Below are 104,013 nucleotides of genomic sequence, written 5' to 3' on the forward strand. Positions count from 1 at the left end.
TCTGGAAGCTGCTGACCTCGTGAAGCAGGGGTTTCCTTCCCAAGCTCTGCAGAGGTGGGCTCCCGGGGCCTGTGATGAGGCGCTCCGAGCCCGTTTTGCTTCATCCACGACTGAATGCTCCCCACAACGTATAAAGTAGACACACTTCTTACTCACGCGTTGTCGGTGGTGGAAGAGGCGCGAAGCAACTTCCCGACGGTTGCATGGGCCGCGAGAAGGTGGCTGCAGTGAGCGGATTTCACTTGGATGCTGACGCTCGATGGTCCCCACCGAACTCGCTCTTAAAACCGTGACCTGGTTTTAAGCAACAACCCTTTTTCCAAAAATAAAAATGGGGGGGGGGGCGTGAGGAGCCACTGGTCTGACTTTATAGAAACAACCCACCATCAGGTTCGCTTAAATGGCAAATTCTCCTGACGCGTGCATGCAGGCAAAAAACAAAACAGAACAAAACAAAACCCATTTGAGCTACACATGGTTCTGTCAGTTTGGCCAGAAATGGTCCTGGGGGCGGGAGGCACGGCTCAGTGCCACCTCACTGTCGCTCCTTCCTCTTCCATATGCTTTCGGTTGCACGGCAACTTCAGTTTATGGCGGCTACTATGTCCCCATCACTAGCATCTCTCTCCCGGCACAGAGCTTCGTGGCTCTAACTCAGATCCAACAGATGGCCGAGTTGGTTGCAAAAGCCCCAACACATTGGAACATAGATGGCAGTTTATGAGGGTTCGTTTCCCACTGAGGGAAAATGGAGCTTTTGTCAGATCAGCCCCATGCTGTCAAGACATGACCTTCCTACCCATTTGCTTCTCGGGGGGGGCAGGGCGGATGGCTTGCAGGGGAGGGGCCGTGATGACCACTGCCCGTTTCTCTCTACGCAGTCACTGACTTGACGTATAGGAACTAATTACGCGGGTGACTGCAGGGGCCTCGACCCTCCGACCGCAGCCCCGCACCCAAGACGGTCACATAACCATCCGGATGGAGTGCATTACGTCCTGGGAGGCAGAGGATATGTGCCCAGCCGCGGCTTCTCACCCGAGTCTCATCCAGCTGAGAGGGAGGGGAGCCAAGCGCTCCAGGAGTGAGGACTCGGCCAATTCCCTTTCTGGGAACCCTCAAGAGGGAGTGAGCTCCCCGTCTCCAGACGTGTCCAAGCAGCAGCTGGCCGTTCACTAACTGCGGAGTCGAGCTGGCCAAGCAGGCCCCCGGCGGGGGGGACCCCTCCAGCCTCGGAAGTCTCTGGAGTCTTAGAAGGGAGGGCCGATGGCAGCTTGGGGTGGGCACCCCACTGCCCGGCCCCCGTTTCAGCTGCCCGGTGGATCTCGGGCCACCAAAGGGGGCCCCATGTTGAGCCTTCCAAGTTCTTTCCCCAAATGGGCACTGGGGCAAATGACCGAAAGGGGCCGCTGTTTCCTCCAGCGGGTACTTAGGGAAATTGCCGGGGGCTTCGGGCAATTACTAAATTAACCTTAGTTTGGTCTTTGGAGCGTTTTCTTTTCCCGGCCTGCGCTCCTGAGGGGTTCTTCCACTGACTGAATGGGCTCTGTGGCGGGTCCACTTATGTCACTGAACCTGTGTCTACCCAATTCCAAAATATCCATCCAGGTCAAGCCCATTTAGAGAATAGGTTTTTTTTTTTTTTTTGAGAGATGATCCAGGCCATGACATTGCGATTATTTTGTGATGTTGGCTGGGCAGAATACACTCGCGTTCTAGATCAAGGGCTTTGGGTTGGGTGTCTTTGGGACGTGACCAGGAGCAGAACAAGGCATCAGAGCGTGCAGGGGAGAGCAGGAGTGAGAGGATGAGACAACCGTGTGTGCAGAGGGCCGGGCGCGGGCGGGGTGGGGGTGCCGGGGGGTGCTTGGGCGCACACGGCGGTGTTTCCATTGCCCTGGTTTGAAAAGACAGCCTTGTCTGTTTGAACAGAAATTACCAGTGGTTTTCAGTTACCGCAACATTCTACAACGTTGTGACAGCAAGCTTGATGAGCTCGTTCTTCAGCAATCTTCGAGGATGATGGGTGGGGACGAGGTGATGCCGAGCGAGGTGCTGGGGAGCAGTCAAGGATCCCTTGGGGCCCCTCCGGTGAATCACAGTTCATCCCGACGAGCTCTCATGACCTCACCTCCTCTTTCCCGGCCAGCTTGGGCTGCGCGTGCCTGCACTCATTCATTCACTCACGTGCCGCGCACTGTGGGTGCAGAAAGGCCCCGCTGTCGGGGAGCTCGGACCGAGTGAGGGTTCAGAGCCGGATGAGACAGGGCTCCCTGGGCCGGGTGGGGCTGGATCCAGGACTGCACTCCCCGTGGCCGACATCTGTGGCGTGCTGATTGTCACGTGGCTCTCCTGACAGCCCTGGGAGTCGAGGACCATTCTCTCATTTTACCCGTGTGGCCCGAGAAGGACCGGAGCACTTTGGCCATTGCTGTCCTATCAGTTGCATCTCTGCCACCAGCCCCTGACGCCCTGGCTGACGGTGGCAGGTTTGGATTGGGGGCCAGGAGGAGGGAGGCTGTGGGAGGAGGGGAAGGAAGGAACAGTAGGGTCAGGTGTGGGGAGGCAGGATGAGCGGGGCAGACCAAGGACGGGAACAGTGCCCCAAGGTCGAAGGGCGCAGGGGTGAGGTGTGGGATGCCGAGGCCTTGCTGCTGCACCCCTCCACACGCACACGTCTGGCGGCCTGAGGTGGCTCAAGAGCCTCGGCTGGGGTCTGTGCTCCAGGAGATGACTGCTGCTGCCCCCTGTGGTAACACGACCCGGAGACGCCATGGCACTTTCGTAGCCCCCCGAGGAAGCACGGAGGACGACCTTCAGCCTCGGGCTCCCCCACGCTGTCCCTCTCTTCCTAGCACCTGTGCAGGGTCTCCATGGTCCTGAGTCTCGGGCACCGTCTCCCCCGTTGGCTCCCACATCCCCTGCGTCTCTGCTCTGGGATAGAAGAGCCATGGGGGCAGACGTTCGTCCCTTCCGCTCTCCACTGTCCCCCCGGCACCAGCCTCAGTGGGAAGGCATTAGCCCGAGGCTCTGTGCTGGTCCTGGATTTCTCGCCCCCTCTCCCCCGGACGACGGGCGGCCAGAGGCCCGGCCTCCCTCTGCTCCTCGCGCCCCACTGGAGACCACTGGCCACGCGATTTCTCCTGTGGGACCAACAAGGAAACTGAGGCAATGAAGTGCAAGTGACCGGCCTGGATGCAGAGTTAATGAGTGACTCGGGGGTGACTCGTGCCCAGAGCCGGTCCCCACAGGGCCTGCTGGGAAGAAAGGGCAGAGCCTGTCTGAGCCCGTCAGCCCTGGGGACGCATGGACCACCACAAGACCCCCGAGCCCACCCCACACTCGCCCGGAGCCCCTCCGCTGCAGGAGCGGCCAGACTGTCCCCTGGATGGGGTGCAAGCTTGGCCACCAGCGCCAGCCCGGCCCGCCCTCCCGCCGCAGGCTGTCAGCCTAGCCAGCTCTGGCACTGTCTGCGCCCAAGCTCTCATCCTCCCAGCCTTTGCACACGCTGGTCTCTGCCCGAGACGCCCCTTCTGCCCGTCACCATCTGGCGAACTCCTACGCACCCCACAAGGCCCGGGCTCAAGTGGGGCAGCCTCCAGGACCCCAGGGGGGTCAGAGCCCTTATGTCTTCTGTGCTCACACGACTCTTTGGTCAAAAGTCTAACCTTGCCTTCTCTGTAATCGCTTAACTCCATGTGAGCATGAGCACCTCATGCCTGGAGGCCGAGTGAGTTGGCCTCATTTATTGAGCGCCTACTGTATGCAGTAGCGATGGGTGCTGGGACGCAGGGGTGCGTAGGACAGGCCCAGCCTTTCTCTCTCAGGACCGATGTCCTAATGGGTCTGCTGTTGTCTCCTCCACGTGCCCGGGGTTCAGCCCGCAGTTGAGGCTGGTCCAGAGTTTGGACCTGGGGATGCGGATCTGGTGCGGGCAGAGCAGTGGAGAGACGAGGGCTTGGAGGTGGGCAGAACTGGGCTCGATCCTGGCCCTGCTCACCGGGTGGGCGAATACGGCTGAGCCTCAGTTTCCCCACGTGTGGTTCCGAGCCACCCAGATCTGCTTATCCCCCAGGACGAGGGTGGGATGACCCTCGGCTTGCCTGGGTGAGGCTGGCAGCAAGGGCCGAACCTTCTGGCCTGGGGCCTGGGTGCTGGCCTTGGGAGCCCCAGGCCCACTGGCTTCCCCCCATCCTGGGCGGCTGGGGCCTTGGTAAGACAGGCTCCCTACCTCCAATGGAGTCTGGAGAGGGGCTGGCATTTACCAGCGGCCCCTGCCTGTGGCAGCCGCCCACTGACCGCCCCATGGACCCCACAGCCCTGCCCGGGAGGCCTTCCCTCCTCCCCTGGGCTTTGGAGAGGACTTTGCATTCTCTGCCTTTCCCTTGGCAGCAGTCTGGCTCGCGAGGCTGTGGGGAGCACGTCGGGGGGAGCGTTTGCACGCGCCCCCAAACCAGGGCCCACGGACGCGTGCTCCCAGCCCAGGCCTGCCGCTCTGCCACTCGTCTCCTCTGCTATAGGAAACGCAGCAGGGAGGGGAGGACCAGCCACTAACCCGCCCTCCACGTGACCCCCACCCCCACCCCCGGTCCTGTCGTTGGCCCCCGTCACTCCGAAACAGGGTCAGCCTTGTCTGGAGGTATGAGCCCTCGGTGTTGGTGGTCCCCCACCCCCCCGCCCACCCGTACCCCCTTCCCCACAGCCCAGGGTGCTTGGTGGCTCCTGTATGGGGAGCCACTGTCCCTGCTGTAAACCCATAATCCCACACAAGTGGACTTGCCCTTCCCAGCACTGGGCTGGCCTCTCCCACTGCACCATTTTCCTTTGCTTTTGCTCTGTTTCGTCTTGATGAGAAGCTTGGGGGTAGTCACGTCACCGCGGGACAAACAGAACAGTGGCTTGCTTCCCCATAGGGGACTTTTTGAGACTCCCGTGTTTGTGAGCCGTCCCTCCACTGGGAGCCTTGTCCAGACTTGCTGGGGCTGACTGTGGTTTCCTCCCCCTGAAACCCGGGTCTGAGGACCCCGCCACACAGGTGGTGGCGTGTGGCTCTCGAGAGGGGTGACAAGGCCGTGTGTAAGACGTGGGTGGACGTCTGCCTCGGGCCTCTGTGCCCTCCAGCTTCCCAACAGGCATGGCCCAGAAGGGGAGTGGGGGTCTCCACATCCCTGGCTCCCCCGCTTTAGGGCCACATCAGGCGGGGTTGGGTCTCCCCGGGCCACGTACCCTCTCCTCTGACTCCCTTCTCCTGGGGCCTCACCCCCTCAGGCCAGGGTGAGGGAACGGCACCTGCTCACTGCACCTTGTGCTCCCTTGTGGCTCCCTTTCCTCACTTGCCCACTTCTCCATCAAAGCCCCTCTACTAAAAGCCTCCTTGAGCATCATCAGGTGAGTGACCCTGCCTGATGTGCTCTCCTCCCCGCCGTGGGGATAGGTTCTGTCTCCCTGCAGCCTCACGGCATGGGGGTCCGTCATCTGGTCCATTTCCCCCCACTTGTATCTCATTGGGTGACTGTGTTTTCCCAGCTGCTGGGGAGGTTGAGAGCCCCCTCATACGCCCGCTCCCATCACCTGCCTGTTCCCCCATTTCCGAGTCTTCGTGTCTTGACGCTGATGTGTAGACACTCTTTATGTGCTCATCTGTTTCGTGGGGTGCAAAGACTTTCTTCCAGGCTGGTGTCTTCACCTTGGCTTAGGTAGGGTCCGTCATCGAGCTGGGGCCGCTGGCTTTTAGGGGCCAGACCTGCCAGGCTTTCATGGCAGGGCTCCTGAGAGGCTCAAACAAGTAGACGAGGGGCGCCTGGGTGGCTCATTCAGTTGAGCGTCCAACTTTGGCTCAGATCGTGATCTCACAGTTCGTGGGTTGGAGCCCCGCGTCGGGCTCTGCGCTGACAGCTCGGAGCCTGGGGCCCGCTTCGGATTCTGCGTCTCCCTCTCTCTCTGCCCCTCCCCTGTTGTCTCTCACTCTGTCGCTCTCAAAAATAAACATTAAAAAATCAAAAGAAAAAAGCAGACGAGATTTTCCATACCATTTGTGCCGTTTTCATTTTGTGTTTAATTTTTAACCCATCTAGGATTTTTGTGGCTATGAGCCACAGGTTTACCTGTTTGTGTTTTTATTTTGTTTTGACACTCGGATAACCAGTGGTCACTGGCTCTCTATCCAAGTGAAAATTGCATCGTTCCAGATATGCAGGGGTCTGTTCCCGGAGCTTCTGCTGCGCTATGATCCACATGCCTATCAGGTCACCAACGTGTGACAGAGGCGACTTGGACAGCTCCGGGGAACCGTGCTACCTCTCCGTGTCCTTTTGTCAGGCTGCCAACATTTCCTTGAGTATTTCTCCTCTTCTGAATGATCTGTATTATCGACCTGTGAGATTGGGAATCGTTTGGGGGCCCTAACGAAGACTGGGTTGAATTGTAGATGACCTGGAAGAAACCCAACCCCTGGACCAGTAGACCAGAGCAGCAGAGACGCTAGGACCAAACAGCCGGGGTTCAAATCCCAGCTCTGCCACTCCCTGGCTGTGTGCCCTTGGACAAGTTGCTTGACTTCTCTGGGCTTCAGCTCCTTCACCTGGAAAACGAGGTAACAGGAACGCCAATACCGCTCCAAGGGTTGGTCCAAAAAAATAAATGAGCTAAGATCATGAAAAAAGCATACGTGAAATCAGACATCATCTTTTTTAAGGTGAATCATTATTGTGTTGACTACCAGGAGGGGATGGAGGGATGCTGCCATTGAAACTTTGAGACGCCCTTGATTGTTTCAGGGACGTTTGAAGATGGGAGACGTGTTTATTAGAATCAATATGGTAGACTGCTGTCTTTACAACATTCTAACGTCTCCCAGCAAGGGGGCTGGTTTTTATCTTCATTGATTTAGATTTTCCTTTTTTTTCTCTTGCGGTAAAACTTTATAATATTCTTCATATAGGCTCTTCAGGGCCTTCAGTACATTTTGGGGGGGGGGGGTAAAGGGATCTTGAGGCCACAAAGTTTGAGAACCAGAGCTCTGCATTCTTAGAGAGGCAGGGAAAGCTTGGGATAGTCAGAACGGATGCTGGAAAAGCAGCTGATTGGAGTCAGCGGCTCTTGCTGATTGAAAAGAAATGGGGAGAATCTTGCTAACCCATCGGAGGGCATTTAACACCCGTCTTCGGCCGGCGCCCTGCTCATTGGGAAGCACAAGAAGCTCTCCCGGGGACAAGCTGAGCGTCCCTGTGCGGCTGCATCCCCCGTGGCCAGCTGGCCTGGCGAGTCCGCTGGACAGAAACGGAAATAAAAGACGCAGATATCGAACCAGAAGAGGCTGAGCGGGTGACTGCTCCCTGACACTTGGAAAATTCCACTCGGTAAATCCAAGTGAACCCGGGGAAGATTTATTAAGACAATTAGGCGTTTGACAAGGTGGCCAGTGACAAAATAAACATTGTGGGGGGGGGAAAAAAAATCAATGTTTTTGTACCCGTTACCATAACCCAATTATACGTGTGATGAGAAACTGTGTTCACTGGAGGAGAGGCCGGGGGGCTTCCCCGAAACTGTGATATTTCTTTATTTTGCGAAAGCACAGCAAATGTGGGAGATCTGAGCGGTGAGCACATGGGCATTTGTAACGTCATTCTCTGTGCCTTTCTCGTGTTTGAACCTGTCCCAACGCAAAGACGATAATCGATCCCATTCCTCGTGACAACGAAACCTCCCAGGCTTCATTCCGCGTCCTATCGGATTTTATGTCCCCATCTTTTCTGCCGGCCCGTCTTTCTCTTCCTCGGGTTAAGATTTTTGTTTGCTCTGGTTGAGTAACTTGAGTTCAGGCTCTCAGAAAGGGGAGTGGTGGTGAAATCCCTGAGTCCTTGAACATCTGAAGGGTTTTCTTTGCTCTCAAACCAGGATGCCCAGTTCGGGATGGTAGACTGAATTAATGCCTTCTCTCTGAACTTGGAAGGAGAGTCCCGCATCTCGTGCCCGCTCGCGCCGCTATTAGAAGGCGCGGGGACCTGGCTCACGCCCGTCCACATCGGGTGGGGGTGTCCCTCCCATTCTCACCGTTGCTCCTGGCGCCTGCGTTCTGTTCTCTCCAGGAGCATCGGAACCTTCGCTCTGCTTCTGCTGACCTGGAAATGGGCCATCGTGCGACTGGAACAGGCCTGGGTTCATTTGCTCTGCTCGGCACCTGGAGAGTTCTTGGAGCCAACGACGGGTGTCCTTCTGTGGCCCTGGGTCTTTCTCTGGCCACTCTCTTCCCTCCATCCCCACTGTGCCATTTTAGGGAACATCCATCGGATGGCCGAGGGGCGTCTGGAGCTGTCCCCAGGTCCCCAACTTCTGCCTCGTGTTTTCCATGACTTTGCCCTTTAGGACGAATCCTTTGCACGGCCCCTGGCCCCATCTTCCAGTGTGCTGATTTGCTCTTCAGATGTCTCCTCTCCGCTTCCAGCCCATCTATTTTAAATTTCCGAGATCTCTAATTAGTTCTTTTATATAAAAGCCCATTCTTGCTTCACGGATCCGATAACCCCTCTTATCTCTCTAAAGGTAGTAATTATACGTCTTTTAAAGGCTCCTCTGTTGACTCGATCACAGCGCTCCCCGGTGTCAGGGCTCCTGTTTCTGAGATGACGGCTCTCTTTTCTGGGGTTGCTTTGTCTCACATGCCTGGTCATGTGGGCAGTGTGCCTATTTCTGCACTGAAGTCCCCGTTCGTCTGTCCGCCGCGGCTGTGTCTGTTTCTGAGGCTCTGACGGAGATGGGGAGGTCCGCGCACCCAGGCGCGGTGGGCGGAGAAATGCTCCCGTGGGCTGGGGGCCTCTAGCTTCACTGAGCTCTGTGGTGTCCTGGTCTCCGTCCTGGTGTGGTGACCACCCCCCGCTTGGACCTGGGGACTCAGGGACTCTCTGCTGTCCACGGCGGCAGGAGACGAGTACCCTGACCACTGCCCCGCCCCACCGCTGTGCCTTATCTCCCTGGCTCGGGATGGAGGGGGGTGGCCTCCAGCCACGTCTGCAGCCACCCAAGCTGGGCATCTTGGGGGACGTGGTTCCCCCCGATTTGGTTTCTTTGAGTCTTTTTCTGTGATTCCTACAGAATTCTGATGCTCTGAAAAGACTCCTTATTTACAGCCAATTTTATTATGCTTTTTTTTTTTTCTTTTAAAAACATTCTTCTGACACCTGGTAGGATTTGGGGGATGACATATTTAGTTACCCATTTGGCTGAGGGCCCCGGTATGTTATAAAACACCCCTGAAGCGCGTGTCCGCCCCGGATGCCCAGCAGACCCCTCTCCAGGGCAGTGGAGGCCCCCCCGGGACGGTCCGGCACGAGCACCAGCTACCTACACACGCAGCGTCTCTTTTCTGCGGATGAGCCTTTCAGACCGAGACTAAAATTTGCGTCCGCCCGGCATTCTGAGGTTGCACAACAGAAAATAACCAAAACGCTCAAGCCGCAGGGCCTTCCTCTGAGCAAAGGATGCTGACCTCCCTCCTGACGGAGGCTCTGGCCCCCCTGGACCTCCTTTGCCCCTTAAGGTCCGTTGGTCTTGGTTCCCAAAGACTGGCCTCCATGCAGAGCTGTGGTCAGTGCCAGCCAAGGGGGCGACCACATCAGCCCCCGGGGGAGACTGACCCCGGGGACTCCGCAGGCCCCTGGAACGGACCTAGCGCCCTGAGCGGTGACCATACCGTGACATCAGCCATCCCAGTGCCGTGGGACTTCGGACGCAGACCTGTTGTCCAGGAACGACGCAGGCCTTTGGTAGTGACACCCTGCACAAAGCCAGTCCTTCCGCTCCAGATACTGACCAAGCGCCACCAAAAGACGTCCCCCCGCCCCGCGCGCCCTCCAGCTCACACGGCCCCCTTGCCTCCCACTCACGTCAGATCTATGTCCTGGTGGCTTTAATTCGCCTTCCCCCGCCCAGTGCGCTAGTGGGTGAGTCTCTCCCTAACTCGATCAGCTGCGGGGAAAATTGGATCAGGGTGGGCAGGTCGCTGTCCCCTTCTGGCCACGTGAATGTCAGACGCCCCCAGGCACGGAGACCTGCTCATTTCGGTAGCTTCCTCTTTGAAAAGCAGATGGCGAGCCTTGGGCTTTATTGGATTTGTGTTTATGTATGTGATGCATTTGATTGTAGCCTGCGGGCGGCTGCCTAGTCCCAGCGCAAATTTGGCCCATCAACCCGGTTGAAACCTACTTACCTGTAAGAAACCATTTGTTCTCGGGGAGGCGGTTTTGTCTTCGGTGCCTGGCAGAGCGGCCGGTGGCTGGACGACTTCCTTGATCAAGACCTTTTGAGCCTTGGGAATGACTTCAGTTAGGGAGCCCGGCTGCCTTCGGCCTCCCAGGCTCCCACCTGCAGGGACCTATACTGAAAAATCTCAGGCCCAAGTACAAAGGACAGGCGTGCGCGAGCTGCCTCTACCAGTTTAATTAAAAAGCCAACAACCCCAATCCTTACCAACAGGGAACCGGTCACCTGGATCGGAGCACGGATACAATGGAAAACTCGAGAGCTAGTCAGAGGCTTGAGGTGGGCCAGGTGTGCTGACGGTGGGTGTGTGTCCAACACGGAAATGGGGGGGCCCGGGGCGAGGGCGTGGGAACCCGCGTGAAAACCAGCGCTTCCTTGCGGACACAGGATTACCGTGTGATCGAGCAATTCCACGTCTGGCGTGAGCCGCAAAGAACGGAAAGCGGGGACTTGAGCAGGTGTTCACCACAGCCAAGTGTCCACCAGCAGACGGTGGGTAAACAAAACAGGGTCCGTCCACACCACGGAATGTCATTCAGACAAACCCGATACGTGCTGCAACGTGGATGAACCTTCTCGAGGACATGATGCTGAGGGGGACGGGCACGAAAGGGCCACGAAAGGGCAAACACCGTATGACTCCACTTACCTGGGGGCCCTAGAGGGGCCAGATCCATTGAGACGGAGACACAAAGTAGACAGCGGGGGCCGGGGGCGGGGGGAAGGGAGAGGAGTCAGTGTTTACTTTGGGGGGGGGGGGCAGAGTTCCAGTTTGGGAGGGTGGAAAGTTCCGGAGACGGCTGCACAACAGTGTGGATGTTTAATGCCCCTGAACTGTGACCTTAAAAATGGTTAAGGCGATAAATTTTGCGATGTGATGAACGTAACCAACACGTAAATAATAAATAAAGAACGGAAGTTAAAAATACATTTAAATAGTGAAAGGAATTCTGAAATACGACGCACTGAGCTATTCACAGTGGTTAATTTTTGAGGGTGGGATTCTGGGGGCTTTGACTTGCCCTGTCGCGGATTGCGGGCACATTCGTGCTTGAACGACAGTCCGCAGCTGAGGAGCCCGGAGCCCAGAGCCCAGAGCGGGGTTGGGGGGCCGTCCCAGCAGCCACGCCCCTCCTGTGAGGGTGGCTCACCCCCCCCACCCCCCCACCCCCGTGAGATGAGCGAACACTTGTATCGCTCTCACAGGGGCAAGAGCCCCTTCCTGCCAGTGACACTGATCTAAATGTCAAGGGACAGCACTCGCCTGGCCGTGCCCTTAATGCCTCGGATGCAGACACAGCTGCTGTCGGTCACCTTGGCTCTGCGCAGGACCTCAGATGTGGTTCGCACTGCACCTGCGAGGTGCCGCGTCTCTGGTCTGATTTCCAAATTCACCTGCCCCCCAAGCAGGAGTGGGGGGCAGGGGGCGGGGCCCCTCTGACCCTGGGGCCCGAGTCGTGTTTTCTTGGCTGTGGTTTAAGGAGCTGGGGCAAGTCAGAGGGGGGCAAATCCCCGCGGATTTCTGCAGCGGCTGGTGATGGTTGACACAGGGTGTGGCGGCCCCCTGGACGTGGGCCCGGTCTGTGTGCAGCCCCCGGCCGCCCTTCACAGCCCTGTGTCCTGCTTCCCTCAGCCAGATTGCTGGGTTTTCCTGGCACCAAGTGCTCCCACGCAAGGGGCAGAGCCTGCAGCCGCTGGGGAGCGGCCCGGTCGGGCCTATGTGTCTTAAGGCCACCCACCGGGCTCGGGTGCCCCCCACTTGCTACGATCTGGGCACTGGGGAGCCAGCCGGAGCCGGCCTCACGTGGCACAGGCAATGGGGGATTACACGCGAAGACGACAGTTCAGACGGATGCGGAACGCCAAAGGGCTTATTAAGACGCCGAAATTGGTTCCAAATGAGGTCAGCCGTCGGAGCGCCTTGGAGGAGAGCCAGGCGCTGAGCAGCGAGCGGTGTTTATTTCCTGACAGGGTGGTGGTGACGCTCCGGGCGACACCCCCAACCCACCCTGCCTTCGGAGGGCAGACCGCACCTCAACACCAGAGCACAGCCAGGCGGGGCTGGGAGCAGGGGTCAGAGGGCACGCAGGCGGGGGCTGCCCGGCTCAGCACTTGAGGGCACCTGGGGCGGGCAGGTGTCTCACCCGGTGCGGGCCGGGGCAGGAGGGCCGCTGAGTGTCGCTTCCTCATGCCGGGTCGAATTGCACGTTTGTAACAATCCATTAATGCAAGGGACGCACATCGCGGCAGGGGCCGTGTGATTGGCCGGGTCCCTCCCGCCCCCCCTGCGGGGCCCAGCGCTTTCCTCCCTGGATGCGTTTCTCCTCTGCGTGTCCCTTCCTCCTGACTCCAGTGGAACGGCCCTGACCTTGGCGGCCTCCCCGGTGCAGTGCTTGCTAGAAGCACACTTCGGGGTCCTTGACCTAGCGTCTGGCCTGGCCTGGCCTGGCCCCAAGGGCGGGTTGCTCAACCTCTCTGTGGCCTCGTCTCCCAGCTCCTGGCATCCGAGGACAGTCGCAGCCCTGGCCCCGAGGCTGGCAAGGGTGACAGGGAACGGAGCTGGTGGCCGGCTGGGCAAGGACCCGCTTTCCAGCTCCTGTTGATTCCTGGTACTTGGTAATTATCTTTTCTGAGATCGGCTGCATCGGCTGTGCCGGATGCAAGGGGACTGCGGGCGCTGCCTCCCGGTTCCAAGCTGGAGGAAGAGAGCGCCGTTTAAATCCTGTTAAAAATAAACGTGTGTCTGTAGCACTCTGCTGTTTACTAAGAGGCACACAGGCCTCCCCTCCTTTGGAGCGGCTCTGAGCAACTGTTGATCTCCCCGTATCCAGGGAGGAATGGAGGTGTGCTCAGCTGCACGAGGGCCTGCCCGGGGCTGGCACTGTGTCCCTGGGCTCCTGGCCCCGGGCCTCTCTGCCTCTCCCTGCCCGGACCGCTGGGTTGAAGGCAGCCAGAGGATACATTACTGTCGTGTCCGACCCCTCTGGAGATCTGGGTGGGGAAGGGCTTCCCCAAGGAGGCCCAGCCGGGAGCCGGCCGCATTCGAACCCAGGGCTCTGAGCCCCCGGGAGATGCGGCGGGAGGGCTCCGGGGTTTCGCTGCCCCGGAGTCGGTTACCGCGGCTCGTGGCTCAGCCCGTCTTCCGACCGAGAGCCACCTGGATGGTTGGCACCAAGGCCACCAGGAGGCTGGCCCAGAGCCGGGCACGCCCTGATCCCGGAGGGGACTGTCCAGGGTGTGTCCTGATCTCAAACGCCAGCACCTGCTTCCACAGCAATTTGGAGAATGAGGGCCGTTCCCTCTCAGGTGAGGCCTTCGGAGCCTGGTCTCCACCCCCAGCCCCCCGACCCCGGCCTGGGCCCGCCTGTCTTCTGTGCCGGGCTGCTTTGCCTAGAGCCTCTGGGACTAGTCCCGTAGCTAGCCACACACCCCCTGGTGCCCCCGACCCCCCGGAACACGGTCCTTCCAGGTCCTACTGGAGACCCTCCCCAGCCTCCAGGAAGCTTGCCGGCCGCCCCAGGCTGAGGGGCCTCGCTGGACTCCGACTTCTCCCTCGTGCTCCGTGTCTGTGACCTCTCTGGGCTTTCCCCAAGCCCTGGAGGGAGGGCCTGTGCCATCACCCCCACTCGTGTCTCATTCGCTCAGCAACCCTTTATCTTTCACTCTGCCTCCTGCGCCTGGGCCCCGTGGGGGACACAGAGGACAGCAGCGTGTCAGACGGCCGCTTTATTGTGGCAAACGTGGCATTATGTTTGCTAGCAATTTCCTTGTAGCGTGCCTCATCTATGTTTCTCGGCGTTACCTGATTCTAAAAACGTTCCTTTGCGAAATCGCCCATTCAGGCACCTCATGGTTATTTCTTTGTAACGCTCCCTCCTGCCTTTTTGCTTCTTGATTAATTTCTTCATACTGCTTTCGTTATGTGTCTACGTTTGTCTATAAGGCATTTGCTTCGCTATTTTCATGAAAGGTCATCTAGCTCTCAACACCTCCAGTGGAACCTTTACAGGGACATGACTTCTTAATTGTTCCTTTGAACCATTTGCTGTATAAGGAACAAAAGTATTCGCTTTGGTCTGGGGTGCCGGGAGGGAGCCCAGAGGGCCCTGGGAACTCACGCCTTATGCGCTCCCAGAGAGACAATGTATACCTAGGAACTAATGAACCATTCTGTACCTTAACCCGCCAGGTCCAATCATCATCTGGAATGCCTCCTGGGGGCCAAGTGGGCCTAGGGGTCGGAGTCACTTGTATCCATAGATACATTCCTTTGTTGCCAGAGCGGGGATTTCGAACCCATTTGTCCCCCTCGCTGGCTGGGAAATATATGGGGCTACCCTTCCTTTAGGCAGAGGAGTCTTTATAGTGGGTGGCGAGGGCTGGGTGTAGGGCTGCGTAATTTCCCTGCGGACTCTTCTTTCTTTCCCCAATGGTTCTTTTCCCGGGGGGCCCGTCGTGGGCAATTCCCCCACCGACAAATCCCCAGGTATTTTCATTGGTGGGGGGGCTGCCCACCGCTTTCAGTGAGCCGCCGTGCAGTCCCCATCCGTTCACCGCCCGGGCCCTGCCATCAGGCTGGTTGGACAGCTTGGCTTCCGGCAGTCTTTCCCCTGTTTGGTTTGGCTGGCCGGGGCAGAAAGCACCACCACCAGGGTCCCGTGAGGGCTGGATGTTCCCTCAGTTCCATCTTCAGGCAGACACAGTCATTCCTTCCGAAGGAGCAGCGTTCACGAGACCTAGCCTGGCACCACCTGTGTAAGGCCTGCCTCTGCAGACACCTGAGGACTAAAAGCTGGGTGCCAGCTGGTGACGTCCCGGTGTTCCTGCGGTTGGGCTCTCGGTGTCTCCGGAAAGGGGAGGAAGAGGAGGAAGGGGGCGAAGGAATGGAGGGAGGGAGAGTGAGAGCGAGTCATGTGCCTGGGGGGAGAGGGACCGAATTCAGGGCAGTCACGGAGAACTTTCTGGAGGTGGCAGCCCGACTAGAGTCAATGCACTTTGCACAGAGAAGGATGGGGCTGACTTGGGGGGCAGCACCAGGGCTGTGAGCCCCAATGGATCTGTGCAAAGGCCCTGTGGTAGGTGTGGGAGAAACAGTGCTATAGGCCAGCAGGTGTGGAAGGGTTCAAGTTCAGGCAGGGTCCACTCAAAGCTAAGGGACGTCATAGCTCTGGGAACTTTGGTGGCAGGGAGGCAGGCCCGTCATGTGCACCTTTTTCTGCGAAGTCTGTCCCCCAGCGATGCACCCCGTGCCATCTGGCCCCACCCCCCAGCAGTACACCCACTCCTGCTGGAGCAGCCGTGGTACCAGCTGGAGCCTGTGAGGAAATAGACAGGAGACAAAAGTGGGAACAGCAGGCCATGGAGAGAGTGTCTAAACACAGGGACTATGTGGGGACCGTCTTTTATTTTTAGTTTGAAGTTGGTCCACCCTCCAGCATCGTGGAAATGGCTCACCGGGCCGGGGCCCCAGTGGCAGTCTTACCTACTCACTGGTCACCCTGGAAATAAGCCCTTGGGGCCTCAGTCTGCCCATCCATGGATGGGGCGGCCTGGGGCCCATCCTGCGTGTGGCTCGGGGACAGGACCAGACAGCCCGTCCGGTGGCCGGCCCGGTGCCGGGCTGACGGCGTCTGGAAGGCCTGGCTGCAGGGAGGGGCCGCTCTCCAGACGGCTCTGCAGAGACGATACGGACAGAGCGAAATCAGCCAGTCGGCTTCAATTCCCGCTGATGATGTCCATGTGTCATTAGTGCCGATTAGGAGAGCGAGGGACAGGGACTCAAGGGTGTGCCCCGGGGCACAGACTGGTGGGAGGGTCACCGGGACAATTGAATTCCCTACCAGACAAATGAGATTACCGGGGCAGCTTGGGCCCACCCCCTGGAGGGCCGGGACATAAAAGTCCCAGTGGGCCGGCCGAGCTCGCCCGGCCATGCAGGTCCCCAGCCCCAGCACGAGAGAGGCAGCGTCCATGTATGGCACGGTGGTGGCCATCTTCCTGGTCATCTTGGTGGCCACACTGCAGAGCTCGGCCCCCCCCGAGAATCCCTTCCCCTACCAAGTACCCTTGGATCCCGAGGGGTCCCTGGAGCTTTCCTGGAATGTTAGCGACGCGCAGAAGACGGTCCACTTCCAACTCCTGGTGCAGGAGCTCAAGGCCGGGGTCCTGTTTGGGATGTCGGACCGCGGCGAGTTGGAAAATGCTGACCTGGTGGTGCTCTGGACCGACGGAGACAGAACCTACTTTGGGGTAAGTCGTGCCGCACCCCAGCGCGCCTGACCTTGTCCTCACCCAGCCCCCGCCCGGCCTTCACCCTGCACTCACCCCCTCTCTTAACCCAGCAAAGGAAGCTCTCCCTCCTCTGCCTTCCTGTTTACTCTGACCTTAGCCAAGTCCACGCCCCGAGCTCGGGCATCTCAGGGATTCTGATCCGAGGACAAAACGGGACGCCCTTGCGGTCTCTGACCGCACATCCCCAAACAGGACGCGGCGCGCCAGCACGCCTGTGCACCGGCCCCTCGCGTGCCAAGCAGATGAAGGTATCCGCTGCCCCCCACCGGTGAGGGTGGGGCCTGCGCCCCCCACCGGCACCAACCCGCCCCCCCCCAGCACACCCTGTGGGCCTGGTGGCTGCACGTGGCCAAGCACAGCAGCAAGCACCCACAGACCTAGCTTGCACATGAGGGCGCAGTGAGCAGGTGTGGACCCCCGCCCCCCCGCCCAGGTGTGGTACAAACCCACCGAGCTGACCCAAAATAGGAGGTGCTCTTGACTCCGCGCCTCCAAAATTTACCCGTATTTTTTACCGTAAACTGTAGAGGAAGGAGGAAGTTTCCCTTCAGACCAGAGATGGAGGGGCTGTGGGGCCCTCAACAAGCTCCAGGGAGGTGAAGGTGCACGGAGGCAGCCCCTGGCCTGAGCCACTGCTCCCACCCTCGGCCCCAGATGGGCCTCTCTGGGGATGAAACCCACCTCTCTCCACAAAAAAAGACACAGGAGGGTCTAACTTCTTTGTTTTAATTTTTTTTTTTTTAATGTTTATTTGTTTTTGAGAGAGAGACAGAGACAGAGACAGACAGAGACAGAGCACGAATAGGGGAGGAGCAGAGATGGAGACAGAGCGTGAGCAGGGTGGAGTCAGAGAGAGAGAGAGACACAGAATCGGAAGCGGGCTCCGGGCTCCGAGCCGTCGGCACAGAGCCCGACGCGGGGCTCGAACCCATGGACCGTGAGATCGTGACCGGAGCCGAAGTCAGACGCTCAAGCGAACTGAGCCACCCAGGTGTCCCCCGCAACTTTTTTTTTTAAGGTCTTTGTCTGTGAGCAGAGGGTTTTTCTTAATCTGTTTAAGTGGTGGAACCTGCAGGGGCCTCCCAGGCAGAATGGGGTGCAGTTGCCCGGTTGGGGCCCAGATCTGGTTTGCTGGGCTGCACTGTCTGCTCGCCGTAAGGATGCTCGGTGGCCCCGGGGAGGGGTCACGGCCAAGAAAGACCTGGGGCACCCCAGCTCTGAACGGGAGTAGCCGGGCCCCCGGATCAGGAGTGCGAGAGCTCCTTGAGGGGCAGCGATGCCAGCTGCCAAGAGAGCCTGGGTGCCCCCCCGACCCCCGCACACTGCAAGATTAATTTGCACAACAAACTCCTGTGCAAACAAATGCCAGACTTGTTTTTCCTCCGGTAGCCGTATGTTCAACAAATACATTCTAGATTTCCAGCTGAACTCTCATACACTAACTTTCTGCCTCTGCTTTTTAAATTAGGCTTGCAAATTAGTAGTGTCTCTTAGCAGGAACTTCACTGTGGGGCTTTTCTCTAGGGGAAGTGTTGCAAAATTCTCTGCAGGTTTCTTTTTCTTCTCAAGGAAATGGAGCAAACATGTTTGGGGACACAGTTGGTTAAAAACAAAATCCCAAGGCCAAGGGCTCGTGGTGTTCCCGACTGGGAACAGAGGCCTTTGGCCGGTGGGGCGGGCTCTTCCCTCCCTCCAAGCATCCTCCGTAGGTGACTGCTTTCCCGGCACTGGCCTGCAAGACTAGACCTGAGAGTCAGGTGCACAGGAAGCAGGTGCGGGGAGGGGAGGGCAGGGCTCGGTCAGATCAGCCACCCACTAATGCCCGGGCAAAATGCCGCAGGCCTATTTCCTCCCTGGGCCTCAGTTTACTCTCTCCAGGCAAGGTCAGGGCTGGGCGAGGGGAGTGAGAAGCCTGGGGCACAGTGAGTGAAGGGGTGCTCGCTCTCAGGGGTGCGTGAGGTCAGGGAGGGCACGGGAGGACAGAGCCACCTGAACCCCCGCGGCGGGTTTCTTCCTCGCCTCCCCCATCTGACCCAGTCTCCACGTGCTGTTGTGCCCCTCCCTCTGCAGGCGGGTAGGGGGGAGCAGTATGTGTCCCAGACACCCATCACCAATCATGGTGCCTTCTTAGCAATAGATTCCCGGGTGTACCCAGAGGTTTGAGACTCTGGCTTGGGATGGCTTCTGCGGGCACACCGTCACGTTGCACTGGGGTGTCCGAGGCCCGAGTCTTCATCCTCCCTCTCCCCGTCCCCTGGGGTCTCAGAGGTCTGCGGGGAGACCTCCCTGTCCCTAACCAGCCACCCCGAGTCCCGGCTGGATTTGAGAGCCCTGCTTCAAGGCGCAGAGGAAGTGAGTGGGATTGGAGTATGACTTTGCTATCTCTAGGCAGACGCACAAAGTGGGAGTCACCCCCCCGCCAGACCCAGGAGGACCCCTGGGATCCACACTGTGGGCAACCAACCTTGACCTCTAGCCCTCCCGCTCAGCCCCTTGTGTTCAGGGTCGGTCCTTGTCTCTGCAGGACGCCTGGAGTGACCAGAGGGGACAGATCCACCTGGATTCCCGGCAGGATTACCAGCTCCTGAGGGCGCGGAGAACCCCGGAAGGCCTGAGCCTGATCTTCAAGAGGCCCTTTGACACCTGTGACCCCAAGGATTACCTCATTGAGGTAGGTGGTGGCCCCACGTGCTCAGGAGATCGTGGAGCATTCCCGCATCCTGGGGCAGCGTGCAGAGAGACAGCCAGGGAAGGATCTCCGAGGCGGCTGGGAGGGGACAAGAGACCAGCGCTGTTATCAGCCTCTGACCCCTTCAGGAAGTATTCCTGGCTGACACACAGCCAACAGGGTTGTAGATGCGGGTCCTGCCCCCAAGCCTCTCAAAGTGGGACCAGAACGATCTTACTCCTGCCTTTCTCTCCTCCTGGCCCATCACCTTCAGGTGGAATCCTGGAAAGAGCCCAGGAGACCTGGTTTCCCAACCTGCCCTGTTGCCGACGGGCTGTGAGGCTTGGGGCCGGTCCTTCCTTCCCCCAGACGTCCTCGGTTTACCTGTGTGTGAAGTGTGGGGGAGGGGAGAGAGCAGGCTGGCCTCTAAGACCCCACCAGCTCTGCCCAGGAGCTCAGAGCCACGGTGGATCCAGAAACACCATAGGCTTCTCATGCGGCTCCAACACACCCACTGCAGAAAAGCAACCCCGCTTGGCCTTGAAGACAAAATTCTTTGAATTTTCCCCAGCGCCCTTTGACCTCGGTCACCTTGTGTAAACTTTACGTTACGGCAGTGACCGGCTGTCTGTGTGCCAGACAAGGAAACTGAGGCCGGGCAGGGGAAGGAGTTGCCCAGGGCCCCACGGCATGGTGGGACAGAGCTGGGCCCTCCGTGTCCTTCCAGCAGGTCACAGGGTCCTCACGCTCCTGACCCGCCTTCCCCACGGACGACACAAGGACAGGCGGACCCTGTCCAAGCACTTTGCAGGGTGTCATCTGATGTGCACGTGCACTCAGCTCAGAGCTTCGGGGCTGGGTGTTGGGGGGCCTCCCGCCCGGAGCTCTGATACGCTCTTTGGCGAGAGCAGCTCACAGGGGCCCCAGGTTTCGGTGGCTGCAAACTCAGAGAGCACACGGGCCACCCGTCAGGAATACAAACCCACAAAAACACCCACCGGCGCCCAGAAGACCACGGAAGGCCACGTGTGGCGACAGGCTTGCGTTCGTGGCAGCTGGTGGGAGGAGGTCAAGCCCAGACCCCTGCCTCCTGGGCTCTGTCTGTGACCTCTGGCACGGTGCTGCCTGGAGCTTCCCGCGTCTGCACTGTCCAGGACCAGCGGGACGGCACGGCTCTCCAAGTCCAATGTTTCTGTCGCAAAGCCTCGAGTTGGTCTGTTTCTCTTCGTGGGGGCGCTGACTCCTCACGCTGAGCTGTTCACGGGACCGGAGGTGATGAGCCACAGCTTGTCCCCGGTGACCCTGGGGGCGGTGGAGGGGACGGATGTCTGAGGTGGGCCGGCTGGTCCGGCCCAGCAGTGGCTAGCTGAACCGATGCCTAGAGGACGAGGCCAGAACGTATTTGGAAAGAAGAATCGTGACGCCTGGTGCAAGCTGCGGGCTGTGGGGTGATTAGCCTGGCTCGGCCGGGTCCTTGGGGAGCCTCAAAGACACCCCTGCCTTGCAGAGACACGAACCGGGCGTGTCACCTGCCAGGTGAGGCGGGCAGGGGCCAGGCCGGCCCCGGGTGCCAAGGAGCCCAGCTCTGGGGCGTCTGGGTGTCTTGGCTGCAGGATGGCACCGTCCACCTGGTATACGGGGTCCTGGAGGAGCCGTTCCGGACGCTGGAGGCCATCAACACCTCGGGGCTGCAGACGGGGCTGCAGAGGGTACAGCTGTTAAAGCCCAGTATCCCCATCCCGGCCTTGCCCGTGGACACGCACACCATGGAGATCCGCACCCCGGACATCCTGATCCCCGGCCAGCTGACCACATACTGGTGCCACATCACTGAGCTTCCAGACGGCTTCTCCCGGCACCACATCGTCATGGTACCTGGGGGGGGGGGGGGGGTGGAGGGCACGTGGCGGGTGGCCCGGGCCCCAGGGCCTCGTCCCAGGTCTGCTTTCCACCTGGGGCTTCGGAGGGGCGTGCAGAGACGTCCCTGTGCTGGAAAGCCGTCCGCGGCTCAGCTTGAACCCGATGTGCTCTTCCCGCCTGAACCTGGGGCACGGTCTGAACTTCCTGACCCCCCGTCACCCTGTCATCCTGTCACCTTGCTCACAGCCCACCCTCCCCGGGCCCCTGTGGCCCGACTTCCTAGGCGGGACCAAAGGACACTGATTCTGTCTGTCTGTCTATCAGGTCACATCCCCCTCACAAAAAAACAGCTCAATTCAGACCTCAGTTGCTCTAAACACCCACCCAGAGATATGCCGCGAGGATAGCGGCTGTTAGTGGCTGATTGTCACCTATTTTCCTGGCCCCGCGGGAGGGGAGGGGGGGGGTCGCTCTTCTCCCCAGTAGAATTTTGTCACCACTGTTTCCAGCAGAGAAAGCACAGCCCAGAGAGGTTGTGGGAGTGCGCAAAGACCCACAGGGGTGGCCGGCCGGGTCCGCCTGGGCTCAGGCTTAGCCCTCAGGGCAGTCTCTGTGTCCTTGCCCAGGACAGCTGCCTTCCTGTCCCCACCTTATCAGGAAATGGTTGGCCAGCGTCCTTATTGCCTTCACTCTGGAGGTCTTTGTGGGCTTCCGGAAGATTCTGACTGGCTTCAGCTCGGTGGCTCCACCTTCAAAACCCTGGGCCCCAGAAGCTCCTCCCTTAGCCCTCCCATTTTACAGATGGGCAAGCAGGGGCCACGGGGGGAGCTGAGCCCCCACCAGGGGGTGAGCAGGCAGGCATCCGCCGCCCCGGGCTCAGTGTCCTCCCCCCCCTGCCCCCCCGCCCCAGTACGAGCCCATCGTCACCAAGGGCAACGAGGCCCTGGTGCACCACATGGAGGTCTTCCAGTGTGCCGCCCAGTTTGAGACCTTCCCCCAGTTCAGCGGGCCCTGCGATTCCAAGATGAAGCCCGGACGCCTCAATTACTGCCGCCACGTGCTGGCCGCCTGGGCCCTGGGTGCCAAGGTGCGTGCCCCCGCCCCCCTCTCCCGGCCTCCTCTGCGCTCCTTGGGGTCCCGCCCCTTCCGCGCCTGTGTCCCCCGGCCTCTCCGTCTGAGAGGCTCCAGAGGGTGCTGGCGAGGCCACCAGAGAGGCCCCCGCCCCAAGTCAGCCCCAGGCCCGGCGGTGCCCCCACTGCTCTCGGGCCCGGAAGGCTCTTCTACGAAAGTGCACAACGCGAGCGTGGGCACTTTGTGGGTATCGATCTCGTTTCCCGCTGGATGTGGGGTTGTGCACAGGGCGGTCCTGGCTGGCGGCCTCCACGGGCTGCACCGAGGGGCTTCCGCCAGCCGCTCCCGCCGCCGATGCAGAGGGCGCGGCAGGGCCGAGCGCAGGGCCCGGGGGTGGGGGTAGGCTCGCCGTGGGGCGCCGGCTCCCTCTACTCCTGACCCCGAGTTGAATAGGGGCATCCGGGCGGGCTGGTAATGAGCTGCCCGTCAGCAGGAGAGCCTCGTTCTGATCCTGCTGCCTCACCGACACCCCACGCCGCAGCTCAGGCCCCAACGGGTGGGTGGGTTTGCCCCGACCCGCGTCTGGGAGCCCCTCGTGAGACGCCGGTCTGCCTGTCTGGGCTGCGGTGCCCAAACCGTCTGGTACTCTTCCTTCCCCCACCCTGCAGGCCTTTTATTACCCGGAGGAAGCAGGCCTTGCCTTTGGGGGCCACGGGTCCTCCAGATTTCTCCGTCTGGAAGTTCACTACCACAACCCGCTGAAGATCCAAGGTACGGATCTCTGAGCGCGCATTCCTACCCCTGTGCTCCCTGGACTCGGGGAGTCCCTGTGCGGGGACTCAGCCAGCTGCAGTCTGGGAGGGGCTTGGGGTGACCCCACTCTCCGAGGTCCAGCCTCCTCAGACGCCCCATCGCGGCATGGCAGCCTCTCAGGCCTTTCCCTCTGCTCCTCTCCCGTGACGGCAGAGCACTCCCCAGGACGGGGAGCCAGCTCCCCGGCTGGCTGGCTCATCGCTGCACCCCACGCAGTGGGGGCTCGGCACCCCCATCTTTCTCGAACGCACCCACTGCCAGAACCACCCTCTGGGAAAGGCAGGCAGAGGTTTCTTGCCCATTTGCGGATGAGGAAATTAAGGCCCAGGGGTGAAGGGCGAAGGGTGAAGGGACCCCCACCAGGGCCGCAAAGTGGGCAGGAGGGGCCAGGAGGTCTGGGTCTGGATCGTGGGCGGCCTCAGCCACGTATCCTCCAGTAGCTGGACCCACACCTGAACCGCCAAGGTGGGGCAGACTCCAGAGCTGTAAGGAATCACTTAGGTACTGGTTCGGTCCAGCGGCCCGCCCTCCTCCCCACACCCCGTCCTCGCTCTGTAGTGGGGCCGATAGGCTCAAGCTCAGTGAGGAGAGGTCCCGGGCCAGAGCACTGTCCCCGGTGTCCCTGGAAGTCCCACTTCTCTGAGGCCGTCAGACCAGTAGCTGCCTCTTGTCCCTAACTGTCCCCCCTCCCCCCCCCAACGGGTGGCCTCCAGCATCTAGGCCCGATGCCTCTGCCCTCCCCACAACTGGCTGGGCCGGAACAGAGCCACCCGGCAGGACGGCAGGCCACTCTGGGGCCAGCGTGGTCCCTGCCCAGCACCCACCCTGCGACGGCCGGCCCGCTGAAGGCACTGCCCCCCAGGACTATCTTCAGGTCAAGGGAAGAGTGCCTGGCTTGGGGGAGGGGGCGGCATTTCTGGCTGTGAGCTTCCCCCCTGCTCCTTGAAGCCCAACACAGCAGTCGCACGCTGGAGCCCGAGCACGCCTGTGGGACTTTCTATCCACATGGTTCTGTGACGGGGGCTCCTCTAACTGACCCTCAGCAGAGGCACGGGGCTCCTGTTGGAAGGGCACCCGAGGCTGGCCGGGGCCGCAGCAGGGCAGTGCTGTCGCTTTCAGCGATGTCTGCCCTGGGCAGCGCTGGCTGCTGGATCACCCCGTGCCTGCAGGCGGACGACCAGGGTGGATGTTTGGGATGGCGATGCCAGTTTGCCGCCTCATCAGAAATAGAAATGTTTCCATCTCTCTGCTGCCCCGGCACCTTCTGCCCCATACGGCCACATAGCCCTGTTCTTCTAGCTCTCTGTCTTTTTTTTTTGGTTTTGTTTTAAGGGATGCTTGTTTTCATTTGTGTGCACGAGGAACAGAATAGTCTGAGAGATGAGAGCAGGAACTTCAGGCTGGGCCCCAGCCCGTGCCTCTCTAGCTGCATGACCCTGGCGGGGGACCCCTCCCCCCATCATGCAGCTGTCCTGAGGCTGGCAGAGCTCTGGCCTGCGGCCCCCGCTGGACGTGGGCACCGGGGTGTGCTCCGTCAGCGGCTGCCAGTGATCATCGTCTTGGCGGCATAACTAACACTTTCTGCCACCCCCGGAATTATCTATAGTGTGCACAGAGCAGGGCATAAGTCAGCTCGGGCTTTAGCATGATATGGGATTTATTGCTCATTTTAAACCTGAAAGCAAATGGATTTTTGAAAACTCCTTAAGCGTCAGGGAGGTCTGTCTCTTCCTGATTATCTGGTTATATTTATGGATCCTTTGCCAAATATAAGGACGCTCAGTCACTTCACAAATCTGGAGATGGGCCGCTTTTCTATAAATATCAAAATGCCACAATTATTTCATTATTTAATCCCCATCTGAATTTTAACCAATGGCATCTCCCTTGTTATTATTATCCTCTGATGTAACCAGCCCAGAGATACAGAGGCTGAGTTTGGACATTGCATGGGGTGGGGGGGCTGGGAGTAGGGCAGGGGGAGGCAGAGGCAAGAGGGGACGATCTTGGCCCCACCTCGGGGTGAATGAGCAGTGAGTCCGCAGCCCCTGGCAATGCTCCGGGCTCAGATCCCGCTCCGACACTCTCCCGGCCTGCGATCTTGGGCAGGGTCTCCAGCTCAGGCTGCGAGCCTCAGTTTCCTCATCTATAAATCGGGGCGGATGATTCTTCAGTGACATGGGCTCCTCTGCCCATGTCCCAGCTCTGCAGTACGTTCTGAGCGGTGAAGCCACGTCCGCCCCCTTATTCCCCCCTCCCCTCCCCCCCCCCCCCCCCCGTGGGACTGGCCCAGGGCTCTGCCCTGACATATGTGGGGCCTCGGCTGACCGATTCCGGGCAGGGGTAGAGCAGGGGCTCCTGGAGGCCACGTGGTTGTGTGGCTGTGCCTGTGGCTGCCAGCATCCCTGACCTCTGCCCATCAGTTTCATGTGACCACTGGGAGGCCTGCCCGGGGAGCCTCACGGACTGTGCAATTAGCAAACCACAAGAAGAACGGGCCGGTGCGGCTGGACAGTGATGGGCAGAAGCCCTGAGTTCTCCTTTGGAGGAGGCTCTTGAATTTGAGCCCAGAGAGGCCCAGAGAAGGACGGCGACTTGTCTGAGACAACAGCACGCTGTCGGCCAAGGGGAGTCCGGGATCGTGCGTGAGCCCAACGCCCGCCCTGCTCCAGGGCCCCACCCTTCCGCTCTCGTTGTTTTGCGATGCCCTCAGCGCACGCCCTGGGTCTGCCTTGACCTTGCAGGGCGGTAATCAAAGGAGTAAAGTGGGAGGCTGCTTCTTGTCGACTAGAACACGCGGACGCCCTCGCTCGCCCACGTTTGCCAGGGGCTGGAGGCTCCTGGGTGGGGGGGGGGGGGCAGGCTGGGGCGGACGCCGTTCCCCACCCTCCTATTTGCACAGATTCCAGGGCAGATGCCTCTGAACGTGGGGGTGGGGGGGGGGGGAGAGCATCAGAGCATTTGCAAAGCTGCCTGAGGCGTTGCGAGCTTTCTAGATATCTCGCGGGCGCCTCACCCCCCACTGATGCATTGCTGGGTTTTCGTTACCCGCCTTTATCAAGTCTTCCCAAAGCATCAACTTAGTTTTCATAGAAACAACGGCTCTTTCTCTCCACGTGGGTGTCGCACAGAGCGCGTCAACGCCTGGCATAAACAGGTGTGGGAGCAGGTGCAGGGCGCGGCCGAGGGCGGCTGGGGGGGCTGCCGGAGCCAGAGCACGGGGCCGACCGGCAGGGGCAGCCGCGAGCCCTTCCGCTCCCCTGCGCCCCTCTTTCTGCCAGGCCGCCGCGACTCCTCGGGCATCCGCCTGCACTACACGGCCACGCTACGTCGCTTCGACGCGGGCATCATGGAGCTGGGGCTTGTGTACTCGCCCGTGATGGCCATCCCCCCGCGGGAGACGGCCTTCGTCCTCACCGGCTACTGCACGGACAAGTGCACCCAGCTGGTAAGCGGGGCTGGGCCGGGCACCTCACCCTCCCTCGCCCTGGTTCCCCCGGCCGGGGTCCCACGGGCGGTTCCCACCCGGTCTACAGCACGTGCCGGCCAGCGCTTCCTCGCGCCGCACTGAAAACTAGGCTTTCATTCCGAGAATAAGACAGACGTGCGTTCACCACTAAACCACGGGTACTGCAGATAAAGCCCCCCTCCCCCCGCCCCAGACACCCCGTTTTCGGCTCCTCTGTGTCCTTCCAGACTATAAATTGCGACGTGCCCTTATATGTGCTGTCTAAAAGCAAACGGACCGAATAGGAGACATGTGTCCTGCCACTCACTTGCCTTTTGGCGGCCACATGCCCTCGCCCAGCGTGGTTCCACTGTGGACCTCACCAGGGCCAGACCGCCGCGGCCAGGGGGCACCGATCTCGGGGCCGTGCGAGGGCGGGTGGGGCGCAGGTCGGCATGTAGAGCCGGAGCAGGCGGTGGGGACCTTGCTTCCAAAGGAGCAGCAGCGCCTTCCCAGGCTCTGCGCCCTCGGCGCTCCCCTGCCTCGTCCGGCCCCGCCTGTGTCCACCTGCCCCCTAGCCGCCCGTGTGCAGACCCCTGCCGACCTCTCACCGACCATGAGAGAAGAAGGCTATTGGGACGTCCTTGCACACCGGGAAGACGTTCTCTCAGGTAGAGTCCAGAAGATGCCCCGCACAGAGGCCGTGAGCTTGAATTTGAATAAATCTCACAAAGTGCCCTCCAGAAAGCGTATCTGTTCCCCCCACCCCCGCCACGCTATCAATATTTTCAATATCTCCCCAGTCACTTGGAAGAACGCTTCACTGTTGAGCGTGAATTTCCCCGACTCTTTGTAGAGCTTGACGGTGAGGGTCTTTTCATTCGTCTCATCCGCCGTGTTCTTTCCTGTGAACATCTGCTCACAACTTTGTTTTCCTAGCGGGGTGTTGGCTCGTCTTAGATTTGTTGCCGGGGGTTCTTTTGGTTTTCTGTCTGTGGCGAATGCCGCCACACCGTTGGCTTCCCACAGCGCCCCGCTGGGTAAGCGCTGACCGCCACACCCTGCAGCCGAGGAGCCGGGGGCCGGGGCCACAGTCCCAGCAGGTGCACGGCGCGGAGGCGCGCGTGGGTCTGACCTGCAGAGCTGTGGCCACCGCAGCGGGCTGCTTTGCGACGTGGCATCGGGTGCGCGTGTCTCCCCAGCGAGCTGGCTCTCCACGTGGACTTGTGCTCCGCGTGGGCTCCCCGAGCCGAAGAGAGATCGAGCCATCAGCCTCGATCGGTTTCTTCTTTTCTGAGACCAGCATCTGGCGCTCTTGCCCGCACCCCCAGAGCTCCCGTCGGTGATTCCTCCCGCCACTGGAGAGGCTCTGTGGCCCCAGGCGTGGGCCTGGGGCGTGACCCACTGAGGACGCACCAGGGCAAGTGGCCCCGTGGCACTCTGACCTCTGGAGAATGCCTCTAGCCAGCGTTTTGGGAAATGTTCTGTCGAAACCAAGTCTGCGTGACGTTAGGGAGAGCGTCTTTCCTGGGAATGTAGACCAGCCTCCAGATACTTTACCACCAGGAGAGAAAAACTCAGTTTGCCCCTCTTCCCCTTCAAATAGTACATTTTTTCTGAAAATCGCATGATGTGGAAAACCTGCTGAAGGGTCTCCATAGAGTCTGGTCCTGTCTCTCCTTTAGCACATCACCGAGGGGCATAAATTCGGCAGCTGAAAGGCCGGTGTGGTCGACATATCCTCGTCCAGATGGACAAGCCAAGAAAAAGTATAGCGTTCGAGACCACAGGCCCCCGGGCGAGCGACCAGCCTCTGGGGCCGCGGGGAGAGAAACCCAGGGTCCCGCAAGCAAGCGGAGGCTCCCAGTTGTCACAGGCGTGGCCATAAGCCTTCCCAGCCTCAAGTCATTGAACGGGGGCCGGAAGTTTCCAAGATGCCAAGGGCAGGACAGCAGCAGGTGGAGGGCAAGAGGGAAAGCACGAGGTGAAATCAGCCGACGGGCAGAAATCTCCGCAGCCTGGGGTCGCTCGGCGACAGAGCCACGGCCGCAGGAGCCCCCGAGCCGCCAACAGTGTGGACGGAGCAGAGCGGAGCACGGTGGGGTGTCGTCGGGGAGACGGGGGGTGGGGAAAACGCTTCACACGTGTAACCATTTGAGGAAACGTTCTGTCGAAGCCAAGTCCACGTGACGTCAGGGAGAGCGTCCTTCCTCTGGGAAGTCCCCTCACGCCTCAACGGGGAGGGCAGGCAGTCTCGATGTGAGGGCTGGAGGCCCCTTCTGAGTGCCAGCCAACGGCCTCCGCGCTCAGTGCCACGGCGGTCAGTGCCACGGCCGGAAGACAGCGTGACCGTGAAGCAGGGGAAGGTCTCCCGTGGGTCGTGCCACAGGGCAGCTGCTGATGCTGGTGCCCGGCGGGCGCTGGACGGGACCGCCTAGCACCGGACCCGAGCCCGCCGAGCCTGGGGGGGTCCCGCTGTGCTCACCCGGGTGGCCCCCTGCCCACCGGGCGCTCCCCTTAAAGTCTGTTGAGTGCATGAAAAGTGAACGCAGTGGCCTTCAGGGGCTTGAAGAAGGAAGCCGGCTGCACCCCCTGACGAGCCTCTGCAGGCTCTCGCAGACAGCTGCTTTGGAAGACCAGGGCCGTGACCGTGACACCGCTCTGCGGGCAGCTCCCTCCCTACGGAGTTTCCTGATGGGGACTCAACCGTCCAGGGAGAAAGACGAGGCTGGGCAGGGCAGACGTTCTGGGGACGCGGGCTCGGTGGTGTTGCTGTCCCGCGGCCCGCGATCCGGGCCGGCGGTCAGCACGAGGGCAGGTGGCAGGGTCCCCCGCGTGCCGGGCTCTGACCCTGCCCCCCGCCCCGCCCCGCCCCGCCCCGCCCTTCAGGCCCTGCCTCCCTTAGGGATCCACATCTTCGCCTCCCAGCTCCACACACACCTGACGGGGAGGAAGGTGGTCACTGTGCTGGTCCGGGACGGCCGAGAGATGGAGATTGTGAACAGGGACGACCACTACAGCCCTCACTTCCAGGTAGGGGCCGCCTGCCCCGCGGGGCCCGTTCGGTGCCCGGGCTGGGGGCCTGTTTCCCCTTCTGTCTCCCACGGCCACCGGAGCATGCCCATGTCGGGTTCCTCATCCTGGGCCAGGCCAGACACTTGAGAGCTCACAGCGGCCAGCCCCTCCCCTTTGGGGGTTCAATCCAAGGGAGGGACTCCGGTGGCAAATTCTGGCATGTGGCTTTACGATGCTAAAGTCCGTCCCAGAATACCACCTTCTGGGGCTAAACCCTTTCTGGCTGGAGGCCACACTTGACCGGTTCTGGCTTCCCCCCCCCCGAGGGGCTGGGAGCATGGCCCCAGAGGGCTGCAGAGGAGAGGTGGCTGGGAGCTGGTCTGCAGCCCTCTGAACTCTCCCCTCCGCCCACCCAGGAGATCCGTATGTTGAAGAAGATGGTGTCCGTGCACCCGGTGAGTGCCCAGTCAGGAACGGGGAGGCGGGGAGGGCTGGGGGTGCCCCCCACAGGAGGAGAGAAAGGCACGAAGGACGGCACGGGCCGTGTGAGGACTTCTAGAAGCACGTCCACGCGAGGCGGGGGCTGGGGCCATCCCACAGTGAGGTCCACCAGGACGTGACCGAGGCCTCAGAGGGCCCGGCGCAGGCGGCCCCGGGGGGCCCGGTGCACAGGCAACATGCCTGATCAGCCAGCAACAAGCCCTGAGCTTTAGGGAAAGACAAAGGCATGGGGGTCGCTGGTGGGGCCCCTGATCATGCAGAAGGGGAGCCGGGGCTCAGGCCGGGGCTTGCCCCAGTTCACCCATGGGCTGTGACGTGAGCAACCGGTCCGCACAACAGTCCTGCCTGCCTGTGACCTGGGTACTGAGGGGCGCAGAAGCCAATGCCAATGGGCAGTCAGTCTCTGGGAACACCCAGATTTTGACCCTCACGTGTGGGGGGCCTGGAGGCCACCCTGAGGTTCCTCAGTAATTGATGGATGACTGCGGACCATGACACGTGCCTTCGTGCCTTTCTCTCCTCCTGTGGGGGTTTGGTCAAACGTGGGAGCAGCCCGGTGCACCTGTTACCCCCAAGCGCACAGGTGCTGATGAGCGTCTCTTGGCTTGGCTCCCCAGGGGGACGTGCTCGTCACTTCCTGTACGTACAACACAGAAGACAGGGAGCTGGCCACCGTGGTAAGTCGCGCTGACTTTTCCCTGCTGCCTGCTCACGGAGCGTGTGAGGCCGGGGCAGGGCGGGGGGGGGGGGGGGGTCCCTTTCGGGGCTTTCTACCCTTTCGGGAGGACAAGTCTTAACTCATTACCTAGAGCGTAGTTTGCCGGAGGGCAGGGCGTGCCGTCCCTCATTCATTCGGTAAACTGGAGGTTCTCGGGGTAGGGGTCCCTCGGCCAGGCCCCCCTGGGAACTTGGGAGAAGCAAAAACTCACAGGCTCCACTCCAGACCTTGAGTCGGAATTTGGGTGGTGACATGTGGCCATCTCCGGTTTAAGAAGCACCCCCAAGTTACTCTGACGCCTGCCTGAGTTTGAGAACCTCTGCAGTAGACACATCAGCACCTGTGTGCGGACGCCGGGGAGACGGGCGTGCGGCTGATCCCTGTCTGTGCGGAGCTCCATCACCCAGGGAGACAGGCAGAGTTGGAATAAACACTAAAACCCAGAACAGGGAGGGCCCAGGGGCCGGGGCCAGGGAGGCCTCGTCGAGTAGGGAAGGGGGGGAGGTGGGGGCGGGGGAAGGTGACCGAGTGCCCGGGCAGAGGGAGGCTGGGGAAGGCCCCCGAGGACTGAGAACACCCCCGGACCTTAGGTGACGAGCCTGCAGACTGTTGAGGGCAAAAATAAACGGGCCGCAGAAACACTAATTTTCACGCCATTCCCGTTGGGGCCTTTTGGCAAAGACAAGTCCGTGCAGGTGTGGGGTTGGCTGTGCCGGGCAAGGGTGTGGATGGATGCATTTGGGCTGCACTGTGGGTGGCCCGGGAGGAGACACCGTCTTCAGGGCTGGCTGTGTGGTGGGTGGCCATACGCAGGTCCCCGACACCGTCACCCGGCCGGTGCACTCTGTAGAGTTCGGAAGCCAGTGCTGTTAATAGTCACGCGTGCTCGGCAGGCATCGACCAGGGCTGTCCTGGCAAGCTGACCGCCGGCCAACACGGCTTTGCTAATGGTCTTGTTGGTCACCGTGGTCCCCCCCCCTCCCCCCCCCGCCGTTAGCATCCCGAGAACCTCAAGGCTCCCGGAGGAACAGACCTGGGGCTACAGCCCCCCACCCCAGGGCACCCCACTCGCGGCTTTATCGAGACGTATTTCACATGCCAGACAATTTTCCCATGTAAAGCGTGCCGTCCAGTGACTTTTTGGGCTCGGCACAGCTGCGTGCAACCACCCGCGCCGTCGAGGTCAGAACGTGTCCTCTTTGCAAAAAGAACCCTGCCCGCTTAGCCGCCAGCCCCGGGCGGCCCCCGTCCTGCCTTCCGCCTCTGTGGGTTTGCCCACCCCGGGGCCTTCAGGTAAATGCAGTCATGTCATCCGTACTCTTTCCTGACGGGCGTCTTGCCCCCAGCGTCACGTCCTCGGGGTTCTTCCGAGATGTACCCAGGGGTAGCACGTCACTGCTTTTCCCACCGGTCGTCAAGGGAGGGGGCTCTGTGTTCTCACAGGTGAGAGCTGGGGCTCAGAGAGGGAAGACGCTTGCCGGAGGTCACACAGCTGATAACCGGCCGTGTGCCCGCAATGCGCTTGAGGCACGATTCCTCCCTTCCTCCCTCTGGATTTGGGGTGACAGCTTCTCCGGGTCCATGGTCATAAACTCGGGGAGTAGGAGACCTTGGCAGGCACACAGCCCTGGCCTGAACCCCACAGCCGCTGCTTCTGTCTCGAGGAGGGGCTCAGTACGTAGAGCAACAGTTGCTAACAGGGACTGCTTTCTCCACACGGCGGGCTGGGTCCCACGGCTCACCCTGTCCGAGCTTAGGGACCCTCTAAGCCTCCCCAGGACCCTGTGAGGAGGTTCCAGGGGGAGACAGTGCTGGGGGAGCAGCCAAGGGCCCTCGGCCCCACAGGCAGCAGGGCTGGTCCGGCCGCCAAGCTCACAGGGGCCGCCTCGCCCTACCGAGCTCTGAGCTCTTGTACGATGAGCCAGGCCCCTGACAGGACTGCAGTATCTCCCCATTCCGCAGGTGGGCTTGCCGGGGCCGCAGGCCAGGGCGGGGCAGTGAAGGGGACCCCCCAGCCCCACCCCCACCCAGTGTTACTTCTGCGAGGGCCATGGTCACTGCCCCACCCGCCTCCTCGAGGTCAACTGGCGTCCCGTCCCAGGATGTTCAGGCCAGGAGCACCCCTGATGTCTCAGACGCCAAGTTCTTCGAGCCAAGGCCCCAGCTGCCCCGCTCCCTCCTCTCAACTGTCACTGTCATCACCCCAGAGGGACCAAGGAGCAGGGCAGCTGACGGCTCCCCGCAGGCACTCGCCGTCTGGCCCGCACCGGAGAGACAGGGGCTTTGGGATGTGATTTCCATCCCGAGGCGAAGGTGAAGGGAGGGCTCGCGTGAGCAGAGCCTTCCGGGGTCAGGACTCTCTTTGGCCGTCCCGGGGCGCGGCGTGCGAGGGGGCTCTGGAACCGGACGAGAGAGGTGACCCTCCCCGTCTGCGGCCAGGCCAGGCGATAAACTCAGGGCCCCCGGGGCCCTGGGGAACCAGAGAACAACACAGGTAACACCGTCCGGTGGGGGCTGCCCGGGAGCCAGGCAGATCAGCTCACAGGAAATTTCCTGTGTGAACGCGCTGACCTCCTCGAGAGCGGCGTCCACACCGGGACGGGGCTGAGACGGGCCTTTGGCTGGGCTCCGTGCAGAGTTCGTTTCTACTGCCAAGGAGCAGCGCCCCTCTTTCCCCAAACGCCCCCCGCCCGCCACACGCCGCACCCCCAGCCAGGCCCGCATCAACATGCACAAGGGGCCGGGAGCCCAGGACACGGCACAGGTGGCCGGGGCGGCCCACGGGGGTCCGGGCTGGCGTTCTCTCGTGGAGCCGCTGCCACACGGAGCCTCTCCTCCAGTCCTGCTCCCCGCGGCCGCCTACTTCCTGCTCCTCCGGGGTCTGGGCTGCAAGAACAGGGACCGGGCCAGGGGCCTGAAGCCCGAGGCGGCCGGAAGAACCCACTCTGCCCCCTCCCACACGACAAAGCCGCAGGGTGGCCCTGGGAGGCCGCCATGCCCCACCTCAGAGCCGAGTTCTGGAAACGGCCGGTAGACGGTGCGGGTTCCACGGCGCGAGGGGAGTTCTTCCCCGCTGTCCTCTGTCCCCAGGCTCCCGCTGGCAAGGGGACCCCTCCTCAGCCAACGTTGGGAGGTCGTGTCCACTCAGACCTTGCCCCTTACCTTCCCTGGGACTCAGTTTCCATATCCATAAAATGGGCGCGCTGACACCCCCGTGTCCTCACCCCGTGGCCTTTTTCTCCCTGACACTCGTGGCCACCGGCGGGCTTGCTTGTCTGTCTGTCCCGTCAAGGGAGACAGGGAATCCCCAGAAGGCAGGGACTTTGCTCACTCGGAACACCACCCGTGCTGTGCCCCAGCGAGTGGAGGCGGTGAACAGGCCCGGAAGCCGGCGGTGGTGGCGCCCCACGAGGCACCGGTCCTGACGGGCGTCCTCCCCATCTCGCAGGGGGGCTTTGGTATCCTGGAGGAGATGTGCGTCAACTACGTCCACTACTATCCCCAGACGCAGCTGGAGCTTTGCAAGAGCACCGTGGACCCGGGTTTCCTGCGGGAGTATTTCCACCTGGTGAACAGGTGACAGTTCCACGGGAGTGTGCCTGCCTGGGGTCTCCGTCCCCGGGCGCGGCGGAGGACCCCCCCCCCCCCCCCGCCACTGTCAGGCAGCTGGGGAAGAGTGAGCAATCCCGGCCGAGTTCTGGGAGCACGTGCTGCCCTGTGAGGGGCCCGTGGCAGGCATCACTGATAGATCCCCGTCCTCTTGTCCTGCTGAGCCTGGAATTGGCCCGAGGAACCCTCTGGGCCCAACCCTGGAGCGGCCGTTCCCGGCCCCCGCTTGGCGTGGAGGCGGCAGGGTCGGGGAGGAGGCGGCCTGAGTCCACCTGTCGGCGGGGGGGAGTCACCCACCGCCACCCCATGGGCCCCACCGCACTTCTTCCCCCTCCCCCACCAGGTTCAACGGTGAGGAAGTGTGCACCTGCCCCCAGGCCTCTGTCCCTGAGCAGTTTGCCACGGTTCCCTGGAACTCCTTCAATCGAGACGTGCTCAGGGCCCTGTACGGCTTCGCCCCCATCTCCATGCACTGCAACAAGTCCTCGGCCGTCCGCTTCCAGGTGCGTGCGTGGGGGGCGGGGGAGCCGCAGGGAGCAGGCCACCCGCCCGAGGCGACACCCTCACACCTTCCGACCCCCGCCCGGCGGCAGGTCCCCCGGTACTGCCCCTGGGCGCCCCAGGCCCCGCCGAGGACCCCGGGAGGGAGCGATGGGCTGCGCCCCAAGGAGCTGGCAAAAAGCGCTCCCTCCGAACAGCTGGAGAAACCCGGTGGTGCAGACGGGCCCAGACAGACAGAGGGCCTGCAGCGGGGAGGCTGATCGGCCTGATGGCCCTCTCCCAGGCGACATCACACCCCGGGGCTTGTCTTGGTGGTGTGAGTGGGGCACCAGCAACGCCCCCAGAGCCCAGAAATAAGGGGCAGGGGGGAGGGGCAGGCGAGAAGCCAAACAGTCTGAAGCTGGTGGGGCCTCCTTGTGTGGGGCCCGCTGGGGTCCAAGGGCATCTCACTTATTCCCGAGAGCAGAGAGCGAGCCGGTGGAGGCCGGGCCGGTGCAGGGTGGGGTGTGGAAAGGTCTGCGAGCCTGCAAGTCTGGGAGGCAGATCTCCTGCCCTTTGGAGCCAGATTAATTGCCGAATCAAACATTCCCGGCACCGAGGGCGGGGTTGATGCTGGCTCGGGAGAGAGACTCGGCGTGGACATCTCATGTGGTTGAAAACGTGGCATCTGGTGCAGCCTTGTTGGAGAGGAGGGGCTAAAAACTCAGCCTACACCCGGGGCCTCTGATTTTGCTTCATCTGGGTGACAGTTGAAGTGAGGGACAGGCGGTCGGGGGTGGGGTGGGGACGGGGGTGACTCCAACCGGAGGGAAGGAAAGTGAGTTGGGTTGGGATAAGGTGAATTTGAGGGCAAGAGCCCAAGAGGTCATGGGGAACAGTGGCTGGGAAGGCGGTGCCCCATCTCACCCCTCCAGCTTCAGTTTACCTCCTGGTCCTTTCCTTGCAGGGTGAATGGAATCGGCAGCCTCTGCCTGAGATCATCTCCAAGCTAGAAGAGCCCACCTCTCACTGCCCAGCCAGCCAGGATCAGAGCCCCTCCAGCCACACTGTGGTCAACATTGGTGGGGGCAAAGGTTGAGTGGGGGACTATCTCTCACTCCCCACTCCATGCTACGGCTATGGGATCACACCAGCTCTGTGCACCCCCACTCTGTGAAGAGCCCCGTGTGCCCAGGATGAACGGGCAGGGCCCAACCCCCCTCCCCCCCAGCCTAATACCATGGTCCATTCTAGCATTTGCCCCTCAAGGATCCCCTGCATGCGGAGAGGGTCCCGTGAGAGTCCCCTGTTGACCCACCTGGGACTGGGGGCGACCAAGGCCTTCTCCACACCCCCCTCGGTGGCCTAGAGTCCAGTGCCCCCAAAGCCCCGCCTACCTCGCTGAGAGGGGCTGGTCCTGGCTGCGGGGCAGACCCCCTGACACGACCCCCGCGTCCCCAGCCCCCGTGGATGGCGATCTGTGTTGGTGCGCTCTGGGTACACGTGCTACTTAAACGTTTCCCTGCAGAGTGGCTCCTTTGTCACAGTGGGCGTCTTCCCTGCCACGGAGGCAGGACAGCCACTTAGCTAGTTAGAGATTTGCCTGGGGAGACTGCTCTCTCCCAGGGTAAACAGATATTTTCGCCCACCTAAAGGGAAATGCTAACAAGTCTCACCAGCACTGAGAGATGAGTCGGCAGAGACCCAGACGGGGATCTGGGTGCCAGCTCCTTGGGGAGGTGGAGTTATCAGCCCCGGCTGCTTTCCTTGGCGGCCTGCGGTGGAGGTGGGACTGGGGTGGGTCACTCCACCTCCCTGAGCCTCAGTCTCCTCATCTAGCAAATGGGGCCCATGCCGTTGGGTGAACGAGACCATGAAACTCAGACGCGGGCTGGCGCCTAGGGGCACCGCCCCCACGGGAGGAGGCCTCGTCTGAGCCTCCTTTCCACGGCGGGCGCTCCGCCCCTGGAGGAGCCGGTACGCGCCCCACGCGTCCTGGGCCAGTCTCCACCTTCGTCCCCTCTGCCCTGCCTCCCATTTGAGGCCGCGTTTGGCTCCCTGATGGTTTCTGCAGGGACTAACGGATTTGGCTCTGTTCAGCCAGTTCAGCAAAAACGCTGCACGGCCTCTAGGGGAGCAAGAGGGTGATGGATGGGCCTCCCGGGCCTCCCCGCTCAGAACCCGTCGGCCTCTCCTTCTGAGAGCCATTTCATTATAGACGCGAACAAACGGGCCCAGACACTGCAGTGCGTCGTATAAATCATGGCTCCCCGCGCCGTAAGTCACGGCATGATCTCCCGACGGAGGCTGGAGGGCCGGCCGGCCCTCTGTCACCTTTACAGTCTGGGATGACAGGTGGAGGGGAGGCCCCTCCCTGCAAGGGCGGGCCTCGGGAAGGTGGCCTGGAGCACACCCAGGCCCAGGAAGACCCCTTCCCTCTGAGCACGATGACTGCCAGCGGGGACAAGGGTCCTGGCCAGCCTGGGGCTGTGGGAGAGGGTGCCAGGGGGCCCCACAGACCACGGTGAGCCAGCCTCACACCCACTGGGCCCTTCCTGGCCACCATCACTTTCTTCCTGAGCCCCCAGCCCCAACACAGCGCTGGAGCCTCCCAATCTCCCCAGAGGAGAAATGCTTCACCCAGGGTCCCCGGCGGATTAGTGGCCATAGGGAAATCGCACCTGTCCAGAACCTTCTGCCACCCAGATGCCAGCTCCTGCCCCCACCACGTCACTCACTCTCACCCTCTCAGGCTCGTCTGCCTCGTGCCTTCCCGCAGGGACCTCTGCGTGCATCCTGCCCCGCCCCTGCCCTTCCATCCAGCCCCGCCTGGATTGTTGCACCCCCGTTCTTGCTAAGAGCCGCCACCGTGTGCACACTGGCTCTGTGCCAGCCTGCCCGGCAACCCCACGGCATAGCTGTTTCTGCTCCCGTTGGCAGGAAGGGAAACTGAGGCATAGAGCCCGACACTTTGGTGCTGTGGTCACCCAGTGGGAGCCGTGCCGCCCAGCAGCCAGCCCGGATGCGTCAACTGGAGAGTCTGGCCTCTCCACCTCCATTTCCTTGGGCAACAGGCACCATCCCTGTGCCCCGCAAGGACTTGGCAAGGGCATCTGGGAGAAATGGTTTATTACCTAAAAGCAGCCCGTCAGGGCGAGGGTACTACTTTGGTCCAAGCCCCTCGAATGACCCTCGGGGCTCTTCTGAGCAGTCCAGTGGAGGAAGAGTGAGGGTCTAGCAGCCTGGGTTCCCATTCCTCTCTCTGCTGTGTGGCCCTGGGCCAGCCGCTTTCCTTCTCTGGGCCCGTCTCCCTTGCTGCCCATTGAGGGGCAGGGGTTGCGAGGGTGGCATGAGCGGGCAGCTGTGAAGTGACCTGAGTCCCAGGCCGAGGTGTGCTCACGCAGGATTGATGCTGAGAGGGTCCGGAGGGGGGCGGCGCGGGGGGTGGGCGTTCTCAGTTTGCAGGCTCCAGCCAGACCTGGTGTATCTGCCTGAGCTGGCCCCAGGACGCTCCAGGGCTGTGCTGCCCGGTGGCCAGGGGCCTCATGTGGCTATTCAAGCATAATTTTCAATGAATCAAAATGATATACAAGGGAACATTTGGGTTCTCGGTCACACCTGCCACATTGCAGCTACATGTGGCTGCGATACTGCACAGATAGAGTGCACTGGCTCATCGCAGCAGGTTCCCCCGGGCTGCGCTGCCCCCCGGGGCTGCGGTCCCAGACAGCACCAGCCTCACTGAGCGGTGGGGAGGGGGGGACACACGCCCGATGGGCCGCAGCGGGCCCGGGCCCGGCCCCGGCTGGCTCTGCAAAGAGCAGCCGGATGGTCCTTCACGCTGCAGAAGGATTGGCCTCCTGGGCCCCCACCCCCGCCCCGTGCAAAGCCTCAGCAGCGCCCCCCATCGTGACCAGCAGAATGCTCCCACAGGTCCCCAAATGCCCCGCAGGGACAGGCTCCCCCAGCTGCCAATGGCTCTCCTGGTCCCCGGCCCCTGCCCACCCAGCCTGTCGTGCGGACGGAGAAACTGAGTCCCAAGGATCCCTGGTGCCCCCACCTTCTCTCCACTCCGCTGCAGTGAAAGACAAAGCTTCTGATTACAAAGCACCCCCGTTTAGTCCCCCTCTAGCCCTTGTGACACGCACTGAAAACCACCAACAGTCTCCCCGGGACACACACCGTTCTATTTTCTCCACACACACCCACCAGCCTCACGCACACACTCCACGTTTCCCTGATTTTTTGGGAGGTTCTGGGATGGAAGGCAGCCCGCTGTGTCCCGGGAGTCCCAGGCCAGAAACTTCTGTTTTTGTGGAAGATTCCTAACAGGGACTCGGGGAGCCTTCGAGGGAAGATTCTAGACTAGAATCCAGGAAGCTCTCCCTCTGAGATTCGGAACTTGGGGGGGGGTGTGGTGGCCCCCTTGAAAACCTGACTTGAATGGGGTGAGGAAGCCGCCCTCAGCACATTTGCTCATAAACAGAGGAGGTCTGGACCCAGAACGGACTCAGGAGCATCACAGTTGCCCCCGAAGTGGCCCCACTGTCCCCCAGTCCCCGCGGTCCTGGGTCTCGCCACCCCCCCCACCCTCCCCTCTCCTGCCTCTGGTCTGAGCTACTCATCTAGTCCCAGCTGTGGGGCAGGCCCTGGGGGAGGCTCTGGGGCTGGACCCTGAACAGAACGTGGGGCCCTCCCGGCTTTCATGGGTGGGGGGGAGGGTACAGATGGTCAACAGACAATAAGGAAGCGAACAATATACAGATAGCAGTGAGCATCGAGCAGAGCGGGACATGTGGGTGGCCACTGGGGACAGGCTTGTTGGGAAAGGAGAAAGTGACGCTAAAGTCCTGAAGGAGGTGAGGAGGGGAGTCCGAGAGAGCAAAGGCCGCGAGGTGCAGTGCGGTGGGGAACAGGGGGGAGGCGGGCAAGGCTGAGCGGGGGTGGGGGGGGGCCGCGGGAAGTTGAGAGGCCAGAGAGGCTGCAGGGGGGAGGCAGTGGCCGGTGGAGGCCGGTGCAGTAACCAGGAGCCAGGTGGTAGCCGTGGGGGCGGGAGAGGGGGTCAGGCTCCAGATGTGCCCAGAGGGGAGAGCCGAGGAGATTCACCGGCAAATGCTAGAAACTGAGACGGTGAGGGACACCAGGACTCGTTCAGAAGAACCAGGCCGGCAGCCCGGAGGCCTGATGCTGCGGCACACGCTGTCTTCCCACCCCTCGTCCTGTGCCCAGGTGCCCCTGGCCTCTTGCGCATCCTCTCATGGTGGGTGTGGGGATGAGATGAGCACTCAGGCCCCATCTGGACTAGACGGTGCTCCCACCGGAGCAGGGAGGGTCCTCGGCAGGCAGGAGCCCCACCGGGGGTGTCCCCAAGCTGGGGCAGGGTGGGGAACATAAGGACCTTGCCCCCCCTCCCCACCTCCCATTTGCAAATGGCCTGGCTGAGGCCCAGATGAGGCATGATCTTGGCCCTGGTCACACACGGCAGGTCAGACCCACCCCAGGACCTTAGCACACGATGGGCTGCTTGTCCACAGTCACTCGGGGTATGATTCTAGCGCCTCTCTTTCCCCAGCACTTCCGTTGTTCTATCTGCCGTGCTGGAGGGAGGAGGGCGCGTGCCAGCTCCGGGCATGTGAGGCACCTGGGAATGGAGTGAGCTGGGAGTCACCCGGGCATTCTACTGCCAGGGCCGTTGGTCCCCCCTGGGGAGGCGGGCACCTCCTCCCTGCCAGCTGGGCTCCTCCCCACTCACCCCTGGAAGACCAGAGGTGGTGGGCCAGCCGCCTGATGCACGAGCCACTGCGGACCCGAGCCGTCTCCGGCAGCCCAGCAAGACCGGCACATAAGCAGGGGCCTCCCCACCTGCCCTCCCGGGGGGGCACTGCGCCCCCCGCCCCGGGGCCCCCTGAGCTCCAGGGACGGCTGGGGCCAGCACACAGGTTGAGTCTGAGGGCCCCTCTCCTCTCGACTCCCAGCCAAGCTCAGCCCAGAGTTCCTGAAAGGCGGTGCTCAGCCACCGTGAGGGCCATGGTGTCGTCGTCCAGTAAAACCTTCAAAAACAGGGCAACAGGTGTCTAGACCGGGGGTGAGAGAGGACTGGTCCGGGGACACTGGCGTGGGAACACACGCACCCTGCCTTAAGCCACCGAGGCTGCACGCCCGGGGCTGTGGCCCTGCCTGGACCTTCCTGCGGCTGGCAGGAGAGCCTGGGAGGTGGCTCCTTGGCCTCTCCCACGTGGTGACCCGATGCCCTCCCCGGAGGGGCCGGGTTATTTCCCCGCGGCAGAGAAGCAAACGTACCAACAGCGAGGGCTCGAGTCAAAGCTCCTGTCTCTGAGCTCAGCCCCTGAGGGAGTGGTCAGATGGGAACCTGGATCGCCCCCTGCCCCTCACACTTAGCCTCCCCCTACCCAGGACAGGCTGTGGGGGGAACACGTATCCCGGCCCAATCCAGGGCTCTGGGGCCAAACCGCGGAGCCCGGGGAAGCAGGCCAGGCCTTCCGGGAAGCCGTCTCCCCTCCTCTCCACTTCTGGCCCCTCGGGGTCCACTGGGCTTCCCCCAGACTCTCTCACGTGGGAGCCAGGCCTGCGTGTGAGCCGAGAGGCTACAGGTCTCCGGGTCTCCTCTGCCGGAGGCGCGCAAAGCCCTGGAGGCCCAAGCTCCGCAGCCTGTGGTCTGGCGAGGGGGCCGAAGAGCTTTCCAAAGGCCATGTGAAACCCAAACATCTTCCCACGACTTCGACTTTATTAGCCTGACCTGTTCCAGCGCGGTCCACGGTGGGGCTGTGTACTATGTGAGCATCTGAAAGCAGCCAGGGCTCGCCAGGGACTGCCCCCTGCCCCAGTGACCATGTGGCTTCCTGCGAGCGTCTGAGGGGACCCTGTCCTCCTTGTCCCCCCCACACCCGCCACCTTCTGCTCCCCAGAGAGTCAGGCATGCCGGGCAAGGCCGCATGGGCTGCCCCCGGGCTGCCCGGTGGGCGCCGAGATCCTGCTGGGGTGAGCCAGAGAGGTGACGGGGGAAGGACCGGGGACGGGGGCACGGGGCGGGACACACGCTTATCCTGGCCAGGAAGGCAGGGAGGAGGGTCACGCAGGCAGATGTTAGAGAGCTCTGAAGGCCCAGAGATGGGGTGCAGGGGAGTCACCCCCTTTAAAGACCCTGTGCGAGGCCCTTCCCCGGGGCCACAAGTGGAGAGAGCGGGGAGGCGGGAGCCACGTCCCAGTCACAAAGCAAGGACAGAGGCCACAAGGCAGGAGGGGTCTGTTGGGTTCTCACCCGGCAACATGCCATTCCTTCACGGACCTAGCGAACAAAGTGCTCTTGGGGAAACTGAGGCAGGAGGTGGGGCTTCTGCATGGGCAAGGGAGGGCACCGATGTGAGACCCACCCCTCCCACGCCCTGCTTCTGCTCACCTATTTCACCAGCTGGTGGTGCTCAGAACGCTTTCCCGTGTGAGAAACAGGTCAAGGCAGGAAGAATTGGCTTCCTGGATCCCCTCCTCTGCCAGCCTCTGGGGAACGGACCATCCTGCCCAACGGCCTGGCCGCAGGGACCCAGCCAAGCTGGCACCCCTGTTCTCTGCCTTTAAACTGCGCCCGAGGCAGACAGTACTAAACAATCCTCACTCTGCCCCTAATTCCAGATGCACCTGGAAACTGTCCAGTGGTGCTCTGCTCTGGACAGTCCGCTCGTCAGGCAGGCCTGGGATACCAGGCACATCCCTTTGCTTCCCTGCTTCTATACTGGGCTTACTAGGGGTTAACTACGCACCTTCTCAGAAGCTTCTAGAGGGCCACATGGCACGCTCCCTGAGCCCAAGACCTTGCAGCTTTGTTTTGGGGGGTAGGGGTGGACTAGAGGCCAGCCTCTGGTCAGTGACCATAGGACAGGCCCTCTGGGTCTCCTGTCCGCTCGGGTGGTATCTGTTTGGGGGGCGAGCAGCTCTGCACTAGGAGGGCGGGGAGGACCCCTGCTCTGGCCGGGTCCAGTCCTGGGCCAGGGCGGCGGGCCCCGTGGGGAGGGTCAGCAAGGGACGGAGCAGGTCTCAGCCTCCTGATGCCCCGAGGCTCCGCCCCGCGGGGGGGGGCGGGGTCAGTAGATTCCCTTCACCCTCTTGTTGTCAGGGTCGAAGGGAGACTTCAGGTGAGCCCGGGCAGGGTAGGCCACCCCCATCCGCTCCAGAGCATAGTCACCACTCTTCACAAAGTCCAGAGAGACCTGTTGCAGAACACGAGGGGGTGTGGGTCACCCGTTACCTGGTGGGTGCTGGGCTCCTATCTACCTGCTTCCCGGAGGGCGGGCTCGGCCTCACCTGTTCCCTCTGGGCGAACCCATCTCTGCGCCACGGGCCCTCCTCTGAACCCAACAACCGCCCTGAGCCCGTAGGAGCCCTGATTGGACTTGACCGCCTGGGGCCCCAGCAGAGCCGCGGGCTGGCAGCCCGTGGGGACACCTCCAGCTGCAGAAAGTGTGGATCCCTGCGAAACCGGGGAACAGGAAAAGGACCGTGTCCCTAGACCCTGGGCACACTGGCTCCGCATGGGGACCCTGCCCTCTCAGTACAGGGGCCGCACCCAGGGCCAGCCAGCCGTGGGCAAGGCACCGTGGGCTCTGCTCCTAGAGATCTCTTCTCTCCTAGCAATGCAGGACAGGCAGCCCGGGTCCCAGGACCCCCAGAGGCCCAGGGTGGGAGCCCCCTGCGCAGGCCTACATGCCAGGCCCGGCACGTCCCTGGCACCCCTGCCTGGGCTGGTCTGACTCACACCGCCTCCTCCTTGCTCATTCTTCCAAGTGGATCTCCCTCTGGGGCCTCTGCTGGCCGCACATGGGGGGAGCTGCAGCCTGGGGTCCTCCGAGTGTCTAAGGCTGAGGCTGGAAAGCTCAGCCCCGACTGGGTGAGCATCTCAGCCCCCACGGCCAGAGCCTTTCAGCGCCTCAGTTTCCCAGCTGCCACAGGGCTGGTGCAGAACTCCAGGGAGCAAGGCAAGCAGGCCCAGCCACAAAGGTGCTACGGCAGTGAGCTCCTCCCCCTACTCGCTCGCGTCACGGCGTCCAGCCCATGCCACTGACACCCTCGTGACCAGCCAGCCAGTCTGGCCAGTGCTTCGAGCCCCCTCCCCGGGCTCTGACCCCTGCAGGCCCTCAATGGGCCCTTTCTCTGCCTCTGCGCCCCCTGCCGATGTGCAGGGAGGAGCCGGGCTCAGTGCGGGTCACTGGGGTTTACAAATGGTCACGTGGCAAAACGTGTCTATGGCTGCATGTGTCCGTACGCGAGTACACGTGTGCGTACATGCGTGTGCAGGCACATGTGGGACAAGGAAAGAGAGGAGAGGAATGCGCTCTTGGGAGGATGAGGTCCAGGCCTCTGCTCTCCCTGGCGCCCACCCCAGCCTCGAGGTTTGGGTCTCTGGCTCCAGGAGCAGAGGGCGTTAGCCCTGGCCCAGAGCCTCTTTCTGACCAAGAGAAGCCTGGAGCTCCCAAAGTCGGATTTTTTCAGAGAGAAAATACAGAACTAGCCACTGACCCCGCCAGAGACGCGGCCCCATCAACCGCGACCTCGCCGCGCCCGGTCGCCCAGGTCCAGCATGGCGCAGGGGTACAGGCGGCACTGGGGCGCTGACAGGGAGCCTGACGGGGAGCCGAGCTTCCCTGGGCAGAGCCAGGGTGGGGGGTGGGGCGGACTCACCGACTGGCCGCTGGGGTCCCGGATGTAGCCGTAGGCGAGAGTCTTGTCCACGGCAAACCCAAAGTCAGCCCTCCGGACATGGCCTACCACCTGGCCGTTTCTCCAGATGGCCTCCAGGCCGAACATGGGCACTTTTCTGGAAGAAGCAAGAGAGAGCTGGGGCCCCGGAGCCCCCAGGGGGGAGACCCGCGCCCTGGGGCCTGGAGCCATCCCAGTGCCTGGCCCCCAGGTCGCCAGGCACAGCGTCCAAGCGGATGCCCGAACGAGAACAGACCACTGCCGGGCCCTGACTTCTGCGTCTGCAGGGACAGACCCCAGGTATTTGGGAAAGGCCCGCCGTTTAACTTGCTTTTCCTTGACTTCTGAATAATTGAAAGCCTTATGCCCCCGAGGCTTGTTTTACCGTGGTTCTTCCTCCACAGAACGCTGCATTATCTATCAAAAGGACTTTTCTTTAGCATGAATGCAGACTATAACATTTCTGAAAATTCAGAAGAGAAAGCGCAGAGATGAGACTACAATCACAGATGCTCCAGCGCCCGGAAGTGCCTGGCATATTTAGTGCAAATCCCTGCAGACTCGTGCCTCTGGGTGTTGGGTCGGTGTTTGTGGAGAGCCTGACGGGTGCCCGGGGCCGGCCGCCCCCCAGGAGAGGGTGGCACAGCAGTGTGGATCCTGCCCTGGGCAAAGGCGCGGGGACGAGGCGTGGGGGCCTCTGGCTCTGGGCCCCGAGTGAATGAGGGAAGAGGGTGGGACAGACGGCGGTTCCACGACAAATCCCTGCCCTTTCGTCCCACCCGGTCCTGTGGGGCACATGCTGTTTGCACGTGAGGAAACAGGCCGGGGTAGGGGGCATCCTGGCCGTGTCCTTCCTCAGGACCGGAACCGCCCTGGCTGCCTTGGTGGCCCTGCAGAGAACACCCGAGCGGGGCCGGAGGGCTGTGGCGGGTGCATCGGAGGCTCCCGGAGCCAGACAGACATCAGGCTGCAGGTGCTTCCCGGAGGGCCAGGTGGCAGAGGGGCTCCGCAGGGCTCTGCTCCGTCTGCACCCCCAAACTGGAGCCTGGGCTGCTCCCCAGCAGGTGGACAAGCGGCGTGCGGGGGGGCCGGTCTGACCGGAGCCCGGGGAGAAGCAGCAGGGCGATGACAAGCCACAGCGCGGCTCCCCCTGTGCCCCCCCTCATGTCCCCTGACACTTCTGTTGATGGCTCCAGAAATCTGTGAGAATGGCCGCGTTCGTGGGAGCCTGTCAGCCGCAAATCAGCGAAGTCGAGCCGCCGTCCTGGAGACCGTTGCTACCCAGGTTCCCGCGAAGACACCAGCCTGGGACTGTCATTTCAGAGTCACCGCCCAGGTGGAATCCTGGGACAGCACGGGCCAGATCCCGAGGACATAACTGAGCCACCTGCTCAGAGCTCCCCCGCTCCGGGGGCAAGTGGAGGGGTCGGGTCCCCGGAACGGGCTCTCCTTCCTGCGGCTGGGTTACCCTGTCCCTTGGCACCCCAGGTCTCCAGGCCGCGGCCTGGCCTTCCCTCCACCATCTGTCGTGGGGGGGATTTAACCGGAACATGGTGAGAAGTCACCACACAGTGACCGGGAAGCTGGGCCCTCAGCCCGGGTCCACCCACGGGAGGTGGCCTGGCGGCACCTTTGTCTTTCTAAAGCTGTGTGTGAGCAGGGTGTGTCCCAGCCCCCCCCGGGTCCCCTCGGGCCCTGCTGACCCCGTCCTACTGGACGGACAGACGCAGGACCACGGGCCACTCACTCGTCCACCGTGAAGCACACCAGACGTCGGCGGAGGCCCTCGGCCCGCTGCTTCTCCAGGGCCTCCCGCCCCAGGAAGGGGACCGCTGACTTGAGCTTACAGGTGAAGGCCAAGCCCGCCTCCAGGGGGCTGTCGTCGGGGCGCAGGTCTGCGTGCCAGTGCCGGTAGCCTGCGGGGAGGACACCTTGGGGTCGGTGCCCAGCAGACGTGGGGGGCGGGCTCCTCCTGCACCTGCAGAAGGTCCCCTGGGCGAGGCCCCGGGAGCAGATGCCCCTTCCAGCCTCTGCCCTGCCGGTGAGCTGTCAGGGAGGGACCCGAGCAGCCCTGCCCTCACATCCTTCCAACCCCCTGGGGAAACCCAGGCACCCAGTCCAAATCCAGCTCCGGCCCCGCCCCCCCAAGGCTGGGCAAGCACCCCTCCCCCTCGCCCTCCAAGTGCTGCTGTCAGGGACCCCAGCCCCGGCCCCAGGCCTGCGTGGAAGCCACGGTCTGTGGGCAGTGCAGGGGTTGGTGGGGGGAAGGCTGGGGAGGCCGACAGAAAGGGGCAGGCGGGAAGGGGAGTGGGGCAGGGAAGAAGCACAGGGGCCGACACCCCCCACCCCCCCACCTGCAGCGTGGCTCCGGGCAGCCCGGGGGCGCCCTGTGGGCCCCACACACACCTTTCTCGATGCTCAGGGAGTCGATGGCCCGGTACCCGGCGTTGACGAGGCCGTGCTTGGTGCCTGCGGCCATCACAGCCCGGTACACGGGCACACAGGCTGGCTTGGGCACATGAAGCTCCCAGCCCAGCTCCCCCACGAAGGAGAGCCTCATGGCCCGCACCTGGGGGCACAGGGCACGACTCAGACCCAGGTCGAGCGCCTACTGTCACCATTCTCACTAGCTGGCCCCGGCCCTGGCCGCCCAGCACCCAAGGATGGGGTCTCCAAGGACAGAGCTCCAGACTGCTCTGGAAATCTCTAGGGGGAAAGAGGGGTGTCAGCACTGGGAGCAGGAGAAAGCGGACACACGGTTCCCAGGCCTCACTCTTTTAAGTCACTGTGCACGTGTCCCGGGGCAGCCGTAGCAAATGGCCACAGACCGGGGACTTAGAGGAGCAGAAGTGTGTTCTCTCCCAGTTCTGGAGGCTTGAGGCCCCAAATCAAGGTGGCAGCACTCCGTGCTCCCCCCAGAAGCTCTGGGGGAGGGTCCTTCCTGCCTCCTCCAGCCACAGGTGCTTCCTGGGCTTGTGGTCACATCCCTCCAGTCTCTGTGTCACACGGCTTCTCCTCTGTGTCTTGTCTACTTTGGTCTCTTATCAGGACACTTTTCACTGGAGCCAAGATCCACCCTGGTCCTGGACGATCCTGTCTTAAGATTCTTACCTGAGTCACAACGTCAAAGACACTACGTCTCACTGAGGCCACACTCGGGCTCTGGGCGGGGGGCTAGGACGCAGGCACCTATTTTGGAGGCCACCATTCAGTCACCACAGCGACCTTTGGCAAGTCTCCTGGCCTCCCTCTGGCCTCAATTTCGCCATCTGTAAATGGGATCAGGAGCCCGGCTCTGTCTGTTTTAAGAAGCTCTGAGGTCTGGGGCGCCTGGGGGCTCTGTTGGTTAAGCATCCGACTTCAGCTCGGGTCACGATCTCACGGTTTTTGAGTTCGAGCCCCGCGTAGGGCTTTGTGCTGACCGCTCGGAGCCTGGAGCCTGATTCGGATTCTGTGTCTCCCTCTTTTCTGTGTCCCTCCCCAGCTTGCACTCTGTCCCTCTCTGTCTCTTTGTCTCTCTCTCTCTTTCAAAAAGAAACACCAATCAATCAATCACTTAAAAATAAAAAAGAAGCTCTGGGGTCTGTCTGTGAGGGGAAGCTGCTGGGAGGTCGGTGGCCCAGCTCAGGGGTCACCGTGGCTGCACCCGATGGGTTCTGACACATCAAGAGGGGAAGCAGACAGGTGCTGAGTCGGCACTGGGATTGCTCCCCGGCCTGGTCAGCCTTGGCCAGATGCTGGGCTCTGAAGACACACACAGCCTCTGCCCCCACCCCCGTCCCTGCGCCGGCCTGGAGTCTTAGAAGGCCAGAGCCAGAAGCACAAGCCAGGTCTCTGGCAACCACGCTCAGGGTGGGCAAGTGTTGGGCAGGAAGGTGCCTGCCTGGGAGGGCCCGGCCCGGCTGGCAGGTGACAGAGCTTCCCGCTGCAGACAGGCCTTCCCGGAGAGCAGGGGCCAGGGCGCCGAGCTGGAGCAGGTGCGCAGGGGAGGACGGAGAGAGAGGGGCATACAGTGGGGTCGAAAGGACCTTTGTGAGGACCACTTCAGTGACAGCTGGGTCCCAGGGGCCAGCAAGGGACTGTGCGTCCCCAACGCCCCGGAGAGGACAGTGCTGTTGACACAGTGTTCCCTGGGCCACGTTCTGCACACAATTCTGTCACTGGAGCACTTCTCTCACATGGTGGCAGAGACCCATGTAAATAACATCCAGGGGATGATGCAAAACAGAGGCCCAGAGGCGCCACGCGTCTCTGATGGGGCAGCTGGCCTCTGGGTACCAGGCTGGCGGCTGTGTGGGGGCCACAGCCAGCAGCGGGCAGCGCCCTGCCCGCTGGCCTGTGACCTGTCCTGTATGGTTGGTTTGCTTACTGGTCATTTACAACCCAGCCACAGTGCCTGCTTCCTGGCCTTCGGGCAAATCCTCGAGTCCACGGTGTCCCCGGGGGTAAGGCCTGAGCCCGCAGCTCCAGGACCGTCCTTGTCACAAGAGGGACATGGAAAGTACAGCAAAGTGCAGAGCTCACGGGGAGGAAGGAGCCTACCCCATCGCTGCTGCGAGCCTGTGCCGCTCCAACTGGATTACTGTCTACACAGGAGGGGGCAGAGGCCACTCTCCCGAGCACAGACCCAGCTCCTCACGAACCTGACACTTTAATCACATTGCTGCCGAGGGGTTGGATTCTGAAAGCTCTGGAAACAGTGAACATTTGCTCTGAGTTGCCATTTGCCCAGGCCTCTCAAAAAACTCACAACCGACACAGAAAACGTACTGTTGACATTTCCCTGCTTCCCTAGTGCAAGCCGTGGGCCCCTGACAAAGACTGCCTGTCAACGGGGTTCTAATTTTAGACAGCCCACGGAGGAGCTTGGGGCTCAAAGCCAATCTCATTTTGAAATAGGAAAAATCATTTTTAAAGCTCCCCCATTAATGGCCCAGGTTCGTGTCAGACACACACGGTCCCAGTTAAGTGAGAGGGTCAGGCCCTGGGGTTCCGTGATTTCATCGGTGGAAAGCCTCTTCCCAGCCTCTTCCACGGCTCCCAGGAACCCCACCCCCACCCCCTGCCCCACTCCCCGGGGCCAGGGGCCGGCTGCCTGGCTCTCTACTGCACCCTTGTGCACAGGCTCAGCACACAGTAGGTGCTAAATAAATACTTCCCAAACGATGGAGTAAAACAGGGGCAGATGGGCCTCTGCTTCTGGCAAATTGAGGAGTTTGGGGAAGCCCAGGTGCATTCCTAAGTTCACAGAATTGCTGGTTTTCAAGACATCTTGCATTTGTTTCCACTGAAGCAGTGGATTTGGGGGAGGGGGTGCTCATTTCTTCTGAGCAGGGACACACAATAAAGAGGAAAAGCTAAAAATGAGGATATCTGGATCATGGGCTCTGGTCAGTCTCTCCTCCCTGCCTCAGTGTCCCCATCTGATAGATGGGAGAGGACAGTGCTTCTGATCATCAGGTTCAGGGGAAGCATGGTGCCTGGGACACAGTCACCTGCCAGCAAAGACTGGGTTGGACTGCCTTCAAAAGCAAGCCCCAAACCGAGGCAAACCCCCTTGCAAAAGAGAGCCCCACTCTCTTACAGGAGCCACAGGCCCTGGATGAAGTCACAAAATCATGGAAGGTCATCAGGAAGGACCTTAAATCAGGACGCTTCTCTCACCCTAAAGGCCCCCCAAGATACTGTTGGAATTAATAAACACAGGCTCAAAATCAACACACAAAAATCAATGGGGTTTTTATACCTTAGCAATGAACAATCCAAAAAGGAAATTTTTAAAAAACCCCATTTATAATAGTATCAAAATGAACAACATACTTAAAAAGAAACCTAACTATGGAGGTAAAAGACGTCTACACCGAAGTCTACCAAACTTTGCCGAAAGAAACGAAAAAAGGTATGAATAAATGGGAAGACATCCCATGTTCATGGATTGGAACACAGTATCATTATGATATCAATACTACCCAACGCGATGTGCAGATTCACTGTATCCCTATCAGAATCCCAGGGACACTTTTTGCAGAAATAGAAACATCCATCCTAGCATTCATATGGAATCTCAAGGGACCTCACACAGCCAAAGCAATCTTGAAAATGAGTAAGGCTGCAAAACTTGCCGTTCCCGATTCCAAAACTAACTACAAAGCTCCCGTAATCGAAAAGCGTGTGGTACTGGCATAAAATCAGACAAACAAACCAATGGAATAGAAAAGTGGGCCCAGAAATAAACCTTCACGTGTGTGGCCAAACGATCTCCAGCAAGGCTGCCGAGACCACTCAATGGGGAAGGGACAGTCTCTTCAACAAACGTGTTGGGAAAACTGGACCTTCACATGTGGAAGAATGAAGCCGCATTTGCGCCATATACGAACATTAACTCAAAATGGATTAAAGACCTCACTGTACGTCTTAGAACTGTAAAACTCCCAGGAGAAACAGGGGAAAGTTTCATGACATTGGACTTGGCGATGATTTCTTGCATATGACACCAAAGGCACAGGTAACAAAAAGCAAAATTAGTCAAATGGGGGCTACATCAAACACGAAAATGTCTGTGCATCGAAGGAAACAGCCAACAGTGAAAAGACAACCTACAGAGGGGGAGGAAATATTTACAAATCATATATGTAATAAGGGGTTAATAACAAGCATACATAAAGAACCCCTACAACTCAACACCAACAAAACAACCCGACTGAGAAACGAGGAAAGGATAAATAGAACTGGGGTCTATCCATACAATGGAATATTATCATCCAATAAAAGGAAGGAGATTTTGACACCTGCTACAACACGGATGAACCTTGAGGCCATCGTGCTAAGTGAGATAAGCCAGACACAAAAAGGCAAGTCCTATATAATTCCACTTCCATGGAATTAAACTAGTCACACTCATAGAGACGGAAGGTAGCTGGTGGTTACCAGGAGCTGGGGACAGGGCAAATGGGGGTTGGTGTTTAATTGATATGGAGTCTCAGTTTTGCCAGATGAAAAAGTCCTGGAAATCTGTTGCACAACAATGTGAATCCAGTTACTACTACTACTGAACTACATGCTTTAAAAAGGTTAAAATGGTAAGAACAGAACAAACACCCTTTTCCCCATGGATGGGCACCTAAAGCCCAGGGGGACTGGGTGACTGGCTTTCTTAATGTTTTGGGTGCCAGGAGCAAGGGAAGGGCAGCAGACGCTCGTGCTGACACCGGTCCATGACGGGCCAGCCACCCACAGAAGCGGCAGGCACCATGGTGGCCGAGAGCGTGAGCTCGGGTTTAAATCTGAGTCCCCAGGGGCACCTGGGCGGCTCAGTCAGTCGAATGTCCGACTCTTGATTTCCGCTCAGGTCGTGATCTCACAGTTCGTGGGATTGAGTCCTGTGTTGGGCAAAGCATGGAGGTTGGCTTAAGATTCTTTCCCTCGTCCTCTCCCCCTCTCTCTCTCTCTCTCTCTCCCCCCCTGCTCCTCCCCCTTCAAAAAAAAATAAACTTTTAAAAATAAAAATAAAAAAAATAAATAAGTAAATAAAAAGTCCCCTGGTGACTGATGTCCCTCTGAGTCTCTTCTGCAAGTCCAGGATGATAACAGTATGTCCTTCATTGGGGCACCTGGGAGGAGGGCTCAGTGGGTCAAGGGTTCAACTTTGGCTCAGGCACCATCTCTCGGTTCGTGGGTTCGAGCCCCGCGACGGGCCCTGTGCTGACAACTCAGAGCCTGGAACCTGCTTTGGATTCTGTGGTTCCCCCTCTCCCTCTCCCTCTCTCTCTCTCTCTCTCACAAATAAATAAACATTAAAAAATTTAAAAAAATAAAAACCCGTATGTCCTTCATAGGCTCACGGGAGCACTCCATAGAATCATCCCCATAAAGCCCCAGGCAGGGTGCTCACCACGGGGGAAGTGGTGTTACCGGCCCAAATAAGGAAGCGGGGACTCAGGGGGAGTTTGGTCGCTTGCCCCAGGCCCGCTGATGTCCCGGGAAATGTTTGATAATCATCTCCCGGGGTGGGGTAGGGGGGTGTTCTGTAGCACTGAGCACTTTCCGTGGTGTAAATGCTCCTCCCGCTGCTGGTGATTTCACTGTGGCTCACTAGTCTTCCTACAGATTTCACCGTGGCTCTCCTGCTGGCGCCAGCCCACCCAGTACTTGGGGGAGGCCTCGCAACTGGGAAGCGGGCAGCACGGGGGGGCCCCGCCAGGGTTTCCAAGTGGAGAGCCCGTGCGGGTGCCGTAAGATCCACACTCTCTGCCCTGACGGACTCACTCGAAGATTGTTGGGTGCTTGGGTTCTAGCAAGACGTGATCCAGGAGCTTGCCTCCATGCTTGGTGACTCAGGGCGCTCCTGCCGGCTTTCCGTGGACGGGACGGGAGTCCGGGGAGGTGCTGGGCCGCCGCCTCGGCTCAGATCAAAGGCCACACAGGGGCCCCTGGGCAGGGGAGGCCACGTGGCTCCCGTGGGATGCCCTGGGCACGTGCGTCACCAGAACAAGCCCGGAGTGTGCCTTTCCGGGTAAATATCGCAGGAGGGCTCCGGCAGCTGTGCCCACGGACTCAGGCCAGCATGTCCAACCTTTTCAGATCACATTAGCTCATGGCAGTCTTACAAGTTTCCAGGCATTTGGTTGTGTAACAGCACCCCCAACACCCCATGCACATCCTCCCAACTCAGCCATCTCTTACATAAATGAGGATTCCCAGGGACCCTGGAGGCAGGGGGTGGGCAGAGATCAGAGCATGGGCGGCCCTCTGCAGGGGGCTGGCGTCCTGAACCCCCAGGAAAAGGGGAGAAAATGTTGCAATAGGTTCAAGGATCTTCATTTTTCAACCTCCCTGGAGGCTCCCAAGACATCCTCGATTCTAATAATGATCTATCTGCAGGGGGGATGTGCAATTTCCCCCAGCGGTCTGGTCCAGAAGGCTGGGTGTGCAGTGGGGGTGGTGGCTCTGGGGACGGTGATTATGGTAACGAAGATAGTGGTGATGGCAGGAGTTGGGGGGCATGGTGAAGGGGGTGGGGGTGTGGGAGAGGAGAGGATGTGCAAACCAATTTCCAAGAATAAGAATAAATAAAAGGTATGATGCTCAAATCACACGTCAAAAACTTGACCTTCAGGGCGCTTGGGTGGCTCAGTTAAGCGTCCGACTCTTCATTTCGGCTCAGGTCATGATCTCACGGTTCGTGAGTTCGAGCCCCACATCGGGCTCCGCACTGACAGTGTGGAGCCTGCTTGGGATTCTCTCTCTCCCTCTCTCTCTCTGCCCGCCCCCCCCTCCCCGCCATGTGCACGCTCTCTCTCAAAATCAATCAACAACAACAACAAAGTCAACAACAAGTCAACAACAAGTTGACCCTTTCTGAGGATCTGAAAACTTGACCCTTTCTGAGGATCTGAAAAGCTCCACAGAAGCTGTCCGACCCTCGGGGTCCTTCTTCCAGGCCCCCGGAAGGCCGGATGCGCCACAGACCCTACCCCCTGTGCTCCTTAGCGGAAAGCACACCTTGCCAGCCAGCCGCCCCCGGAACCGCAGATTTCAAGCCACCCTGGATAGTCCCTGAGCTGTCTACACCACAGAGCACAGTAGAGCGAGAACACCGCTCATTGCCTGTAGAGAAAGGACAGAGCCCTACCCCAGGGGAGCTTCCAGAACCTCTGAAGCTCCTGCCCCGGACGCCATCCAGACGCGTCTTCACCTCACGCTTTCACGGCAAGAAGCCACCCGGTCCCCCAGGGGGTGCCTTGAACAGTGGCTGTGGCCACACGGCGGCTTTCTCCACCACACCCACGGGACCCGCTCCCCGCCCCCCTGGCTTCCCAGAGCCACGGACGAATCTGGGCATGTTGTGCGAGGCGACTTCTTAGGCAGCCGCTAAAACCCCACTGTCAAATGAATACAGGCTCTGTGAAGCTACGGGCGGGCGGCTCTGTATGAAGGCCCGAGGCCCCGACTGTCCGCGTAACGCGCGCAGGTGGGAGAACATTCCATCCCGAGCTAATTGAATCCCAACGCTGCCACAGCGAGCCCTTCACACCGTCGGGAGGAGAAATCCAATTTCCTTTTGACCTGAAATTAATTTTCAGGAGACAATCACTTTATCACTGTGCCTCGTGACGGGCCTCGTGACGAGCTTCCAGAGGGGGCCCCCCGTCCTCGGCCGAGGCGCCAGGAACACCACGTCTCCCCCGGTAACCACGCTGGGAGAGTGCTTCCCACTGGGACCCTCGCTGGCCTCGAGGCCAACATGTGAAGGCAAGGACATCTGGTCAGTTTCCTGCCAAGGAGACGCTTCCCTCCTCCCTGCCCTTCCTCTAGGAATGCGAGGCTCAGGGAAGCTGGGGGCCCGAGATCTTGGGGAGTTGTTGCAAAACCAGGACGCGGCTCAGCCGGGGTCGTCGACCCGTCTGTCGGCCGTGAGTGTGGGTCACGGCAGGCGGTGGCAGGGTCCCGCTCGCCGCCCCGGGCCCCGGCTGCGGTCGGGGCTCCGGCCCCCAACATTCCGCACATTGTGACCAGGAGGCCTTGCCGGCTACACATTCCTCTTCTGCATCTGGTTGGCTGGAACCCAATTACCTCCCGTACAACTTGGCCCGGCCCACGCTCTGGCCCAGCACCTCTTCAGGCGGAGGGATATGGCGTCGGTACGTGCTGAAGCCGGGGCGAGATATTATTTGGGAGAATATGAAATCCCCCTGGATTCAGACAGAGTTCAGGCTGTCTGGACAGACTTGCAGGGCAGCCCAGAAAGGATTTTAGACACCGTCCAGGCTTCGTGCTACAGGTGGGGAAACCGGGGCCAGGAGAGGTGGTCCCAGAAGGCCGGCCGGGGCAAGACTAGAGGCTCCCAGCTCTGTTGAGCACTGGGGTGACTTTGTTCCCGAACCCTCGGGTTCTGTGCTGACCCAGCTCCCGCCCCTGCCCCCCCCACCCCCCCTGCCTGTGAGGCCACCACGGGGCCGAGGGCAGCTCAGGTCCTGCAGCCTGAGGCCCGGCCAGTGGCTGACTTCCCCACTCCCCTTCCTGGACAGTGAATGGGGAGGCCATTGCACCCTAGGCTTGGACCATCCTGGGACAGGGGGCCTGGGCCATTCTGAGGTCAGCAAACCCCGTCACATCACCACTAAGGAACCTCAGCCTTTGCTCCGTGTGGCCCACGCCTCCATCGCCCCGGGGAGGGGATACCCGGAGGTGGGATTTCGGCGCGTCTGGGGCCCCAGCTGGGCACCAACCTACCCCACCCTCGTCGCACCCGTCGAATGTTCTTGCCCCGTTTCTGTCGTGTCTAGGAGCGGGCCCACCAGGCCCCCTGGGGGACTCCCAGCCCCTAGGGCAGGATGGGGTCCTCCCGGTAGGCCACAGGGCAGGCTGCAGTGACCTCACCTCCAGGCTGTTTGACGTGACCTCCAGAGCAGCAGGGAGGAGGAGGGACCAGAAGAGGGCTGTGTGACACAGCCAGGCACCAGGCAGACTCTGGGCTCTGCACTCGCCCAACTGCCCAGCCCCCTAAAGGCCCCGCAGCATCCAAGGACACACACACACACACGAGTGACCCCGCGGGACATTAAATCCGTGTGTTTGGAGGTTGGCCGCTCTTCCTAAGGAGTGAGGCAGCGTCCCCCCCGCCCTGGGCGCTGGCTGTCACGTCCCTTGTAGGAGCCGCTATGCGCTTCTAGCCAGGCAGTGGAGAGAAAGAAGCCTGTGCTGGTCACCCCCAGGGTGTGTGCTCCTTTTGTCCTGCCAAGGGGGTCAGGGGGCCGTGGGATGAGGGACCCCTGTCCCGGGGCCGGGCCCCTCCCCAGCTGAGAGGCCCGAGTCACCTTGTGTTCCCTCGCTTGCCTTGCCACAACTCCATTCTCCCTCCTGGGAACCTGTTCCTGGGACCTTCCTCACTGCCATGTCAGCTGCCCGGGGAGTGACCAGGCCCTGTCTCCAATGCAGGCGGGGCTGTGCTGCCGAGTCCTTTCTGCCCCCACCCCCACCCCAGCTTGGCTGTGAGCCAGGCTGTGGAGGAGGGAGGGGCGCATCCCAGGGCCTCCGGGTCCGGCTTACGGCCCGGCACCAGTGAGGGGGTTGCTCCCAGCCAACAAGCCCAGAATTAATTCTAGAACCAGGTGGGGGCGCAGGGGCTGGGTGGTAGAGGGCAGAGGTGCGGGGAGGAAGGTCAGCATCGGGACTAGATCCTGCGGTTTGGTCAGGACTCCGAGGAGAACCCGAATTGGCCAGCGTGAGCTGAGGATGCCAGCCTCTCGCAGGCGGGACCCGGCTTGGCAAGCTCTGAACTTTTGCGCCCCTCCCACCAGAGGCCTGGGACAGCGCGGGGCACGGCGAGGAGACAGAAGCTACCAAAGGACCCCACCATGGGATGACCCAGCGGGCCCGGACTGTGTACCTGGGACGCCTCTGGGTCTGGGTCTGGTTCCGGTTCTGAGGGACCTGCCGTAGGTCAACGATCAGAGTCATAAAAGGGCCACCGTCAAGGGGAGCTCATCCCCAGGCTATTCCCAAGCACGACGCTGCTCAAGGAGCCGAGAGACGACCACAGGGGTTTTCAAAGTGGCTCCTGGAGAATGTTTAAAGGGACCGGAAAACTGTCACCACGGTCATCAGAGAAGAAAGCTGCGCACACACGCTGTCTTCTGTTTTAAACCTTACAGACGCAGGTCGGGGAAAGCAGATGCGATGTCAACCTGTTGACCTCGGCTCTGCCGGGGGCAGAGTCACAGGGACCTCCGTGTCCTTGCTCTCGGTTTACAAATGTCCCCAGTACTTACAGTGAGACGCGGTGCCCACCATCCCCTCAGCCGGACTCCGGCAGGCGGGCTCTGGGCTGGCACCTCGTGCGAGGCCCCTGCTCACGCACCAGCCACCCCCCGGCCAAGGGCGGAGGGAAGACACTCAGGTCCAAGGTCACACTCAAAGGGGTCACACTGGAAGGGAGCTCTGCCTCCAGGCCCCTCCCCTTCTTAACTACCACACCGAACGTTCATTCATAAAGTAATAAAACGCTTTTTGACAAAACCAGGAGGTCAGTTCCAGAGGAGACAGTGAGAAGCTGCCCCATCGGTGTCCTGTGCCTGGACCCGGGCATCCCATGACACCCTCACCTTGTGTCTGGCCTCTGTTACCCTAGGGAGGGGGGGTCATCCCGGAGTCTGGCCCCGCTTCCCCTCGGCCCGAGACCTGACCCAGCCCGGCTCCCCAGCCCTGCTGGCCAAAGTGCAGCCAGACGGCCATGGGCCAGACCTAGGGAGGCAGCCAGGGCTGAGAAGGGCCGGCCCCCGGGGCGGGAGACGGCTGAAGTACACTGGCCAAGAACAAGCCCCAGGTGCCTCGTTGGAACTGCCTGGGCTGGGAAGGGAAGTGCTCCCACCTGGTGCTCTCCCCCACTCCCCCACGCCAGCCACACGCGGGCCGAGCGGACACCAAGCCTCTCAACTCCCCTTCACACCTCCACGAGCCAGAACCCAATCCCAGATGGGGCTGGACGCTGCATGGACCCCATGGGGGCCCACAGCCCAGCTGCCGTCGAGGCCCGCTGGATGCCTGCCGGGGCCTGGGTCGAGCTGTGCCGCTTTCTCAAAGCACCCACCCTCTCTGGTCCTGGCAAGCAGCTCTGCACAAAGGAGGCAGGAAGCAAGCTGGACAGATAGACAGAACCCCCCCCCCCCCCCGCTTCCTGTCCCTCAGCTCCGCCTCCGGGGCGTGAAGGTCAGTGCTCCCCTGCTCTGCACACGCGCCTTTGTCCCCATCCTCTCTCTGGCGGCCTCCTCAGAACCCAGTGCTAACAGGACCCAGGTTGGGCCCCGAACTCCAGCCCCTCTGCAGGCCAGGATCCCACTCTTCCACGACCCGGACGAACATGGAGGCAGAGGGAAGGGAGAGGTGCACCCCCCCCCCCGGCTGTCCATCCACCCCCACCCCACCCCCCCGCCCCCGCCTGACGGCCCTGTCCGTTTCGTGGACGCGTATCTGTGTGCTTTAATGCTTCACTAGCTGAGGGCCGGGGGCGCTCTGCCCAACCTCTCTGAGCTCAGTTGCCTACCTCATGAGCTGCCGTAGGGCCTGGGCCAGCGCACCTGGCCGTGACCCTGACCGCCACGCGGGATAATCCCAGACTAGCTGTTCCCCCTGGGCGATTCTGCCCCCTGGGGACACTGGGTCGCGTCTGGACACATTTGTGGTGGTCACTGCTGGGGGCGCTCCTGCCATCGAGTGGGTGGAGGCCAGGGGTGCCCCTCAGGCCAGCCTCTGGCCTCCCGAACGTCCACAGTGCTGAGGCTGAGGAGCCTCGTAATGGAACCTTTGGGTACTCGTGAGCATTAAGTGGGACACGCGCACGCCATGTGCTCAGAACGGGGCCGGGTGCCCAGCAAGCCCCCGGCAAATAGAGGCCGAGGCTCCCTTTACTGTCTGCTCCTTCCCTTGGCCTCGGGGAGTCAGAACGGAGACCAGGATGCTTCATTTCCAACAAGGACGCTGAGGCGCCGGGAAGGGACGTGCTGGCCCAGAGCTGGACCCGGCCCTGGTCCCCCCTGCCCACCGCCCCCACCCGCCGTGGTCTCCGAAGAAACCTCCTGCCAGAGCCGGGTCCCATAGAGCCCCGACACCGGCCGCAGTGCCGGAAGCCTCGGGTCCCGGGACTCGCACTTTCTAGAACTGGGGAGCAGCTCGAGAGGAGCACCCACACACATCCACAACGCTACGTGGGCGCAGGGTGGGGGGTGGAGAACGCCAGGGAAGGCCAAGTGCCTCCCCAAAGGCCACGGAGCCCAGCCACGGTAGCAAACCGCTCTGCTGTCCCCAGTCCTGTCGTTTCCAATGCGGTGGAGGAAGTACGTGCCACCCTGACCCGAGAGGACATGATGCCCCGTGCCTCTGACGAGGGGACGCTGAGGGCGGCTGTGTGGGTGTCAAGGCTGTCTTTCCTGGTGGAAGCTTGGGGGTGAGCCCCCCCAGCATGTGCAGGGCACTGGGCAGAGCACCGGTGAGGCCTGACTTGGACCCATCACCCCTCTGGAGTCCGAACAGCCTGTGGGCAGGACCATCTAAGTCCCCACGGCGAAGGGGGGCACAGAGGCTCCCAAGCCCGAGCCCCAGGCACCCTGCCGCCACCCACAACCCAGGAGAGGCCGCCCGTTGGTACCTACCAGGTGCCCGGAGGCTCTCACCAGCTTGTGGGTAGAGAAAGGAAAAGCCTCGTCGCTCAGGTCTGCGTCCAGCACCTCCTGGAGAATGGCCCGGCTGTGGGCAAGAACAAAGTCGGCTGGTCAGTCAACAAACTCTTGCTGAGCAGTCGTGGGCGCGGGCTCTGGGCCAGGAAGGCACTGGGGACAGAGCAGTGAGCAAGACGAGTCCCCGTCGCCGTGACTCAGACGGACAACGGACAGGTATTAGTAACAGCACACCAAGAGAAGCACCTTCCAAAAATCCAGTCCGCAAGAAAGCCCGTTCAGAGGGAACGATGATGGGCGGTGAGCCCAGCCTGGGTAGAGACCAGACTCACCCGAGCTCCTGGGGCAGTGGCCTGACCATCTAATGCCCCCAAGTGCCCCCCAAGTCCCAGGGCAGGAGCCTAGTTTGCGAGTTCCCTGAGGGCAGGGGCTGCCCTCCTCACCTCCCACACCCCAGCACCGGCACCCGGGAGTCCGGCTCTCGTGCTTGATGGGTTACCTGAGAGCTCGCTGGGCCCAAAGCTCTCACTACCCATGGAAACCTTCACTTCTTGGGCCCCTTGCCCCGTTGTCTCCCTCCAGGACTTCATTCACTCCTTCCTGCACTCCTCGGCATTGCCACCCGGGTGCCCTGCCCCTGGATAAGCCTTTGTCACCCTCCAGGTCTTGGCTTGGCTGCCACCTCCTCCAGGAAGCTCTCCCCGACTCCCTGAATCTGAGGCTCTGATACACCTGACAGGGCACCTCTCACATGGCTTGTCCTTGCTCCTGTCCCAACGTGCCCGGCACAGAGGGCACACGGTAAACGGAACTGAATGACAACAGCCTGGCTCTGCACCCCAGGGTGGGCTCCCCGTTGGCAGGAGACAGCTCCCCGTGGGGGTACCAGCGGGTGCTGGGGCTGCTGGGTACCGCTGCTCAGAATGTTTGCGGCCCACCCTAATTCCCGCCCCCACGGTGCTGGAGCTGCCCACCCACACCGGCCCGAGATGCCTAGCACGCTGCAGGCTGCGAGTGCCTTATGTAACACACACCCCCGGCCCCCACGTGCTGCCAGCCCCCAGAGAGCCCACCTCCGGTCCTCGAGGAGCACGGCCCCTCCGTAGCTCTGGGGGGTGGCCGGCGTCTTCCCTGCCTGCTTCCCGGCAGGGGCGGGAGCCTGGAGCTGCCGCCTGGGCCGGGCCGAGGGTCTGTAGGGGGTCAGCAGCGCTCTGGGTAGCCCTGGGCACCAATTTACCTAACGTGGGCGGGGGCGCAGGAGGCTGTCCCTCCACGAGAGGGACAGCAGGTGGCGCTGGAGGGCACGGGCCAGAGACGCAGGTTCAAGTCCTGGCTCCCCTGCTCACCCGTGGCCTCCCCCCCCCCCCCCCCGCCTCCCCATCCTCTGCAGGGGTGGGGGGTGGGCAGTGATGCCACCTCCCAGGACCCCGGCGGGGAATCGGCGAGAAAGCACCTGCGGAGCATCTGGGCGTTGATGACCGTGATAGCGAGCACCCACTAGCCGCCTGTGGCCGCTTGGGTTTCAGTTCATTACGATGAAATATTCGGTCTCTCCAGACACCTTTCAAGGGCTCAATGGCCACCTACAGCTTAGCGGCTGCTGTACCGGGCCCACCCAATTGCGGAACGCTTCCAGAGAGTTCTACCGGACAGCTGGAAACTTAGCACCACCCACGGTCCGGGTGCCGGGCTAAATTGCTTCCCACCTGACAATTCAGAAGGTCCAGCAACCCCCTCCCCCCACACGGTGGTGGTGCCAGTGAGGCTGTTACTCTACAGGAATGTGGGGCTATTCTTGAAGGAGAAGACACATAGGAGCAGTAAGTAAAGAAATTTCCAGGGGCGGGGGGGTGGTGAGGTGGCCGTCACCACCACCCTCCTGGAGCGGCTTCTAATGAGGCAGAGGAGGCTGGCCTGTCCCCTGGGGGCGCTGCCTTGATCTGAGTGCCCGCACCCTCCCTCCCCTGCCCACCAGCCTCCCCCCGCAGTAGAAAAAGCTCACGCCCCACCGTGGGTGCTGTGGCAAGGGGGCAGAGGCTGCCGAGGGCCAGCCAGGACCCCCGGCCCCGTTGGGCCCACAGACGGGGAGCTGGCTGGCCCTGGGGAGACACGGAAACCACCCCACGGTATCTGCTGGGCGAGCCGGGGTCCTGGGTGATCTCTCTGGGCCCCACGTCCCTCCCCGTAGCCGTGGCCACCAACCTCTGCTCCGCTCCGCGTTCCTCTCCTCCCTTCCTGGATCCACGTGCTTCTGCCCAGCGGTCCCGCAAACCACCCTCAACTCCACCGGAAGCCCCAAACATAATGCTCCGCTTTGGATCTTCATCCCACTTGGCCCCACTGGCCACCTGGACGTGGCTCATCGCTCCCTCCTGGAAATCCCGGCTTCTCCGGCCTCCGAGGCTCCTCACACACCTGCTGGCCTCCTAGCCCGGCCCAGCATCAGAGACCCTGTGAAAGCCCAAGTCTGACCATGTCTCTGCTCTGCTCAGTCCCCCTCACTCACAGCCCCCTGGACCCGCAGGCTCTCGCCTCCTCTGCTCCCCGAGCACATCTCCAGCTGCCCTGCTCCAGCCGGCCTCCCTGTTTTCCTTCAGCCACACAGGCACATCCCAGCCACCGGGCCTTTGCACCTGCTGTGTCCTCTGCCTGGAACACCATCCCTCCAGAGAGCTCCAAAGCTCAATCCCTCATTTCTTCCAGGGCTTTGCCCAAACGTCCCCTGAGTGGATGTTGGTTTTCATGGGCAGCCTGAGGGCAAACGCTTGATAGATGCCGATCCATGTTAACGTATACGATGTTCTCAGGTTCCATTCATTCGTTCGCCAAGCACGTACCTGCCGTGCGCCCCTGAGCAACGCCCACACAGAACCAGCTGCAACACAGCCTGGGAGGGAGGCCGGCCAGTCCAGGACCCAGCCGGGGAGCCTCAGGCTTGATCAGCTCCAAGGCCCCAGGGAAAATGACCCCGCGGCCGGTCTGAGCACGCCAGCCGGGGATCCCGGAGGGACTCCTGGCTGACAGGGACGTCACCTGGACACAGCGTGCTTTGTCAGAGCACGCAGCCTGGTGATATCTGGCTGCAGGCACGTCCCCCCTCCCCTCCCCTCCCCCTCCCTCCCTCTGCCTCCAGCTCTTCCCGTCATTTTCCAGGAACACATCCTTCCTTGAACACAGTCCCACTTCTCTCCGGTCCGGCAGGGTCCACCACCCGCGAGGAGTCTCCCCACCACTGACGTGTGCCTGGGCTCCGGGGTCAGTGATGGAGCACCCACAGCAGGTGCGTCGCCACCAAGAGGGCGTGTAACTCCCCGGGAAGGGCAGTTGCGGGCGCGCGGCTGTCTGAGAGTTCGGGGGGAGTCCGTGTCCACCCGCCCTGGCACTGGTGAGCTGCGCGACCCTGGGCAAACGTCTCCCCCTCTGTGTGCCTCCGTCTCCTCCCCCTCAAGGAATAAGAACAATTAGGACCGCCTCGAAGGGCTATTATCAGGATTTTCGGGAGACCCTGGCACAGGGTTTGGCAAATCACAGGTGCCCAGCTGGTGGCTGTCACCACGATTATCCTTCCCCACTGGTCCCCCACCCCCGAGTCCCTTCCCGGAGCCCTGCTCGAGAGACCTTTCCAAGCACGCAACTGCCCAGGTGCCCCTTTGCCTAGCCCCCACCCCCCCACCACCGTGGCTCCCTGCACAGGCCAGCGTCTGAGGGTTTGCAGGCTCTGACTCCTCATGGGTGGGAGTGTAGCTCAGCAAATATTTACGGAACGGATGCATGACCGACTCATCCACCCGGAGGTGTTCGGGGCGGGGGGGCGCGGGCCTCTCGGTGTTCGGTATTATTCTCAGCCCCGGTGTCAGGTAGAACCCTGGCCCGGCCGTGCCCACTTGGACGCGGCATCAGCAACTGCTAGACCGTCAGTGACCCGGAGACACCCCCCCCCCCCCCACCGACACACACAGGCCCTTCTGTGACCCCTGAACCCGCAGGCGCAGATTCCTGTCCGGCTGGGTCTGGCGCTCCCACTGAGGGCTCGTCTGTATTCCGGGGCTTTGAAGGTGAGTTATCTGGCGTGGCGTCTCCGGGTTCACGAGAGCCTTTAGCTACCCGGAACGTCCCATTCTGGACCAGCAGGACCAGCGGCTGCTTCTGCCCACGGGTGCCAGCTGGAGGGACCTGGGGGTGGGTCCCAGGGGTTGGGCACCCGGCTGCTTGGCTCCCGGTCCCGTCCTCACCTGGCCGGGCCCTGGATGCTGATCAGACCCAGGTCCTCGGAGCTGTCGATGAGCTGGCACCGGAACTTCTGATCCTGCAGGACCGTGCTGATGTGAGACCAGTTGTGCTGGGCCACGGCCCCGCCCACGGCCAGGTAGTAGCCGTCCCCTGGAAGAGAGGCGGCAAGGACTAGTCGGAGGAAGCACCTGCTCTTTCCCAGAAAGTGAAAAACACAAGCCAGAGGGCAGTGACCCTCCCCAGGGGCACCGGCTGCTCTCCGGGGGCGGGGAGTGGGGGCCGGGGTGGGGGACCCCTGGGGGCTGCACACGCCAAGGGAGCACTGTTCTGGGAGAGTCTGAGGCTTTCACCCACTTCTCAAAGGGCTCCTGACCAGGAGAGGGGGACAGCTCCCACCCGGTCGAGGCCCGAGGCTCCGTGTGTCATCAGTGCTGGGCAGCCTTGGACAGATCTCTTCCTCTCTGGCTCTGCTCTCACTCCGTATGCCCCTGGCCCCCCCGGTCTCTGGATCCCCCTTTGGCCATATCAGGACTTGCTGGGGCCAGGTACCAGGCCGGGCTTTGCCAGTAATACCCCCTTGATTTCCCCCATCCCCACAGGAGGCTGATTCTCATCACCACCCCAGGGTTTCACAAAAGGAGACCGAGGTTCAGAGAGGACACGTGGTAGAAAATCAGACTCTGTCCAGCTCTGAGTCATGGCCTGGGCCACAATGCCACCCAGGTTTGGGTGAACGGAGGGCAGCCCGCCTCGGCCCAGCGTCCGGGGAGAGTCACTGCCCTGGGGAGCTGGGACAGCTGTGTGGCCTTGGACCCATCACACAGCCTCCCTGAGCCCCTGTGTTCTCATCTCTCATGGAGAGTCTATGCAGCTCCTCTGCAGGGGTACTGTGAGAACCAGCCACTGCCTGTGCCTGGGGCGGGCGGGCTCCCACCGGTCATTTGCCCATGATCTCTGGAGGAACCGGAGGGGGTGGGGGTGGGGGGTGGGGAGGGAGGCGGGAGGCCTCCTTCTTCTCAGCTTTCCCTGGACCTTCCCTCGCATCCCCCCTCTCTCCTTTCTTATTAATTCTCACAGGGCTCCCCCACCCCAGAGCAGAGATCCCCAGGCGATCCCTGACCCCTCAGCCGCTTTTCTGTCTGTACGGTGGGAATATGGGACTGGAAATGCCCTCACAGGCCAGGTTCGCACAGCTGCTGTGGGCAGGGCCCCAGGGAGGGGCGTGGAAGGGTCTAGAAGGCCTCCTCCCGTCCGGGTCCCCTGGCAGCCGCCTCTGTCAGCCTGGGCATCACTGCCGCGGGCTGGGCATAGTGTGTGGGCACGGGTGGAGATGGGCAGGGGGCTCCCTGCTGGAGAACCCTCCTGGGTGCCTCCCGCTGGTGCGTCCCAGCCCCGCCCCCCCCACCCCCCACCCCGCAGCTGTGGTAATAGACGCAGCCACCCACCGTGATCGAAAAGCAGTCCCTCCTCACTCTACCCTTCCCTGGCAGAGGAGGGCCTGGCTGGTGGCAGAGGGCTCAGGGCAAAGGGCACCAGGCTCTCTCCGTCTCCAGGAAGCAGCTGCTGGCTAGGCTCTCGTGGCGGGGGGGGGGGGGGGGGGGTCCCGGGCGGGGTGGGGCTGGGCTGGGCTGGGACCACCAGCTGGAAGCTTGGAGCTGGGGCCCACCTCCCTCTCCAATCCCGCCTGGGAAGGAGCGGAAGCAGGGGCTGCGGTCCTCAGCTGCCTCCTCCCACCCTTGTCCAGGCGACCCCTGGGACATTCCCCACCTTGTCACCCCACCTGCTGTGTGCTCCCCTAGGTCCCACGCAGAGGCCTTAGCCTCCGGCAAGCCCTTCCTGAATATACCAGGGCAAGTGGCCAGCGGCCCCGCCATCTCCTCCACCCCCACATCCCGAAGCAGCCTCCAAGCCCCTCCTCTCAGCGCCCGGGGCAGCAGCACCTCTGGGCTGGATGGCCGGACCTGTCCCCTCCTGGCCCCAGCCTCCAATCCCACCCCCAGTCCTGCTCACCACATCTCGATCGCCCTTGCTCCCACGGCCCTCAGGAGGGTCCGAAAGTGCTCCCCCCCCCCGCCCCCCCGCCCGTCAGAGCCTGCCGCCCACAAGACGTGGCTCTGATGCACTTGGCTCTGCTCTTGGGCGGGGGTCCGTCCTCACCCAGGCCCTCCACTCACCGGTGCCTCGCCGGGCCTGAGCCCCTCCTCCTCACCTTCCAGGACTCAGCTCAAACATCCCCTCCTCCGGGAAGCCCGCTCACCCACTCCACCCTGCAGAGCACCGACACGACCTCACCGCAGTGGCCTGCCCCCTTGCCCGTGCCTGGGGATCACGGCCGTCCCGCGTCCACAATCTCCCTACAGCCAGGACCGTACCCTGCACCCACCTTTGGATCCTTTGGGCCGTGGGGCTGGGGAAAACAGGCTACCCCCCAAATCCCTGTGGGGATACTCTGCAGGGATACTACCCCTCCCCACCCCGGAGGATACCGTCTGGGAATCACATAGGCCTTGGCATCAGACCGGCCTGGCCAAGAGGTGGCTCTGCGGCTCGATGCCCTCACTTCTTACTTCTCTGGGCCTCCATTTTCTCATCTATAAGATGGGCTGAACCACACCTGCCCCCATAGGACCGTTACCAGCATCCACTGGGTTAAAACGTCTACCAGAGCACTGGTCAGGTATGATCAAGTCTCCTCTCTTCCTCCTTCGTCTTAAACCGATGAGCACAAAGGGAGACAGAAGCCAAAAAGACAAGTCGGCCCCCAAAAGGGCCCTCCCGGCCCCTGGGCCGGGGACTTTTACAGGCCGCGTCCTCCGCGTAGCCCCAGGGGTCCGAAGCCACCCAAGGGACGGGGGTTACCGGGGCCGCCTGGTGCCAGGGCAGCTGCCGGGCCCGGCGTTCTCCGGACAGCTGTCCTCATCAAAGACCCAAAGTGCCGGGTCCTGAGGCCACAGCTCCGGGCCCAGCCTGCAAGTGGCCGTGGCAGAGAGGGCGGTCAGTGGGCAGAGTCCAGGGGCTCGGGCTCCAGCCGGGGAGCTGGGGGCTGCGGGGTTGACCTTGCACCTTCCTGTATCGTCAGCACGTCTCCTACAAGTGCGTCTTCCTTTTGGGATGGAGAAGACGGTTCAAGATCACGTTTGGCATCGACAGCTGCTTTGTACACAGCCTCGCTCGCGTGCAAATCACCACATCCTCTTGCCGTCGTGGTGACCTGACGCAACGGGTATAATTAACCCGCGTCTAAAACATGCATATTTAACAGGCATGCATATTCATGGCAGGAACAGTACAGTTTTTAAGGCCGAAAATAAAACACGGTCCACATGCCGCCGGTCTTCTCGTGTTTGGCCGTGTCCCCGGGCCCGGCAGCACGTTCCAGAGCCTCCCGGGATGTGACTCAGGCGTCACGGCGCCTCCCTCACCACGCGCCACGCGCACTTCCGCTGGCAGGCTGAGCAAGAACCCGTCCCCCGCGCCCAGGCAGCCACGCGGTTGGACCGGGAGGCGCCAGAATCTGGGAAAAATGCCTCCCGAATCATTAGCACCTTTCCCTTGCCTCTGCTCCACGGCCTGTTCTGGCCCCCGCCCTGGCAAGGCGGGCGCTCCTCGAACCGTCAGGGCCCGGAATCCCCCGGCACCTTCCGGAAGGTCCCCGTTCTCCAGGTGGGGAAAGTGAGGCTCAGGGCTGTGGGCCGCAGAGCCAGGCGGTGGCAGGACCTGGCCCAGGATTTAGATGACCTGTGCCCTCACCGGGGTCCCTCTGTCCCTCCTCCCCAGCTACGCCAGCCCTTCTCCAAATGGCCCCTGCTCCTCTGCAGCCAGCTCCTTACAGGCACCTTTCCAGCCGGCAGCTCCTATTCACCCACCGGGGCTCAGGCCAGAACACCACCTCCTCCAGGAAGCCTTCCTCACCCTGGCTCAGCTACTTCCATAGCCTCCATAGTCCTGCTCTTTTCCGTCCCCTTGCTTTTCCACTCGGTGTTCGAATGGTCTCTTCCCGGCCCTGTCTGTCCCTACCGTGAGATCTTGGAGGTCCGCCCAGCCTCCTTCACCTCCTGTGACCGCTGGCTGCCCGCATCTGTCTTACCGTAAAGGCTCTTTGTGAGCGCGGGGAGAAGGAAGGGGCGGACAAGTTCACTCACACAGCACAGGCGCTCTGCACCACCAGTGGCAGGAGGGAAGGGCCCCCCGAGCCCCAGCTGCCACCAGTAAGACCGCTCACCCGTGCCCACAGCCTCCAGTCGGCCGGTGCTGCCCCATGACGCTGTTTTCAGCACTCAGAGACTCAGGAATCCCACCCACCCTCGGCCCCCAAATCCACCCCAAAGGAGTCTGTGGCCGGCAAAGCAACCTTGTCCCATCGCCCCTGCACCCCCACCCAGAGATATAAACTCCACGGGCCAGAACCTCCTGGGTGCCTCAAACAGCCTGGGATGCGACAAGTGCTCAGCAGGTACTGAATGCACCCGCCTGGCTAATGCGCCCTCCTTCTCGCTCGCCTCCCCCTCCCCCAGTGCCCTGGGAGCTCGCCCGCCAACCCCTGGGGACCCTCACCGAGTCTGGGCAGCATGGAGCCAGGCCCCTGGAGGCGGGGGCTGCCAGCTTCTCTGAATGGGCTGAGTTCTTGTGCTGACGGACCCTCCCCCTGGAGGGTCTCTCAGAGAGACACCCTCTCCTCTGCAAATCCAGTCTCTCAGAGTGGCACCGGGGCCTCCCTGGAGAAGGAGGGTGCTTCCCACTCTGCGGATCTCAGCCGTCTCTCTTCTCCCTAGCAGGGACGGCTACGGGACTAGAGATGACCTTGCTCCATGTGAACCAAGGGGTAGGGTCGGGGAGGTGAAGGGACAGGCAGCACTTCTGGCTCAACGTGGCCGTCAGGGCTGTGCAAACAAGCATTACAGGTAGTGAGCTACCTGCCACTGGAGGCATGCAAGCAAAGGCGAAGGGGCTGCAGAGGGCAACCCAGGAACAGCTTGAGCACTGAACTGCACACCTTCTAAGGACCTGCCCTGCCTGAGACGGGATTCAGCAGAGATCAAAGTCGGTTCGGCATAGATGTCGGTGGCAGAAAGGAGCTAGTACGTCCAAGTGGGAAGCACGGCCTCCTCCGTGGCTCCCTCTGTTCTGGGCAGGCACGCTGAGTATGCCCACGCCCTCGCTGTTCTGAAACTCCGCGGTACGGACAGGTTCAAAGACATAATCACGGAGTACTCAGAGCCGGCATCACTGCCTGAACAAAGCCGACCGCCAGCCTGAAGCGACACCTCTAATCTCCGAAGCCCTGACTGCTGCGGGCACCACAGGTAATTACGGAGCGGCCCTCGGCAGCCCGTCCCCGGCCACCGCCCGTCACCGGAACAAGGGCTGCAGTGACAACATCGCTCAGCCCGTGGGGCATCTCCTACCTTCAAAGGCAGGGGCCAGGGCGGAGGCCTGGGGTCCGGGGGCCAGGCGGCTGACAGTCAGGTCGCTTTCGGTGCCGCCCCTGTGGTTCAGCATGCAGGTATACACGGTCGAGCCTGGGGGCAAGAGAAAGACCCGGAGTGTGGGAGCCGCTCGGCACAGCCCGGCACACACAAGTCTGGGTAACCGCTCGACGGGATGCCCTAGCGCAGGTGACCTCAAAAGGCGACGTCACCACGACCGGGCGGCCCAGAGCGGGAGGGGCAGGTCACCCAGCACTGCTGTTCCCGGAGGAGGAAGGGTCAAGAGTGGGGCTTTGGGGCGTCTGGGTGGCTCAGTCGGTCGAGCATCCGACTTCGGCTCAGGTCATGATCTTGTGGTTCGAGAGTTCGAGCCCCGCGTCAGGCTCTGTGCTGTCAGCTCAGAGCCTGGAGCTCCTTCGGATTCTGTGTCTCCCTCTCTCTGCCCCTCCCCCACTCATGCTCTGTCTCTCTCAAAAATGAATAAAAATATTAAAAAAAAAAAAAAAAAGAGTGGGGTTTCTTTCTTCTTGAAACACCTTGGCCCGGGACGTGGATGGCCCCCAGCCCAGCCTCCCACCCACCCCCCACATGCCAGAAAGTTCTTAGGAGCAGGGTTCTTGTCTCGCTCACTCTGGTGCGCCCGTGCCTGCTAAGCAGAGGCTCCTGATGTCTGTCCGCATAAACGACTATGTGGATGGATGGATGAAAGGGGGTGAACGGGAAGGTGGATGGAGGGGTGCTGGGGCGGGGTTGGGGGGATGGGGGGTGTGGGGAAGGGGGAGGTTTAAGAGGAGCAGGTGGGGCGACTGCCGGAAAAATGGTGTCACGGGTTGAACTGTGTCCCTGAAATGACATGTTGACGTCCCAACCCCGAGTACCTGTGAACGTGAGCTTATTTGGAAACAGGGCTTTGCTATGTGATCACGTTAGGATGGCCCTTATGGCGGGCTCTAATCCGGGATGCTGGTGTCCTTATGAGGAGAAGCAAACACAGGGATGTGTGATGTCAAGGCAGGGGTGAGATTGGTGCCCACCCCCACCCCCTGGAGCCAGAGAGGCAGGAAGTGTCCCACCTCCGGTCTCAGAGACGGCACAGCCTTGCTACCTTCTTGAGTGTGCACTTGTAGCCTCTGGAAGGATCAGACAACATGTTTCCATTGTTTAGAACCAGCCCGTTTATGGTGTTTTGTTACAGCAGCCCCAGGGAGCTAATACAGACAGGTGGGGGGGGGGGGTTAACGTAAAAGGAGATGAACATCCCAAATATTACATGGGACACACTTAAGAGGAAAACATCGTCCATTCTTGAGACTCAAACCTATCTGACCTTCCTGTATTTTTATTTAATTCTGGAAACCCTCTTTGGGGAGAGTGTTCCTGTGGGGAGTGCCCAAAGGGGCTCCACATTTACAGAGAGCCTCCTGCCTTGTATCCTTTCTGGAACAAAGTAAATGGAGAAGGGAGGGAGGGAGGAGGGAAAGGAAGGGCAGGGGGAGGGACAGTGGAAGGTGCTGGGGGCCTAGGGCCTGAGGTGTGGCAATGAGGGCAGAGAGATCTAGGCGCAGGGGCCCAGGGCCAGCCGGGGGGCAGAGCCTTGAGCTGGAGAAGCCTAGAGGGGATAGAGCCAGCTTGCCGCCTGGTCTCAGCACTGAGGGCTGTGCCCAGGGGGTTCTTCCTGGCACCAAAGTGGGAGAGGGGCATGGCCCTCTGGAGGTCGTACCTGGGGGTCGGCTGACATCAGCAGAGAAGAGCCAGTCGGCAGCCTTCCTCGCATCCAAACCCACCAGGTAGAACTTTCCGAAGTAGGACATGTTGAACACAGCAGCGGCCCCTCTGCAGGCCAGACATTCCTTCTTGATCTGAAAAGTTCCAGGAAGGAAGGACGCCATGAGGGCTCTGAGCTATGCCTCCTCAGAGCACGGCGGCGTGCTGGGCTCTCCCTGGTACACCTGCTCTGAGACTCCCTCCGCACTCCCAGCTGGGAACACAACAAGACCACTCTTCAGAAGCACAGGGAATTATACCCCACAAAAGAAGACAACAGATTCAACAGCATGTTCTTGGACCACAATGGAATTACATTAGAATCACAGCAGGAGGAAACTTGGGGAGTTTGCATATAAGTGACATTGAACAACACATCCCTGAATAACCAAAGAATCAAAGAAAACACTTGTGGGGGGAGGGTTGGGAAATACTTTGAGAAGGAGGGAAGGAAGGCAGGGCCTTGCTCACAGAGACCTTACACCTGCAAATGCCTCCAAAGTTCTCAATCCATGCCTCAGCTTCCCACTTGGAGGAACTGGAAAAGAAGGGTGAATTAAACCAGAAGCAAGCAGAAGGAAAGGCTTAATAAAGACTAGAATAGGATATAGAGGAAATGGAGAATAGAGAAATGGAGAAAATCGGCAAAAACAAAGCTGGTTCTTTGGAATGATCAACAAAAGTAGCAGACTGTCAGCTAGACTCACAAAGAAAATAAGACAGGAGACTCAAAGTACTAAAATCGGGAAGGAAAGAGGGGACATCACTACCGACCTTACAGCAGTAAAAGTTGTAAGGGAAAACCATGCATAACCGCATGCAAGCATGTGACATGTGAAACGGACACATTCCTAGAAAGACACAAGTTATTAAAACTGACTGAAGAAGAAGGGTTCCCCGGGTGGCTAGGGTGGTTGAGTGTACGACTTCGGCTCAGGTCATGATCTCACGGTCCGTGAGTTTGAGCCCCGCGTCGGTCTCTGTGCTGACAGCTCGAGCCTGGAGCCTCCTTTGGATTCTGTGTCTCCCTCTCTCTCTGCCCCTCCCCTGCTCCTGCTTTGTCTTTCTCTGTCTCTCAAAAAAAAAAAAAAAAGTTAGAAAATAAAGAAAAGAAAATAATTCCACCTACATCATCAAAAAGAATTTTAAAATACCCACAAATTCAACAAACGAAGTGCAAAACTTGTACTCTGAAAACTCAGCAATATTTTTGAAAGAAATTAAAGGAGGCCTGAACGAGTGGAAAGACATCCCATGATTACAAAATGAAGACTTGATATTGCTAAGATGATGTGCTCTCCAAACAGATCCAGATTCAACACGATCGCCATTAAAATCGCAGCGGGCTTCTTGGCAGAAATTGACAAACTGATCCTAAAATTCATATGGAAATGCAAGGGACCCAGAATAGTTAAAACCATCTTGAAAAAGAAGGACCAAGCTGGGAGACTCACGCTTCCTGATTTCAAAACTCACTACAAAACCATTGTAATCAAGACACTAACACAAGGATATGCATATAGATCACTGGAATGGGGTTGAGAGTCCAGAAATAAACCCGCATGTTTATGGTCACTGCTTTTCCAAAAGGATGCCAAGGCCAGGCGAGGGGGAAGCCACGGTCGTCAACACATGGTGCCCGTGCAGCTGGCCACACGCAGAGAAGGAGGCTGGGCCCCTACCTCACACCATACACGAACCATAGTCAAAGTGGGTCCTAGACCTAAGAGTAAGAGCTAAACTATATGATTCTTAGAAGAAAACATGGGAGTAAGTCTTTGTGGTCTTGGGTTAGGAAATGCCTTCTGAAATATGACCCCAGAAGCACAAGCCACAAAAGAAACAATCCGTAAGTTGGATTTCACCAAAATCAAGCCCTTTTGTGCTGCTAACAACACCATCAAGAAAGGGAAAAGACAACCCACAGAATGGGAGGAAGTATCTGGAAGGCATAAATCTGATAAGAGACTAGTACCCAGCATATAACAGGAACTCTTATAACTCAATACAAAGACCAGTAACCCAATTTAAATGAGCAAGGTGTCTGAATAGACATTTCTCCAAAGAAGATGCACGAATGGCCAGTAAGCACATGGGAAGACGCTCACCATCATTAGCCAGTAGGGAAATGCAGCTCGAAACCCCAGTGAGATCTCACCTCACACCCACTAGGATGGCTGGGATCAAAGAGAGAGAATCACCAGTGGTGGTGAGGACTTGGAGAAGTCACAACCCTCACCCACCGTGCGTGGGAACGTAAAACAGTGCAGCCACTTTGGAAAACAGTCAGCTGATCCTCAAAATGTTAAGCATCGAGGTCCCACATGACCCAGCAACGCACCTGCTAGATATCTACCCAAGAGAAATGAAAACCTACGTGCACACAGAAACCCGTCCGGACATGATCGCAGCGACGTTATTCCTAACAAGCAAAAAGCGGGGCCAGCTCGAATGTCCGGACACACTGCAGAGCATCCACGTAACTGAAAACTGCTCAGAAAAAGAAGTGACGAAGCACGGACACGCCCCAAAACGTGGATGGACCTTGAAACTACGGTGCCGAGTGCAAGAAGCCAGTCACGGAAGACCGCACGTTGTAGGACTCCATCGATACGAAACGTCCCAGCAGGTAAAGCTCCAGGGACAGAAGGAGCTTTAGTGGCTGCCTGAGGGGAGGATGGGGTGGGAGAGGGTGGGGGATGGGGGTGACAGCTGGCAGGTCAGGGTTTCTCCTGGGGGTGGACAAAACGTTCTAACATCACATCGTGGTGACGGCTGCACGTGCCCAGGGGGACACTAAAAAACACCGCCGAATTGTGGCTCAGTGCATCAAGTGCCCGACTTCCGCTCAGGTTGCAATCTCACAGCTCGTGAGTTTGAGCCCCACATCGGGCTCTGTGCTGACAGCTCTGAGCCCAGATCCTACTTCTGATTCTGTCTCTCTCTCTCTCTCAAAAATAAACATTAAAAAAATTTTTAAAAAGCACCCAATTATACACTTTAAGTGGATGCATTGTGTGGTATGTGAATTCTATCTCAGCAATGCTGTATTTTTTTTTTTTTTTTTTACACAAAGAACACGGCATGCCTGCTGGCCGGTAAACAGATGCCCCTGCCAGGCCCTCCAGGTCCCAAATTATCCATCCGTTTTTCTCCTCCGTCTTCTGTCCCGGAGCCACTGCGTCTTTGTTCTACACACATCACCCAGCTGCTGAGGGGAGGCCCCACCTTTGCTGCTCATTGAAGGAAAAATTGTGGCAGCAAAGCTACCCCTCGCCGAGCACTGGCTGTGCGTCGGGGACCTGTGTCACCTCCTCCACCCCGAGGTTCCAACACCACTTCCCACGAGGACACTGCCCTCTGGGGCCCGGGGAGGGGACGCGCAGTCTGTTGGGGGCCAGGCGGCTAGAAGATCGCGGAGCTGTGCATCCGGCCCGTGCTGTCGCGGTGCCCCAACCCCCCCACCCCCAGCTCCGCGTGGGTGTATCGGTGTGAGCGGTGAGAGCATTTACACCGGGGAAACCGGCCAAGGCCCCAGTCGGGCTTCCCCGGGGGAGCTGGCACCCCGCCGGAGCCCCAGATGTCGCGACCCCACCGCCCTGCAGACACCGCTGTCCTCTGTGGGGCTCCCGCGACCCGTCAGGCGCTGCAGGACCTTCCCCGACACTGGGGCCGCAGAGCAAAACCCGACACGGTCTCCGGGCTGACTCTCGTCTCCCCGTCTCCCCGGGCTGGGGAGGCTGCCAATGCTGAGAACAAGTGTGTGTTTCATGCTTTGGGACTGTTCAGGCGCGTTTGCGGAGGCTGGATGAAGCCACCAAGCCAAGTTGGCATCCCCTCCGGGCTCCCACGTCCCCGAGGGCCAGACGTCCTGCAGGCCCTGGGAGCCGCGGGAGCCGAGGTGCCAGACTCGAGGCGGTGCCAGGGACCCCGGAGCCTGGGGACGCACGTGCCTCCTGCTTCCGCCGCCCAAGCCCCTCCCCCAGTGCCTTTACCACCAGAGCCAGCTTTGGGGGAAAGCACAGGAGGGAATGTTTCTTTCCCTTGGGGACCGGCTGCAGAATTTGTGAGGCCTGAAGCAAAATGAAACCGCGGGCCCCGGTTCCTAAAGTCTTAAGAGTTTCAAGGTGGCGACAGCGGAGCGTTAAGCCCCACTCAGGGCCCTTCTGAGCCAGGCCCTGGGTGACCTCACAGGCCGTACACCCAGGAAGCTGGCCGGCTGCCTTTTCCCCCGAGACAGTGCTTCCCAGGCGGCCCCGGGCTGGGCACCCACATCAGGGGGCAGCTGAGGCCTCTCTCGCTCTCTTGGGGCAGCCACGAGGCCACGGCTCAGCCCCGTTCTGCTGGGTGACCCCTTTGCAAAACGGCGGGGCCACTCAGCGTGGAGGCTGGCGTCGCTCTTTCTGCCGAAGCTGCCCTCAAGAGCACCTCTGCCCGGTGCAGACTGCGGGGGGGCAGCCCGGCCCCAGGCCTCGTCACCCCCACCCCGGTGGGAGTCGGGCCCAGGCAGCCCGGCCGGGGCTCTGACCAGCCTCATCTGCCCACTTCTGGAGCCAGAGGGGCAGCGAGCAGACCCCAGACCCCAGACCTCCTGCTCGTCCTCTGGAGGGGCCCGTCTTGGGTCTGTGTGTCCTGAATCTACTCTGCGAGAGAGCCACCGACAGCAGCCTTAAGGAAGAGCTCGTCACTCACGCCTGTCACAGGAGCCTCAGAACAGATCCAGGGCAGGAGGGAAGGAGGCCCAGAGAGGGGCGGCCCCTGGCCTGCGGCCACACAGCCAGCCCCAGCCCCCACCGCCCGTGGCGAGGCCTCGGCACAGAGGGGGGCAGAGAGGAAGACATCACCGGCTTGCTCCTCAAAACTGAGTCAGCCGGAAACGGGGGGTGAACTGGATGCAGTCCACAGAGCCTCTGGCAAGACTCTCGGAGGGCCCCCGGGGGTCAGCCCTACCGGGAGCCCGACTTTCTCCTCCATGAGGGATGGGGGGTGGGGGGACTCAGCCACTGACCACGTCGTGGTGAGGCGGGAAGTCGAACGTGTACTCGTCCCCCAGCAGCCGGCTGTAGGCGTGGTCCTCGTGCATCCGGTTCCCATACGCCCCGTAGTAGTCGTACCGCAGGACCTGGGAGGAGACACACTCGTCACTGTGCCCCTTCCTCCCTCCTCCTGGTCCTTCCTTACCTTTCCCCCCCGCCCTACACTCGCACGCGCACGATCACGCACACGTTCACAAGGGCGCACACGCGCACGCACACGGCTTGGCGGGCAGGGAGCCGGGTGGAGCAGATCTGGCCTCACCCGGCCGCCCTCGGGAGGGCTGTGCTGGGGGCACGGCCTGGGGGGTGGTGAAGGGGTTCAGGCAGCCCACAAACCCTTGCAAAAATAACACCCTAACTGCCGTGGTGGTGGTGCGGCTGAGGGCTGGTGGGGAGGCTGGGCTGCATCCGTTGGGGCCCGGAAGGATGGAGAAAAAGTGGGGTGTGCTCGGGCTGGGGAGAGACGGGCGGGTCACCTGGGACCCCTGGGCCACCGTCAGGGCTTTCAACTCGAGGCTGAGGCAGCGGGATGAGACCCCGGAACCAGCTCTCTGAGGAAGAGGGTGACGGAGCTGGGGGCCGGACGGCACTGTCATGGCAGTCAGGACCGAGCCCTGCTCTGGGTGCCTCAAGCTTCTAGGCAGGGAGATCCTTTCTACAGGAGAGAAACTGAGGCAGAGAGATGAAAACTCGCCTGATGTCACAGGCCTGGCACAGGCCTTGCGGCACGTGGGCCCCAGAGGCTGGCTCCTTGACCGCCACTGGCTGTGGCCTGTCATGCCCTCTGTCAGCGGCTCTGAGATGCCCACATGCCACTGGGCCCTTCCCCAGCCCTGCCCCTACTGAGGGAGTCAGTCAACTGTCCCTCCCCGGCACGGCCAGGCTTGCCCAGCCTCTTTTCACAGGTGAGAGGGCACAGAGCCTGCCCATCTCCGGACCAAGGGAATGTTCCCGATCCCTGATCCAGGGTCCTCTCCTCGCCCAGGGGCCAGGGGCTTCCTGGGAGAGGCCAGCTGGGACACGGAGGGCTTTGCAGGGGGCTGTTCGAGCCCCACCCTGTCCTGGTGGCTCCAGCCTCTCAGCCTCCTGGGGCAACCTGCTCCCCCTGGTGGTCTTAGAGAGCCCACTCTTGCCTAACGATGCCCTGGGACCCGCCTTGGGCCGTGAGTTGCTATGGGGATGGGAGGTGGTTGCCCTGGAAGGGGACTGGTAAATTACAGCAGCAGAAGGGGGGTTTTAATTTGCATAAATCCGGATCAAATTCTGTCCCCGCCCGCTCAGGGGACCCCAGCCCACGAGTTTCACAAGCGGGCTGGTTGGGTTCTTCTCTGACAACCTGGGCCCGTGGGAGGCACTGGGGGAGTTGGGGAGCCCCCAGGAGGGCACCCAGAGGCCGGGAGGCTGTGAAATCCCAAGTTACAAACCAACACGGAATGCATAATTTTGTGCTAAATGCTTCTACTAACATAAAATAACAGTGGCATTTGCCAAAAATATATGAGCAAAATTATGGGAAGATGTGCTAATTTCTCCGGCGCGGCGGGGGAGTCTTGCGCGCGGCCCCCTCACTGTGGAACACCAGCTTTCCCGGGGGCCCCGGGCTTATCTGGGCCTTGGAAGGCCTGGCTGCTGTGGGCGGTGAGTGACGGCCCTGGGGACATCTGCAGAGGACGGCCCCGTGCTCACGGGCACATCTACAGGGGGCTCAGCCTTCTCGCCTGCAAGGTGACTCACCCGCCCCGCGGGCCCCGCCTCGGGTGGTGTGGACGGGAGTGGGGGTGGGCTAGGCCCGGGTGGCCACTCACCGGAGCTGTGCCTTTCGGGGCGAACCATCCCGGCCGCTCCCAGCCCTGTCGCTCCTGGAAGACGCAGCCTTGGGCCAGTAGTTCCTGGGTAGGGGTGGGAAGCCAGCACCCTTCAGGCCCGGCCAGACACCCCCCCGCCTCCCGCCATGCAGGGCAGTGAGTGACTGGATTCCCCCCAAGGGGATACACCCCAAGGAGCAGAGGGCAAAGAGGTCCTGAGGCTCGGAGCCAGGACCCAAGCCCAGGCTGCAACTCCTACCCCAGAGCCCCACCCCCAGCCCCAAATTCCTGCTTGAAGCCCTAACGCCCCCAGTGTGACCGAATATGGAGGTGAAGCCTTCAAAGAGGCGATTAGGGAAGAGTGAGGTCATGGGGTGGGGCCCTGATCCCAGGACAGGGGGACCCAGGGGACCCAGGGAGAAGGCAGGCTTCCAGACAGCTGGGGAGGGGGCCCCAGCTGGAGCCGCTCAGCGTCCAGACCTGGGAGCAAGGAATTTCTTATGGCTTCTCCCCCCCACCCCCCCCCGCACCCCCAGTCTGTGCTATTGTTCCAGCGGGAGCAGGCTGACCCCGCACGAGACCCGGCGATCTCCCCCGCAGGTGCACCCCTGAGAGAACAGGGAGGAAGCAGGTCTCTGCACACCCAAGTTCACAGCCGCCAGCAGCTGGAAGCAACAGTGCCCACCGACTGATGAAAACAGATGAACACGCCTGGTGGACCCACACGGTGCAGTGAGACTGGGCCTTAAAACGCAACCGAGCTCCGACGGGTGACACACCACAGGCCAGCCTCAAACACAACACGCGTGTGACCTTCTCTCATGACCCTTCACGACCCACTTACATCAAGCGTCCAGAGGAGGCGAATCCCCGGACAGAAAACAGATCAGTGGCCTTTCTAGGCTGGGGAGAATGAGGGATCCCTGCTTCGTGGGCACAGGGTTTCCTTTCGGGGTGATGAAAATGTTCTGGCACCAGAGAGTGGTGAGGGTCGCACAGGACCGTGAATGTACTTCATCTCCCCGAATCGTAGGCTTTAAGAACGGCTAAAATGGCAAGTTTCATGTGCTGTGTGCTTTAGTGCAATACGAAAACGTAAAGGACTGAGTTCGTTTCCTGGGCCCGGTCTGCACGTGCACGCGTGTGGGGACCTGCCACACGGCAGCAAGTAATTCTCCGACCCCGGCAGAATGTCCCAGAAGCCAACTGAACTCTGACACTGTCTCCCCGAGGACGGCATCAGATTTCCCCAGGCTGGGGACTCAGTCCCACAAGGCTGCCCCCATCTCCTACTCGGGTCCCTCCAGGTTACCTAGACTGGTGACCGACCGGCTATGGAGCAGGCCCCCTCCTCGGGCTGGATGCATTTGCCCGAGCCGCTCACAAGACTCAGAGAAACGTTTTACCCACTGCATGGCTGGTGTTTCTAGAAGGTTATAGCTCAGGGACAGCCAGATGCAAGAGGAAAGTAGCCCCTGGTGTGGGGAAAGGGCGTGTGGCTTCTGTGCCCCTCCAGGTGCCACTGTGCACAAACCTCCCTGTGCTCACCAACCCGGAAGCTCTCTGAGCCCCTCCTTTTGGGTTTTTATGGAGGCTCCGTGATACGGGCACGGCTGATTGCCTCGGTGGCCACTGGTGACTGAGGCCACCTCCGGCCTCTCCGTCTTTGTGGCCCTCGCCATTTAGGAAATTCCAAGGGTTGGGGGAACTCGGTGCCAGAAATGGACTGGACGAAGACCGAATTCCTATTTCTTATCACAAGTCACAATATCACACGGACACAATTAAGTGACATCACGGCAGATTTCTTTGACTGTGAGTTCGGGTTGGGGAAAAACGATCATCTCCGCCCTCAAGTTTGGAAGGGCCCCGTGGCCACGGGCAGCCTTGTCGGACTGGCAGGAGGGCCCAGAGCCCCGGGCCGAGCAGCCTCGGAAGCTGGGTCTGGCAGAGGCAGGCAAGTGCGCAGGCGCCCGCGGCCCCCGACGGGCGGTATCCCGCTGCCTCCCGAGGACCCACCCACACCCTGAGCGGGCAGAGCAGTGGCCAAGAGGACACTGCCAACGGTGGCACCAAGAAATGTCCTCCTCGGACACCCCAGGGGGCAGCCAGGGGCAGTTCTCAACACAAGAAAATCCCCCGGCATGAGTGATGGGGTCCCGTGGATCGAGGAGGAGGTCACCTTCCCAGGGAGGGAAAACAGGGGCGTAGCCGCCTCTAATAAAACCGGCCGTGGCTGGGGGGCTGTCGCGAGCAGGGCTGACAGCGCGGACAAGAGGTGGGCGCTTCTGAGCCCATCTCCTTCCAGCGCAAGTCAGGCAGCCCCCGTGTTTGTCGGGGAAGCTCTGGGGCTGTCGGGACAGGGTGACCCGGGACGGCAGAGGGGAGCCGGGGGTCACCGTGGCCCGAGATCCCAGCTGGCCCACTAAGCTCAGCTGAGGGGCAGGGCAATGGACGCCGGGTCCCTCTGGGGTCCAGGTGCTGGAGTCCCAGACGAAGGAGGTTCCTTTATTCAGCCTCAGAGCTGCCTGCTCCATGAGCCTGCCTGTCTCCATTCAACAAACACCCCTGAACACGTATTAAAAGTCAGGCTCCGTGCTCAGTGCTCAGAACCGGAGAGACTAGGGCAGAGCTGCTGTTCCCGGGGCCCTAGATGAGGACAGCTTGCAGCACAAGATGGGGGTGGGAGAGGGGACACGGAGGTGGGTTGGGAGCACGAGGAAGGGGACCGTCAGGGGCTTGGGAGAGTGCCAAGGCTGGGCTCCGGGGGGGAGGGCACCTGACAGTGGGTTTCGTCATACGAGTAGGAGCTTGCCGGGGAGGAAAGGCATCCCAAGCAGGCCCCACGCGCAGGACGCATGTCTCTGGGGCTATGCTGCTCTCTGTCAGTGCCCGTCCCCGATGGGCGACCGCACACACCGGCCGGTGCCCCCGCCCCCCCACGACCGCCGTCGGCAGTTAGGGAAGGTGCCGGGGTGTGCGCTCCGAGCACGCTCCGTTGGTGAGAGCTGGGAATGGCCGAGCCACCGCGTCACCTCACCCGGCCCAGAGCACGCCTTTCCATCGCCCCAGTGCCCCAGACTCCCCGAGAGTGGCCGCTCGTCGGGGTGTGGTACCTCGTGCAGGGGGTCTGTCCTCATGTTGCGCCCCGCCAGGGGCTCGTCGTGGGGGAACACAACAGAGTAGTTCTTGGCGTAGGACTCGTGGCTGCGCTCGCGGATCCAGCGGCGGTGGTCGGTGAGCAGGTGATGGAAGCGCCTGTGGCGGGCGGAGGGGCCGGTCACTGCCTCGGGGGCTGTGAGGGAAGGGCCGGCCAAGGACCCGGGGCCAAACCGGACCCTCATCCCTCCACCAGAGTCCTCCCTGGGGCATGGGTTCGGGAGGGGGACCGGGCTCTAGTCTCCCGCCCCGGAGCCTTGGGCAGCTAGGCCTCCTCACTGCGACACCGCCCCCCCGCCCCCAGGTCACATGGCCTCTCCTCCAGCCAGCAGCTCGAGCCACCCAACGGCTTGTCCTCCGACCGCCCCGGCTGCCCGAGCCGACTGCGTAGCTGCTGGCCCACCTGGGTCGCGGCCCCCGGCCCCTCCCACACACAAACCCACCTCTCAGACCGCCAGACCAGCCTCCCCATCCGTCCCTTCCCTCACTGTCCACCCGCTGGCATCTCACGCGCCCTCCCGGCCCTCCTCCCCATCCACGTTCCATCCTCCGTGACGCCTGTCGGAGCCTCACCGGGGCTAATTGACTCTCAGTTTGCACACAGTTCTAGCGAGCACGATGTTCTGGTGGGGGCAGGGGGCGGGGCTACGGATGTGAGTTTATCGTTATGGATATTATCGCGAGTCGCTGCGATCGTCCAAGGGGCCCCTTCCTGCTGTCGGCCCAGGGGTGAGTGCTGTGTGCGAGAACCTGTCTCAATCTTCAGTGCGGCCTCACGCCGCCCCCTGGTTTGACTCATTTGCACACGAGGGGCGATCCAGCCTGCACTGAGCCAGGAGCTTCTGGGACAAGCTGCAGGGCAGGGGAGGGAGCCACGGAGCCAGGCCAAGGGGCCTAGGGAGTTCCTGAAGGAGAAGCATGCTGGGGTGCGGGGTTTGGAAATGCCTGGCCGGCTTTGGAGGGGCTGAGGCGGGCAGGAAGCGGGCTAGGAGGCTGATGGCCACTCTGGTCAGATTCAGACCCAGTCACCAGGAGCTGGCATGGTTCTCCCAGGACCGGACTGGTGACCTTCCTCGCTGCTTTGAGAGTCCTGGCTGGGGGTGGGGAGCGGGAAGTGGGAAGAGGGAGTCCTGGATTTCCTTCCTCATGCCCCCAGGACGAAAGAGGAAGCTGGATCTGGGGCGGGGCCGGGTGATCCCTGCAGGCACAGACACGGGCCCCTCCACGGCCCCTCCGGCAGGTTCCCCGTGGCCCAGGACTGCCGCCTCGGCTCACGTCTGTGCACACGTGTGCATGGCAGGGGCGTGGGCTCGAGCTCAGCCAGAGCACGACCAGGGATCGGCAGGGGAATGGGCCCCTCCCTGTGGCCACGCAGGCTGGCTTCATCACTCCTCCTGTGAGCAGGGGGCCCAAGCCGGGGCTAGGGTCCGGCCACCCTCAGCGCTCAAACGATGACGCCTCCTCCCGGTTACTCGGACCCAAGGGCTTTCACTAACAGTCCCGGCCTACACCCCAGACCCTGCCCGTGCCAGGCACCGGGACGCGTACAAGCGAGTCCCAGATGCGCTCCACCGAGAGGTGAGTCATCACCCCCATTTCACAGATGGGGAAACCCTCTACCTGAGCCACAAGGGTGAGTGGGCTAGTTCACTGCCCCCCTCTACCCCCCCCAGGCGCCAGCTCGTAGGGGCTCCCCGCCGCCCCTCTCCCCCCACTGTACCATCTGCCTCCCAGCCTGTGACGCCCAGGCCCAGCCTCCCCGCCACGAACCAGCCCACAAAACACTCCTGCCAGGCAAGGCAGCTGATGACGGGAGGCCCAGACCCGTTCCTAACCGGGCAGGGGTTTCACAGGCAGCCTCGGGGCTTCCTGCTGAATCCAGGACCGTGCACCCCCTCCCCGCCAGGCCTCCCCCAGCCCAGGAGGGGGGCAGGCATGCCAGCCCCGTTCTGCAGCCGTGGACGCTGCGGCACCGGGAGGCCGCCCGCCGAGGCCTGGGGTGAGCCCTGATGCGGCGGTCTGTTCCTGTGCCGGAGCCCTCGCCCCCGAGGGAGGCGAGGCGCTGTGTCCCTGCCCGCTCTGGCGCCCGCACTGGGCGACTTCAGACAAGCGGCCGCCCGCATCGGTGCCTCTTCTCGCCGTTTGTAGCAGGAGGGGCTTGGACCGGCCCATCCCCGAGGCCCCTTGAAGCTATCATTTCTGGAACATTCCTCTCTTGGGAGCGCGTGGGCGCAGCCCCAGACGGGCTCGGAGGCAGCCACAGAGCAGAGCTGTGCCAGGCGCCGTGGAGGGGGTGGCCTTGGGGGAATCTCAGTGTCTGTCTGTTTGCCTCTGTGAGGGCCAGACATCCCCCCCCCCCTTCCCCAGCGGGTCTAATGTCTTCATCAGGCCAGGAGGGGTGAGGTTAGCAGAGGAGCAGGGGGCATGTTGAGCGGAACCAGCACCCCAGCACCCCCCCCCACCCCGGGCAGCTGGGGTCTCCCCAGGGAAGCTGTCTGCCAGGAGCAGTAACGGAACGGGCTGCCTGCCCACAGGGGCGGCCCTCCAAGCCGTCGCCTCGACTGCCCCCTGCACGACACCCGGGCCCCACCAACACCTACCCTCCGGACCCTGCCTGGGAGTGAGTGCCTTCGCCCCGCCTGCAGAGGGTGATGGAGACCAGGACCCCCTCCCCCTGCTCTGACGACAGCGCCCCCCCCCCCCCACCCCGGCTCAGGCTTGTCTAGCGTTTCCTTGCAGACGTGACACAGAGAGTTGTGCCTACACAGACGCCCTGGCTGCCCCCGACATTAGCAGCACGCGCGTCATTACCCGGGGCTACGGTGAGGAGAGCGCTGGGCACCGGGTCTGATGTATTCCCGCCACCTTGGACGTGAACGTTCAGCTGGCCTCTGGGCTCGGGGCCGTCTGACTCCCAGCTGCTGCGCATGCACTGATCATAACCACCCAACTCAGCCTCACTCCCTGGGCAACGCGTGGGGTCCCTCCTGCTCCCCAGGCCTCAGTCTCCCCATCTGCCAAATGGGATGAGGCGATCCCGCTGCTGATCCTGGAGCCATCCGGCGGGTCGAGGAGGACACTGGGACAAGAAATCCCGGAAACTGTCAAGGGCCGTGAATCTGCCAAACCCCGGGCACCTGCAGAACCGCCCCTGCTGGCAGCCTTCTCCCCCTTCTTCCCTTACTGGCGCCTCTTCCAAGAAGCCCTCTGGATTTCAGAGAAGGCTCCTTTCTAAATAGCCCTCGCTATATACCCGGCTCTACCTAATCCCAGGGCACCGGTAAGCAGCCGCCCCGCCCACGGTCTCTGGTGCACACTCGCCTGATGTCATAGCTGTACATGTCCTTCTCTGGGCGCCCGTGGACGATCCAGTGGGCCAGCTCCTGCCCACAGCCGCCGCCCAGCATCATTCCTAGAAGGAGTAGGGCCAGAGGTCTGCCGTCCGCCCCGGAGCCCCCACCCCAATATCATGCCCCTTCCGTGTCCACAGCCAGCATCACCCCCCAAACCCTGGATCTCACACCTGGGGTGCTGTACTGCTGCTAACAGGACCTCACCCCTCCCTGCGGCCCTCCTCTGCCCTCACCCCTGCCAGGGGCCGCTGTGCTCCTGAGCCCCCCACACTCTGGCCGGGGAAGCTTTTTTTTTTTTGCCTGGGGGAGCTTTAAGATCAGGGTGGTGGGTGTCAAGGAGGGGCCTCTCACACGCACCTGCACTGTTGAAACCGCAGCCCAGGAAGAACCCTCGGAGTTCAGGTGCCTCCCCCATCAGGGGCTTGTGGTCAGGTGTGAAGGACTCTGAAAGGGAGGGGGGCCTGAAGCTCTCCCCGGGCCATATGCCCCCGGGGCGGGGTCTCCCGAGAGGGCAGTGATTGGAGCGGGGTCTGCCGCTGCCCCTTCACCCAGACTTTCCCCATCCTCACCGCTCCGCTCAATGCCACTTCCTCCAGGGGGCCTCCCTGACTGCTCCTGCCACGCTCCCGAGCTCCTCAGCATTTACTGCCAGAACCACCCTGCTGGGACCGGGTTCTGCTTTGCAGCATCCAGGTTTGCCTCCTGCTGAGGAGGGGCCTTTCCCTCAAGCCCCCATCACAGGGCGCCACCTTCCTGCCGCATCACTGCTGGTCATTCTTGCCCACGGGACCACGAGTGCATGAGGGCAGGGACGGGGCTCCACTCAGTACTGTGTCCCAAGGCCTAGCATGGGGCCCAGCAAACAGCAGGTGTTCGATAAATGTCCCTGAATGAAGGGCTGACCCCAAGTTCTCCGGGAGAGGGACGGGGGTTTCTGCCCTGTTGGCCAAAGGTGTGTCACAGGCGGAACCCAGAGCACGGAGGGCAAGGGAAGCCTTGGGAAATCATTATAAAGGGCTGAGCTTTGTAGCCACAATCCTGGGCTTGAACCCTGCTTTACCCTTTCGTAGCCCTGTGACCCTGGCCGAGTCACTTCACCTCTCTGAGCCTCAGTGTCCTCATCTGTAAAACGGGGATCATGGCACTGACTTCACAGGGCTGTGAGCCAGTCCATCTACAAATACTTGCCGCCCCCCGGAATGTGCCCAGGGCTCGGGTCCGACCATGACTGCTCCCACCCCTCAGGCAGCTGACGAGAGGGGACGGTAAATACGCAAATAAGCAAAACAGAGAATGTCTGGGAAGAAATGACGACGGGAGGAGGGGCGGTGTGAGTGACCCTTCTGGTAGGCACCATGGTCACTAACTATGGAACAGATGCGGAAGCTGGGTCACCCTGCCAGTGAAGCAGGGAGCCAGGAGCCAGCTCAGGGCTGCCTGACCCCCAGCCGGAGTTCTCAACCTCTGCGCGGGTCTGTCCCACGCGGGATGGGGACGGACGCGACCCCGTGTGAGGAAGGTCGGGAGCTTCCCGGGCCCTGGGGGAGGGGGGGGGTGTCTGGCGGTGGCAGGGGGCACAGGGGCGGCCAGGGCGAGGGTGACAGTGCTGTGGCTGGGTCACCCACCCGGGGAGCGCTTCGGGAGGGCTGGGGATGTTTCCAGGCGGACAGGAAGGTGAGGACAACCTCACGGGGCATCTGAGGAGAGAGCTTCGTGGGGGGGGGGGGGACGAGAACGTTCAGCCAATGACTCACGACCGAGCAGCTTGGGGATGGATGCAGAATGATGGGATGTTTGGGCAGCACAGACGGGGTCCCCACCTTGGCCGGGACCCCTGGGACCCAGAATGGGAGCTCTGCCCGCCCCCGGATGCCCCGGAGTCAAGGGGGCCTGGGACTTCCCAGTTCTGTTCTGGAAGCCAAAGGCCACTGACCGGTCTCGTCCTCCCTGGCAAGGGGAAGCGCTCTGTTCCCCGCGAACCCTCCCCCACAGGCCGGAAGCCAGACACAAGATGTCTTCACACACACATCCCCCCCAGATAGGGCTCCCTGAGAGCAATGACTCCCCAGTCCAATTAAACAGAGGATGTTCCCGGGTGACTCGGGCCTCTGGGATCGTTTCAGGCCTGTGCTTCTCATTGCCAGCCCCACGCAAGCCCGGGGAAGCTGTGGGGGGAAGGGCAGCGAGCCTTTGGCCCCCCGCCCACGCCCTGCACCCCGAGTCCAGCACTCAGGGGCACGTCCATCCTGCCCACCGCGGCTGGGCCGCCTCACGAGCCCAACAGATTCAAGCGGCTCCAGGGGCACCAGGCGGAGAGGGCTGGCCCCCCCGCCCCGGCAGGCCACAGGCCCCTGGGCATCAGAACCTTCCCCTCTCCTGTCCTGGCCAGCCCCTCACCCCCTGCCTGGCTGTGGATGACCCGTTACTCTCCGGCCTCTGGCTAACCCCTTCCCCTCAGGACTGACGGCAGTCTGCTGGTCTGGGCCGTGCCCCGCACCTCACATGTGGCTTCTCCTCCTTGCTCCACTCCTGCTGAGTAGGTACGCTGTCACCCATTTCACAGACGAGGACACTGAGGCACCCAGAGCCTCAGACACAAAGTTTCTTCTTTGGACAACACTGTGTCTTTCCGAACCTATCTCCCCAGGCCTGATATGGGGCAAGGCCGGCCCTACCCGTGTTTTTGCCTTGACTGAGGATTAAAGGGACCCTGTGTGTGCCAGGAAGAAAGAGGGGGTGGGGGAGACACCCAGTGGGAGTCCCAGTGCTTCTGCTGGGACGGCAACAGGGGTGTCGTGTCTGTCCTGCTCGCGGCAGGGACGGCCCAGGTCCGTGCCCGACACAGGCCAGCCTCGGTCTCGGGCAGAAGGACCCAGCATGCCTGCCCTTGCTTCCAGCCTCCTCACTCACCCGGGCCACAGACTGTGGACTTGACCCCCGTCTTCTCCAGCACTGGGACGCGGTTGATGGCACCTTCGATGTGCTGGGTGAACACGTCCCAGTCCAGGTCAAAGAGGCCAAAGGCAAACTTGTCTGACACCTGGGGAGGCGGGTGGGGGGAGCCGCCCAGTGGGAGCCGAGCCCGGCCAGTCTCCCCTGGGTTAGGGGGGGTGACAGGGCTGGGCCCCTCAGGTCTCCTGCACCAACCCATCACTGGGGCCCGTCCCCTCCCTTCCCCTGTGCTGGCCCAGGCCCCCCAGCTCTGCGCTGGACTGTTGCAATGGCCTCCACCTGGTCACCCTGCCTTCCTACCCTCCTTCGACCTTCTCCTAAGTCAGACCATGCCCTCTCTTGGTCTCCAGCAGCCCTGTGGCTCCCCGTGACTCTGTGGCCCACCGAGGCCTACAAGGGCAGGCCCTGCCCCCGTCCACCACTGGCCCACGGCCACGCTGACCTTCCTTCAGTTCAAGGACAAGCTTGGCCAGACCTCGGGGCCTTCACCCCCGGTCTGAGGCAGCTCCTCACCGACCGTGCTCTCTCCAGGGGGGCTCTGCTCTGACGTCACCTCCTCGGGGGGCCCTGCCTGACCACGGCACGAAGCATAGGCCTCCACTCTTACGAGGCTTGTTCCCAACCCGCTGGCTTCCTTCAGCACAGGTCACCGCTGCTTGTCTGTTTACTGTGGGTCTCCCCGGCCAAACACAGGCACCCCGGGACAGGGGCTTTCGTGCTGCTCTCCCTCTGTCCCCAGGAAGTAAAACAGAATCTGACCCAAGGTTGTCACTTAATCATTCGATGTCTACATGAACCCAGGAGCGGGGGCGGCCCAGGCGTGCTCGAGGGGGCCGAGGGGGCCGCCCGACTTCCATGCAGCCCCAGAAGCTGCCGGGCGAGCCGTGGGGCCCGGACAGACGCCACTGCCGTGGGTCCGGGCTCAGAGTTGTTTGCTGTGGACACAGGGTTTTAACGTTTTTGTTGTCTTCCAAAGCTGTGATTTGACATCTCCACAGCCTGTAACTACTGCTGTTTGAGGCCAGCCCTCTCCCTGCCCCAGGTCTGGGTCTACCTGTGTGCCACGTTCAGAGAAAACCGAGTTGGCCCTTCTGGGGCCCAGGGACCTGCCATTTCTCAGGTGTGCACCCGAGGAGCTTCAGGAAGGTGGGCTTCCTGGAGGAAGGCTTCTCCACACTGAGACGCAGCCCTGAACCACCCCCCTCCCCGATCCCTCTGTGTCTTACCTCCTCCCAGAAGATGGGGTTGGTCTCATAGCCACCCACAGACAAGGCATCTCCTTGGAGGCGGAGGTAGACAGAGGCATCGTGGTCGCGGACATTCGGCATGTTCTGGAAGGCAGAGTAGAGAGGCCTCAGGGTCAGCCAGGGCTGGGCCGTGGGTCTAGTAACTCCACCAGGGGGCACAGGCCCACGGTGGACGATGGTGCCTCCTTTTTGTAGGCGGGCAGAGTGGACCCGGGGTCTCAGGCTACACTGTGGACAAACCACCCCCGCTCAAGTCTCCCCTTCCCCAAACCCCATAAAACACCAGCCATAAGGAGAGCGAGGCAGGAAGGATGAGGTGTAGCCCACAACACTAGGAGAGCCGTGGGGGGACAAGCACACGCAGGAGAAAGGAACCAACGCTGGAGGGTGTGGAGCCGGAGGCCACGCCCCAGCTCGGGTTCGGGGCGGGGAGACTGCACAAGTTGAGCCAGTGCCACCCTCCATCCCCTCCAATCCATAGAGACCCAGCTTGTGGCAACCCAGCTCCCTCTGCAGGGGCCGACGGGCAGACTGCATGGTGTGTGTGCACACACGTGTGGATGTGAGAATGTGTGTATGCGTGTGCACATGTGTGAGTGGGAGACAAAGAGAATGTGTGTGAACGGGAAGACAGGCCAGGGTCTCTTCAAAGCAGTGGGCCCAGATCCCCTCCGTCCTCCCCAGCTAAGGCCCGGCCTGGGGACAGCCCCACGGGCTGCAGGAGTGAGTCTCCAGGTTCGGGGTGGTGAGGAGTGGGCTCTTGTTCCCCCTCGACAGCAGCCCGGGGACCCTACTGTGGAGACATGAAGTGGCCCGTGGAAGGCTCCAGATGCTGACACCAGGGCCTCTTGCCAAAAAGGATGGCTCACCCTCACCCCCTGTGAGATGCCCTCCCTCTCCAAGCTTCTAGTCGGCCTGTGGACTTAAAAGCGAAACCGGGGACTTCGGAGCTGTGACAAGACTGGGTCCGTGAAATAAGGTGCCATGGAAAAGGAACAATCCCAGATCAAGAAAGAGGTCTTGAAACAGGAGATGATCATCAAAATGAAAAATGCAACAGGCGGGTTGGATAAGACCATCTTCCATATAGGAAGCTAAACAAGATGAAGAAATGGAAATCAGGAAAGGAAAAAACAAGGAAATCACGAGGTCAACCCTAAAGGTCCAACATCCACCTTATCGGGGGTTCCAGAAAGACAAACAGAGGAAATGAAGTAGAGGAACATCAGAGCAATGAACCTGGACAACTTCTCAGATTGAAAGTCATGAATCTCCATATTAAAGGAGTCCTATCACGCCCCATGAACGGACAGGCTGGCACCGAGGCATGCTGGGGTGAAACATGGGAATAGCATCCTGGAGGCTGAAGGACCTGGAGCGGAGTCTCCAAAATTCCACAGACAATTTTATTTTATTTATTATTTTTTAAAAAAATTTTTTAACGTTTATTTGTTTTTGAGACAGAGAGAGACAGAGCATGAACGGGGGAGGGGCAGAGAAAGAGGGAGACAGAATCTGAAGCAGGCTCCAGGCTCCAAGCTGTCAGCACAGAGCCCGACACGGAGCTCGAACTCACAAACTGTGAGATCACGACCTGAGCTGAGGTCTGGTGCTTAACCGACTGAGCCACCCAGGCGCCCTATCCACAGACAATTTTAGATGGAGAATTCTAGACCCCGTCAATCCCTCAATCAAGTGTCTGGAAAGAATAAGGATTATTTCAGACATGGATGAACACAAAAACATTTTACTTCCCATATGCTCCTTCTCAGTAAGCAACCAGAGCGCATGCACATCAAGGATCCAAACAGAAGAGGCGTGAAGACGGCCCCAGGGTCAGAGCCGAGCAGAGGCCAAGAGGCAGGCAGCCCAGAAAAGAGCCACTCAGAAGAGCAGAAGGCTTCCTCCGGGGCGGGGAGAATGGGACATAGAGACCGTATGTGATTTCTCTGGTGTGCACGAGTTGTGCAGAACATACTATTTAGAGCTAGTTGACAGACATGTTGAAATGTGGGGGGGGGGGGGGGGGCGGAAATGTGACAGTTACGAACATACATGCAAATAACCTCAACAAAATACCAGCCAACTGAACCCAGTAGCATACAAGAGGAGTGTATGCCATGACCTAATGGGGGTTATCCCAGGAATGCAAGGTTGGCTTGACATCTGAAAATAAATCCTTGTGATACACCATAGCAACAGACTAAAGGATGAAAACCAATCATTTCAATAGATGCAGAAAAAGGATTTCCAACATCCTTCATGACAAAAACACTCAGCAATCTAGAAATAGGAGGGAACTTCCTGACGAAGGGTATCTAAGACACACCCACAGCTAAAACATACTTATTTTCAGCTCTTCCTTTAAGGTTAGCCTAATGATAGGATGTCTACCTCACCACTTCTACTCAGCATCATAGCGGAGGTTCTAGCTGAGGCAGCAATTAGACAAGAAAAAATAATGAGAGGCATTAACATTGGAAGAAGGAGCAAAACTTTCTTGTTGCAGATGACGTGATCTTACATATAGAAACCCCTAAGGAACCCACTAAAAAACTGTTACAACTAACAAAATAGTTCAATAAGGTGGCAGGATACAAGATCAATGCGTAACAGACAAAAATTATTGTGTTTCTTCACTTCACTAATGATGAGCAAAAAAGAAAATGAAATTAAGAAAATAATTCCACCTACATCATCAAAAAGAATTTAAAAATACCCACAAATTTAACAAACGAAGTGCAAAACTTGTACTCTGAAAACTCAGCAATATTTTTGAAAGAAATTAAAGGAGGCCTGAACGAGTGGAAAGACATCCCATGATTACAAAATGAAGACTTGATATTGCTAAGATGATGTGCTCTCCAAACAGATCCAGATTCAACACGATCGCCGTTAAAATCGCAGTGGGCTTCTTGGCAGAAATTGACAAACTGATCCTAAAATTCATATGGAAATGCAAGGGACCCAGAATAGTTAAAACCATCTTGAAAAAGAAGGACCAAGCTGGGAGACTCACGCTTCCTGATTTCAAAACTCACTACAAAACCATTGTAATCAAGACACTAACACAAGGATACGCATATAGATCACAAATGGGGATGAGAGTCCAGAAATAAACCCACACGTTTATGGTCACTGCTTTTCCACAAGGATGCCAAGGCCACGTGAGGAGGAAGCCACGGTCGTCAACACGTGGTGCCCGTGCAGCTGGACAGGCACACGCAGAGAAGGAGGCTGGGCCCCTACCTCACACCATACACGAACCATAGTCAAAGTGGGTCCTAGACCTAAGAGTAAGAGCTAAACTATACGATTCTTAGAAGAAAACATGGGAGTAAGTCTTTGTGGTCTTGGGTTAGGAAATGCCTTCTGAAATATGACCCCAGAAGCACAAGCCACAAAAGAAACAATCCGTAAGTTGGATTTCACCAAAATCAAGCCCTTTTGTGCTGCCAACAACACCATCAAGAAAGGGAAAAGACAACCCACAGAATGGGAGGAAGTATCTGGAAGGCATAAATCTGATAAGAGACTTGTACCCAGCATATAACAGGAACTCTTATAACTCAATACAAAGACCAGTAACCCAATTTAAATGAGCAAGGTGTCTGAATAGACATTTCTCCAAAGAAGATGCACGAATGGCCAGTAAGCACATGGGAAGACGCTCACCATCATTAGCCAGTAGGGAAATGCAGCTCGAAACCCCAGTGAGATCCCACCTCACACCCACTAGGATGGCTGGGATCAAAGAGAGAGAATCACCAGTGGTGGCGAGGACTTGGAGAAGTCACAACCCTCACCCACGGTGCGTGGGAACGTAAAACAGTGCATGTGCTTTGAAAACAATCTGACAGTTCCTCAAACAGTTAAACACAGAGTTACTATGTGACTCAGCAATTCCACTCCATGATATCTACTCAAGAGAAATGAACACATATGTCAACACAAAAACATGTTCATGAATGTTCATAGCAGCATTATTCATAACAGCCAAAAAGTGGAAACAACTCAAATGTCCGTCAACAGATGACTGGGCAAATAAAAGGTGGTCTAGGATAGAATATTAGTTAGCCATTGAAAGGAATGAAATTCTGATATATGCACCACATGGATGAACTTTGAAAATGTCATACTGAGTGAAAGAAGTCAGACGCAAAAGGTCATATATGGTATGATTTCATTTTATTAAATGTCCAGAATAGGAAAATCCATAGAGATAGAAATCAGATTAGTGATTATCTAAGACTGAGGGTTGGGTGGGAAATGGGGAGTGACTGAAAATGGGTATGGGGTTTGGGGGGATGAAGGTAATGTTGATAGATAGATAGATAAATAGATAGATAGAATTAGTGACAGTTACATAGAAAACTGAGCAACTGGAAAACAATAACTCCAGGAAACACAAAAGTCAGACACTATTTTGCTCAGGAGTTAACAATATTTACATTGTCATTATATTGCAAACACTGCCTACTGATTTCACCAAAAACAAACCAAAATCACTTTAGAAAGTGACCAAGAGTCAGGAGACGCCACGTCCCCTGCTGCTCTTTGGCTCTGGAGGAGCTGCCTTCCCTCATGGACCACTTACCCTGGAGACGGGCACATGATGTGGGACTCCTCTGCCCCGTCTCCACGCAGAGACCAAAAGGGATAACCTGGTGGATGCCCCTCCCTCCCACGCCAGTCTCCTAGTTAGCTGGACAACTAGGAGGGCTATTGTCGAAGACAACAGTCGAAGGACTGTTGTCAAGAACGTGTAAGAAGTTCTCCGTAACGGAGCACTTCTGAAACAGTAATCATCATGTCATTACTTCCATTGTCACTACCACTCTACAAGCGAAACAGAAACTCTGGAGCTCCATAGAGCAGGACAGTGGGGACACCTGGTGGCCAGGGAAGTCCCAGACTTTTGCTCCAGGCAGGATCAGTGTCCCCAGCTCCTGGCCCCAGCACACTGAGCTGCCTTGAGTGTCCAGCACATGCTCAGTTCAGCCCCAAGGTGTCCTCTGGGCACTCTCACTGCCATCTCCACGCAGAAGCCCCCCCCTACAGGTATGACCCCTTCCCACTGATGTCTCTGCCTCCGGACCTCAGCCCACTCCTTTGCATTATTTCTCCTGCCCCCCATCCATCCAAAACCTGTTGGCCACTTCCTCTGGGAAGCCTTCCGGATTGTTCCAGCTTTCCCTAATCTCTTCTTCTGAAGCACCAGCTGGCCGGACCCCTCTGTGCCCCCTCGGTCCTGGTCATCGTCATCCTCACCATCGGCTACAGGCCAAGCACCGTGTTTGCCCCTTCACCTCGCGCAGCCCTGTGCAGTCCATATGGTTATCGCTTGTTTTGCAGAAAAGGAGACTGAGGCCCACCCAGCACTATGACTTTCCTGGCTGCGTTATTGGGGGCTGAAATGCAGCCCCTGAGCCTGGGCTTTCCCATCGCTCGGTGCCCAAGCAGAATAGCTTCTGCAGAAGCGGGCAGAGGTTGGTGGGAAAGCCAGACCAGCAGAGAGCACTGGGCACTCTGTTTGTCAGCCACAGACACCAGGCCCAGAGAGGGAAGGCGCCAGGTCATAGAGGAGCTGGGGGCAGTGCTTGGCCTGGACTCAGCCCTGGGTCAGACCCTCAGGGGTGCCCAGGGTAGCACAGCCCTGTGGCCACCCAAGGAGAGTGATCCCTCCCCGGGACACAGCCCCTGTCCTGCCCACAGGCTGTCCCCAGCTTTCCCCAGCTGTAGTCTGAGCCCACGGTGGCCTGAGGGCGACCCCTGGCGGCCACCCGGGGAGCCCTCCCCACAGAATCAGGGCGCACGGGGCACAGAGCAGCCCTTTGGAGGCCCCGCTGGGATCACATTAAACTCATCCACGAACAGGAGCAGGGGCAGGAGGGGTGGGGGGGCCACCTAGCAGCCAGCCACTGGCGAGGGAAGCCAGGCTCTTCCAGGGCAGGGAGGAGGCTCCAAGACCCTCTTGCGGGGTCCCACCTCCCACTCTCCCACCACCACCGTCAGGCCCCTCTCTGAACTGCCTGTGGGTCCCGCACCGCCCTCCTCCTGCCCTCTCCCTGCACTCCCTCCCTGGGCTGGGAGTCCGGGAAGAAGCCCTGTGCCGGCCTCCTCAGAGCCCTGTCCCACCACTGCCATTGCGCCCCCATCAGCCTGCCCCGAATTTGCTCCTTTGCCTGTCCTTACCTCCCCCCAGCTTCACCCAGACAAGAACTGGGTCCTTCTCTCTGTCACGTCACAGCCCTGGTTTCTAGGATAGGGCCTGAGACGCTGCAATGTTTGCGGGGTGTGAGCAGGGTGAAGGAGGGAGGGTTACATGGAATGGGAGGTAAATGGGTTAATACACAGATGGATGATGAGGGAGGGAGGGAGAGATGAAGGGGTAGAAGGACGGTGGGCTGGAGGGCGGGAGTGAGGGAGGGGTGGAGGGGTGAAAGGAGGGAGGGGCAAAAGGAAGGGGAGGGGTGGAGGGGTGGAGGAAGGGAGGGGCGGAGGGAGGGGGAGGGGGAGGGGTGGAGGGAGAGAGGGGCGAAGGGAGGGGGGTGGTGTGGAGGGGTAGGATGGAGGGCTGGAGGGTGGAGGGCTGGAGGGAGGGGTGGAGGGGGGGAGGGAGGGAGGTAAGGAGGGAGGGGTGGAGGGGTGGAGGGAGGGAGCAGAGAAAGGGAGGGGGGAGGGATGAAGGTGTAGAAAGATGGAGGGATGGAGGGTGGAGGGCTGGAGGGCTGGAGGGAGGGGTGGAAGGAGGGGTGAAGGGGTGGAGGGAGGGAGAGGCGAAGGAGGGGGGAGGGATGAAGGGGTAGAAGGACGGAGGGCTGGAGGGGTGGAGGGGTCTCCCTTGGGGAGGACCTGAGGGTGGGGAATCCGTGCCAGGACTGGCACCCGGGGCATATCTGGGGGACGCAGACACACGGGGGTCCCCCGAAGAGGTACCTGGGGCACAGAACATGGCAAAGCACTGACTCACTGCACCAGGCAGGACAACCTTGGGCGTCAGTGCGGGGCTGTGCTCCGAGGGTCAAGGGGGTCAGCACCAGCAGGGTCACACCCGTGTTACTTCATTTAACCGTTACCCCACCCCAAACACCCGGGGTTATGATGCCCATTTCACAGATGAGGTGGCTGAGGCTCAGGGTGGCGAGCCCCCTGCCAAGTGCTAGGGCTCAGAGCCAGGTCCCTGCGCCTCCCACAGTCTATGTACCTGGATCCCCTCAATGCGCTCGGTGACGACGTAGGCATGGTGCATGGCCACCAGCGGGACCTTGACTCCGGCCATCCGGCCCACAGCGCTGGCCCACACTCCTGCGGGCAGAGCAGGGATAGGTCAGCACTGCTATGCCTGGAAGGGTGGCCAGCCAGGTGGGGCGGGGCGCCTGGGCAGGCACCTCTGTCCCAGGGCGGTTCTTCTACGTCACACCCAGGCCCCTCCCTTCCCCCCCCCCCCCCCCCGAGAAAGGCCCGGCTGAGGGAGCAGCCAGCGTGGCCACCCGAGAGCCAGGGGACAGTCCTGCTCACCTGCACAATTGACCACGCAGGGCGTCTGGATGGAGCCGTGCTCTGTCTCCACGGCTGCGACCCGCCGCACCCCGAAGTCGTCGGTCCGCACACGGATGCCGGTCACGGGGCAGTTCTCGATGACCTGGGGGCGAGAGGGGCTGCTTCCAGAGCCATGCAGGGCTCCCCGAGGGTGCTGATCACCCCTGATGTCCCCCCGCCTCGCCTGGACGGGACCTGGGGCACCGTCGGGGAAGTGGGGAGACCATGGCGCTGGAAACTAGCCCCAGGAGCTCCTTGACTTGGGGAACTTGATCCCAGACCCGGGGCTCTTTCTCACAAAGTGGCTTTTAAAAAGCAAGGCTCGAGTCGCTAACAGGTGTCTGTGGTCTAGTCCTTCGGTAAAAAGGTCACCGATCAGTGTGGCTTGCTTCCACGTTGTATACAAGTGTATCTTCCTAAACACGAATTTGGGGTCAAACTAAAATCTCAACATTTTTTCCCTCTGGGTGATTTTCATTTCTTCTCTTTTGCTTTTCTGTCCTTTCCAATAAGTTCTACAACTCTGTGTTTATGTCATAAAAGACGAGAAACACAAGAAGAGATCCGGAGAGGACTCCCTTGTCTAGCACGGCCAGAGCCTCGGGGAAGGAAGGAGGGCTGACATTCCCCGAGGCACCGCCCACCTTTGCAGGGGCAGATCAAAAGGCTCAGAGAGGCTGTCCCCGGCCCAAGGTCACACAGCAGAGAGAATGGCACCTGTTTCCTTTCCTTGGGCTCTTGGGGTTCCTGGGGCCAGGAGCAGGGGGCACAGGGCCAGACGGCCTTTGGTACCTGGGCTCCCCGGGCAGCAGCAGCCCTGGTGAGGGCGGTACACGTGCCGGCCGGGTCCATCGTACCGTCATGCGGCACATACAGGGTCCCATACAGGTCGTCCACGTTCATCAGCGGGTACAGTGCCTTCGTCTCGGCCGGGCTTAGCACGTGCGACTCCACGCCATACGCCTTGCCCAACTAGAGGGACCCAAAGGCAGGTAAGTCAGTCCTCGGGGAGCAGATATCCTCTGGCCGCTCTCCTCCCGGTCTGGGCCTCTGGGCCTCCGAGCTGCAGCTCCAACCTTGCCTCCTCCAGGAAGTTCCCCTGGGGACATGGGGTGATAATGGCTTATGTGGTTGACACCCCTAACGGGCTCAGACCAGTCTCTGGTGAGGAAGGGGCTTCTTACAGAAACAAACATTTTGGGCTTGAGGACCAGATTCCCCAGTCGGACCAGCTCCCAGGAGGCCAACCCGATCCTGGGTCCCAGGCCCCTGGCTTAGCAGGACTGGCCACACCGGCACATTTGATTGGCCCACGGGCAGCCAATCAAGTGTCCCCAGGTATCACAAGGGGACAGGCCCCACCCAACTAGAAAGAAGCTGAGCCAATCGGATTCTCTGTCTCAGAATGAAAGTGGCTGAGGCTTCAGGGAGCTGCTGGGAACTTGGGCTAGAAGGTTGGGGCTGGGGCTGGGGCTTTCTTTGGAGGCCTCGGTCCCAGCTGACGAGCGAGCCCAGGGGCAGGATGAGGCTGAATGGGGCCAGCGCCTCTGCCCAGGAACCCACACCTGCCCTGGTGAAGCCAGCTGCCCCTGCCTGCAGCCTGGGGTCCCAGGGGACTCAGCATCCCTGTGACAATGAGCCCCTGCTGGCCACACTGCTCACTGCGCCCTGAGCGGGCATTCAGTCGGTGCTCTATAAGGGGACAGATGGCGGGAGAAGCCGGCCTCACCCATGTCCCCACCTCAATACAAGGCTCTTCAGCAGCATAAAGCTTTCTCCTTGTCGGGGACGCCTCCTGGTGAATGCGACCTCCTACTGATCCTGCCTCCCCTGAGCACAGCCCGGTGACGGTAACAGCTCCACTGTGGGGCCTCCCCTGTGTCCGGGGCTCGGCGACCGTGCTCCACAACACGGTCCCATTTTGAAGGCGAGCATGCCAAGGCTCGCCTGTCCCAGGTGGCCCGCCAGCAAGGGCTCCTTCCCTGAGCCATGCTGTCCCGTCCCCGCCCCCCCCCCCCCCCACCGGGCCACACCCGAGCTCCCACCCACCGACATGAGCCTTTTGTACTCATCCAGACGCTGCCGGTTGGATGCTATGAAGAGGCCCCCATTCTGGATCCAGCCCGTGTGCAGCCCCGTCTCCTTCTCCAGGTCGTGGCTCACCACACGCCGGGTGTGGGCCAGAAGCTCCACCTCCACGTCGCTGGGCCGAAGCTGCCACAGCAGGCCTGGCCGGGAAGGGGCAGGGCACCATCAGTTCCTGGCAAGGCGGTGGGGCACCCCTTCCTCCCTCCCGGCAGGCCCCGGGCTCCCAAAGAACAGGCGGCGGGCCTGGGTCTTTCTCTGAAGGCCATGGGGGACTTGGAGAGGCAGATGAGCAAGAAATCACAGCGCCGGGCGCCCGGGGGGCTCGGTCGGTTAAGCATCCGACTGGGGCTCAGGTCACGATCTCGTGGTTCGTGAGGTCGAGCCCCACCTTGAGCCCCACGTCGGGCTCTGTGCTGACAGGGAGAGGCCTTCCTGGGATTCTCTCTCTTTCTCTCCGCCCCCACCCCACCACCACTGTGCACGCTCCCTCTCTCTCTCTCTCTCTCTAAGAATAAATAAAATTTAAAAACAAATCACAGGGTCCAAGATGATTTGGGGACCGGGCTCCTGGCCCCTGGGCACCTCAGATTGTGGCACTATCGAAGGTCCTATTTACGAACACTTTCTGCGTGCCAAGCCCAGGGCTCAGCCTGTCACAGGCTGACAGAACAGCCCCCTGGGGTCAGCATGATTAGTTTACGGTGACATTAAATGGCACCAAACAGTTCCACTCTCGGGACAGCAGAGCAGGTGACGATGGGGCCAGGACCCCGACCCAGGACCGAGAAGCCCAGGTGCAGGCTGTCGAGCAGCAAAGCTGCTCCATTCAGAGCAGAGTGTGGGGCGTGGGTGGCCAGGGCTGAGGCCGGTCTCACAGCGACGGGACGGTGGGAAGGCGGAGGCAGCGGTGTGCAGGCCTGAGCGCGAGGCCCAGACTGCTTCCCAACTCCACGTCCAGTGACCTCACGCTGGCAGCATGACGTTAGCCAAGGTGGGGGTGTTTACCTCCCAGAAACTGGCAAACTTAACCCAGGACCCGGGGTTAAGGCAGAGGGTCGGCTGCGTGCATACCGTAGGCGCTTCATGCGTGCCCACTGGTTAGCTGGCAGGTTGAGACTCACGGACGCACCTGGTGCCCACGGAGGACACCGCTCTGCATCACCCCGATGGCTCCTCCCCCGTCTGTGCTCTAGACCCGCCGGAGGACCCCCCTCATCCACGGTGGCTCTGTCTGGGGAGGGGTGTCCGCTCTCGGAACAGACAGCGGTCTGGGCCCCCAGCTCCGGTGGCAGCCCTGCTCCCTCCTCCCCACCTCTGCTCTTCAGAGACGTGGGGGGCCAGGAGGGCCCCCCCCACCTTCGGGTGAACCCGCGTCTTCCTTGTCCCTCCTCCTCCAGTGCGGCTGCCTCGGGTTGCCAACCCGGAACCAGCCCCTTCCAGCACCCCCTGCCCCGGCCCCTACCTGCCGTGTGCCAGGTGGTCCCGGAGGTCAGCCGCTCCCGCTCCAGCAGCACTGCCCCGCTCACGCCCAGCTTGGCCAGGTGGTACAGGGTCTGGCAGCCCAAGCTGCCCCCGCCGATGACCACCACGTGGGCTGTGCTGGGCAGGGGCTGGCTTGGGCCCCGGGCCACCGTCGAGGGGCCCTGGGGGTCCTTCAGGGTCCGCCGGTACGGCACGCTCTTCTCGGCGGTGGGGCCGGCCTGGCCGGTCAGGGCGCGCAGCCCCAGGCCCCGCGTCCGGCTCCAGCGAGGGCATGTGGCGGCCACACGCAGGGCTCTGCTCAGCGAGGCCATGGGGACTCCAGACTCAGCACCGCAGGGAGCTGGGGAGAGAGCCAGGGCTGGCTGGGGCGTGGAGGGGTGGGGGCGGCACCAGGTGATACCCGGGGCGGGGGGGACAGCCTCCCATACCCTCCAGGCCCTCCTTCCTCCGCCTCCCCGGGGCCCCGAGTGCACCTGCAGCCCAGTGCTCAGGGACTGAGGGCCTGTGGGCATTGGCGAGCCCAGGGCGACCGTGGTGGGAGGCAGGAGGTCCCTGCCAGCCCAGGGGCGGGCTGCTGGAGTAGGTCATCGAGGGGACATGACTGCAGGTTGACCCACGAGCTGGACCCAGGCAGTCAGAGGCCCCTCACCCCCTCCCCCATCCCGGGAATGTACATTCTGCCCCCGTTCCCACAACGGGGGCCGTTTTCAGGAACGAAGGCTCGAGGGAGCAAAGCGTCGCTGAGACCCTCTGGACAGTTCGAGTGACTGAGCCCCGTAAGGCCGCTGTAGAAACTAAGATCTGGCAGGTGGGTGCAGAGACCCACTGTCTCCCGGCCCCGAGACGGGCCTCGTTGCGAGGCCCCTTGCTTGCTAACCCTGCCACCTGCCACCGACAGTGGCCTGCTTCTGTCCGTCTCTCCTCGCCCTCTGTGGACGGACATGGACAGTGAACCGGGCTGTGACAGAGCACCGGCCCTGGGCTGGGGGATGGGGGGTGTCAGGGGCACAGGGGAGGTGGGGAGCAGGGGGCCCATAGGAGACCTGGGGAAGTAGGGTCACCGGTGAGGGAGGGCAGGGAGGGGGGAGGGGACCTGAGCGCTGAGGACAAGCAGGAGCTCTGGTGTCAGGGGGATCCAGGACCCAGAGAGATGACCTCCAGAGGGGGAGAGGCAGGCTGCAGGGGGAGGGGGCTCAGGACACGGGGCAGAGTATCTTCCTGAGCACCGCGCCCCGCGTCCCACAGGTCTGCAGGAAGAGCCCCCGGCACGGCGGTGTGGTGATGGGACAGGTTTGGCAGTGGGGGGGAGACCGAGGGAGGTGTCAGTCCCCAGAGGGCCTGGGGCAGGGGCCATGGTGAAGGAGTCACCTGGGCACACAGACAGGAGCGTGGGGGCGGGGGGTGGGGGGAGGGGAAGCCCCCTCCCTGCCCCTCTGCCTCCTCCTCGGTGTCCCCCAGGGGCCTTCAGGGCTCACCTCAAATCCCTCCTCCTTCAGGAAGCCCTCGCAACCAGAAAAGTCACATAATTACAAGAACACGACAGGAGGCCCACCTCCTAAGGAGCGAAGGGGCCAAGAGGTGTCTCCCTGGGGGTGTATCCTGCCCACCACGGGGAGGACAGGACCCCTGGGAGGGGCCTCCCAGGCCCCCTTCTGGGGTCAGTAGGACAAGCAAGAGGGATTTGGTCGTGAATGTGAGGTGCACGGGTGCCACCTACAGTCATAGTCATGACTGATATTTATGACCTGGTTAATTTAATTTAAAAAGTCGACCTCTGGGGCGCCTGGGTGGCTCAGTCGGTTGAGCGTCCGGCTTCAACTCAGGTCATGATCTTGTGGTTTGCGTGTTCGAGCCCCGTGTCGGGCTCTGTGCTGACAGCTCGCAGCCTGGAGCCTGCTTTGGATTCTGTGTCTCCTCCTCTCTCTGCCCCTCCCATCCTCATGCTCTGTCTCTCTCTGTCTCTCAATAATAAATAAACATTACAATTTAAAAATAAATAAATAACAAACAAAATAAAAAGTAGACCTGTTTCCAAGAGCGTGCCAGGTGCCAAACTTCCTCCTTCAGCAACCGAGAAATGCTCTCAGGTCAGTATGACTGCTGTCCCCATTTTACAGGGGAGGAGAGCAAGGTGCTGGAAGGCTGTCTAAGGTGGCCAAGGTCACAGGGCGGCCGAGTGGCCGAGCACAGCCCAGGCCTGCAGGCTCTCCGGGGACCTGGTCTGGGGGAGGGGAGCCTCGCTGCCACACCTCAACAGTGGGGACGCGGGTGAGGGGCCCAGCTCTCCGGCTGCTCAGGGCTGCCGGGGCGCCCCACCCCCCCAGCGGGGTGGGGGCGACAAGGCATCTCAGTCCCTCTGCCCCCCAGTCTAAAGGCCCACCTGCCTCCTGCCCACAGAGGGGCTCCCCGGGCACATATCTGAACTTACCTTCTGTCTTCAAAGTGCCCGAATCTTCCAGGAACCCCCAACAGCCGCGCCCTGCCAGTGGAAAGTCGGCGTCACGTGGCTGTGGGGCACGTTCAAGGCTGGGCATCCGCCCCCGCGCCCGCTTCCCCGCTCCCGTCCTGCCAGCTCCAGTGCCTCCCGCCCCGGGGGCCGCCACGTGCCCCCTCCCCACCCTCCGGTGACCCGCGGGGACTCCCGGGGGGCGGGGACGGGGCCTGGGGCTCTCCCAGTGCCGCGGGGCCGCCGGTGCTCCCCCCACCCGAAGCAGCTGCTTCGACGTGAACTCGCTCTCCGCCCCGCTGACCCTCTCCCGCCCGGTCAGCAGCGTGGCCCGTGTGTTCCCCGGGGTGAGGGCGCGGGGCAGCCCAGGGCGCGGGGGCATTAGGACGGGGTGGGGACTTGAGCGACAGTGTCACCTGAGCTGTGAAGCCGGAGCCAGAGGAGCGCTCCTCAGAGGCTGTGGGGTGAAGGAGCTTGACGGAGCCTCCGCCTGGTGGAGGAGGGCTCGCGCCCTCGCAGCCCGAAAGTTCCTGCAGCCAGAGGCGGAGAGAAGTCTTGATCTGTCCCAACCCCGCCCGCCCAGGGGAGGGCCCGGGCCCTGCCCCTCCCGGGGTGGGGGGGGGGGGACCTCCAGCCGGCCACTGCTCCGCTTGGCGCCCCCTGCCAGTGCCCGGCCCAGGGGCTGCAGGGTGCCGTCCCTTCCTTCCTCCTCAGCAGCTTCCCAGCCGGACCCGGGCTGCCCGCCCCCGGCCCGCCCCTGGCCCGCCCCGCCAGCCCCTGTCGCCGCCCCCCACCCCGCCGGGAGGGACCGCCCACCGCCTCTGGCTTCTTGGCTGCCAGGGCCGCAAGCGTGTGGGCCTCAGAGCAGTGCTGTGGACCCTGAGGCCCCATTAACCCTGGGTGTTGGGGCGGGTGACCTCACCTCCTCATCGCTAAAACAGGGGTTACAGGTATGCTCCGGTGCCCCCGTGCACCCCTGCCTGCCCGTGCCTGTCTGTGCTCTCCAATGCCCCCAAATGAGCTTAGCACAGGTGAGGTGGGCAAAAAGTGCTGGGTAAGCAACAGGGTTGTGCCAGGCCCCCTGGCTCGGGAGGGCCCCTGGGGAGGGGATCCAGGGCCTTCGCAAGCACCTGCCTGTCCAGCTCCGGCTTGCTTGCTCCCGGGGGAGGGGTGCCCACCGCCTTCAGAGGCAAGCCAGAAAGTCTGGCTGTCTGCACCCTGCCCTCCAGAACTCCTGGATCCCTCCGTCGCTTTCTGAGATGTCCCTGAGCCTCTGGCTTGCCAGCTGCACAGTGCCCAGCTCCCCTGGGCAGGAATGCCTACCTCCATGTGACTGCTGGGGACCTTGGGACCCACAGAGGGGTGTCAGCCTGCCTTGGGCCACACAGAAGCCTTCGGTCTGACTCTGGACCTAGGCCGTTCAGTGTCTGCCCAGAGGAGAGACCACTCACTCCCCTGCTCGCCCCTCTCCCCCCCCCGCCCCCCCACCAAGGAAGGTCGCCCCACAGGTGCAAGGCTTCGCTGGACGGTGCTCGGGCCAAGGGCAGGGGGCCCAGCCTGCTCACTCAGCACACGGTGGGCCAGGCCAGCAGCCTGGGGACAGGCTGCGTCACTCAGTGAGGCGAAGGACAGGTCAGACAGAGTGAAGACGGAGCGTGGCCACAGCGTCCTCAGAGCACTAGACATGAGGTGCACCGGGGACACAGCGGTTGCTGTGGCCCCAAGGCAGCGGCCGAGGCAGCCCGGGCCTCTCCTGGCCCTGCACTCAGAGACAAGCGGCGGTTGCAAAATTGTCCCAAGCCAAGCGAGCAGCAGAGTTGCCCTGGACTTTGGACAAGGGGTGGTGGCTGGCGGGCCAGGCCTGGCTGTGG

The 104,013-nt window shown here is 61.1% G+C and overlaps 2 protein-coding genes across 9 annotated transcripts; one reads left to right on the forward strand and one right to left on the reverse strand.

Moving 5' to 3' along the window:
- The first annotated feature begins 15,681 nt into the window (after window positions 1-15,681).
- On the forward strand, window positions 15,682-36,253 carry DBH (dopamine beta-hydroxylase). Its single transcript, XM_027051766.2, has 12 exons — window positions 15,682-16,509; window positions 19,076-19,222; window positions 20,833-21,090; window positions 21,990-22,166; window positions 22,819-22,921; window positions 26,245-26,411; window positions 29,301-29,444; window positions 29,843-29,881; window positions 30,545-30,604; window positions 34,094-34,221; window positions 34,598-34,757; window positions 35,702-36,253. Exons 1-12 carry the CDS (start codon window positions 16,192-16,194, stop codon window positions 35,831-35,833), a joined length of 1,833 nt encoding a protein of 610 aa, XP_026907567.2. The 5' UTR covers window positions 15,682-16,191; the 3' UTR covers window positions 35,834-36,253.
- Window positions 36,254-41,459: 5,206 nt separating this feature from the next.
- Window positions 41,460-103,726, reverse strand: SARDH (sarcosine dehydrogenase). 8 transcript variants are annotated; one of them, XM_053204408.1, is made up of 24 exons: window positions 103,708-103,726; window positions 102,559-102,672; window positions 102,125-102,175; window positions 99,677-100,036; window positions 98,176-98,354; window positions 96,844-97,098; window positions 96,106-96,229; window positions 95,792-95,892; window positions 88,564-88,668; window positions 87,296-87,425; window positions 86,831-86,914; window positions 84,743-84,829; window positions 84,354-84,444; window positions 80,990-81,131; window positions 77,874-77,957; window positions 76,041-76,154; window positions 70,989-71,127; window positions 69,248-69,361; window positions 63,845-63,992; window positions 59,589-59,682; window positions 46,849-47,011; window positions 46,190-46,358; window positions 44,425-44,560; window positions 41,460-42,956 (listed from the first exon to the last, which is right to left on the reverse strand). In XM_053204408.1, the coding sequence occupies exons 4-24, from the start codon at window positions 100,005-100,007 to the stop codon at window positions 42,831-42,833; spliced, it is 2,916 nt and encodes a 971-aa protein (XP_053060383.1). In that variant the 5' UTR covers window positions 100,008-100,036; window positions 102,125-102,175; window positions 102,559-102,672; window positions 103,708-103,726; the 3' UTR covers window positions 41,460-42,830. The 8 variants fall into 8 exon arrangements, with proteins under 8 accessions (XP_053060383.1, XP_053060382.1, XP_053060384.1 ...); XM_053204407.1 differs by lacking the exon at window positions 103,708-103,726 and adding an exon at window positions 102,771-102,897; XM_053204409.1 differs by lacking the exon at window positions 103,708-103,726 and adding an exon at window positions 101,722-101,917 and having other exon boundaries at window positions 102,559-102,750.
- Window positions 103,727-104,013: the final 287 nt, after the last annotated feature.

Source organism: Acinonyx jubatus, chromosome D4 (genome assembly GCF_027475565.1).
Source record: "Acinonyx jubatus isolate Ajub_Pintada_27869175 chromosome D4, VMU_Ajub_asm_v1.0, whole genome shotgun sequence".
Classification (NCBI taxonomy): domain Eukaryota; kingdom Metazoa; phylum Chordata; class Mammalia; order Carnivora; family Felidae; genus Acinonyx; species Acinonyx jubatus.

Bases quoted from the DNA above. Each gene is read 5' to 3' on its own strand.
- SARDH (XM_053204408.1), bottom strand. From the start codon at position 100,007: ATGGCCTCGCTGAGCAGAGCCCTGCGTGTGGCCGCCACATGCCCTCGC. The intron at 76,155-77,873 runs GTGAGTGGCCAC...GTCTCCTCCCAG, and splicing joins CCCCGAAAGGCACAGCTCCG to GTCCTGCGGTACGACTACTA. The intron at 44,561-46,189 runs GTGAGTGGCCCG...TGCTTCTTCCAG, and splicing joins GTGTGCTTCACGGTGGACGA to AAAAGTGCCCATGTTCGGCC.
- DBH (XM_027051766.2), top strand. From the start codon at position 16,192: ATGCAGGTCCCCAGCCCCAGCACGAGAGAGGCAGCGTCCATGTATGGC. The intron at 22,167-22,818 runs GTGCGTGCCCCC...CCCACCCTGCAG, and splicing joins CCTGGGCCCTGGGTGCCAAG to GCCTTTTATTACCCGGAGGA. The intron at 29,882-30,544 runs GTGAGTGCCCAG...TTGGCTCCCCAG, and splicing joins AGATGGTGTCCGTGCACCCG to GGGGACGTGCTCGTCACTTC.